We start from the raw sequence: 144,179 nt of genomic DNA, 5'->3' as shown, positions 1-144,179 counted from the left end.
CGTCATCTTTGTCAGGATCGGCATTCACTTGGTTTATTTCGCTGCCTCCAAACTTAGTTATTACCTAGGCCAATCTAGAAAAGCAGTTCCACAAATACTTCTTTTCTGGAGTCCATGAGAAGAAGATTACTAATTTAGTGATGCTGAGACAGCGCAATGATAAATCAGTTGAAAGCTTTGTGCTGAGGTTGCGGGATGTAAAGAACAAATGTTACAGTCTGGTTCTGGATGATCGACAGTTAGTTGATTTGGCTTTCCAGGGCTTGTTGCCACACATCAAAGACAAGTATGCTTCTCAAGAGTTTGAAAGTCTGAGTCATTTAGTGTAGAGGATTTCTGATCAAGATATCAAGGCTTTTGAACCTAGGAAAGCTTGGAATAAGAAAGTGTCATTTGTTGATGAGGCAATGAGTTCAGATTCTGATGAAGAACCAGTCATCGGCTTGGCAGAGTGGGTGAAAAACAAAAAGCCGATGTCTTGTCCTTTTGGCCAAAAAGAACCAGAGAAATTTGCTTTCGATATATCACCAAGGCCAATAAGATATTTGATTTCTTGCTTCAAGAAGGAGAGATTAAATTGTCACCCAATCATGTGATTTCATCAGTAGAGGAGTTAAAGAAAATCAAATATTGCAAGTAGCACAATGTAACGTCACATAGCACAAATGAGTGCAAGGTGTTTAAGCAATAGTTACAATCGGCTATAGAATCTGGGAGGATTAAGCTTGATAATTCAAAAACTTAGAAGCCGATGAAGATTGATCAACATCCTTTCCCAGCAAACATGCTGGATGTCAAAGGTAAGACTAAGGTCTTGACTGTTGATATTTGTTAACGCCATCAAGAAATGATCCGCAAGCGCACGGGTATCAGTGAGCACTTCTCTCGGGAGGTTATCTAGAGTATCGTATTTATATTTTTACCACTGGGAGAAAGCGTGCATTTGACTAACCAAATCTATTGCTACTACCCTTTAGGCTACAAACAATGTGATTTGATGTGATGATGTATAGAGATGACTACAACCGCACTCTCGTTCTAACCTTGGTAAGGATGATCTACTGTTCTATTGGGGAGGCTTACGGAATCTAGACACCACAAAGGATGTTTGACCCGCACCTATAAACCCTACCGATCCTGCTAACAGGATTGTGGGCTACAAAGGTAGCTATGGAAATGTCACGTTCCTCGCTACTACCACGGTCTGGCTAGACATGGGATATCTATGAGTACCCTAGCCCAAACACCACGTTTACTCTAGCAATGATTACTCTAAAATCTACTAGAAGAGATTAAAGTAAACTCATAAACCAAAGAACAATAAGAATAAAGAACTTACTAGAAGTTAGAAGTTGAAATACTGAAGAATCCAAGGAGCAAGCCTCGGGTTAGGAGACTTGATCCCGCAGGTACAACCTTAGAGTAGACACCGACAGGTTGGGCTTCCTCTGATCTACACCTCCACTCTATCTCTCTCAATCTAGAAGAACTAATTCTAAACTCACATTGGATGCTAAGCCCTATGAGGTTGGAACCCTAGAGGGACCTCTTTTTCTGAATCCTCTCTGGAAAATATGCTAATGAATAATGGGATTGCTCTCCTCGAGGGGCTAGGGGGCTTGCTTATATAGCCCCTCCAAATAAACGTGGGCCGCTGGATCAAACCGACCTTAATCGCATGGTTTTCCTTAATCCTTTAGGTCGGTGGAGCATAATCCGCGAGGCGGGGCCTGATTGGCCAAGTCACCTTGGCGGGCGCCCAAGGGGGAGGGCAGGCGCCCTGTCCCCAGGCCCGCTCGGCCTCCCGTTCGTTCCCGTGGCTTCTGGAGTCTTCTAGATGATAGAAAATTGCTCGATACGTTAATATCTCTATGTAAACATGACATGTGAGCCTTTCCTCCATATTTCCTGATAACCCCCTGCAGAAATAGACAAACACCAAAACTCATGGAATTCTGTTAGATAAAACCCTAAGTCTGGGTGTTGGTTGCATTTGGATCCTTTTCTTTATTTATTTGATGATTCTATTTGGTACTTAAGGACCGTCAACAACTCCCCCAAGCTTCCCTCTTGCTCGTCCCTGAGCAAGGATGGACTCAAGAGTTTCTGCAGTGGTTTCATTCCTTAAAAGTACACATGCGTTCAAGCAAGATCTCATCTCTGAGTTAGAGTAAACTGTTAAGACTTAAAATTTACTCATTTTACCTTTCACCATGGGGCTTGCAACCATCACTTGTGTCTTGAGCAGTTAAAAGATAGAACAGTCTAGACAAGCGCCATGTCTCTTGTTCTTTGATTAACTATAGCTCTGGAGTGTTTGTAGATTTTCAAATAAAACTCAGAGATTCCTTGTATGACTCTCTCAAATCTCTCTTTTGTGGTATTTTTGGATCCTTACCAAGGTAGTAATGGTATATGCCTGTTGGCGGTTCTTAAGTATCAATTTTAATTATCACATAAACAAGGGAAAGGACTAATATACAAACAATACCTAGAATTAGGGTTTGATCTGACAGAATTCCACGAGTTTTGTTGTTTATCTGTTTCTATAGGGGGTTATCAGGAAATAAGGAAGAAAGGCCCACATGTTGGGTTTACATAGAGATATTAACATGCCGCATAATTTTCTACCATCTAGAGGACTCCAGAAGCCACGGGAACGAACGGGAAGGCGATCAGGCCCGAGGGTGCCCGCCCTGGTGGTTCCACCAATCACGGTGAATCTTGCGGATCATGCTCCACCGACCTAAAGGATCAAGGATAACCATTCAATCAATGTCGGTTTAATCCGATGGCCCACGTTCACCTGAGGGGACTATATAAGCAGACCCCCTGGCCTCTAGAGGAGAACAAGTTCATCATAGAGTTGAGAGGTGCCCTCAAAGGATAACCTTTCCTCTACATAAACTTAGGGCTTAGCATCCAATGTGAGAGTAGACTAGTTGTACTATATTGAGAGAGATAGAGTGGAGGTGTCTACTCCGAGGTTATACCTGCGGGATCAAGTCTTCTAACCCGAGGCTTGCTCTTAGGATTTTTCAGTATTTCGACATCTAAATTCTAGTAAGTTCTTGTTTTATTGTTCTTTGGTTTATGAGTTTACTTTGATCTCTTCGTGTAGAGTTTAGAGTAATCATCTCTAGCGTAAACATGGTGTTTGGGCTAGGATACTCATAGATGTCCTCTGACTAGCTGGACCGTGGTAGTAGCGAGGAACGTGACATTTCCGAGTTACCTTAGCCCATATCCCATTAGTAGGGTCGATAGGGTTTATAGGTGCGGATCGAACATCCTCTGTGGTGTCTAGATTCCGTGAGCTTCCCCAATAGAATAGTAGATCATCCTTACCAAGGTTAGAACGAGGTTACGGTTGTAGTCTTCTCTATACATCACTCACATCGAGTCACATTCTTTGTAGCCTAAAGGTTAGTAGTAATAGACCAGGTTAGTCAGATGCACTCTTTCTCCTAGGGGTAAAAATATAAATACGATACTCTGGATAACATCTCGGGTGAAGTGCTCACCGATATCCGTGCGCTTGCGGATCATTTTCCAGATTGCGTTACCAAATATCAACAAGCATTTCTGGCACCATTGCCGGGGAGAAAGACGGTTTGCTGAGATAACCTTGAGTCTTATTACTAGCTTGTATCTATATTTTTATCTTTTCTTATCTTTTTATATTTTTTATATTTTTTATTCTTACCTTATGGAAAACCAAGATTCTAAATCGATCTATCAATTTGCAACACCTTTAGAAACTGACCTTTTACCATGAGAGTCATCACAGCTCATCCGAACATCCTAGTATAGGTTAACTTCTAGGTTGATTACCTTGATTCAAAACCAATCTTTTTCAGGAAAGGAAGACGAAAACCCTTACCTTCACATTAGAGATTTTGAGGAAACATGTGATTGTCTTCGCATTGAAGGCATTTCTGATAAAACTTTACGTTGGAAGCTTTTTCCTTTTTCTTTGAGGGGAGAAGCTAGACAATGGTATAATCAAAAGGTAAGTCAGCAACGAGGTGAATGGGGAGTTTTACGAGTCAACTTTTCCCTAGATTTTTATTCCCTCGACCGTATCAGCGACCTTAGACTCGAAGTCCTATCTTTTAAACAAAAAGATAATGAAACTTTGGGAAAATCCTGGAAACATTTTTCTAATCTTTTAGAATCTGGTCCAAACCTTAATCTGGAAGATCCTGTTCTTTTATTTCACTTTTTTTCGAGGTCTTCAGAAAGGTCATAAACAAATGCTACATACAATGTCTAGAGGTTCTTTCTTTTGCATCCCTACTGATGACGCTAGAGTAATCCTAGATAGAATCCTAGAAGCTGAGATGGATAATACCCTTCATGATGAAACCCACGAAGACGAAGTAGACACTCTGTCAAATTCTCTATCTACTTTAGCTATCCGAAGTTCTGAGCCACAAAAGAAAGAAATTCCACCACCTGATTTCATGCTGGATATACAATCTGATCTTTTTGCCGATTTTGGAAACATTTCAAACTACCATTCTATTGACAGACCCCAAAACGGCCATTTTAGCATTTGTTTGCCAACTGAACATCAATGGAGAGAGCTTATCGTAGTCATGAGTCGTGAATGGTTGGAGGAGTCAGAAATTTCCTCTGATGTGAACCGTTTGGACACACGTCCTATAACTATACGCTGTGCTTATGATTCTGATCACTTTGATGCTCTCTATAATCCTGTTGTCGGGATCAACATCATGTTTGAATCATTTGCACTTAAATTATTTAAAAATTTGGTCTTAACCACCGCAACAAAGGTCATAAAGGAATCTTCGGGACGATTAGTCTCCAGTCTTGGAATTATTAATGTCCTACCATTATTGGTAGAAGGCTCCATGGTTCATTTGAACTTATATATCTTTGATACATGGGACTTCGACCTATTGATAGGACAACCTTTTAGAAGCCTCCTTTATGAAGGTCATACTGGAAAGCTACATATTTCTTTTGGAAAAACTTTTAAATTTCCAATAAAAATTTCACACTCCTTAAATAATAGGCCGAGTCATATCTTTTGCCTGATCCTATGGAGGAGGTAAATGCTGCGTCTCTAGAGCTTTTAGGTGAACCAGACTTAGAAGACGAAGCTCCTTTCTTCATGGAAGAAGAAGCTGAACCATCTGAACCTGAACCTTTAGACGAGTTTGCAGAAACACCTAGACCTCCCATAGAGCTTAAAACTTTACCACCCGGTCTTATCTATGCTTTCATAAACAATAATTCAGAGTTTCCTGTGATCATTAGTGATAAACTCACTCAGGAGAAAACTCTGCGATTGATGACCATTCTTGAGAAACATCACTCAGTTTTCGGCTACTCACTCCAAGATCTTACAGGAATTAGTCCTATGATTTGTACCCATCGTATTCTGACAGATCCTTCTATTTCACCTTCTCGAGAGCCCCAACGACATAACAACATGATGAGAGAGGTAGTTAAAAAGGAAGTGATAAAGTTGCTGCATGCAGGGATTATATATCCTGTGCCACATAGTGAGTGGGTGAGCCCAGTTCAAGTTGTGCCTAAAAAGGGAGGCATGACTGTTGTTACGAATGAAAAGAATGAGCTAATTCCGCAACGCACCGTCACAGGGTGGCGGATGTGCATAGACTATAGAAAACTAAACAAAGCCACGAGAAAGGATCATTTTCCTTTACCTTTCATAGATGAGATGCTAGAGCGATTAGCGAACCATTCGTTCTTCTGTTTCTTAGATGCTACATACAATGTCTAGAGGTTCTTTCTTTTGCATCCCTACTGATGATGCTAGAGTAATCCTAGATAGAATCGTAGAAGCTGAGATGGATAATACCCTTCATGATGAAACCCACGAAGACGAAGTAGACACTCTGTCAATTTCTCTATCTACTTTAGCTATCCCAAGTTCTGAGCCACAAAAGAAAGAAACTCCACCACCTGATTTCATGCTGGATATAGAATCTGATCTTTTTGCCGATTTTGGAAACATTTCAAACTACCATTCTATTGACAGACCCCAAAACGGCCATTTTAGCATTTGTTTGCCAACTGAACATCAATTGAGAGAGCTTATCATAGTCATAAGTCGTGAATGGTTGGAGGAGTCAGAAATTTCCTCTGATGTGAACCGTTTGGACACACGTCCTATAACTATACGCTGTGCTTATGATTCTGATCACTTTGATGCTCTCTATAATCCTGTTGTCGGGATCAACATCATGTTTGAATCATTTGCACTTAAATTATTTAAAAATTTGGTCTTAACCAACGCAACAAAGGTCATAAAGGAATCTTCGGGACGATTAGTCCCCAGTCTTGGAATTATTAATGTCCTACCATTATTGGTAGAAGGCTCCATGGTTCATTTGAACTTCGACCTATTGATAGGACAACCTTTTAGAAGCCTCCTTTATGAAGGTCATACTGGAAAGCTACATATTTCTTTTGGAAAAACTTTTAAATTTCCAATAACAATTTCACACTCCTTAAATAATAGGCCGAGTCATATCTTTTGCCTAATCCTATGGAGGAGGTAAAGGCTGCGTCTCTAGAGCTTTTAGGTGAACCAGACTTAGAAGACGAAGCTCCTTTCTTCATGGAAGAAGAAGCTGAACCATCTGAACCTGAACCTTTAGACGAGTTTGCAGAAACACCTAGACCTCCCATAGAGCTTAAAACTTTACCACCCGGTCTTATCTATGCTTTCATAAACAATAATCCGAGTTTCCTGTGATCATTAGTGATAAACTCACTCAGGAGAAAACTCTGCGATTGATGACCATTCTTGAGAAACATCACTCAGTTTTTGGCTACTCACTCCAAGATCTTACAGGAATCAGTCCTATGATTTGTACCCATCGTATTCTAACAGATCCTTCTATTTCACCTTCTTGAGAGCCCCAACGACATAACAACATGATGAGAGAGGTAGTTAAAAAGGAAGTTATAAAGTTGCTGCATGCAGGGATTATATATCCTGTGCCACATAGTGAGTGGGTGAGCCCAGTTCAAGTTGTGCCTAAAAAGGGAGGCATGACTGTTGTTACGAATGAAAAGAATGAGCTAATTCCGCAACGCACCGTCACAGGGTGGCGGATGTGCATAGACTATAGAAAACTAAACAAAGCCACGAGAAAGGATCATTTTCCTTTACCTTTCATAGATGAGATGCTAGAGCGATTAGCGAACCATTCGTTCTTCTGTTTCTTAGATTGATATGCAGGGTATCACCAGATCTCGATCCATCCCGATGATCAAAGCAAAACCACTTTTACATGCCCATACGGAACTTATGCTTACCGTAGAATGTCTTTTGGGTTATGTAATGCACCAGCTTCTTTTCAATGATGCATGATGTCTATATTTTCTGATATGATTGAAGAGATTATGGAAGTTTTCATGGATGATTTCTCTGTATATGAAAAAACTTTTGATAGTTGTCTTGAAAACTTAGACTAGGTTTTGCAAAGATGTGAAGAAAATCACTTAGTCCTTAATTGGGAAAAATGTCATTTTATGGTTAGAGAAGGAATAGTGCTAGGACACCTAGTGTCCGAAAGAGGTATTGAGGTAGACAAAGCTAAAATTGAAGTAATTGAACAACTACCTCCACCTGTGAATATGAAAGGAATTCGAAGCTTTCTTGGCCATGCTGGTTTTTATCGCAGATTCAAAAAAGGTTTTTCATTTATTGCTAGACCACTTACTCTTTTGCTAGCCAAGGATGCTCCTTTCGAATTTGATGATGCATGCTTAACATCTTTCAATTTATTAAAGAATGTACTCATCTCTGCACCAATCATTCAACCCCCTGATTGGTCGTTGCCTTTTGAAATTATGTGTGATGCTAGTGATTATGCTGTGGGGCAGTTTTGGGACAAACTAAAAATAAGAAGCATCATGCAATTGCTTATGCGAGTAAAACTTTGACAGGAGCTCAACTTAACTATGCAACCACTGAAAAAGAGCTTCTGGCTGGTGTCTTTTCCATTGATAAATTTAGATCTTATTTAGTTGGAGCTAAAATAATTGTTTACGATCATCATGCTGCGCTAAAATATCTGCTCACTAAAAAAGATGCTAAACCTCGCCTAATTAGATGGATCTTATTACTTGTTTGACTTGGAAATAAAAGATAAAAAGGGAGTAGAAAATTCTGTTGCTTGTCACTTGTCTAGAACGTATTTTAAGAATCCACAGGAAACCCCATCAATGATTCACTCCGGGACGACATGCTTGTAGACGGTCCTTAAGTATCAAATTTAATTATCAAATTATCTGACAGAATTTCATAAGTTTTGGTGTTTGTCTATTTCTGCAAGAGGTTATCGGGAAATATGGAAGAAAGGCCCACACGTCGGGATTACATAGAGATATTAACGTGCCGCGCAATTATCTTACATCTAGAAGAGTCTACAAGCCACGGGAACGAACGGGAAGGCGATCGGGCCCCGGGGCAGGGCGCCCGCCCTCCCCACTAGGGCACCCGCCCTGTCCTAGAGTCCAATCAGGACTCATTTTGGGGATTACGCTCCACCGACCTAAAGGATCAAGGATAACCATTCGATCAATGTCGGTTTGATCCGACGGCCCATATTCACTTGGAGGGACTATATAACCAGACCCCCTGGCCCCTAGAGGAGGGCACCTCAACCCTAATTCATTATTCATCAGGGAGAAGAAGCCTCTGATCAAGCCCTAGAGCAACCACATCAATTAGATCTCTAGATTAGCATAGCTAAATAGGATTAGAACTAGAAGGAGTCAATCTTCGATTGGTTTCCAGATCTGTCAAGAGGATTCTTGGTAATTCTCTATTGTTCTTCAATTGTTCATCTTTGTTCTTCGATATTATGAATATGACTTTGTTCTACTTCAATATATTGATTATGACTTTGCTCTACTTGTTTATATTCGCAATTATATTGTTCTTAGTTTATCATAGTTATATACTTGGCTTAGTTAGATTAGAATTATATACATGTTTAGGATCGTATAGCATTTATCCATCGGATCCATGGGTAAATGATAGATATTTTGTAGGCGTGGTGCTTATACCGTATTTATCTACGATTGACCCTATATGCCAGATCGCGGGGTAGTTCGTGGTAGTGACAGCTCCATTGATTCTTATATAGTCCCCCTATCGTGTATTGGGCTAGCAGAGCAACATTACTACAGGGGAGTGACTGTGATGTTTCTCATATTCCTTGATAATATCAGTATGCATGGGCGTAATCTTGTCTCGCAATGATTGATAAGTATAATTGCACTAACTATGATATGCTAGACTGTATAGTTAAGAATAACTTAGGAAATATTATTGTAGTTCGTCCAAATTCCATGCTAATGACTTGCTAGAATATCTAATTGAGGTGCTTATCATATTTATATGTGGCTAAGTTATGCTGATCAGATTAATTATCTTTGTCACTATTTATTACTTTATATATCCTTTATGTGACACTTATCCCTGTATGAAAGAGTTAGATAAATGTTCTAAATTATACATGCAATGATAGATACTCAATTCTATAATCCATTCTATAATCAACATTGATGATTACTAATCCCTTCCCAGTGGTAAAAATATAAATAACGATACCTGGAATACTTCTCGGTTAAAATGCTACATCGGTATTAATCTGTGCGCTTGCAGATCCCATTTGATTATTTATTTAGAAGAGCAATTGCATATTTCAATACTGCGTCTCTTATGTCATGATGGGGATGACAACTTGGCTTAAGTGGCATAAGGGATAGGTTTGGCATTTTTGGCACCGTTATCAGAATTAGAAACTAAGTCTACTTTTGGTAGTGACGTTAAGAATGCCCAACAAGCATTTTTGGCACCGTTGCCGGGGAAGGTTGATTACTAATCAGGAATGAATATGGAATTTTCAGTCATCATTCGCATCACTAATATGATTGAGCTTATCAATTCTCTCATACAGTTTTACCCCGATATTTTTCTATTTTATCTTATGCAGGGTGATGTATGAATAGAAGACATCTTCCAGGAAATTTTGTTGACAATCCCGAAGCGTTATTCAGAAAAACAAGAGCCAAGCTCAAGAAGAGATCATCAACACTTTAGCAAGAAGCTTCATCCAATCAAGAAGATCACCGAAGTTTCACCCGGAACTTGTCTTCAGAGTTTGAAGTCATGGCAAACAAATCGATCTGTGAGTTCTCAGCTCCCACTACGGACAACATCCGTACTGGACCTGCTGCAGAGATCGATGGCAACGTCTTTGAGCTCAAGCCTGGACTTATCAACATGGTGCAATCCAACCAGATCTGTGGGAAGGCACACGAAGATGCTAGTGCTCATCTCCAACACTTCCTGGAGATTTGCAGCACATTCACCATATCAGGAGTCCCCATAGATGCTATACTACTTCGCCTCTTCCCATTCTCACTGTTGGGGAGAGCGAAGTAGTGGTTCTACGCTACAAAGGAGAAGAATACTACGTGGGCACTCTGCTCCATGAACTTTCTGGCTCAGTTCTTTCCCATGGGCAAAACCAATGCTCTCCATGGGAAGATTACAAGTTTCTAGCAACAACATGACGAATCCATTCTAGAAGCATGGGAGCGCTTCCAAGACTACATCCTAGAATGTCCCCATCATGGAATGGAGAGCTGGCTACTGATGCAGACGTTTTATCATGGGCTCGGCAACAGTGCCCGAGAAACCATGGATGCTGCAGCTGGATGAGCATTCCTATCACTCACCATACAACCAGCCACAGCTCTTGTGGAGAAGATGGCGTCCAACCAAGGCTAGAATGAAGAGAGGACCGAGACACGCAAGAGAGGTGGAGGTATGCATCAGCTCAAGGAGGTAGACATGCTGTCTGCAAAGCTAGACCTGCTCGTGAATAAGCTCGATGATAGAGCTAGAGATAAGAAAGAAGTTATGCACATCTACGACTCTCACATGACTTGTGAGGAGTGTGGAGATACTGGACACTCTGGCAATCAGTGCCCTGAGATGCTTGAGGACGTGAACTACATCATCAACAACAACAACAACAATTACTACAACCATCCTCAGCAAAATCAAGGTTGGAATCAAGAGAGGCCTAACTACTGAGGTAATTATCAAGGTCACAATTCTTACAATAATAATAATAATTTCCACCTCTAAGAGAGTTAGTGTCTAATCAAGGAAAGCTAATGGATAACCTATCTAAGAAATTGGCATCTAATGATAAAATGTTAGAAAATATAAATAATAGAATGGATAATTTCTCTACTGCCATCAAGAATTAAATTAGCTTTAATTAAATAATTGAATCTCAGTTAAATCAAATAGCTGCTCTTGTTCCTACTACTAACCCCGGTATACCATCACAACCGGAAGGATTAGAATATGCAAATCTTGTAGACATGTTTGATGCAGGTAACTACTGGAGTAACCCCGTCACTGAAGTTACTACTGACCTTCTGCCGGTCAAGAGAGGCGATCCATGTAATAGAACCGACCAAATTATAAGAGATTAAGCCTAACAGTGACCATTTGCATAGTCAAACCATCACGCTTAAGCCCATATAATCCCGGTAGTCCGTGAAATCTCGAAGGATTTCAAACCACATATCGCACAACAGCCAAGATCGTAATAAGTTTAGCGGTCGCCATTCACAAATACATCCCGATTACAACATTCATAAAATACATCAGAGTTCTTAAAGTTATTACAAACCAAGTTCTTCAAGTAGCGGAAGCTTCATAGTTCGAAAATACAACACACACGCTTAGTCTGATACAGTGCCATAGTTCGGTCATTCCCACAAAAGCAAAAGAAGAGACGGAGTGACCATCGCCCTTGGTCTAGTCATCACCCATAGCTGGGTACAGACAGAGGATGCAATAACCATAGTACATTTGACCATCTGCAAAACAACATGGGAGTAGAACCCTGAGTACGAGAAGGTACTCAGCTAGACTAACCCGTCATAAACTTAAAATAAAGACTCATCAAGGATCATGAAGGCTATATAGTGGGATAGCTGACAACCATTTTGCAAAACCGTAGGATTTCACTATCATAACCTACATAAGTCTTTCTTCTTTTAATTTGCTCAAGTTGGAAGTATCATTACCTATCATCTAGGTTTGCACCTATACTATTACAAGCAAGTATATGGCTACGATAGTACCTCATCATAGCATTTCTTAAACCATTCATCATTATAACCCAAGTGTTCCATAGTCCTTACTACGAGGACAGGGCTCATGTCAAGTGCTCACTATCCAGGAGCGATGGCGATTCGAATCAATTTCTAACCAGCTGGCGAGTTTATTCCCCACACAAACCACACTCACTGATCAAGTGAGCTACAGATCACCGTATTGCACTATCCAGGACCAATTCGTGGGTTCGACAGGCACCGCCCGTACCCGAGGACCGTTCCGGCGACCGAGGTATCCAAGGTATACCAAGGTTGCGCGCCGCGCCCTCGTCGTTCTCCTCAACCATCACCAATACAGCGCGTACATCGGGCCGATTCCCGGCCCGGATAGTGCTCAGGCTTCGCGGTCGGAACGACTTATCCTTCCAGCTAAATGTGGGGCATGCGTTCAACATGACAAGAGGGCCGTCAATGATCGGTCCTTAATCGACACAGGCAGGAGCACTATGGTCAACCCACCATAAGATCCTGCCCGGCCTCCAATTTCATTCCGCACTTGGTTATTCTTTTCCCAAAGCAATCACTGCTTAAACAAGTAGGTATTCACCTATATCTCACAGGTGACAGGAAATCACCCGACTTCTACCGGGCTAAGCAGGCTAAGCATAGACTCCGCGCCTATCTACATAGGACAAGGTAGATAAACAAGTAGGGATAACAAGGAGTACATATGCAGCAACAGTATCACACAACTCCTATCACTTAAATGCAATATAGTAGAACAAGCATAATATATCTTGTAAGTTAGCGAGAATAGGGAGACTTAGAATGCTCCGGGGCTTGCCTTTCTCAAACGTGCTGGGTCGGTGATCCGGACACTCCTGCAGTTCCTCTCCGGATTCCTGTGCTTCCGGAGGTTCCTGCTCTTGGATCTCCTCTGGTTCCTCGGGTCCCACCTCGTTCTCCTGCGAGCCTGTATGATGCATGTGTGCTCATGAGTGGAGTGCGAGATGCCCGAGTGGATGCTTGTATGAGAAGGTACCAAGGAGTCATGACATGATGCGTAGGTGATTTAATTGGTCATGCTCTTTACAAGGTAGTCAACATCATCCAAGAGTAAGCAATTGGATTAAACATCTAGTGCATTTTCCTCTACAAATATTTTTCAAATACAACCAGCAACCCACATGATGCTTCAAAGATACACCAAACCCAACTTATTCTATTCAACCTATATACACAACAATTCATAATTTTCTTTATTCAATTTTAGGCCCATTAAAAATCACATGCAATTCTGTTCATCAATAAATTCCACAAAAATTACAGGAGACTACCAGTCAAGCATAGAATCTACTGTAAATTTTTCATAATTTTTGGATACTTATTGTGAGCTACAAAAATCACAAGGTTAATTAATAAGGTAAGTATAATCACTCTACTGTGATATAAGTGCTAAACAACAGATTTCATATTTTTATAATTTGTCTAATATCATAAGAAACACCCACAAAATTTTCCAGATTTATTGCATGATCCAATTAATTATTAAAAATCATAAACCACTGCCATGCAAGCATTTAAATTACCATAAATTCATTTATACACCAAATAATGTATAGCAATGTTTTCCCAGTGAGTAAACATACATGCAGAGCCAACAAATGAAGTTTTACATTTTTCTGAACCATATTTTATTTACTATGCATTTTCCAAGTTTAGCAAAAACATGGATTAAATATATTCATACAGAAAAGTTACTCAAACATGACATGCAATCACATCAAGCTTTAGATCTGGAAATATAGAGCACACCAAAATTTATTTCATCAAATTTGGAGCTGTAGAACTCAAGATATGAATTTTACAAGTTTTCAATCAATTTCTGGAAAACATTTATTCAAGAAAACCGACGAAAAAGGCTAAGTACACCCAGATCTACACCCACCGGGGTCCCCCCTGCGACTGACAGTGGGCCACTGACCCCACCAGTCAGCGAGACCGAGAGGGAGCTCACCTCCGACGAGCGGATCTCACCGGCGGTGAGGTCTCCGGCCACGGGGTAAGCACCAACGTGCTCCCCGCAGCGAGGCGCACCCAGCGGTACCCTCGGATTGGCCGGAGGATGACCAGAACACCTCCGACGAGCATGCATGGCGGCACGGCGGCGCTGCTCGCCGTGGCCAAGCCGCTCTGGTGCGTTAGAGCGCGCGCAAAAGCTCCTCCGAGCTTCCCCATCGAGCTACGGACCTAACGCGCTAAAGAGCGAGCGAAACTAGGCAGGATATCGCAAGATCCGTCGCGGCGGAGTACTCCGGCGAGCTCGGGGTAACTCCGGCGAGCGATTCACGGCGCACGGTTGCTTCTCACCTCGGTAGAGCGCGCGCAGGGGCTTACCGCGGCGACGGCGAGTGCGCTGGTGCTCTTGGCGTTGAGGTTGGGGCTCTGTTGCGACCGGCGGCGAGCGACGGAGCTTTCTCCGGCAATGGCGCGGGCGGAGCTGCCGCTGCTGCTGCTGCGCGTGCGCGGGGAGGAAGAAGAGAGAGGGGGAGGCAGGCGACAGAATGGAGGGAGCGGTCTGGGGGCGCGGGGCGGCGTCCCGACCAGGGGGGTGGGGTGGCCGGCCGCGGCGCGTCCAACGCCGGCGTACGGCCGCCACGTGGCCGGCGCCGGGTGGAGCGGGGCGAGCGCCGCGCGCGCGGGAGAGAGGGGAGGGGGAGCGGGCCGTGCTGCCCAGCTGGGCCGAAAGGGAGGCGGGTCGGCCCAGCAGCGCCTGTCCCCTTTCTCCTTTTTTTTTGAAATTCTTTTCTCAAATTCTTTCTAAATTCATTTGGACCAATTTAAAATCATTTTCACCTCTTGCTCCCAAAAACAAAGTTGTTCCAAAACAAAAACCCTACAACTTTGTTTTAATAAGCAAGACCAAATCCTCAATAGAATTTGAATTACAAATTAAAACTAGTTCTAGGTTTTTAAATAAATTCATTTTGGTCATTTTGTATAAATTCCATTTTTCAAATTCTATAGCTCCAAAAATTGCACAAAAATATTCTTAATTCTTCTTACACATAAATCCACCTAGTTTGAATATTTCTCATTTTCAGAAGCAAGCATCATATTTTTAACATATTTAGAACACATGAAATAAAGCACATAAAATCATGTTTCGGGATGAATGACATGCTCATGATGCTATGCTTCATGAGAATGCTTATGCATTGCTTTGATAAGGCTAAGTGCAAGCTTAACACCTAGGGTGTTACAATCCAGGACGCCCCGTCATCCCGATCTCCATCGGCATGGTGGACTTCCCAGAAGCACTCTCCGACTTTGGCTCCAGCATCAACATTATGCCCAGGGTACTCTATGAAAAATTCTTTACATATGTTTTATTAGAAGCAGATTGGACATTAAGTTTCCCAAAGGGAATATTGAAGAACCTCTATGTCCGAGTTGGTACCTTGTACACCCCAGCAGACTTCGTGGTGAGAGAGACCGGTAATGACGAGAGGGAACCCATCATCTTAGGGAGGCCATTCCTGAACACCTCGGGAGCTATCATCTATGCTAGTGCTGCTAAGATTAGTTTCTACATCAAAGGGAGGAAGGAGACATTTTTCTTCAAGAACAAGACTGCACAAATCCCAGAGCAATCCCAACAAAAACCGAGGAAGAGGACCAACAGGAGGAACAGGAAAAAGCAAGTGTGGACCGAGTCAGCTAAGATGGTCAGTGCAGTTCATGAAGGACAAGATCATCGACTTAAGTCACCATTTCTGACCAAGAAGGACGACTCAGGAATGCCAAGTATCTATTGCTCCATAAATGGATACAACTTCTACAAGACGTTTTGCAACACCGGATCGGGCGTCAACATAATGGCCGCAGTCACCTGTCGGCTCTTGTACGGAACCATGCCCCTAAAACCAACATACATTCAGCTCCAGATGGCAGATCAGACATTTCGAGAGGTTAAAGGTATAGTAACTGATGTCCCTGTCAAAATAGACGATCATTTTGTCTACACTAACTTTCAGGTTATTGACATGGGAGAAGACGAATACGATCCACCCGTCATCCTTAGAAGACCGTTCCTTAGCACCGTTAAAGCAATCATCTACATTGGAACTGGAGAAGTCCATATACACTTCCCCTCAGAGAAGGTACGTCGCTATTTTACTGACCCTAATTATATAGTTGAAGACTCTAAGCAGGTCAGGACAAGAAGAAGACGACGCAACCGCAACTAGAGGAGGGAAATCATCAAGGATGGATGGGCAGACTATGAAGGAGAAGTGATAAGATCTGAGGACATACAGCTTGAACAAGATTATCCTAAGGAGACCATAGCACCGAGTCAGGTGTGGAAAGAGAAGATAACTATACACGAATAGGAGGCGCCACTGGAAGCACCGACTGCGCCACCCAACAAACCCCATGACAACTGAGAAAACAGAGAGTCCCGTTCGGATGACTTAAAAACACCGAACGCCTTGCCAAGAGGTAAACTTGGTAGTTATCCTTTTCCTTTCAATTATTTAAAATAATTTTCTTAGTTAATCAGGTTCATATCATTTTAAAAAGAAAATAAAAATGTTAAAAAATAGTAAGCCCCATGTGAGTACATGAGTGGCATAAAACCCATAAGTACATTCACTATGGTGGCATAAAAATAAAATAAATATTTTTCTACTTTATAAAACGAAAATATAAAAATAGAGAGTAACATTTATTGAGGAGGCTCAACATGATAAAGGCTAGATATTTATGCTAACACCTAATCAGTTCCACAAAGCTTTGTTGTCTATTTGAGCTCCACAGAATTTAAGAATCAAGAAGACTAGCAGACGGAGGACATTCTAATCGCTGTCAGGGTGCTACCAACTTTCAAATACACCTCTGCCACCTGCTAGCTACATCAGAAGAAATTACGTCAAACTTCAGCTTGGGGGAGAGCACCCCCATTTATCTCGCTAAGTATGTATATCTATCTTTATACTTATACTATATTAAAATATAAATATACATAACTATGAAAAACCAAATAAAGATTTTGTGCTTATATATATATATATATATATCTTTTGCTTAGTGTGTTTAATAAATAAATAAAGTGGCTATGCAAAACTGAATCTTAATAATAAAACTCTAGCATGGATATGATGAATAGTTGCTCTGCCTAATTTTCAAATTTGAGTTCTCTCTCTAGTTTAGACATAACTATTATAATTTAAAGCTTCCTCTAAACCTAAACTTGTGGGAAGAGAACTTGATCTGAAGTCTAAGTTGTTAACGGATATTATATGGCAAGGTTGAGCTGCTGTTTATCTGTTCCTAGAGATGCTAGAATTCTGGAGAATTTTATCTTTGAAAATCTTTAACACATGATGAGTTCCTTTATGATGAGAGTTTAAATTCCTACCATAGCCATATATACATGTTTGCTAGACTTTGAGCCACACATTTACTTTTTACTGCTTATGAGCATTGAGTGTGGTCAAGCTGTGTAGACCCTTAGGAGCTTATCATGTGGTTAAAATCAAGATTCACTTGCACGTTCATTCACGCATGCTGCTTCTACTTCGGAAGTACGCATCCACATATATTCACTCATTCTCATCTCCAAAACCACCCAAAAATATTCTACTCCTAATCCGGGAGAGGATAGCCAAAAACATTATCCCATTTCTGTTTTTCCCCTGTGAAATAAATGCTCAAGTTATCTTGGTTACTACCACTTGCTATATTATTTCAAGAGATGAGTGCTCTAAAAAAAGAGAAAAACTACGAGGAAATAAAAAGGGGCAAGTGCCCGGAACCTCGAAAGAAAAGAAAAAGTGAGACGAGAGGTAAAAATAGACAAGTGTCTGACAGTAGAATTAGGGGTACAAGATACCCACCTGAGAGGAAAGAAAAATAAAATATAGAGCATCTCATTCTCCTCAAAAAGTTTCAAAAGAGCAAGAAAGATATGTATCCCCTCAAAAGAGCAAAAGTAGAATTAGACTTTCACCATTGTTATCACCATCATCACCATATACAATTCATTCACCACACATACACATCTTGATTTGACTGATTGGCTTGTTTCTTTGGATCCATGGTTTGACTATGCAATAAATGTCTTGTAAGTATGTATACTTTATCTCACACCTATGAGCTCCAGATATTAAAGCCTTATTAGAGTAGGGTGAGAGAGAAGGCAATGTCACTATGCCTTATACCACAAATACTACATATTCTGAGAGAAGGCATATACCATCACTGCCTTGGTAACGATCCAGAAATACTACAAAAGAGAGATCTGAGAGAGTCATACAAGGAATCTCTGAGTTTTATTTGAAAATCTGCAAAAACTCCAGAGCTATAGCTGATCAAGAATAAGAGACATGGCGCTTGACTAGACCGTTCTATCTTTTAACTGCTCAAGACAGAAGTGATGGTTACAAGTCCAATGGTGAAAGGTAAGATGAATAAGTTTTAAGTCTTGACAGTTTACTCTAACTCACAGATGAGACCTTATTTGAAACCATGTGTACCGTCAACTTTTAAAGGTATTGCAGCAACTTCTGATCTATCACTGAGATTATCCTTGCTCAGGGACGAGCAAGAGGCAAGCTTGGGGGAGTTTGTTGACGGTCCTTAAGTATCAAATTTAATTATCAAATAAACAAAGAAAAGGATCCAAATGAAATCAACATCTAGACTTAGGGTTTTATCTGACAGAATTCCACGAGTTTTGGTGTTTGTCTATTTCTACAGGGGGTTATCGGAAAATATGGAAGAAAGGCCCACACGTCGGGATTACATAGAGATATTAACGTGCCGCGCAATTATCTTACATATAGAAGAGTCCAGAAGCCACGGGAACGAACGGGAAGGCGATCGTGCCCGGGGGCAGGGTGCCCGCCCTCCCCCCTAGGGCGCCCGCCCTGTCCTAGAGTCCAATCACGACTCGTTTCGGGGATTACGGTCCACCGACCTAAAGGATCAAGGATAACCGTTCAATCAACGTCGGTTTGATCCGACGGCCCATATTCACTTGGAGGGACTATATAAGCAGACCCCCTGGCCCCTGGAGGAGGGCACCTCTCAACCCTAATTCATTATTCATCAGGGAGAAGAAGCCTCTGATAAAGCCCTAGAGCCACCACATCAATTAGATCTCTTGATTAGCATAGCTACATAGGATTAGAACTAGAAGGAGTCAATCTTCGATTGGTTTCCGGATCTGTCAAGAGGATTCTTGGTAATTCTCTATTGTTCTTCAATTGTTCATCTTTGTTCTTTGATATTAAGAATATGACTTTGTTCTACTTCAATATATTGATTATGACTTTGCTCTACTTGTTTATATTCGCAATTATATTGTTCTTAGTTTATCATAGTTATATACTTGGCTTAGTTAGATTGGAATTATATACATGTTTAGGATCGTATAGGGTTTATCCATCGAATCCACCGGTAAATGATAGATATTGTGTAGACGTGGTGCTTATACCATATTTATCTGTGATTGTACCCTATATGCCAGATCACGGGGTTGTTCGTGGTAGTGACAGCTCTATTGATTCTTATATAGTCCCTCTCTCATGTATTGGGCTGGCAGAGCAACATTATTACAGGGGAGTGATTGCGATGTTTCTCATATTCCTTGATAATATCACTATGCATGGGCGTAATCTTGTCTCGCAATGATTGCAATGTATAATTGCACTAACTATGATATGCTAGACTGTATAGTTAAGAATAACTTAGGAAATATTCGTGTAGTTCGTACTTATTCCATGCTAATGACTTGCTAGAATATCTAATTGAGGTGCTTATCATATTTATATGTGGCTAAGTTATGCTGATCAGATTAATTATCTTTGTCACTATTTATTACTTTATATATCCTTTATGTGACACTTATCCCTGTATGAAAGAGTTAGATAAATGTTCTCAATTATACATGCAATGATAGATATTCAATTCTATATTCCATTCTATAATCAACATTGATGATTACTAATCCCTTCCCAGTGGTAAAAATATAAATAATGATACCTGGAATACTTCCCGGTTAATATGCTACATCGGTATTAATCTGTGCGCTTGCAGATCCCATTTGATTATTTATTTAGAAGAGCAATTGTATATTTCAATACCGCATCTCTTATGTCATGCTGGGGATGACAACTTGGCTTAAGTGGCATAAGGGATAGGTTTGGCATTTTTGGCGCCGTTATCAGAATTAGAAAACTAAGTCTACTTTTGGTAGTGACGTTAAGAATGCCCAACAATGCTTTACGGGATTAACAAGTCTGACCCCTGGTATGCAGATATTGTTAATTTTATGGTTTCAGGGTATGTACCACTAGGAGCAAACAAGAAGAAGCTTATTCACGAAAGTCGTTCACATATATGGGATGAGCCATACCTCTTCCGAGTATGCTCTGATGGCTTACTTAGGAGATGTGTGACCACTGAGGAAGGATGGAAGATCATCGATAGATGTCATTCATCACCATATGGAGGTCATTATGGAGCATTCCGTACACATTCAAAGATCAGGCGGTGTGGATTCTACTGGCCTACAATGTATGAAGACATGAAGCAATATATCAGAAGATGTGGGCCATGTCAAAGGCACGGAAACATAAACACAAGGGATGCCATGCCACTCACCAACAACCTACAGCTTGAGCTCTTTGATGTCTGTGGAATAGATTACATGGGTCCATTTCCCCCATCAAAGAAGTGTGAGTTCATCTTGGTGGTAGTTGACTACGTCTCCAAGTGGGTAGATGCACTACCTTGCAAGCATGCCGACAACATCAGATCAAAGAGGATGTTTGAAGAAATTATATTTCCAAGATTTAGAGTCCCCAGAGTAGTGATAAGTGATGGAGGAGCACAATTCATCGACAAACGCTTCAAACACTATCTATCAAAACATGGCATCCGTCACAATGTCGCTACCCCCTACCATCCTCAGACAAGTGGCCAAGTAGAGACTTCCAACAAGCAAATCAAGAATATTCTTCAGAAAATAGTCAATGAGATGGGAACGGCATGGAAAGACAAGTTACCCGATGCACTCTGGGCATACCGGACAGCATACAAGACCCCAATTGGAATGTCCCCATACCAACTGGTGTACGGGAAGACTTGCCACCTACCTGTTGAACTAGAATTCAAAGCACACTGGGCCATAAGGAGATGGAATATGGACCTAGATGTCGCTGGAGGTCATAGAAGAATGCAACTATCAGAATTGGAAGAATGGCAAGAGAAAGCGTATCACAATTCGAAGATCTATAAAGAAAGAGTCAAAAGGTGGCATGACAAGAGGATCAAGAAGGAGTTCGCACCCGGAGATAAGGTATTACTTTTTAATTCCAGGGTGAAGCTTTTCGGGCATGGAAAACTCCGGAGTAAATGGGAAGGACCATTCAAGGTAATCAATTCATCATCTCACGGAGCTATCACACTTCAAAATGATGAAGGTACGTTATTCAAGGTAAATGGTCAACGTCTTAAATTATTTTTAGAACCCAATAAAGAATTAGAAGAAATAGACGTAATCCATTTCTACCTTCCCATGGAGAATTAGAGCCCAACCTTTTTAATCTGACGTTTTTGGGCCACATATATATTTTCCGAATAAAGTTTGCATCTAGAAGCACGCTCGAGGAAGCGGGCCCACAGAGGGGCCAGGCACAGCACGGGCGCCCTGATGAAGAGGGCGGGCGCCCAGCCCCTGTCCCCTCTCAGTCCCGATTTCCTCCGTCGCGATAAACACATTTTTGGTAAACTAAATAATCATACAGATGGAAAGTTTTGCACGCACGGCGGCGAGAGTAGCCCGAGCAAACCCTAGAGGCACTTTTTGACCCCTATATAAACAGACCCCTGACGTCAGTTTTCAAACACCAATCTATTCAAGCCTTCTCTCCTTCTTTAATTAGAGCTTGTTTAGTCCCTCGCTGCTCTAATGGCCGAAGAGTTCCACAACGATTGGGAAGTCGTCCCCTACGACCTCAACAAGAAGCCCAAGGAAGACCCCGACGCCCACGCTCTCGTCCCGGCCAACACAGAGCGACGGCTAGAAGCCATGCCATTACGCCAGCGTAGCTCCGCCCAATCCTACCATGCTCAACGAGTTCTCACCGCACCACCGCAGCCCCTACTTCTCAAAGGACCATCAGCTAAGAAGGAGGCCACCGTCAAGGTGCCAGCCGGCACAAGGATCCTGCCACCCACACCCAATGAGAGGGTCGTTGGAGTCAAGACCAACTAGAGCGGCGAGATCAGCAGCATCCGCTACACTACGGAGGAGGAGAGGCCTTACATTGAGGGGATTAGAGCAGCCAAAGTCCGTTTCATCCCTCCAAAGGCAGCCCCGAAGCACGCTCTCAATGCTTTTGAGACACCTCCTAAGCGTCACAAGACTATAGTAGATATTGATGAGGACGTTCGTAGGCTAGACAGGGTCATCATAGAGCTCCAGTCCTTGGTTAACTCTATCACTAGGCAGCTCTCTAACCAGAACACCGCTATACTAGGTCTTAGGCATGATCTTGCTAGTGCCAATAAGAAGATCAGGGAGTTAGAGCGCCGCTAAGCTACCTAAATTAGATCTTGAGGCAATGCATCTTAGTTATTTATCTTTAAATTCGATTTAGATCTATTATTAGCTTCAGTTCATTACTAGTCATTTGTAATAAATGCCTCAAGATTAATAAAGATTATTATTATTATTATGTCTTGTGTGTCTCTACTTTATTATGCAATAAAGCAAAAAACAAGTATGGGGAGACCCCTCGACATGCCAAACACACTTCGACTACACCACTCCACGATTCAGGTACATACTCTGCACACTTTGCACATACACATATATCTTGGTTCATGCAGAATATTGTCTCCGTCATGATAAATTAAAAAGATTAAAATGTTTCTAATCATGATTAATCTCACTTTGTGATATTTCCTGAAAAAATTGCAATTATTAGAAATCATTTAAAAACCCTATGTTACTTAAGTCACTGTGGAATGTAAGATGGTAGAGTATGAGTACCTTATTCTTGATATCAATGTTGCTTGGAGAATTTATTTTAAAATCTTCAAAAATTCTAGCTACCATCCTCAGTGTTTTATATGCCTGATAAACCTGAAAATATTAATATGATAATTATAAAAGCTATCTACTCTGTATTGAGTTTGTTCAAAATGAGTTAGACCCTTGTTGAGAGATTTATCATGCTCCTAAGATCAAGACATTTACTCAGAAAGATTCACTCTTCCGAAGTATTATTGCATTAGAGGCATGGGCTATGCAAAAATATGAATATTTTGAGGAAATAAAAAGGAGCAAGTGCTCGACAACCTCACAGAAAAAATGGACAAGTGTTCGGCAGTAGAATTAGGGGTACCTCGGTATCCACCTGAAAAAAAAGAGAGAGAAAGAAGAAAATGATAGCCCATGGTCCCTCTAATAAGCAATATGCTAGTAAGAGTTGACAAGTTTTTAATTTTCAAAGTCTTTGATCTAAGAGTATGACATTCTTCTCCTCGGATCCCGTTTTGATCAGGCAATAAATACCAGGTAAGTATGATCAAGGATTTCTACAAATTAAAACAGCCTCGGTGAGATATATAAAAGATAATGAGTGACCTGAGAACCTATGAGGATAAAGGTATGCTAAATTTCTTTTCAAAAATATATACAAAAACTCCAAGCAATAGGATTGAGAAGAAAGGACCTCTACTCTTGACCATATATTTCCCTAACTACCATACACAGTGGATTTTTACAACACCCTGCAGGTATGAAGAAAATGTTTTACAATGTTTTAACCCCATATATTTTTTAACCATCCTTTTCTCGAGGACGAGTAAAAGCCTAAGTATGGGGGATGTTTGTTGACGGTTCTTAAGTATCAATTTTAATTATCAAATAAACAAGGGAAAGGACTAATATACAAACAACACCTAGAATTAGGGATTGATCTGACAGAATTCCACGAGTTTTGTTGTTTATCTGTTTCTGCAGGGGGTTATCACGAAATAAGGAAGAAAGGCCCACATGTCGGGTTTACATAGAGATATTAACGTGCCGCGTAATTTTCTACCATCTAGAAGACTCCAGAAGCCACGGGAACGAACGGGAATGCGATCGGGTCCGGGGGCAGGGCGCCCGCCCTCCCCCCTAGGGCGCCTGCCCTGGTGGTTCCACCAATCATGGTGAATCTCGCGGATCATGCTCCACCGACCTAAAGGATCAAGGATAAACGTTCAATCAATTATCACCTGAGGGGACTATATAAGCAGACCCCCTGGACCTTGGAGGAGAACATGTTCATCATAGAGTTGAGAGGTGCCCTCGAAGGATAACCTTTCCTCTACATAGACTTAGGGCTTAGCATCCAATGTGAGAGTAGACTAGTTCTACTAGATTGAGAAAGATAGAGTAGAGGTATAGATCGGAGGAAGCCCGGCCCGTCGGTGTCTACTCCGAGGTTGTACCTGCGGGGTCAAGTCTTCTAACCTGAGGCTTGCTCTTAGGATTTTTCAGTATTTCGACTTCTAAATTCTAGTAAGTTCTTGTTTTATTGTTCTTTGGTTTATGAGTTTACTTTGGTCTTTTCGTGTAGAGTTTAGAGTAATCATCTCTAGCGTAAATGTGGTGTTTGGTCTAGGATACTCATAGATATCCCCTGACTAGCTGGACCATGGTAGTAGCGAGGAACGTGACATTTCTGAGTTACCTTTGCAGCCCATATCCCGTTAGTAGGATCGATAGGGTTTATAGGTGCGGGTCGAACATCCTCTGTGGTGTCTAGATGTCGTGAGCTTCCCCAATAGAACAGTAGATCATCCTTACCAAGGTTAGAACGAGATTATGGTTGTAGTCTTCTCTATACATCACTCACATCTAGTCACATTCTTTGTAGCCTAAAGGTTAGTAGTAATAGACCGGGTTAGTCAGATGCACTATTTCTCCTAGTGGTAAAAATATAAATACGATACTCTGGATAACATCCTGGGTGAAGTGCTCACCGATATCCATGCGCTTGCGGATCATTTTCCTGATTGTGTTACCAAATATCAACAATGCCTTCTCTCAAAGTATGTGGTATTTTTGGTATGAGGCATAGTGATATTGCCTTCTCTATCACCCTACTCTATTAAGGTTTTGATATCTGGAGCTCATAGGTGGGAGACAGATAATACATACTTACAAGACATTTATTACATAGTCAAACCATGGATCCAAAAGAACAAGTCAATAAGTCAAATCAAGATGTGCATGTGTGGCGAGTGAATGGTGTATGGTGATGATGGTGACAACAATGGTGAAAGTCTAATTCTACTTTTGCTCTTTTTAGTAGATACATACCTTTCTTGCACTTTGAAGACATTTTTTTGAGGAGAATGAGATGCTCTATATTTTTTTTCTTTTCTCTCAGGTGGGTATCCTGTACCCCTAATTCACACTTGTCCATTTTTACCTCTTGTCTCACTTTTTCTTTTCTTCGAGGTTCCGGGCACTTGCCCCTTTTTATTTCCTCATAGTTTTCCCTTTTTTTCAGAGCACTAACCCTCCTAGAATAATGTAGCAAGTGGTAGTAACCAAAATATCTCGAGCATTTATTTCACAGGGAATAACAGGGATAGGAAAAAGTTGTTGGCTATTGTCTCCCGGATAGGAGTAGAATAATTTTGGGTGAATCTGGAGATGGAATTGAGTGGTTGTATGTGGATGCGTACTTCCAGAGTAGAAGTAGCATGTATGAGTGAACGTGCAAGTGAATCTTGATTTTAACCGCATGACCAGCTCATAAGGGTCTACACAGCTTGACCACACTCAATGCTCATAAGCAGTAAAAAGTAAATATATGGTTCATAATCTAATAAGCATGTATATATGGCTGTGGTAGGATTTTAAACTCTCATCATACAGGAACTCATCATGCAACATTTTGAAGATTTTCAAAGATAAAATTCTCTAGAATTCTAGCAACTCTAGGAATAGATAAACAACAGCTCAACCTTTCTATATCATTTCCGTTAACGACTTAGACTCTAGATCAAGTACTCTTCCCACAAGTTCAGATTTAGAGCAGGTTCAAATTATAACAGTTATGCCTAAACTTGAGAAAGAGCTCAAACATGAAAACTAGGTGCATGGTAGAGCAACTATTTATCATATCCATGTAAGAGTTTATCATTTAAGTTCAGTTTGCCCTAGACACTTTATTTATTTATTTAGCAAACTAAGCAAAAATATATATAAGCACAAAAATTTTTGTTTGGGTTTTCATGATTATGCATCTTTTTATTATTTGAGTAAAACGCGAGTAGAAACACTTAGCTGGATAAATGGGGGTGCTCTCCCCCAAGCTGGATTTTGACATACTTTCTTCTGATGTAGCTAGCAGGTGACGGAGGTGTATTTGAATATCGGCAGCACCCTGACAGTGATTACTATGTCCTCCACCGGCTAGTCTTCTTTGATTCTTGAATTCTATGGAGCTCAAATAGACAACAAAGCTTTGTGGAACTGGTTAAGTGTTAGCATAAAATCTCTTAGCCTTTATCATATTGAGATTCCTCCTAATAAATTTTATTTATTTAGCAGGATCTTGCACTTATTATTTTTATATTTTTATTTTAAGATGAAAATTTATTTTATGCCACCACAGTCAATATACCTATGGGTTCTAAACCACAAGTCTACTCACATGGGGCTTTAGATTTTATGATGCAGTGCAACGAACAAATATTTTTGTTCTCTTTTCTAATGCTAATGTGGAAAAGTAAATATGCTAATGCAAGTGATGAAATAAAAAGGAAAAGGAATGCAGAAAAGATAAATATGGATAAATACTGATTTTACCTTCCGGCAAGAATCCAATGTTTTAAGTCTTGTGGACAAGACTTCTCACCGTGTTCATCCTTTAGGTGCATCATTTGATTAGGTGTGGGCCTTGACATCTACATCTCTTGATACGGTGTCACCCATGTTCTTCGTTTGTCCAGCAGTTCGAGGTGTGGCATTGGCAGCATCCTGCTCAGTGTGTTTGTGCTCGTAGATTCAAGTTCTTCACTTGGTGGAATCTCGGAGTTGTAAAACTCCTTCAGGTTTCGCTCGAAGTGTACCTGCTCATAGAGACAAGGCAGAGATCAAGTGCATGGGCCCTGTTGGTGAAAAACACCAATAGAACCAAAAGTGTATTTGTTCTTCTCTAACCTTAAGCATAGTGAGCAAGACAAAGTTGATGGATAATAAGATCATGAGTGTAGCATTTAAAATATTTGTCAGATCAGATCGCTCGAGCTAATGGAAAGATAATATATCTATATTTATGTTTTTTTATATCTTCCAAAGAGTGAATGTGCAACATTTTAGCTTATATGATTAGGAGTGTGGGATCATGAAGGTAGTACTAAGAACAAAGATTAAAGGACTAAACATGTTGACTTAATTGGGTTGGTTAATTTTTGTTTGTCTCTTTATTCATGTGAACGCCAGAACCAAGGAGAAGCTTATAAAAGTGATAGTCAAGTACCTTAAGATGTTACCTTACTTCAAGAGTGATGGTACAGTATCACCTTGTGGATGCTTTCCTTTCTTAGCGGTTGTGCACCGTGTTTGTGGCACTCTTTGTCTTGTTCCATGGATCATCTCTCTATGATGAATGAGCTATGTCTTCCTTGTGCAAATCATTAACCTTCATGTGTCTCCTTTGTCTCCAATGTGAGTTTGTATCTCAGGACTTCCTAGGTTGATATTGAAAGTTTTCCTGCAGGGGTTAGTCTGGCAAAATATACCAATGTCTACTCAAGCAGTTTTTAGTTCAGTAACCAAACTAGACTCCATGTCTAATCAGATTAAGGAAGGCTACTTAACCTAAGCGCCACACTTAATTTAAATGCCAATGGAAGTATGTCGAGTACTTCCAAACCAACACTTGATTGTGAATAGACAATGGTAGCATGACAACATTTATAGAGATCTACTCAGGTGGAGATGAAAAATAAGTTTAGTGTTTAGAAAAATTGAGCATGCCTCAAAAGTAGGGACAACCAACATAGCAACATGGTAAAGGATGTTCTTATGTAAGGTATTTCCCCCAAGCTTGAATTTTGCAATATTCAAGATTGGATGAATTTAATTCAATGTTGCATGATGATTGGTTGGCCATACCTTGCGCTTGTCATTCCTCGGATCTTCTTGCTCCAATCCTAGAAAGGTTAGAGACACGAATACCCAAAGGAATATTTCTACAATTATTTTTATATGCTCAATACACAAGGCAATGTTGCAAATAATTAAAAGTTCATGTTATGATCTGATAAGTGCTTGATTTAGGACACTAAGCTTGTCCTTGGGAAACCATCAAATTATGTTGGTGAAGTGGTTTCCTCTCCAACACCAACCTAAGCGTGCCTATATCAAGATCGACTCAACGATATCTGTAATATTTATTATAGACATATGCATCGATAACCACCCCTTTAAAGTTTTTATAAATAGAAAGGAGGAGGAGGTTGGAGATCTCAAATGTGGTAAGGTTGGAGAGACCAATTGACTGGGGAGATGTTTTATATGAGCAAGGACTTGGTGAGGTATTTATGAAATAACTCCCATGCTCACTGTTGTTTCTCTCATTCTCAAACTCCAAGGATGATTCTTCATGAATGCATAAAATCCATCTAGGATTGTCTCTCAAGTTTGTTTTATCCGTCCATTCAATGGTGATAGCACATGGATCTTTAATGCCCTCTAGCCATTGATGTTGCTCTTCTCGATCCTCCTTGTGGTCTTGGTGACTCTTATGCATGGGATGTCTAGAGAGATTCATAGGATCATCGGGAGGTTCAAGAGAAAGAGCATAGTAGAAATTATTAGGCTCAAGGATGGGTTTAAAGATAGGTTCGAATGAGTCATCAAAAGTGGGCGTAGAACGGGAGAAGATGAGATTGTCTTCTAAATGGCTTCACTCTCCTTCTATTGCATCACTTAAGATGCCATCCTTGAGTCTTTCTAGATGTCCATCAAAAGGATTGGATTTGAGATGCTTTCTAAGAGATCCCTTCTTAGGAAGGTTCAGACTATATGCACTCAAAGGTCTCTTGTGAAGCAGGAAGTTTAAGCTCATCCCAAAATGAATTTCCAAAGGTAGAATTTCTTCTTCCCTTAGATGATTTTGGAGCACTCCTAGTTTGGGTTGGATAGCCGAATCATGGGATTGAAATGTTTCGAAATTGGCTATTGAAACTTCCTTTTCTTGTCTAGGAGATAATTCCTTCTCTATCTCTAGTATTTTTTTATGAAGACTAGTGCAAGAAGGATGTCCACGAATGAAGACATACCTTGCTTTACTAACAGACAAAGAAAGAAAAACTCTACCAAAGGTTATATGATTAAGACCAATGTGAAAATATCGAGGAAAAACATGGTCTTCTAGGGCTAGGTCTAAACCATAATTTATACAAAGATTAAAAATTTCCTAGGTGTAGCTAAAAGTTCATTATCTTCTTGATTAAAAGATAGGACCTCGGCTATAGAAAAGGGTTGGTTTTGACCTATTGCAATCAACTTCGGACACAGATCATAATTAGGGGCAAAGAAAGGACTTGTTGACTCCCATGGTCTATGGCTGGTCTCCGAAGGTGCAAAAAATTCAATAATAGGTGTGGAATTTGAGTTATCCATAAAGATGGAAAAAATAAAAAGATAAAATAATAAAAGTATAAAAGTATAATACAAGATAATAGCAAGACTCAAAGTTATCTCAGCAAACCGTCTTCCTCCCCAGCAACGGCGCCAGAAATGCTTGTTCATATTTGTTAACGCCATCAGGAAATGATCCGCAAGCGCACGGATATCGGTGAGCACATCAACCGGGAGGTTATCCAGAGTATCGTATTTATATTTTTACCACTGGGAGAAAAGCGTGCGTCTGACTAACCAAATCTATTGCTACTACCCTTTAGGCTACAAACAATGTGATTCGATGTGAGCGATGTATAGAGAAGACTACATCCGCACTCTCATTCTAACCTTGGTAAGGATGATCTACTGTTCTATTGGGGAGGCTTACGGAATCTAGTCACCACAAAGGATGTTCGACCCGCACCTATAAACCCTACCGAACCTGCTAACGGGATTGTGGGCTACAAAGGTAGCTACAGAAATGTCACGTTCCTTGCTACTACCCCGGTCCGGCTAGACAGGGGATATCTATGAGTACCCTAGCCTAAACACCACGTTTACGCTAGCAATGATTACTCTAAACTCTACTAGAAGAGATTAAAGGAGCAAGCCTCAGGTTAGGAGACTTGATCCCGTAGGTACAACCTCGGAGTAGACACCGATAGGCTGGGCTTCCTCCGATCTACACCTCCACTCTATCTCTCTCAATCTAGAAGAACTAATTCTAATCTCACATTGGATTCTAAGCCCTATGAGGTTGGAACCCTAGAGGGACCTCTCTCTTTGAATCCTCTCTGGAAAATATGCTAATGAATAATGGGATTGCTCTCCTCCAAGGGCCAGGGGGCCTGCTTATATAGCCCCTCGAAATGAACATGGGCCGTCGGATCAAACTGACCTTAATCGCACGGTTTTCGTTAATCCTTTAGGTCAGTGTAGCATAATCCGCATGGCGGGGCCTGATTGGCCGAGACACCTAGGCGGGCACCCAAGGGGTGAGGGTGGGCACCCTGTCCCCGGGCCCGCTCGGCCTCCCGTTCGTTCCTATGGCTTCTGGAGTCTTCCAGATGATAGAAAATTGCGCGGCATGTTAATATCTCTATGTAAACCCGACATGTGGGCCTTTTCTCCATATTTCGTGATAACCCCCTGCAAAAATAGACAAACACCAAAACTTGTGGAATTCTGTTAGATAAAACCCTAAGTCTGGGTGTTGGTTGCATTTGGATCCTTTTCTTTATTTATTTGATGATTATATTTGGTACTTAAGGACCGTCAATATTGACATGAGAAGCAGCTGAGAGAAACGCATTGGTGGATCCCCAGCATCAGGTAACTACCAATGACGCCAAGGGCAAGGGCTTGATAAGGGAGGGCAGTAGCTCTAGACACCCCCCGCTATGGCATTGTGATTATTCATAGGCGGCATCAGGAGACTTGGCAACAACATGAAGATCGATATCGCTGACAGCAGGAGGATCGACACCGCGAAGAAGAAAGGCGCCGACAAGAGTGAAATTGGCATAAAGATCACTAGAATTGCTTGTTCTTCATTCACTATTGGGAGCAAAATATCAAGCTACCGACTATCAGAGACTGCCCTGAGTGCAATGGTTATAATCAGTATGATCGGTCAGATCGACGATTCCAAAACGATGATCGACGCTTTAATGGGACGATCAGGGGGAGGATGTCAGTTCATGATCGGTTGGGGGGCAGGCTTAGTGTGCATGACAAGCTTGTCGAACATGTTGGTCATTTTCCAAGGAACCAAGAGGAGCTTGAAGGGATGGCAAATGCACGGGTTCCCGATGAATTTATATTTTGCAGAGATGCTAACACTCGTCGGGTGGAATCAAGGGAAGTTCACTATCAACCAGCATGGAGAACAAAGCTTCCCAATGGTGCCCGCAAGGGTTAACAAGGACGCAGAAAAGGAGGATGCAGCGAGACCGTCAGGAAGAGTTGAATAGGGAAGAAAGTTCTTCTAGGTCTGAGAATCGGTAGCAATCGGATCCCAAAAGAGGGGGACCATCGGCAGATGTTAACATGGTCTTTATGTTGCCAATGGAATTTCTTGCACCCCTTAGTGATGTTGAAGAGACAAGTCTCCCTAGCCAGATAGCCCAGTTGGCACTAGATCCAATGACAGCTATTTATGAGAAGCCTTCTGATGATGAAAGATAGCATCTTAAGGCTCTATTTGTCAAAGGCAGGGTTTTGACAAAGAGGAGTATGGCATCAGCAAAATAGTTGCTCTCACTCGGTTTTACAACATCGGCATAACAGAGTCTGATCGGTAGCTGACCAAAAGCCAGTTGGCGAGCTAGTGCCAATGGGTTGTAGAACTCGTAGGTGGTGTTAATGTTCTTCCCGCTGCCAAAGCTGTTTACTGGGATTGCCCTTGGGGTGATAATTGCCATCATCAGATCATTGTCTTTATTAAGAGCATTATCAAAGGGGTGGAAAGTGAGCAGAAATCTGGTCTCTGGGTCTTCATAGGGCATCCATGCTCGCTGATCTTTGGAGAGGCCATCATACAAAGTCTGGAAGAATCAGCCGATCTGGTTCTCATTGGAGCCAGTACCAGGAAGGACTATAACAGCTTCACCATAGTTGAGGGGTGAGTGTGTTGCCGATTCATCATCTGCTAGTTCATAATCCTCGGTGATGTCTTGTGGGAACTGCTGTGCGAAGAAGTCAAACCGAAGGCGTTTGTGCATGTGGACATTGAGCCACATGTTGATAAACCACCAAGGGCCTCCTAGATTGCCGATGGGTTCACCTAATAGGAGTTTCTCGGATACTTGATGGAGGAGATGATAGACAGAGCCCAGCAGTATCGGCCAAGGGGGAATCGGTTACCATCGGCTAACCTTTCTGCTGCCGATAAGTAAACAGAGGTTGGTCCTACCGATCGGCCGCAGAAGATGAATTTGTCTAACCACATATTTAGAGAAGTGGCATGTTCTCTCTGACCAACCGATCCCGTTCATTGATATTTCTGAATATACCCTGACCAGCCACCGATGTTGCGGATTTCTACTTTATGTTCGGCCTTGCGGCTGAATAACTCGCCATCATCAGCAGTTGCAACGTCCAAACCAGTGAGCATGACAACATCAACAAGCGTAGGGGAAGCTGGGCTGTGGCTAAAAATAAAAGCATTAAAAGTATCTGACCAGAAGTATGAGGCAGCTATCAGCATTGACTCATTTCTTTCCATATCGGCAATGGAAAGCCTGATTCACTAGTCTATTTTGCGTTCACCCAAATATACTTCATTAGTTTTGCTAACCCTCAAAAACTAATATTTCCATCCTTTGGTGGGGTTCGGCCAGGATCGGAAAGTGTCCTTCCATAGATCGGCTATAAAAGGAATCCTATTGGTTTCTGCATTGATCAGATCGGTGGGATCTGGATCACCCATTGGACCGAGGCATTGAAGGTGGGGTTGTTCAGTAGGAATGAAAATTTTCTCGCTCAACTCCTAAAATTTGAAGATTGGAAGAACAAAAGGAAAAGGAAAGGAAAATGCTAAGTAAGTAGACTTGCAAAAGGTAAATAATTACAGTAAAGGAATGGGAACGAATTAACCTCAGCAACGGTGAAGTTGACGGCCATTTCTTCCCGAAGAAGGAGTCGAAGACTTGGAGGTTCTAGGGGAGGTTCTTTGTTGCCTGAGCTCTTGAGTTCTTCATCAATGCCGCCGCCAGAACATGAATCTAGGAATGGAGAATGGCAAGGTGGGGAAAGAGTGCTGAGGAAGGAAGCATTTATAGCTTGAAGTGAGTAGGGGTATTTTTGACTTATCTCATTGTCATATCCGTGAAATTCGAGGTGTTCAGGAGGATATGGTAACTGTTCGCATGATAATCAAGGGATTGTACAGGTGATTTGACAGCAAGTAATCATGATTTTAGGAGATATTTCACTGTACACGATCTTTTGGTCGGCACATCGGCAGTCCAACCTAACAAATAGTTGCCGATGAGCGTATTTCCATGAGATTTGGTTCGAGTAGTTGAGAGATTCGAGGTATTTGCTGGAGATCCAAATTAAGGTTGTTTGGATTTAGTAACTAATTGCTGTCAGAATGAAATAATGGTGAAAAGGTCATCATTATTACGACAGAATTTTGGAGCATTAATGATTTTATACTCCGAAATTGGGGGGTATGTGTTGAAACCGTTTTTGGACACGAATTGGGATAGTCAATGAAGTTTGTATCGGCAGTTAGAGAAGTAATGTGTCTGGCCGATAAGGAGGTTGCCGATAGCCTATGATACTGATCACAAGGCAGCAGGAGGAAGATATGGCTAAGTCCGAAGACGGTTGCTGATCGGTGCCAATGGCTGATTTTGATGATTGAAGATGCCGATGAAGGATAGTATGCCGATGATGATGAAGGAAGACATGGGGGTCGTCGGGGGGGGGACAATGGTGGTGTGCCGATCACCAAGAATTGATAGATTATTACTTTCCATAATTGTTAAAGTTGATTTTATGTACGAGTTTTGTTTGGTTTGGAACTAAAATCCTAGTCATATCTGTTTGTAACTCTTCAGGATAGAGTATAAATATAGGCCTAGTAGTGATGTAAGAAAGCAATCAATCAATACTACACACAAGTTTTACATTTACTTTCGCATCTACTTTTTCAATGACTTCGTCAACTCGCATATTTTCTTTTACTTACGAGTTCTTAAGAATTCATTGAGTCATACTCGATGAATTCTCGAGTTCCGTGTGAATACCTCTCGGCCATGGCATCCGGGCGCATCGCTGTTGTCGGGACCAAAGTATTCGAGTTACCACCTTTGTTGATTGTAAGGTCAAATCGGCTGGCACGCCTTAACGTTGAATCGGGTATAAGCCCTTTGTGTTTGTAGATTCACTTTTGCATCAACACAAGGTAAGATTCCTGGATAACAAGGAGAATTTAAAACTACAAATCTCATAGACATCTTTAATGCAGGAAGCTATTGGAGTGACCCTCTGAAAGGAGCATGGACTGACTCGTCTCTACCAACCAAGAAGGGTGTTCTAGGGAGATCAGCTATTCTAATCTCCATTCAAAGTACAAACTTCGACGAGGCAATATGTGACTTCAGTGCAAGCATCAGCAACATGCCTAAGGTGATATATGAAAAACTTTTAAATTATCCTTTATCATACACAACCATGTATTTGCAGCTTGCAAATCAGTGACTCTGCTACCCCATGGGAATCTTAGAAGAGATATGTGTGCGAGTAGGCAACTCATATATACCATAGACTTTATAGTAGTGAACACTAGTACTAATGAGAGGTCGCCTATCTTTTTAGGACGACCATTCTTGAACACTACCGAAGCTATTATCTACACCAGTAATGCTAAGATTACTTTCAACATTAAGGGCAATAGGGGAGCCTTTTCTTTCAATAATAGGACATTATCATTCCTTGCTCAGAAGGAAATTGTCAGCGGTAGGAACAAGAGTAACACCTAGAACAAGGCTTCTTGGTATGAATACAATTTAGTTGTCCTCCACGAGCAAGTTCTTATCTTATTTATATGATTATGCAATTGAATTAGAGTATAGTTGTGTTCATATCTTGTTTATAGTATATGAACTAGTTCTTAGTTCTTTCGCTATGTTCTTGATGTGTTCATCCTTGTTCTTTATCGTTCATCGAATTAGTATGAATAGACAAAGGATTAAGATTAGGGTAACGGTTCGTTGGGCTGTGATGGCCACTCTTAGCCAAGCCTGTCAATCCGAAGGGTTGGGGTCCCGAGAGGTTAGGAGGCATTTCCAATACACAGGCGAGGTGCTCGGGTATGCGGAGATCAGCAGATGCGTGGGTATCTTTTGGGTAGAGGGGTAGGTGGTAGGGTAGTGACAGCCCTATCATCCCTGGTATTCCCCCACGATGAGGTATTCCGGTAGGAGTTCTGTAAAGTCCCTATCGGCTGGATGTCCACCTGCGGGGATCTCCCCAAAGCCTCAGACATAGTTCCAACTCTAGTTATATTGATTAGATGTTCTACTAACAATTCTTTGCATAGTTATATAAGATCAATGCCGGTTCAAGTAGTTGTTCCTTATTTCTTTTATTTCCTTATTTTCACTTTATTCCTTGAGGTTGCCCTGATGAGTGTGTCCACTATCCATATTTTAAAGAGCCTGCCGTGACCCCTGATTAGACTATGTCTACCTATGCATCTCAATAAGTGATCATGCTACAAACCAAGCTAGATGCATTTGTTACGCCCTCCTACGGGATTAAATATGATAACCCTTGAATACTCACTGGTTGAAATGCTACAATGATAGTTCTGTTCGCTTGCAGTTTCATTCTTTATATACATGAACTATTGATTGGCGCACCTAAGTACAGTTACTTAAGATTGTAAACTCTGTGCATTTATCTAGCGCCGTGCTATAGCTTTGCATATCGTAAGTAAGGATGGTTAGGATGGCCAATCCGGCATTCCTAATTATTGTTTCCAGATTGCACTACTAAGGCCAGCGCTATTAAAGGCCTTGTCTTATCTCTCTGACGTAACGATAGTTATGGTATACCAACACCCGACATTTCTCGTGCCATTGCTAATGATGGATTTATAGTCTATCTTTAGTAGTGACGCTAAGAAATGCCAACAAGCATTTCTGGCGCCGTTGTCGAGGAGGGCAAAGAACAATGCAAACATCTAGCTTTGGCATTTAGCATTGATTACAAAATAAGCATTGGTAGCCATAGTTTAATCAGGCTAGTCTTTGCTATTTTCTTCCTCTTTTTAGTGGAATGAAAACAGGATAGTGTATGAGCGGTTTCAACTTGCCGGCAAACATCAACAGCAATCTGGAGGCACTCCTAAGGAAGAAAAGGACTCGTGCCGTTTCTTCCTCTGCCACGCCACCTACAGTCAAACCAATCACCCCCGCACCATCTGTTTCAACCACCATGGCCAGGTCACTCGCGACTATTCCACCCCCGCTGTTGCCAACGTGCCTGTTGGGCCCGCAGTCAACACTGGGAATGGAAACTTCAAGCTTTGCACTGGCCTACTCACGATGGTGCAGGCAAACCAGTTCTGTGGTTTGCCAAGTGAGGACGCAAACGCGCATCTACAGAACTTCCTTGAGCTGTGCAAAACCATCATCATCAAGGATGTTGCACCTGAAAGCGTCAAGCTCCGCTTGTTTCCCTTCTCCCTCTCGGGGAAGGTGAAGCAATGGTTCTACCAGAGCAAGGAAGCTGTCAACAAGTGGGACAAATGTTCTGTGGCGTTCCTCGCGAATTTTTTCCCCATGAGCAAAACAAATGCTTTGAGGGGAAAGATATCAAACTTCCAGCAGACTTCACTCGAATCCATTCCGGAGGCTTGGGAAAGGTTCCAGGAACACATCCGGGCCTGCCCCCACCATGTGATGGAAGATTGGCTCGTGCTTCAGAATTTCTACGAGGGGCTCACGCCCATGTCTAAGGGGCACGTCGATGCCGCTGTTGGAGGCACGTTCCTCTCCCTGACTAATGAGAATGCTACGGCATTAATTAAGAAGATGGTAGCCAACCAGAGTTGGGGAGAGGGATGCAAAACACAAAAATGCATACATATCATGAAGGAGACGGATCTGCTTGCCGCAAAAATAGACCTACTAATGAAGAGATTAGATGGACAGGCCATCGGCACTGTCCAAGCCATCGACTCACGCATGACGTGTGAGGAATGTGGGAATGTTGGCCACATGGGGATTAATTGCCCTCGAACCCTGGAGGACGCATCATTCATCAACAACGAGTTCCGCCAACAACAGCAAGGTAATGGGTGGAACAACCAGAACCGCCCCCAAGGTAATTACTCCAGTTTTAATTCCTCCCAGCCTTCGCTGAAAGATCTTGTGCTAGGTCAGGCCAAAATCAATGAAAATCTTGTTAAAAAGCTTTCTAAAAATGATCAAATGTTTGTGAACATAAATACAAAGCTTGATGGCCTGGCCCTTTCTGTTAGAGATTAGCTGGCTTTTAATAAGAAAATCAAGTTAAAAGTAGCTCAGCTTGCTTCTGCCGCTAAAGCTATTGTTTATCCTGATTCTATGGAAAATGTAAATGCGCTGACCACGAGAGGGGGTAAGACCACTCGTGAACCCCCTTATCCTAACCATAAGATAGTAAGGGCGCCACGACAATAGGAGGAAACACATGCAGAAGGGCCGGCTCAACCATCAGAAGAATCCATGGAAGACGAGCCGACCCCAAACAACTATGGGGACACCACGATGCTACCCTTTCCCACAAGAGAAAGGAGGAAGAAGAAGGACGGAAATGAACAGTTCCTCCGCTTCATGGAAATGGTCAAAAAGACGCACGTCAGTGTATCGTTGATGGATGTCTTGCATATTCCATCCTACTCCTAGTTCATCAAGGACATCGTCAACTAGAAGCAACCATTGCTGTCCACTAAAGTTGTCAAGCTAACAGAAGAATGTAGCGTAGCTATACTCAATGAGCTGTCCGAGAAGAAGCAGGGTCCTGGGTGCCCCACAATCTGTTGCTCAATTAGGGCCCAGCAATTCGACCACGCCTATGTGATTTGGGGGCGAGTGTGAGCGTCATGCCGAAATCAGTCTTTGACAAGCTGAACTTCACCAACTTGGAGCCAACCACCATGACACTCCAGTTGGCAGACTCGTCAGTGTGGTACCCGGCAGGGATTGCTCAAGACATCCCTGTCAAGATCAGAGGATACTATGTTCTAGTGGATTTTGTGGTGCTCAACATGGAGCTCACTAAAGAAACACCACTAATCCTAGGAAGACCATTCTTGAGTACAGCTGGAGCACAGATTGATGTTGGGGCTGGAGAAATCCGCTTCAACATTAATGGCCAAGAAGAGAAGTTCGAGTTCAGGCCACGCCATCAACAAGAGTGCAACATGATACGCATCCTCTATGGGCCAAACCCCCAAGGCATCAGGGAAGTTGAGATCCAGCCTCAACTTATTAAAAAAATACAAAAATATCTAAGAAAAAGCCAGAGCCAAAAGAAAAGGCGGCTCCTAAGAAAAATAATAAGGAGCAGAAAAAAGAAAATAGCTCCTAAAAAGAATGAAAAGAGGGACGAAGTCCCCAAGCCTTCACAACCGAAGCAGGAGTGGAAACCAAAGCAAAAGGTTTAACAAACATCCACACCTCCAAAGGTGATACTACTAAAGTGGAGGCCCAAGCAGGTGCAACCATCTACTCCTCCCAAGACGGATGTGCCATCATCAAGCAAGAAGTAATGGGAGAAGAGTCCCGCTCAATGAACTATAAAGATGAGACATTGCTGAAGGTAAATCGGTAAGTTATCCCTAGGTAAGTTTTCACTTATAAAAAATATAAATATATATTTTCTTCTGAATTATTTATTTATTTTGAATAAATTCTTTCTATTTATGTTTTGAATAAATGGTGCATTTTTTGTATTAATGAGTAGTCCATATTGCCTCTATGATCTTTTCTTCACTTTTGAATCTTTGTGATCATGGGTATCAATCACTCATAAATGCATGATAGTGTGATAGCTTTTAGAAAGTTTTCAAAATTCAAAACTCTATTCCACACAATATCACTCTGATTCTGCTGCGCATCATGATTGATCGTAACCAGGATCACGAAATACTCAGAGAGGGAAAGAAATACCCAAAAGACTGAGGCCGACTGGTGGACCCAGTGGTGCGGCCGCACCATGGTGCGGGTGCAACCCCAGGTCCGCCAATCGGCCCCAATCTTTTTCCCTTCCTCTTCTGCACTGATTAGCATCACGTCCATGGTTACGATCAAGTTGTTTCCAGATCAGAGACTGTGTTAGCACCTATAAAATCCTCCATAGGCCTCTTCTCTTCTCACACCAACCATTTCTCATCTCCCTCTTGTGAAGATTGCTAAGCTCTCCCATTCTTCAGTAGTGACCATGTCTAGCTGTGCCCTCTCGCTGATAATTGCTCCCAAGACCATAGCCAATCTAGACATAGCACCTTACCAAGAGAGTTCTAGCAAGGAGGTCCATGTTGAAAGAGAAAGCTATTAGCGTTGTTACCAGCAAACCACAAAGCGACCACCAATAGCGCTGCCGACATACCCGTTACTGCTCGTTCGGCCACTAGCAACATAGGACTTAAGTGAAAAGCCCCTAGTGGTGATAGGCAAGGCAATCATGCTGGTAGCAAGATGGGTGGCAAGGCCAAGAAGACGGAATCATCCAGTACTCTCCCTAGGATCAGGAAGCACTTGCCACAGCCGTCAATCAAGCATCATGCAGGACAATACGAGAGCAGGGATGAAGAAGATGATCTCAATATCATAGCCGAGCTTTTAGCTAAGCAGGCTAGCCTACGTGCTGAGTTACAGGTTTTAGAAGACGACCTAGAGGAAAAGAACACTGAGATTAGGAACCTCAGTGATGATGTTAATAAGTTTTGCTTCAAGTTTAATACTAAACTTAGAAAGGTCGTTGAAGCCTTAGGTGTTGGTCGCCTTGTTGAAGATCTTTAGACCACACCTCCTGCATGAATCTTTGTTTAGGCACATTTTTCCTTTTCACAATATTTATGTTTCAAATATTTTATCCCTTCCAATGTAATGTGCCTATTCAAAGTTATCAATAAAAAAAGTTTGTTTATCTTGTGCACTTGTTTTCTATATATATTGTGACTAACCATGACAGGAAAGGAAACAAGTGTGGGGGAAGGACTATTCAATCAAAAATCTCAGTTTGTGCAAATCCTCTTCCCCCAAAAAGATTTTCAAATGAAATGTTTAAAATGATGTTACCTTCATACTCCATCGAACATGTTTCCTATGTTCAAATATGTTTTGGCATACTTTTTATTCTTAGCTAATATCCCTAGAGATTTATGAACACTTGTTATAGGGACCCCATTTTATCTAAGTAATTGACGTATGTGATATAGTGGGATGACATGATGCTTGCTGATTCTTGCAAAGTACTTAGGTTTTCTTTTATAAAAAGCAAAATTCAATAGAAAGTTTCTTGACTGATCAAGCTTTATTCCTACCATGGCCAAATATTTGTTCATGATTAAATCTTCTACATATGCTGCTTGCTCTGTGTTGAGTTTGATCAAATTTTTGGACCACTCTCAAGAGATGTTTCATGCCTCTAAGATCAGAATTCACTTGCACCCACCAAATAGAAGCCGACTCTCACACTCAGAAGTCGTGCACAACATGCTTTCTCCATCCACCCAAAATTTCGCCAACTCTTACACTGAGGGTTGCACACATATATCCACCAAATAGAAATGTCAATATCTCACCCTAAGATTTGTGCATTTATATATATTCCTTGCATTTGTTATCATAAAGCTCTCTTTCGTTTTCATCAGAATCATAGGAATGGGCTATATATAAAAAATTATTATGAGAAAAAGCCAAAGGAGGAAAAACAGGGAAAGATTCATACTCCTCCAAAAAAATTTGTATTATAGCCCATATCCTCTCAAGTTTTTTGTCTCATTTCAAAAGAGAGTCTTGATGCAAGGAATGTTGCAATAAAAGTAGTGATAGGATTCCACCAAAAATTACACACACTTGCACATTCTAATCTAAGGGTATGGCGCACTCCCTCCGGTATGGTCCTGGGTTTGACTCGACAACATATGCAGGGTAAGTAAGTTCCACCATCATACCTACCCAAAACTCTAGATAAGCCTTTTAGAAGTAGGATGATAAAAAAGAAGGAATCAACTCTTTATGCCTTGGTAAGGAACCACTCACATATTAGGAGGGACTTGAGAGCATCATTCAAGAAACATATGCTATCTTTATTTTTCAAAATCTTGCAAAACCCCAAGTTTCTACGCAGGGACTATGTAAGAGGATTTCAATCCATGGTGTTCCAAGTTTCAACTACCCAAGATAGCTTGGTAGACACTTTGAAGTTCATAAGTCCAGGTGAAGCTTGGAATAACCTGTATGCAGAATCTTTTGACAAGGAAGATGATCCCATTTGGTATTTAGTGCCTTCACTCGAGGATGAGCAAAGGACCAAGTGTGGGGGAGTTGTTTGTACCCCTTATCTTATAATTATAAACATCATTTTAATAAATAAAATAAATAGATTGTAGGGCTTTGAACTAACCTTTCCACAAGTTTTGTTGCAAATATCAATTTCAGGTATGACACGTGGAAAGGCGCAAAAGACACGAGAAAGCGCACTTCAAGAAAGTGTATTCAGAAAAGGCGCAAATCAAAGATAAATGGAAAAGCCCACCAAAACACTGAACTGGATCCATCCGTAACCATGGGAAGGATCACGGCCTAGAAACGAACCGACCACGCGAAGGCGGTGGCCAGGGGGGCTCACCATTGGTGCGGCCACACCCTGGTGTGGGCGCCCACCCCGTGGTGGCAACTCAGTCCCACCTTTTTTAGGCGGTTGCATGACGACATGCATAGGATGGTTTCACCTCCTACCAAATTTAGATCACCATGAACCATCCTTGTTGGGCTATAAATAGATGGCTTCACACCATTCAACACACACACCATCATTTGGAGCAATACACCTCACATTTCTACACTTGTTCTTTAGTTTAGATTCAGTAATAGAGCAAGGCAAAGCTAGCAAGGAGAGCTTGTCTCCTTGGAGGATCTTAGAGCTTCTTGGTATGAATACAATTTAGTTTGCATCCATGAGCAAGTTCTTATCTTATTTATATGATTATGCAATGGAATTAGAGTATAGTTGTGTTCATATCTTGTTCATAGTATATGAACTAGTTCTTAGTTCTTGTGCTATGTTCTTGATGTGTTCATCCTTGTTCTTTATCATTCATCGAATTAGTATGAATAGACAAAGGATTAAGATTGGGGTAACGGTTCATTGGGCTGTGATGGCCACTCTTAGTCGAGCCTGTCAATCCGAAGGGTTGGGGTCCCGGGAGGTTAGGAGGCGTTTCCAATTACACGGGCGAGGTGCTCGGGTATGCGGAGATCATCGGATGCACGGGTATCTTTTGGGTAGAGAGGTAGGTGGCAGGGTAGTGACAGCCCTGTCATCCGTGGTATTCCCCCATGATCAGGTATTCCGGTAGGAGTTCTGTAAAGTCCCTATCCGCTGGATGTCCAGCTGCGGGGATCTCCCCAGAGCCTCAGACTTAGTTCCAACTCTAGTTATATTGATTAGATGTTCTACTAACAATTCTTTGCATAGTTATATAAGATCAATGCCAGCTCAAGTAGTTGTTCTTTATTTCTTTTATTTCCTTATTTTCTCTTTATTCCTTGAGGTTGCCCCGATGAGTGTGCCTCTATCCATATTTTAAAAAGCCTGTGATGACCCCTGATTAGACTATGTCTACCTATGCATCTCAATAAGTGATCATGCTACAAACCAAGCTAGATGCATTTGTTATGCCCTCCTACGGGATTAAATATGATAACCCTTGAATACTCACGGGTTGAAATGCTACAATGATAGTTCTGTTCGCTTGTAGTTTTATTCTTTATATTCATGAACTATTGATTGGCGTACCTAAGTACCGTTACTTAAGATTGTAAACTCTGTACATTTATCTGGTGCCGTGCTAGAGCTTTGCATATCGTAAGTAAGGATGGTTAGGATGGCCAATCTGGCATTCCTAATTATTGTTACCAGACTGCACTGCTAAGGCCGGCGCCGTTAAAGGCCTTGGGTTATCTCTTTGACGTAACGATAGTTATGGTATACCAACACCAGAAATTTCTGGTGCCATTGCTAATGATGGATTTATAGTCTATCTTTAGTAGTGACGCTAAGAAATGCCAACAGTCACTGCAATCCACATGGAGTATGACTACCTACTCAAGTCCCAAGCTTGATCAAGAAAGATGACCTAGGTGTCCCGAGTATCATATGCTCCATCAATAGATGTTACTTTTACAACACTATCTATGACACTAGATCAGGTGTCAACATAATGTCCAAGGTAACGTATGAATTTCTATATGCTACTATGCCTATGGACCCCACCTATGTGTAGCTGCAATTGGCGGACCAGTCCTTTTGCTTTATGGAAGGGATAGCCAAAGACGTCCATGTCCAGATCGATGACCACTATGTCCCCACCGACTTTGTGGTCACCGACATTGGAAAAGATGAGTGTGATCTACCCATTATCCTAGGAAGGTCATTCCTCAACACCACCATGGCCATTATCTACATTAGAACAGGGTATATCCACTTCCATTTTCCCTCAGAAAAGGTACACCATCATTTCAATAGCAATTATATAATTGAGGAGGAGCCCAAGACAAATAGGTCAAGGAGAAGGCAACATACCCGCCACCAGAAGAAGAAGAATGTTGTAGATGGATGGGCCGACTATGAAGAAAAGAGAGGTTTCAAGATTCGAAGATCGATACCCTGACAAGGAGAACACCGTCAAAGACGAGGTACCAGCTGAAGAAAAGATAGTGATTCCAAACACTCTCTCCTCCAAGTCACCATCATCTAAACAAAAGGTATGGAAACCAAAGGTAAAGTCAAATTCAAATCATTCACAGAACACAACACCTATGGCGCCATCCGACGTGGCCGTCCATCATTGAGCAAACAAGAAGGTCCTGTTCGGAGGACATAAATTCACCGAACGCCGCGCCAAGAGGTAACTTGGTCTTTATCTGCAATTTTCCTTCAGCATATTTACTTTCCTTAAATGCATTAGTAGTTGCATCTTTACTTTATTTCTGCATTAGAAAACAAAATAAATATATTATTGCATTGCATCTAGAAAATTACTAAGCCCCATGTATTTAATATGTGATGCAACATCTCACATACTTTTCTACTATGATGGCACAAAAATAAAGTTTAGCATATTTATTTTCCTATCTGCAATACTATAAATATAAAAAACATAAAAATATATTGATCCTATTAAAAGATAAATGAGTATAAGAAAGTTCTAGACTCCCAAAGCTTAGAGGACTATTACTAATCAGTTCCATGAGCTTTGTTGTCTATTTGAGCTTCACAAGCTTTAAAGGATCAAGGAAACTAACAGGAAGAAGGATGTCCTGTCCCCTATCGGAGTACTATCCGCACCAGCCCAGTGTTGTTTCTAATAGCAAGTGCCCACGACACTCCAGGAGCATTAGTACGGTTTCACTACCTGTCAGCAATCTTAGCAGATTATGTCAACATCCAGCTTGGGGGAGAGCAACCCCCGTATACCAAGCTAAGTATCTCTTACTTACTTATTTATTCCTAGTGCGTCATGACAAGATAAAAAGATGAATAATTTTAGAAACCCAATAAATATTTTATATTTCATAATTAATCTTGCTAAGCTAAGGAGACCTCTTAATGAATCTGTTAAAATGAACCTCTAGAATAAACTCTTATATGGAGATGATTAATAGCTGCTCTGCCTAAGGAGAGCTCTTAATGAATCTGTTAAAATGGACCTCTAAAGTCAACTCTTATATGGAGATGATGAATAGTTGCTCTGCTGTAATTCCTTGCAATTACCTAGTTTTCAACCTTGTGCAGACGTGGAATGGCAGCTGCCTTGGTGAAGAATGGTTGTTGCTCTTTGTTTGGCTATTTATTATGTAGGTGTCACCTTCCCCACTCCCTAAAAAATCTAGGGGGCGTGCACCATTAACACCGAGAGTGCCATTTTAGTTCCCAATATTGTCCTCATAAATCTACAAGCGGTTTCTCCCATTCATTGGTTCTGGTGTGCCTAGTTTGTTTTGGTTCTTGTGTGGGACAACCTATTACGTCTTTGTTGGCTTACCTTTTTATGCATTACAGTACATTTGATTTTTAATGCTACTAACAGGTTGTGCAGTCTGACAAGGTTAAAGCAGACAAACTAATGCTTGAAGTTGGAATAAAGTGACGTCACTAATATGCTGACAAGATAAAGAATTATGATGCTACAAAACAAAGGAGGGACTTGTGTTCAGGGATGGCCCGACCACCGAGCACATTACTTTCCAAGCTATGTTTGAGGACTTGTCACCCATTCATTATGCTATTCTCGGGGACTGCTCTGACCACTGAGCATGCTTACGCTCGAGGACTCGTCGATCAGTCCCTACTTTGTGCTTGGGGACTATGCTGACCACCGAGCATGTTTAGATTCCCAACCACGCTCGGGGACTCACCAGTTACTCCCTATGTTATGCTTGGGGATCGCTTTGATCACTCTCCGACCACATCATGGGGACTGCTCTTCTCAGTTACATATAAATTAGACTCATATACAAATGTGGAGCAATTTTAATTTTTTCGACATTGCTACAAAGCTCATACTTTGCCTTCCAGCAAGCTCGGGGACTACATCGATACGATGCACCTAGCGCTGCATCTCATTATCAGAATTTCTATGCAGAATTTTCTTTTTAGACCCTAGCACCATGTGTCTACATCACCTACTACCACGCTCGGGGACTAAGTGGCCACACTTCACCTTACGGTGAATATGCTTTCTTTTTTAAAACCTCATGGATTTCACAAAAGTAAAGTGGGCACAATTCACCAAGAAAGAAATCTTTTTTCTTAAGAGCACCATGCATTATTTGGACAACCTGCTTCTTCGGTGTCAATGGTGGTCGACTGTCTTCTGAACTAATTACTCGAATGATTTTCCTGCTGGTTGGAGATGTCAAGTTCATTGATCGAAGAAGCTTGAGATGGCGTGTCGCATCACAATACATGGAGCTTGGGGACTAGCTGTGAAGATATAAACCCCTATACCCATATGGCTAGGTTCGAGCGAAAGGATTGGCCCATTACAAGATGATTCATGAAGGCAGACATGGAGATCAAGTAATATCTTTGTCAGTTAAATTGATATCCAACTATCTATAGCAATTATACCAGACTAGGATTAGTTTCTAAATTTGTATCCTTGCCCCCTGACTATATAAGGTTAGGTCGGGGACCCCCATCAACTCAATTCATCATCAATACAATCAGACACAGACATAGGTATTACACCCTCATGGCGGTCGAACCTAGATAAAATCCTTGTCTGTGTCTTGCGTCACCATCAAGTTCATAGCTTGTGCACCTGTCTGCCGACAATCTACTACCTTGGGCATACCCTTAGGTAGACTGCCGACCATATTTCATCGATAGGTCATGTTGTCACTGTTCGTGCCTCGCCATGGTCGAGTCATTTTGATTCAAATGCATCAAGCCAAGCCTTCCCTTGCCCCACCCTAGTTGCGCATGTGTGGCACTATTGTGATCGATCAAAGCCCCACCTTAACTCGCGCAGAGCCGCCCTTTTTAACTCGCTTGGCTTGTTTGCGTACACTCTCCATGGCTGCCAACCATGCTCTAACCACCATGGATGCCTGCCTATCCGTTCCACCTTGCTTAGAGCCTCTCTGCTCGTTTCCTCGAACCTTGGGGTTGCCTGAGGAAGTGGCTAGCTTCCCAGCCCTTTGTCGGTCGTAAACAAGTTCTAGCAAATGTCAATTTGATGATTTGCTTGTTGCCGGCCAAGAGCGTCGTTGTGCCATCGAGGTTGGGCTAGAGTCGAATGGATTCAATTCCTTGTACCTCTAAGCTAATCTTGCTTCCCGTTGTCTAGTGCTCGCATTATTTCTTCCTGGGTACTGGCCAGAGATAGGGTAATGCAACCATGCCACCTCGGAGCATCGCGGCCCCTGCGGCTCGCACATGGCCAGGCCACTATGGCTCTTGTTGGCTCCAACCATCACCATGGCATGGCTCTTAGTGAGTCCTTAATGCACATGCACAACCCCTTCACCTCCGAGAGAGAGTAGGATCGTCCGAATGGCTGTGGCACGACGGTGAACTGTCGTCCTTCACTGTAGAGCATCCTGGGGCATCTTTTGGCATGTTGTGGCTCCCTATTGCTGTCGTGCGACCCATAGATTTTGTTCGGCCTGTTCGTCGGCTTGGAGTACTACTTAGCTCTTGGGCACAGTTGCGCCAGGCTGGCCAGAGACGTGACATTGCGTGTGAGGTCCTCAAGGACTAGCTCGTTGAGAAGATGAGTTTATTGGGGGTGCTTTCTGCAAATTATATGTCTTGCATAATAGTGCTCTGAGGTGTCGCATAATAAACCTTTAGCGCAGGGGCTTTTTTGCTTATAGGTCAGCATGGGCGTAAACTTCACAGTGTGGGCCATTTGTTGGGTCAGTCCACCATGCAAGCCCGCGTTGACCTTGGGTGTAGGGCGAATTCGCTGCAGTCGGCCCTCTTTCGTTGCAAAATGCTTTTATAATTCCATTTCTGCAGCAAACTTTTAAATTTAATATAAATTTGTGTAGATGTCCAAAAATAGTGAAACCAATTTTTTTAGCTTCCTAAAATCATGATCTATCTACTGGTATGATTATTTCGCATAGTTCATAAGATTTTCATATATTCTTAAATTGGTTAAAATGGATAAAATGTGAACTTGTATTAATTTTCATGTTTAATCCAAGCTAGCAATAATTCTAGAAATTTTACAATAGGTTCCTGATAAAATGGATAAAATTTTCTGTAATTTTTGGAACCCCAAAATATTTAGTTTGTTATGATAGTTAATGAATCCATATATGGATATATATTAAAATAAATAAAATAGAGTAAACAACGTTTTAGGTTTCATCGGGAAATATTGTTTAGTTTGATAACATAGATCCACAGCCTAGTACGTTAGTCTGTGACCTAGTTTGTTAGTATGAGAGGCGAAGTTGTATTAAGTTGTGATTTCCGCTGTGTATTTACGTCTCAGCGATTATCTCCACGAATATCATAATAGGAGCATGTTTGATCGTGGGGTCCTCTAGAGTGACCAAAAGAACTGCCTTGATGATCGTGTTACCGTGATGAGATGCTAACTTTAGTTATAAGTTTTCGAGGCAAGCTCCGGTTCATAACCCCTATTATTCTGCACTTTACTTTATGCTTGTGCATTAAGTTTCAAGGAGTTGAATGAAACCCACCTGCACACACACACACAGATATATATATATATATATATATATATATATATATATATATATATATATATATATATATCCCATGAGTCTTACTAGTATGACAGGATCATGTAGCTTGCTATGCTATAGGATCTCTGGTAGAAGACGAGTGATTATTGTCACTCGCGAGAGATAGGAAATTTGTATTAATGTTGTTACCACATTATATATGGATGACAATTGGAGACCAGGCGGAACGATATTTGGATTTGGTTTGTGGACTTGAGAGAGGCTCTGGTTGCACGTGTTTCGCCTGAGTCATTTGAGGACCATCCATTGCTGTAGACGGTAGTCAGGTCACAGACTTATTATACTCAGCACATACTTGCTTATGGGAGCGGGAAGACTCATTACTATCTTATCGTGGGTTCCGGCTCTTTCCAAACCGACTGATTGGAGGTGGGGACACGTGAAGATCTAAGCACCGTAGTAAGGCCAAGTCTTATGTGCGGGGGCTTAGGGTCCATGTTTGGACGGGGACCTGGATTCCTCGACAGGAGTGGAATCGGTTGTTCTTGTTTGCACCTAGGGTGCAGGTGAGGCGTGTGTTTCGGAGTACCCAGCTGGGATACATTGATTCACGAATCGCCGTTGTCATGACGATACGGCATGGCTATGGTCTAGCACCGTAGTAAGAATTGAAACTTGGAAAATGGTTCTATTTGCTCAACTCTTTCTTGGAATAGCATAGGTGCTTATATAGAATGGTTTATTAACGAATGAATCATGACTGTGAATAAAATGAACTTTAAGGATTCACTCTTAGTAATTCTTCTGCTATGCAAGTAACCCACCAGCCAAATAGCCTTGCATAATCTTTGGAGTCTTTTATTTTCCTCGTGATGGATAAGTCTTGTGGAGTACAATTGAGTACTCAGGGTTTGTTCAACCATGTTGCAGGTAGTAGGTGTTGTGAGCTAATACTTGTGTGTGCGGTTTTCTCCTAGTGGGCTCAGGGAGGATCTCCCTTGCGATGTGAGTTTAGAATTTTACTTATCATCAACCTTCACCAAAAATATTTTACAAAGGAAAAGACTTACAATCTGTCATCAGTTCATGCATGCAAATGTTCACCATGTTAATACTTAACATGTCATTAAATGAATTATTATTTCCATCCATGTATTACTCTCATGTTGTAATACAAGTGATGTAAGAAATGACTAAGCAAGTGATGTAAGAAATGACTAAGAATGTTGTAAGCTTGTTCTCTCATTTATGATCGTGCCGTGAAATGTGGTTTATCGAGTTCTCCTTGAAAGGATCAAGATGCCCAAGAGGGGGGTGAATTGGGCTTCACTAAAATTTAAGCAACCTATAAGCTCCAATTTCACCCCTTGTGCCTAAAGTGACTAGAGAGCTACCGGATAAAAAGTTTTGCAACCTAGTTCCAATCCTATTATAGCAAGGCAATTCTAGGAATGTAAAAACTCAAAGTAATTGCACAAAGTAAATGCTAGAAAGTAAAGGAAGAGGGCAAGAAAGTGCTCGGTGATGTTTTACCGATGTATCGGAGAGTTGCCACTCTCCACTAGTCCTCGTTGGAGCACCCGCGCAAGGGTATTGCTCCCCCTTGGTCCGTGCAAGGACCAAGTGCTCTCTACGGGCTGATTCTTCAACACTCCGTCGCAGTGAATCACCCAAAACAGCTCACAAGCTTGACACGAGCTCACAAGAACTCCGGGCAGTCTTCGTGCCTCCAATCACCACCGAACCGTATAGGTGATGGCGATCACCAAGAGTAACAAGCAAAGAACTCTCACTTGACCCAATCAAGGCACTAGGGAGTTGTGGAAGCACACTTGACTCTTGGAATTCCACTAGAGAAGGATTCTCATAAGAAATCTCTCAAATCTCAATCCTCTCGAGGCTCTTGCTTCTCTCTTGCACCACAAGGTGATTCTCAACTGAACAAATGGGCAAGAGACCTCCCACGGACGACGTGGAGGAGTATAAATACACCCTATCAAGTCTAAGGGTCGGCCAACCATTTTACACTAAAAACGGGGTCACCGGACGCTGTTGATGTTGCACCGAACGCTCTGCACCGAGCGTCCGGTGACACCGGACGCTACTTCCCAGCGTCCGGTGACACCGTCCGGTGCGATTGTGAACTTTACACCCTCCCTGAGTTTAGGACCCGATGCTACCCGCTGCGTCCGGTGCTAGCATCCGGTGACCTTGGTCACCTTTTGACCTCCCTGGGTATAGGACCAGACGCTACCGGGTGCGTCCGATTCTAGCGTCCAGTGCCTAACCCTAGGGACTCGGGCACTCTCACTCAAAATGACCTCACCGGATGCACTCACAGAGCGTCCGGTGCAACGTCCGGTGCCCACTTAGGCACCCAAACTTCATCGAAACACGATCTTTCCAAAACAAAGTTTGTTCCTCTCGATCTAAGGACTATCTCTGAGCCGCCTAGTGCTAGGTTTACCAAGTGTGCACCACACCTAAACCTAAAGCCTTGCCTAAGTCAAGCTACTAGATCAAAGCCCCTCTTAATAGTACGGTCAAAGGAAAACAAAGTCCTGAACTACTCTAAGTGCCCTTCTTCACCATATGGCACTTAGACCTAGTCTAGTCTTGACGATGTCCATCCATCCTTTGAAAACAAAAATGATTTCCACTATTAAGTAGGCATGTACGTCCCTGTTCATCGAGTACCTATTACCATGACCTAACACTAATGACTTTGCCTCTGCAAAACACATGTTAGTCACAGTAATCAACATTGTCATTATTCACCGAAACTCATTAGGGGCCTAGATGCTCTTTCAATCTCCCCCTTTTTGGTGATTGATGACAATGACCTCGAGTATGAAAGAAATGAGGTTTTCAAAAGGCTTGGTTTCTATAAGCATGAGACAATAAGAACACAAGAGGGATTAGGCACGCTTATATCAACCAAGTCTATCATCTTGCATCCAAATACGTGAGATGTATACAACAGGATGTAATAGCATATGGCTCATAGTACATCAGAGTAAAAACGCGGAAGCAAAGTAATATGAGCCAAACACATGACATAAAGATATCACAGTGAAGCAAATGTCATGTCTCACAACCATAAGTGTATCTCACAAACAAGGTAACTCACACAAATGCATAAAGATAGACATGATGCATGGAGTAGCATAAAGCACACAAAATAATCAAAGCCCACTCACTCACTAGCTAGCTGCCCCTACCTCTATCATACTCTCAACTCTCTCCCCCTTTCGCATCAAGCGCCAAAAACCTAAGATGAAGGAGGCGGAGGTGGAGTAGTGGAGTCGCGAGGCACGGCCTGGAACTGAGCAGCATCATCGGAACCATCTGCCGTCTACTCGGAGGAGGTGGAGTGACCCTCGGAAACTACAGGAGCTGGAGAATCTGTTCGGGTTTGCTCTGTGGGCTCTATAGCTGTCACTGTCTGTGCTTGTGGCTCAAGTCCTACTGAAGAAGCTGGCACAGACTCTGTAGCTATAGCTGACGTCTCTGGCACTGTAGAAGACGGTGCTAGCTGCTCGAACAAGGCCATTGACAATGACAGGCGCTCAGTAGTGGTGAATGGGAGAGTAAAAGCTGCAAGAGCCTACAGTGGAGAAGGCGTAGGGTCACCAGTCAAAGCACTGTACGAGAAAGAGATATGCTGCCCTGTCGACGAATCCAACAAGCTGTGAAGCTGTAGCTGACTGCGGTGTAAAGCCTGAGCGTAGAGAGGTAAACTGGGGCACCTGCTCAAAACCAGAAGAGATCGCACCGTGCGAGACCTGGTGCTGGGGAGTCGAGAACGGCTAACTCTGAGCGGGTAGCTGAAGCGGCACCTTGGACTGATTTTGAAGCCCGCTGGGCTGTGGCACTGGAGTCGGAGGCCTGACCGAAGTGGTGCCAGGAAGCTGTATCTGCGGTAGTTGGATCCCTGATGCAGCCATAAGAGCGGCCATCATGGCAGTCTGCTGGGCCTGGAAAGCCAGCTGCTGCTCCTGAAAGGTCAGGAGAGCTGTCTCTAAAGCTCATCCTGCCTGGCCTACATGACTGCATTGATGGCAACCTGGTCTCTATTCCTCCTAGCCTGCTCCTCAGCTGCTCTACACTGATCTACCATCATCCCCTCTAGTATAGCTAGCAGAGCTGGTTCTATGGCACTAGAAGAGCCTCCTGCCTTGTGGTCGTGCTGTCTCTCAGGAAGATCTGGTACAAGGAGACGATAATCATTGTTTGAACTGTCTGAAGCAAACTCAAACTCCTCCTCGGCCTCAGCATCTGCTACTGCCCCAATAGCTATGTCCTGCTCCTCCTCTATCTCTGGGACTGCCCCTAAACTGCGTGTAGCCCTAGGTGAAGCTGGTGGCACCTAGCCACGTGGTGTAGGAGGAGGAGTTGGAGCTCGAAGATCATGGTGCGCTCTTAACATCTGTCGGGGGTTGTAGTGTGGGAACACTATGTCGGCATGTGTCAACTCCCTCTGAACGTGAGCTAGATGGGGCTCTGGCCTAGCACGAAGAATAAGCAAAGTGATCCAATGTGCGTACGGCAGCTGACGGCGACCCCTGAATCCCTATGCAACTGTGTCCTCTATCTCTGACACTATCAGTTCCCACAAGTCAAAAGGCCTCTGAGCAATCAGATGAGCTATCAACCACTGCTGGATCCTGGTGAAACTATCTCTATAGCCAATCTGGGGAAGAAGAGTCTTCCTCATCACGAAGTATAGGATCTGAGCTGGGCGTGTAAGATCACCCACTATCCTACTCGAGCCCTCACCGTAAGGCTGACGAAAACACGGCACAACAAAGTCAACATGGGGGAGTGCACCGCCGTGTGGTCGTTGAGGGGGCTCAAATTTACCATAGCACAACTCATCAATCCTGGTGGCATAAGATGTCAGCCCCAAAACCTCTCTAGCCCTCTTAGCTGGCACTCTGTAGTCTGTGCCTACCAGTGCATAGTGAATGTAGCTGTGGTCAGGAGCTATCCAAACTGAAACATAGAACTCTCTGACCCACTCCTTGACGTAGGTGCCGGCAAAGCAAGCAGACCTGGGAACCCTAATAGGTATGTGAAGAACTGTCTGATATCCGCACCTACCACATTCCCTAGCACCTCAATGTCTAGCGCCCTATGATCCCTGAAATGAGTCTCAGCATGGACAAATGTCTAGTACATGTCCTCCTGAACCATTGTGTAGAATCTGGCATGAGCCCTCTGATCTTGGGCTGCTGGAAACCAGGTGGGGAAAGGAGCAAACCACAACTCCTGGATCTTGTTGACGATCCTTAAGTATCAAATTTAACTATCAAATAAACAAAGAAAAGGATCCAAATGAAATCAACATCAAGACTTAGGGTTTTATCTGACAGAATTCCACGAGTTTTGGTGTTTGTCTATTTTTGCAGGGGGTTATCAGGAAATAAGGAAGAAAGGCCCACACGCCGGGATTACATAGAGATATCAACGTGTCGTAAAATTATCTTACATCTAGAAGACTCCAGAAGCCACGAGACCGAAGCGGAGGCGAATCGGGGCCAGAGACAGGGCGCCCGCCCTGTCCTACTGGGCGCCCGCCCACCTCCTGTGGCCAATCACGCTCAATCTCACGGATTATGCTCCACCGACCTAAAGGATCAAGAATAACCGTTCAATCAATGTCAGTTTGATCCGACGGCCCAGGTTCACTTGAGGGGACTATAAAACCAGACCCCCTGGCCCCTGGAGGAGGAACCCCTTGATCATTATTCATTATTCATAGACAGAGCAAAAGCTAGGGTTTAGAGATGAGAGCTCTCCTCTCTTCTCTAAACTAGAGTAGATCTAGATAGTAGCGAGATGGAGAGCGAAGGAGGATTAGAGGAGAGGCCGGCCTGTCGGTTCTTCCTCCGGTTGTACTTCGCCATGATCAAGCTCTAATCAAGCTTGCTCATGGGATGACTCTGGTAATCTACTTCTAATTCATTATGCAATTACTAATCATGTATGTTCTGGTTCACAACTCTTTTGAGTACTTCTAATCTATAGGACCCTATAGGTTAGAGTTGTAGTATAGGTGTAAGCGTGGTGCTTAGACCTAGATTACTTGTGGATATCCCCTGACTAGCTGGATCGTGTGGTAGGCCGCGTAGGTGACAGTTACGTTGGTCCCCTGTAGTCCACCTCTCGTTAGCAGGACGGGTAGGGTTTATCGGCCTATGGATAAGCATCCTTTGTGGTGTACTCCTATCACGTGGTTCGTCCCAGACATAGACATACCCCTTTGAAGTAGAGAAACCATAGTTATCCTCTCTATTCTGCTACCATCGCCCATATACTAGAATTGCTCTACTCTCTATTCCCATATTATCACTCACTGTTATCTTACCTTTAATATTGTTCTTATTCGATTCTACCATCTTTCCTATTCACACCTATTTACTTATCTTGGTTAAGTTAGAGCGTAGATCAGTTCTCCCGTTTCCCTGTGGATACGATAAAACCTTTAACCGGGTAAAAGCTTCAACGGTATCCGTGCGCTTGCGGATTATCTGTGTGCGTATAAATACCATAGTACACTCTAGTGCCACGCTGGGGATGACAACCTAGTATTCAAGTGGTGTTAGCAAGTGTCAACAAGCATTTTTGGCGCCGTTGCCGGGGAAACGGTTGCTGAGTTGACTACGAACTAGTTTAATCATTTTATAATAAATAAATAAATAAATAAATAAATAAATAAATAATATATTTTCCTTTTATCCTTTGCCTCATCTCTGCTATTCTTTGGTCTATTATGAATTCAAACATGTCTATCTATGAATTTCATAGACCTATGGGCACACATCTCGAACCACCAAAATCTTCAAAGCCTATCATAGCATCTAGTTTTGAGATAGACCCCGAATACATAGAATTTATTCAAAAACAACCTTTCTCAGGAAAAGGTGAGGAAAACCCATACACACACCTAAGAGAGTTTTATCGAGTCTGTGACCTCCTTCACATAGAAGGCATGTCCAATGAGACCCTTAAATGGAAGCTCTTTCCGTTCTCTTTAACGGGAAAAGCTAGACATTGGTATAAACTCAAAGTAGGGAGTGTTCATGGAGATTGGAAGGAGTTATATAGTAGTTTTCTTTCTAAATATTTTCCAATCTCCAAAGTGGTGGAACTTCGGCGTGAGATTCTTTCTTTTAGACAACTGGAAGAAGAATCTCTTGGCAAATCATGGGACCGCTTTATTAACCTTACTCTCACTGGCCCAAAACATTCTATTCCAGAAGAAGTTCTTCTAATTCAGTTTTTTGAGGGCCTTAGTAGGAAAAATAAGCAAACCCTTCATGCGGCCTCTGGAGGATCTTTCCACCACCTATCCGCTAGTGAAGCTTGGAATTTGATTGATTTAATGAGCGGAAAGTCTCCTAGCTTTTATATCCCTGAGAAAGAGAAAGAACCAGTTCCTAGACAAGAAGAAGAAGTTTCGATAGCCAGATCACAACCACTTCAATCCCAAACTTTAGCTATCGATCCTAAACCATCAATACCTGGTTCCTATCATGAAGAAGTCGAGGATGACATATCAAGTGAAGGAGAGCTAAGCCATATAGACAATTCTATCTACTCCCCTTCCATGTTCACAACTTCTAAATCCATCCTTGACCTTAGAGATCCCTCTTATCCCTCTTCTTTTCAGTCTCATGATGATCCTAGCAATTCACCAAGACGACCAAACCATAGGAGTCATGAAGACCATAAGGATGGCATGTCAAGTAATGCCATAGATGGAGAGCTAAGCCATATAGAAAATTCTAACACCTCCCCTATTTTGATCACAAGTTCTAAATGGCTAGAATGTGTAGAATGGATGGATAAGGAAGAAGCCTTAATGGGTTCTGACTTTGGCTCAATTTCAAATGGTGAGTTCTTGACTCCCTTTGAAGATGAGATTCATCCAACTACAGAAGAGGACATAGGTGAGACCAATCCAGGAGAAACTCCGAACATTCAGATTGGAGACAAAGATAACATTAATGAGCATGGAATTTATTTCATAGCCACTTCGTTTACTCCATGCTCATATGCAACATCTTCCCAATCTATTGGTCTCTCCGACATCACCACACTTGAGATCTCCAACCCCCTCTTCCTTTCTATTTATAAAAAATTTAAAAGGGTGATTGTCGATGCATATGTCTATAATAAATATTGCAGATCTCGTTGAGTTGATCTAGATATAGGTTGGTGTCGGAGGGGAAACCACTTCGCCAGCATAAACTGATGGTTTCCCAAGGACAAGCTTAGTGTCTTAAAATAAGCATTGATCAGATCGTAACATGAGCCTTTAATTTTTTTGCAACATTACCTTGTGTATTGAGCATATAAGGATAATTGTAAAAAAAAATATAGTCCTTCGGGTATTCTTGTCACTAACCTTTCTAAGATTGGAGCAAGAAGATCGGATGAATGACAAGCACAAGGTATGTCCAACCAATCATCATACAACATTGAATTAAATTCATCCAAACTTGAATTTTGCAAAATTCAAGCTTGGGGGAGTACTTTACATAAAAACATCCTTTGCCATGTTGCTATGCTGATTGTCCCTACCTTTGAGACATGCTCAATTTGTTAAATACTAATCACACTACTTCATCTCCACTTGAGTAGATCTCTATAAACGCTGTCATGCTACCTTTGTCTATTTACTAGCAAGTGTTGGTTTGGAAGTACTCGCCATACTTCCATTGGCATTTAAATTAAGCATGGTGCTTAGGTTAAATAGCCTTCCTTAATCTGATTAGACATGGAGTCTAGTTTGGTTATTGAACTAAAAAAAACTGCTTGAGTAGATATTGGAATATTTTGTCGGACTAACCCCTGCAGAAAAACTTTCAATATCAATTTGGGAAGTCCTGAGATAAACTCACATTAGAGACGAAGAGAGTGACACATGAAGTTTAACAATTTGCACAAGAAGGACATAGCTCATTCATCATAGAGAGATGATCCATGGAAGGTGCCACAAACACGACACACAACCGCTAAGAAAGGAAAGCTTCCACAAGATGATACTGTACCATCACTCTTCAAGCAAGGTAACATCTTAAGGTACTTGACTATCTCTTTTATAAGCTTCTCCTTGGTTCTGGCGTTCATATAAATAAAAGAGACAAACGTGTATGATTTACAACTCTAGATTAACCAACCCAACTGATTCAACATGTTTAGTCCTTTAATCCTTGTTCTTAGTACTACCTCCATGATCCCACACTCCTAATCATATGAGCTAAAATGTTACACATTCAATCATTGAGAGATATAAAGAGAAAGACATATACATAGATAGATTATCTTTCCATAAGGTTGAGCGATCTGATTTGACAAATGTTATAAGTGCTACACTCATGAACATATCATCCATCAACTTGTCTTGCTCACTATGCTTAAGGCTAGAGAAGAACAAATACACTTTTGGTTCTGTTGGTGTTTTCCACCAACAGGGCCCATGCACTTGATCTCTGCCTTGTCTCTATGAGCAGGTACACTACGAGCACAAACACATTGAGCAAGATACTGCTAACATCGTACTTCGAACTCCTGGGCAAACGAAGAACATGGGTGACACCGTATTAAAAGGTGCAGACGTCAAGGTCCGCACCTGAATCAAATGACGCACCTGAAGAATGAACACGATGAGAAGTCTTAACAAGAAGACTTAAAACATTGAACCCTCGCTGAAAGGTAAGATTGGTAGTTATCCATATTTATCCTTTCTGCATTCCCTTTTCCATTTAATTATTTACTTTCCTTAAATAGATTATTAGTTAATCATGCTATCTTGAAAAGAAAATAAAAATGTTAGAAATACTAAGCCCCATGTGAGTATACGAGTGGCATAAAACCCATAAGTACCTTCACTGTGGTGGCATAAAAATAAAATAAATATTTCTTTTCTACTTTATAAAATAAAAATATAAAAATAGGGAGTAATATTTATTGAGGAAGCTCAACGTGATGAAGGCTAGATATTTATGCTAACACTTAATTAGTTCCACAAGCTTTGTTGTCTATTTAAGCTCCACAGAATTTAAGAATCAAGAAGACTAGCAGACGGAGGACATTCTAATCGCTGTCAGAATACTGCTGACTTTCAAATACACCTCTGCCACCTGCTAGCTACATCAAGAGAAATTACGTCAAAATTCAGCTTGGGGGGAGCACCCCCATTTATCTCGCTAAGTATTTCTACCTATCTTTATACTTATATTATATTAGAATATTAAAATACATAAACTATGAAAAACCAAATAAAGATTTTGTGCTTATATATATATCTTTTGCTTAGTGTGTTTAATAAATAAATAAAGTGGCTATGCTAATCTGAATCTTAATAATAAAACTCTAGCATGGATATGATGAATAGTTGCTCTGCCTAATTTGCAAATTTGAAGTTCTCTCTCAAGTTTAGACATAACTGTTATAATTTAAAGCTTGCTCTAGATCCAAACTTGTGGGATGAAAACTTGATCTGAAATCTAAGTTGTTAACGGATATGATATGGGAAGGTTGAGCTGCTGTTTATCTATTCCTAGAGATGCTAGAATTCTGGGGAATTTTATCTTTGAAAAATCTTTAAAATGTTGCATGATGAGTTCCTGTATGATGAAAGTTTAAATTCCTACCACAGCCATATATACATGCTTGCTAGACTTTGAGCCACACATTTATTATTTACTGCTTGTGAGCATTGAGTGTGGTCAAGCTGTGTAGACCCTTAGGAGCTTGTCATGTGGTTAAATCAAGATTCACTTGCACGTTCACTCATATATATGCTACTTCTACCCCGGAAGTACCATCCACGTATATCCATCCATTTCCATCTCCAGAATCACCTAAAAATATTCTACTCCTAATTCGGGAGAGAATAGCCAAAAACATCTGTGTTTTTTCCCTTGTGAAATAAATGCTCAAGTTATCTTGCTACTACCACTTGCTATATTATCTCAAGAGATGAGTGCTCTGAAAAAAAAGAGAAAAAAAAAGAAAAGAAAAAAAAATAAATGAGGAAATAAAAAGGGGCAAGTGCCCGGAACCTCGAAAGAAAAGAAAAAGAGTGAGACGAGAGGTAAAAATGGACAAGTGTCCGACAGTAGAGTTAGGGGTACAGGATACCCATCTGAGAGAAAAGAAAAAGAAGAGCATCTCATTCTCCTCATAAAGTTTCAAAAAGCAAGGAAGGTATGTATCTCCTCAAAAGAGCAAAAGTAGAATTAGACTTTCACCATTGTTATCACCATCATCACCATACACTATTCATTCGCCACACATGCACATCTTGATTTGGCTTATTGATTTGTTTCTTTGGATCCATGGTTTGACTATACAATAAATGTCTTGTAAGTATGTATATTTTATCTCCCACCTATGAGCTCCAGATATTAAAGCCTTATTAGAGTAGGGTGAGAGAGAAGGCAATGTCACTATGCCTTATACCACAAATACCACATATCTTGAGATAAGGCATATAGCATCACTGCCTTGGTAAGGATCCAGAAATACCACAAAAGAGAGATATGAGAGAGTCATACAAAGGAATCTCTGAGTTTTATTTGAAAATCTGCAAAAACTCCAGAGCTATAGCTGATCAAGAATAAGCGACATGGCACTTGACTAGACTGTTCTATCTTTTAACCACTCAATACAGAAGTGACGGTTACAAGTCCCATGGTAAAAGGTAAAGTAAGTAAGTTTTAAGTCTTGACAGTTTACTCTAACTCAGAGATGAGACCTCATTTAAAAGCATGTGTACCGTCAATTTTTAAAGATATTGCAACAACCTATGATCCATAGCTGAGTCTATCCTTGCTCAGGGACGAGCAAGAGGTAAGCTTGGGGGAGTTTGTTGACGGTCCTTAAGTATCAAATTTAACTATCAAATAAACAAAGAAAAGGACCAAAATGAAATCAACATCAAGACTTAGGGTTTTATCTGACAGAATTCCACGAGTTTTGGTGTTTGTCTATTTTTGCAGGGGGGTATCAGGAAATAAGGAAGAAAGGCCCACACGTCGGGATTACATAGAGATATCAACGTGCCGCGCAATTATCTTACATCTAGAAGACTCCAGAAGCCACGAGACCGAAGCGGAGGCGAATCGGGGCCAGAGACAGGGCGCCCGCCCTGTCCTACTGGGCGCCCGCCCACCTCCTGTGGCCAATCACGCTCAATCTCGCGGATTATGCTCCACCGACCTAAAGGATCAAGAATAACCGTTCAATCAATGTCGGTTTGATCCGTCGGCCCAGGTTCACTTGAGGGGACTATAAAACCAGACCCCCTGGCCCCTGGAGGAGGAACCCCTTGATCATTATTCATTATTCATAGACAGAGCAAAAGCTAGGGTTTAGAGATGAGAGCTCTCCTCTCTTCTCTAAACTAGAGTAGATCTAGATAGTAGCGAGATGGAGAGCGAAGGAGGATTAGAGGAGAGGCCGGCCTGTCGGTTCTTCCTCCGGTTGTACTTCGCCATGATCCAGCTCTAATCAAGCTTGCTCATGGGATGACTCTGGTAATCTACTTCTAATTCATTATGCAATTACTAATCATGTATGTTCTGGTTCACAACTCTTTTGAGTACTTCTAATCTATAGGACCCTATAGGTTAGAGTTGTAGTATAGGTGTAAGCGTGGTGCTTAGACCTAGATTACTTGTGGATATCCCCTGACTAGCTGGATCGTGTGGTAGGCCGCGTAGGTGACAGTTACGTTGGTCCCCTGTAGTCCACCTCTCGTTAGCAGGACGGGTAGGGTTTATCGGCCTATGGATAAGCATCCTTTGTGGTGTACTCTTATCACGTGGTTCGTCCCAGACATAGACATACCCCTTTGAAGTAGAGAAACCATAGCTATCCTCTCTATTCTGCTACCATCGCCCATATACTAGAATTGCTCTACTCTCTATTCCCATATTATCACTCACTGTTATCTTACCTTTAATATTGTTCTTATTCGATTCTACCATCTTTCCTATTCACACCTATTTACTTATCTTGGTTAAGTTAGAGCGTAGATCAGTTCTCCCGTTTCCCTGTGGATACGATAAAACCTTTAACCGGGTAAAAGCTTCAACGGTATCCGTGCGCTTGCGGATTATCTGTGTGCGTATAAATACCATAGTACACTCTAGTGCCACGCTGGGGATGACAACCTAGTATTCAAGTTTTGTTAGCAAGTGTCAACAGATCTCACGAGTAGGAACCTGGGTATAATCCTTATGTATCCTGGTAGGAGCTAGACGTGGAGGTAGAGTACCATGTGCTGTGGTGGAGCAAGCACACGAGGTGGACTGACCTTGCGTACTAGTCCTAGAGGCAGCCTCGGTACGAGCGCGAGTCGACCTCAGAAGGGGCTACTCCTCCTGCTGAACCTCTATCGGACCCTCTACCTGGGCCTCTGTCTCTGTCTATATCTCTGGCTCCTCCTGACCTGGCTCAGTGACATTGATTCGGACACATTGACCCCCTAGCATGATGGTGCCAGGTGGAGTCCCGTGTCGCGCCTCAACCTGTAGGACTGCACGCCTCTGAGCTAGCGTGAGATCTGACCTGTTCCTCAAAGCACCTGAGCGACCACCCCTCTCTGCTGCCTCAGCTATTGCTGCCACTGCGTCTACTACCTTGTGCTCTCTATCACTGGCCTTCCTCTTATTGGTAACCAACTTCTTTCCTTTGCCTTTCTCTACAGCTGTCAAACGACGAGGTTGGTCATCTCCCCCATCGCCACCTGGAGTGCCACCACAGCCGTCTGTCAGACCACTGACGTTCTTGTAATGTGCCATTGCAAGAACCTAAACCTAAGAAACTGCTGAAAGACTAACACTCATGAGGCTTAGCCTCAATCCGTACCCGCAGGCTTGGCCCCGAGTTCACTAAAACTGCCAACTATCAAACAGAGATCAACATGCTGCAAGAGATGGAATAGATAGGTATACATAAGCACACATAATAACTATAGGTGAGAAAAACCTATAGATCGCAAGATTAGATGAGGAACGGGTGTGAACAGCTTACAATCGGGCGACGAGAAGCATTCTAGATGAAGGATCGCGATCGGAATCTGCCGGAGAACGCAACTAATTCCATAAGGTGCTACAAAGATAGAACGAATGAAATCGTTTTCGAAAACAACAATTAGATCCATTCACACATTGAATCGAACACCTTGTGGGCAAGGGTTAGAGAGCTCACCCCAAACCCTAGATTCTGCGTGAGAAGAGGCCTACGCACAGAGGAGGAAGAGGGGGGAACCTCCTTGGGAGAGATTCTGCATGGGAGAGAAGAAACTCGCCGAAGATCCAACGGGATTTCGCCTGGGAAGGATCTAGCGACTTGAAACTAGGGCACGGCTGTTGGCTTATCGTGGGCGGAAGAAACAAAACTGACCGAGACACCGCGGGGGCTCGGGTTAAATGCACTGTCCGCGGAGTCACTGGACGCTCTTAAAGGTGCACCGGATGCGTCCGGTGACCACCGCACAGGGAGCATTGCAAATTGTGCAACCACAGGACGATGGCTACCACACGCTGGACTAGCATCCGGTGCCTTAAGGCATGCCAGGCAGAACCACCGGACGCACCTCACCGGACGCACTCGTGACACTGTTCCAGCGTCCGGTGAGTGCTGACTGTTGACAGTTCTTAAGTATCAATTTTAATCATGAAATAAATATGGAAAAGGACTAATATACAAACAACACCTAGAATTAGGGTTTGATCTGACATAATTCCATGAGTTTTGCTGTTTTTCTATTTCTGCAGGGGGTTATCAAAAATATGGAAGAAAGGCCCACACGTCTGGTTTACATAAAGATATTAACTTGTGCACCAATTTTCCTCAGTCTAGAAGGTTCTAGAAGCCACACGAATGAGCGGGAGGCCAAGCGGGCCCACATGCAGGGCGCACACCCAGCCCCCCTAGGTGCCCGCCCACCTATGGTGTCCAATCAGGGTGCATCACGCGGATTATGCTCCACCGCCTTTGAGGATCAAGGAGAACTGTTCAATCAAGGTCGGTTTGATCCGACGGCCTAGATTCATTTGAGAGGGCTATATAAGCAAGTTCCCTGGCCCCTGGAGAAATCAATCCCCATTATTCATTAGCATATTTTTTAGAAAGGATTCAGAGAGAGAGGTTCCTTTAGGGTTCCAACCTCATAGGGCTTAGCATCCAATGTGAGAGTAGAATTAGTTCTACTAGATTGAGAGAGATAGAGTGGAGGTGTAGATCGGAGGAAGCCCGGCCTGTCGGTGTCTACTCCGAGGTTGTACCTACGGGATCAAGTCTCCTAACCCGAGGCTTGCTTCTAGGATTCTTCAATATTTCGACTTCTACATTATAGTAAGTTCTTTGTTTTATTGTTCTTTGGTTTATGAGTTTACTTTGATCTCTTCGCATAGAGTTTAGAGTAATCATCTCTAGCATAAATGTGGTGTTTGGGCTAAGATACTCATAGATATCCTCTGTCTAGCCAGATCGTGGTAGTAGCGAGGAACATGACATTTCTGAGTTACCTTTGTAGCCCATAATCCCGTTAGCAGGATCGATAGGGTTTATAGGTGCGGGTCGAACATCCTCTGTGGTGTCTAGATTCCGTGAGCCTCCCCAATAGAGCAGTAGATCATCCTCACCAAGGTTATAATGAGGGTGCAGTTGAAGTCTTCTCTATACATCACTCACATCGAGTCATAGTGGTTGTAGCCTAAAGGTTAGTAGTAATAGACCTAGTTAGTCAGATGCACGCTTTCTCCTAGTGGTAAAAATATAAATATGATACTCTGGATAACATCCCGGGTGAAGTGCTCACTGATATCCGTGCGCTTGCGGATTAATTCCTCATTGCGTTACCAAATATCAACAAGCATTTCTGGCGCCGTTGCCGGGGAGAAAGATGGTTTGCTGAGATAACCTTGAGTCTTACTACTAGCTTGTATTTATACTTTTATCTTTTCTTATCTTCTTATATTCTTTATTTTCCTTACTCTTACCTTATGGAAAACCAAGATTCTAAATCGATCTATCAATTTGCAACACCTTCGGAAACTGACCTTTTACCATTGGAGTCATCACAGCCTATCCAACCATCAGTATAAGTTAAGTTCTAGGTTGATTGCCATGATTCAAAACCTATCCTTTTCAGGAAAGGAAGATGAAAAACCTTACCTTCATATTAGAGATTTTGAGCAAAGATATGATTGTCTTCGCATTGAAGGCATTTCTAATAAAACATTACGTTCGAAGCTTTTTCCTTTTTCTTTAAGGGGAGAAGCTAGACAATGGTATAGACAGAAGGTAAGACAACAACGAGGTGAATGGGGAGTCTTACGAGCCAACTTTTGTCTAGATTTTTATTCTCTCGACCGTATCGGTGACCTTAGACTCGAAGTCCTATCTTTTAAACAAAAAGATAATGAAACTTTGGGAAAATCCTAGAAACGTTTTTCTAATCTTTTAGAATCTGGTCCAAAACTTAATCTTGAAAACCCTGTTCTTTTATTTCACTTTTTTCGAGGTCTTCAGAAAGATCATAAACAAATGCTACATACAATGTCTAGAGGTTCTTTCTTTCGCATCCCTACTGATGACACTAGAGCGATCCTAGATAGAATCATAGAAGCTGAGATGGATAATACCCTTCATGATGAAACCCACGAAGCCAAAGTAGATACTCTGCCAAATTCTCCATCTACTTTAGCTATCCCAAGTTCTGAGCCACAAAAGGAAGAAATTCCACAACCTGATTTCATGTTGGATATAGAATCTGATCTTTTTGCTGATTTTGGAAACATTTCAAACTACCATTCTATAGACAAACCCCGAAACGACCATTTTAGCATTTGTTTGCCGAGTGAACATCAATTGAGAGAGCTTATCTCAGTCATGAGTAGCGAATGGTTGGAGGAGTCAGAGCTTTCCTCTGATGTGATCCGTCTGGACACACCTCCTATAACTATACGTTGTGCTTATGATTCTGATCAATTTGATGCTCTCTATAATCCTGTTGTGGGGATCAACATAATGTCTGAATCTTTTGCACTTAAATTATTTAAAAAACTGGTCTTAACCCCCACAACAAAGGTCATAAAGGAATCTTCGGGACGATTAGTCCCCAGTCTTGGAATTATTAATGTCCTACCCTTTATGGTAGAAGGCTCCATGGTCCATTTGAACTTCTATATCTTTGATACATGGGAGTTCGACCTGTTGACTGGACAACCTTTTAGAAGACTCCTTTATGAAGGTCAAACTGGAAAGCTACACATTTCTTTTGGAAAAGATTTTAAATTTCCATTAATGATTTCTCACTCCTTCAATAATAAGACCGAGTCATATCTTTTGTCTGATCCTATGGAGGAGGTAAAAGCTGCATCTCTAGAGCTTTTAGATGAACCAGACTTAGAAGAAGAAGCGCCTTTCTTCACAGAAAAAGAGGCTTAACCTTCTGAATCTGAACCCTTAGACGAGTTTGCAGAAACACCTAGGCCTCCCATAGAGCTTAAAACATTACCATCCGGTTTGACCTATGCTTTCCTAAATAATAATCCAGAGTTTCCTATAATCATCAATGATAAACTCACTCAGGAGCAAACTCTGCAATTGATGACCATTCCTGAGAAACATCACTCAGTTTTTGGCTACTCACTCCAAGATCTTACAGGAATCAGTCCTATGATTTGTACCCATCGTATACCGATAGATCCTTCTGTTTCACCTTCTCGAGAGCCCCAATGTAGACTTAACAACGCGATGAGATAGGTAGTTAAAAAGGAAGTTATAAAGTTGCTGCATGTAGGGATTATATATCTTGTGCCGCACAATGAGTGGGTGAGCCCAGTTCAAGTTGTGCCTAAAAAGGGAGGCATGACTGTCATTACGAATGAAAAGAACGAGCTAATTCCGCAACGCACCGTCACAGGGTGGCAGATGTGCATATACTATACAAAACTGAACAAAGCCACGAAAAAGGATCATTTTCCTTTACCTTTCATAGATGAGATGCTAGAGCGATTAGCGAACCATTCATTCTTCTGTTTCTTAGATGGATATTCAGGGTATCACCAGATCCCGATCCATACCGATGATCAAAGCAAAACCGCTTTTACATGCCCATATGGAACTTATGCTCACCGTAGAATGTCTTTTGGGTTATGTAATGCACCAGCTTATTTTCAAAGATGCATGATGTCTATATTTTCTAATATGATTGAAGAGATTATGGAAGTTTTCATGGATGATTTCTCTGTATATGGAAAAACTTTCGATAGTTGTCTTGAATACTTAGACAAGGTTTTGCACAGATGTGAAGAAAAGCACTTAGTCCTCAATTGGGAAAAATGTCATTTTATGGTTAGGGAAGGAATAGTGCTGGGACACCTAGTGTCTGAAAGAGGTATTGAGGTAGACAAAGCTAAAATTGAAGTAATTGAACAACTACCTTCACCTGTGAATATAAAAGGAATTCGAAGCTTTCTTGGCCATGCTAGTTTTTATCGCAGATTCATAAAAGATTTTTCATTTATTGCTAGACCACTTACTCTTTTGTTAGCCAAGGATGCTCCTTTCGAATTTGATGATGCATGCCTAACATCTTTCAAATTATTAAAGAATGCACTCATCTCTGCACCAATCATTCAACCCCCTGATTGGTCGTTGCCTTTTGAAATTATGTGTGATGCGAGTGATTATGCTGTGGGGGAAGTTTTGGGACAAACTAAAAATAAGAAGCATCATGCAATTGCTTATGCCACTAAAACTTTGACAGGAGCTCAACTTAATTATGCAACCACTGAAAAAGAGCTTGTGGTCGTTGTCTTTGCCATTGATAAATTTAGATCTTATTTAGTTGGAGCTAAAATAATTGTTTACACTGATCATGCTACACTAAAATATCTGCTCCCTAAAAAGATGCTAAACCTCACCTGATTAGATGGATCTTATTACTTCAAAAATTTGACTTAAAAATAAAAGATAAAAAGGGAGTAGAAAATTTTGTTGCTGATCATTTGTCTAGAATGCATTTTAAGTATTCATAGAAACCCCCATCAATGATTCACTCTGGGATGACATGCTCTATGGGATTAACAGGTCGGACCCCTGGTATGCAGATATTGTTAATTTTATGGTTTCAGGGTATGTACCACCAGGAGCGAACAAGAAGAAGCTTATTCAAGAAAGTCGTTCACATATATGGGATGAGCCATACCTCTTCTGAGTATGCTCTGATGGCTTAATTAGGAGATGTGTGACCACCGAGGAAGGATGGAAGATCATCGACAGATGTCATTCATCACCATATGGAGGTCATTATGGACCATTCCGTACACATTCAAAGATCTGGCAGTGTGGATTCTACTAGCCTACAATGTATGAAGACACGAAGCAATATATCAGAAGATGTGGGCCATGTCAAAGGCACAGAAACATAAACACAAGAGATGCCATGCCACTCACCAACAACCTTCAGATTGAGCTCTTTGATGTCTGGGGAATAGACTACATGGGTCCATTTTCCCCATCAAAGAAATGTGAGTTCATCTTGGTGGCAGTTGACTACGTCTCCAAGTGGGTAGAGGCACTACCTTGCAAACACGCCGACAACATCAGTTCAAAGAGGATGTTTGAAGAAGTTATATTTCTAAGATTTGGAGTCCCCAGAGTAGTGATAAGTGATGGAGGAGCACACTTCATCGACAAATGCTTCAAGCACTATCTATCAAAATATGGAATCCGTCGCAACGTCGCTATCCCCTACCATCCTCGGACAAGTGGCCAAGCAGAGACTTCCAACAAGCAAATCAAGAATATCCTTCAGAAAATAGTCAATGAGATGGGAACGGCATGGAAGGATAAGTTACCCGATGCACTCTGGGCATACCGGACAGCATGCAAGACCCCAATTGGAATGTCCCCATACCAATTGGTGTACGGGAAGACTTGCCACCTACCTGTTGAACTAGAATTCAAAGCACACTGGGCCATAAGGAGATGGAATATGGACCTAGATGTCGCTGGAGATCATAGAAGAATGCAACTATCAAAATTGGAAGAATGGCGAGAGAAAGCATGTCACAATCCGAAGATCTACAAAGAAAGAGTCAAAAGGTGGCATGACAAGAGGATCAAGAAGAAGGAGTTCGCACCCGCAGATAAGGTATTACTTTTTAATTCCAGGGTGAAGCTTTTCGGGCATGGAAAACTCTAGAGTAAATGGGAAGGGCCATTCAAGGTAATCAATTCATCATCCCATGGAGCTATCACACTTCAAAATAATGAAGGTACGTTATTCAAGGTAAATGGTCAACATCTTAAATTATTTTTAGAGCCCAATAAAGAATTAGAAGAAATAGACGTGATCCATTTTTAACTTCCCATGGAGAATTAGAGCCCGACCTTTTTAATCTGACGTTTTTGGACCACATATATATTTTTCGCAATAAAATTTGCATCTAGAAGCATGCTCGAGGAGGCGGGTGTTGACGGTCCTTAAGTACCAAATATAATCATCAAATAAATAAATAAAAGGATCCAAATGCAACCAACAACCAGACATAGGGTTTTATCTGACAGAATTCCATGAGTTTTGGTGTTTGTCTATTTCTGCAGGTGGTTATCTGGAAATATGGAAGAAAGGCCCACACGTCGGGTTTACATAGAGATATTAACGAGCCGCGCAATTTTCTATCATCTAGAAGACTCCAGAAGCCACGGGAACGAACGGGAAGGTGATCGGGCTCGGGGGCAGGGCGCCCGCCCTCCCCCTTGGGCGCCCGCCCTGTCCTAGTGTCCAATTAGGACTCTCTTCGAGGATTACGCTCCACCGACCTAAAGGATCAAGGATAACCGTTCAATCAATGTCGGTTTGATCCGACGGCCCATATTCACTTGGAGGGACTATATAACCAGACCCCCTGGCCCCTGGAGGAGAACAAGTTCATCATAGTGTCGGTGTTTTTCCCCCGGGGGGTCACACCAACGAGTAAAACTAGTGCGTGCTCCCCTTTCCAAATGGTGATGCAAGAAAAGACACAAAGATTTATCCTGGTTCAGGTAAGAGAAGGCCCTACGTCTAGCGGGGGGGAGTGTTTGTATTATCTTGCACCTAAGTGCTTGTACAGGGGTGAATACAGGCGTGGTATGAACGGAGATGGAGTAAGGTTGCTCTACTACGTATGACTTGTGTTCTCCTGTGTATCCGCTCCCGGACATCCCCTTTTATAGTTCCAAGGAGAGGTCTAGGGTACATGTATAGGCGACAGAATACGGGTCGATAGAGGTATGGCGCGCTGACCTACTCGAGGCCTGCATACCGGCGTGGCCTCGAGCCGTCTTGTCTTGGTACTTTGATGATGATTATGCGTGCCCTTGAATCCTGCTCCTGTGCATTGTCCTAGACCAGTTTATCCATTGCACGCTGTAAGTCACGACTGCGGCCGCGTCAGAGTGGTTGGGGTGCTGTCCTAGGTTGCCCGACCCTTCTCTGGGAAGGAACGTGTCTGCTCGAGGGTCGAATACCACTTAAAGCATCGCTGGGCAGAGTGTTGACTTTGGACGTCTCGAGGGGGGTCTTGACGGGACGTTCTGACCACCTTGCTGCGCCCTGCCACACTCTGGCTTATTTGGTGGGTAAGGCTACAAAAAGAACGATTGGATGGGTGCTTGTTCCCTATCACGCTTCCCATGACTGACGGGTTAGGTGAGAGCGCAGCAGACGCATTAAATGCCCTGGTCCCCATGCCCATGTCAGGCGGCGGGCGGCGTCCTTGCGCTCGAGGCCTTTGGATTCGTATGAGCCTGTTTCCGTATTAGACGGTTACCGGCACTCAAGCCCTAATCGATTCGTACGACGCCCTTTCCGTGTTCGAGGCTTTGGATGTCGATGACCATTTGTACGACCGGGGGGCGTCGAGTCGGAGGCCTCGACTTGCATACGGGTGCTCTCGTCATGTGCGTCGGTTAGGGTATCCCTTATTGATACCCTCGACAGTAGCCCCCAAGTCTCTATTTGAGCGCTTGCGCTCGAGCAGAGGCTCTTATCATTGGTCGAGATTCCGTGGGGGCGCGCGTGCGACCCCGGGGGGTAGCCCTCGAGCCCTTGGAGGAGTTTGTGACTCCTTTGAGGGTTATGTTCCCAATCTGCGAAAGTGCTCTTGACGCTTGTCATGGAGGGTGTGTCAGAGGCTTCGACTGATTGGTTCTGTGTTACGGCGTACTCCTGGTGGAGCGAGCGCCATCTACCCCAAATTGGGATCCTAGCAGGTAATCCAAGTGAGAACCTGTGCCCCGTCGAGGGGGTTAGCTGTAGCCTGGAGGCATTCTCATAGAGCGGGGTCGACGTGGTCGGGGTTACTGGTCTCGTTCGATAGAGTCCAGCGGCTCGATGCCTCCCTTCGGTGGGATTCCTTTCCACCGTCTCAGCCTCACCTTGGACATCCCCAGCGAGTTCTCGAGGCGATCCTCGATTTTTGGCCACTCGGTGGGAATCCCTGACTCTGGTACTCAAGATCGGCTATAGAACGCGTACCTCTCGAGATTTTCACCGTATCGAACGCGTACCTTAGCTTACAGGGGAAGGAAATGGCCGTGCCGGTTCGCCTTTTTGCCTGTTGGGCGCGTCTTTTCAGGCGGGAGCCGTTCCAGCACTGTACCGGCATGGAATTCATAGCGTCCTGTCTGTGAGAGAGATAAGGACCGTTAGACGGCGCATTTACTAGGGGAGTTACCGTATCCACCGGATCTGTCCGTTGGTGGGTCACCGTCTATAAATATCCTCGGGTCTCTCTGCCGTCGCTTCTTCCGCCTTCCGCCCTTGCTCTTGTTTCTGCCTCCTTGCCATCTCATGCGCGCGCACCCTCGAGCAGTAGCAGAGCCACTCTCCTTCCTCCTGAAGATGCTGGTGAGACTTATCGCCGCAGATGACTGGCGCCCGTCGTCGATGATGGAGCGCCGGTTGCTGGAGCTCGAGAAGGAAGGACTCCTGCGCCCCCGCACTTCGTCGTCGAGGCCAGAGTGGATCGCGCCGGCGGCGGACCACCAGGAACCAAGGCCGCCCAAGGGCTATGAGGTTTCCTTCGCCAAGTTCCACCGCCACAGCCTAGGTTCCCCCCCGAGCCGCTTTATGCGGGCGCTCTGCCAACACTACGGTGTGGAGCTTCAACATTTTTCGCCAAACGCCATCACGCCACGGCTGTTTTCGCCGCGGTATGTGAAGGCTACCTAGGGATGATGCCGCATTGGGACTTGTGGCTCCACTTGTACCAGGGCGAGCTCTTTAATGCCCCCAGCGGAACCACAGGGGTGAGGAAGCCGGTACGGGCCGGGTGCCTCAACCTGGTGCCCAAGACTGGCAAGTCGGAGAAGCCGCGTGAGTACATCCCGGTGGTGTTGACGTCGAACCATGCCGGGTGGGACTCCCAATGGTTCTACCTGTAGAACGACGACGACCTCCTCCCTGCCTACACCGGGCGCTTGATCTCGGAGCGCCCGGACAACTGGAGGTACCGTGTTGTCTAGGCCCACCAACCGCGGCTCGACCCCATCCTCGACGCCTTGAAGAAGCTATGTGAGGAGGGCCTGACGGCCGTGCTCGTTCTTTCTGCTGTTCATCACCGACGGGTGCTCCCGTTGATGTCTCGGCCATTGAGGATGGACGAAATGGGCCCTGGCATCCCGTCTCGCATCCTCGAGGCTTGCAGGATGTCTAATGAAGCGCCTGTGGACGATGAGGTTGCCGCCAGAGTCAGGGCGGCCGTTGCAGGCGACTTTCAGCCTGCGCATGTCGATGGCTTCCCTATGAGGCTTGATCAGGGGTCGATGGCTTCCCTATCAGGCTTCCCTATGGCTGCCCAAGTCCTTTTCCTATTTATGGTTCCGATTCTTGATTTTCTTCGACCTCCTTTAAGACTTATCTTTGCTCGTGTAGGGATCGATCGACGCTCGACCCTTGAAGCCTTCGGTGAAGGAGGATGACGTGGATCGTGACAAGAGGCGCGAGTCCGCGGAGAAGCTAAAGTCCGCAAAGGACTTGGAAAAGAAGAAGAAAAAGAAGAAAAATCTCGCACGACAAGCGTTGGAGACGTGTCGAGCGAAGTCCAGGCAGTGGGGGAGCCTGAGGAAGAATCCCCCGATGAGGACGATGGCGGCGAGGGTGATGACGATAGCGACGACTCCGAGAGGATGGCGTCCCGTCTCGACAGGATCCTCGAGGGTCCGCCTCAGACCGACGTCGACATCCCGTGGACGGGAGTCCCTAAGGGGGTGCTAAGCGGGCCTCGTGAGAGTCAATAGATGGAGTCATCTCCGCGCCGCTCTCGCGCCGATACCCCCCAGCGCCTGCGCAAGGTCGGACCGTCCCCCGCCCCCAACCTCCTCCCGCGTCTAAGGCGGGCCATCGGGTTAAGTCTCTGGCGACGGGGCCGTTGACCCGTGGCCGCGCCGCGGCCTCGAGCAAGGGGGAAACGGGTCGTGGGAGTACTAGGCCAGGCGGGAGACGCCGAGCCGAGACTTGCGCCCATTCGTGAGGGGCCCAGAGCCTCGACGTGGGGTGGCTCAAGGCCTGCTGGTCGAAGCGCTGGTAGGTGGGTCACTCTTCCTGTGGGGTAAGATCTTTGACATCATGATTCTTACCTTCCGATGTCTTTGCACTTTCACGGGTAACGGCTTCTCTTACACTTATTCCTCTTTCCTCAAGTAGGAGCGGCCGCTCGAACAGGCCCAGCCCTCGATGGCCAAGAGGCTTAAGGTGGGAGCGGCCTCCAAAGACTCAGGTTAGCGGTTCATTCCCAATATCGTGTTACCTTTATGTCGATCATCATGGCGACTGACTTTTGCTTTCCAGTGCTTATAGGCTCCTCCGATCCTCGGCCATCGACGGGTGTCGAGAGCGCCCTGCCTCGTCCATTGATGGGGGAGTCCACCCCACCATTGTCGAAGCGGGTCGAGGCGCCTCGCCCCCAAGAGCAGGAGGGAGCCCCCGAGCCTCCCCGATCTGGGGTCGAGGGGGATCCTATCACTATAAGTGACGGGTCCGGCGGTGACGGTCTTTCGAAGGATGCCCGGTCCATAGATGAGGAGGTTGAGGCTTCCCCTGTCGCGAAGCAGACGCCTTGGCCCATCGGGCTCCACTCCGTCGAGGAGAAGAGGAAGAAGGAAGTGGAAGAGCACGAGCGGGAGACACAGCAACAACTGCAGCAGGGGTAGCAACAGCCACAGCAGGAAGGAGAAGAAGGAGAGGAGGGGTGGCGGCAAGAAGGGGACCAGCTCGAGGAGCTGCTGGAGTAGGACCGGTAGCAGGAGCTGCAGGAGCTCCAGAGGCAGCAACAACAAAAGAGTCAGCTGTTAGAAGAGCTGCTCGAGCCACCGCCACGTAGTCCGCCTCAGCCAGTACCGCCGACGCCACAAGAGCCTGAGACCGGGGAGGGGGGTCTACCGGTCTATCGTCCGCCGACCCCTGCGTGGCTCCGTCCAGGAGCGCCCGCTTCAATCCCGGCTGAGCCAGGGCGGGCGGATGGCGTGGTGGCGCTCGCTTGCATGATGCGCACCCCGGTGGACCCTCAGTCCGAGATCAAGGGCATGATCTACGGCATCGAGGGGATCGCTCCCGGATTTCTCCGAGAACGACGGCCGTGGGAGGATCACAAACCCACCGAGGAGGATGAAGCCAGGACGTCTGGTGGTGGCGCTACCGACGAGACCGGGACCTGGAAGACAGCGGATGATGACTAGCGATTCCCCTCCCTTATCGACCTATTTTTACGTCATGGGGGGTCGCTCGAGACTATCCAAGAGCTCATCCGAGGTGTCAAGGCGCGCACAGAGGAGGAGATGGAAAACTGGTGCCACGATCGTATCCACATTCGGGCCTCCACCGACCCATCCGAGCCTAACATCTTTATGGATGATCGGAAGGAGGCCACAAAGTGGGAACATCTTGAGGAGCTTCGCCTCTGGATGAAGCACGTGGTGGGGCTCCTGTCTGACATCGTCAACAGCGGGCTTGGTCCGGCTTATTTTGTAAGTGTCTTTGGGCCTTAACTATCATAGGGTGTTTGGTTCTGTATTCTTACTGCTCAACTGCTGGCTTCGCAGGATCTGAAAGAGACCTCCCGCATAAAGTCGAGTTTTATCCTTGCAACGAGGGGAGGCTGGGAGCAACTCCCTCTTCTCAAGGACCAACTCCTGGAGTCACAGGAGAAGCTCCTCAAGGCCTACAAAGAGCTTTTGGCGCTCGAGGAGGAGAAAAAGGAGAGGGAGGCTGCTCTGGCCGAAGCTCGGGAGACCTCGAGGAAGGCGGTGGAAGAGGCCACGCTGCTGAGGGAGCGGACCATGATGGTCGAGGAGATTGCGTCCAGGGCCCGGGAAGAGGCCGTGTTTTACAAGGACGCGGCTGCCGATCTGGACAAGGAGAAGGGCCTCCTCAAGGCTGATCTTATCTCTGCCCGAGAGGCCTACCGAGAGGTGAAGGAAGAGTGCGTGAAGAGCGAGATCGCTCGGAGCGCCGTAGAAGAGGCCGAGAAGAAAGCCCAAGAAGACCTCGAGGCGGAGCGAACTCGCTCACGCGGGCTCTCTGACGAGGTCGATCATCTAAAGGGGGCGCTGCTGCAGAAAGAGGGAGCTATGGCGCAGGCGGGCAAGGTGATCGAGGACCTGTGTATCACTAACACCGACCTGGCACGCTCCTATAGGGAGATCGAGAGGGCCAACACCGACCTAGTTGGCGAGAATACAGCTCTATAGGAGAAGATTCATGGTATCATTGCATCATCGTGTTTCTTTTCCAAGGCGTGCTTTGTGTTATCTAACTTCTCTGTGTTGGCCTTTGTAGGGCTTAAAGACGAGCTGCTAGCTGCTCAAGTCGAGGCCCGCTCCACCAAGGCTCGGCTCGAGGGGGAGGTCGCTTTGAACGGTCGGCTGCGGACTGCGATAAGAGATCTCTCGGCCTCTTGGGAGCTCGAGCCTGTGGACGAGTCGAGGGAGGCGGCTCGAGGCGACGCACGGGTCGATCAGCTATGTTACCTAGGTGCCACACTGAGGGACCGGGTGCAGGACGCCCTTCATACCGGGGTGAAGCGGGCGATGGCGGTTGTCTGCTCGGGCTTTTCCTACGATATGCAGGTGGTGTCCCACGGCTTCGTCACTGACATTTCCAAGACCGACGCAGAGAATGAGGAGAGGCTCCATGCCTTGATTGACAACGCGAAGGCCCCTGGGGAAAGGCTGGCGAAGCTGTTCGAGCCGGAAGTACTTCCTCCCGAGACTAGCTCGGGCGTGGACGAGGGTGGTGAGGGCCGAGACACCGACTAAGGCCTGCGAGCCTGTCCTGAGTGCTAAGGCCCCTTGTACAGTACTTATTATTTTGTCTTAAGGAAATACTATGTTTTTAAGTGGTTTATAAGATCTCTAAATATTTGCTTATTCCTTTGTTCGCACCCCCTTTTGTTTCCTTTCTGCTTACGTCTGTATTCCCCAGTTGGTCTTTTGTTAAGGCGACCTCGATTGCCCCAAGGGTGAGGGAGCGAGTAGAGTTACCATAGCCCGGGGGCATAGGAGTTCTCAGGCTCGTCGTCTCTCGGCCCTTAAGGGGCTCGAGGCGCCTCTACTACTCGACCGTGCGAGGTTTATTGATAGGAAAGAAAAAATCACATGGTTTTTTAGACACTTGGGGGGTCCCCCCTGCTAGCCCCCGAGGGGGTATCGACTATGATGGGTCATAGTTGGTACTCCCTTCTAACGTCGAGATTTCGACCAATGAAAAAGTAAATTACTCGGGGGAAAGATCTTATCCAATCATGCACTCATTCATAAGGTCTTGGTACAGAATTTACATGGGAACATAAAGCTTTGAAATTCTAGGGGTAGAATCGACGTAGCTGTTCGATGTTCCACGCGTTGGTGAAAACTGCCCCTTTTTCATCTGCGAGCTTGTATGTCCCTGGCTTCAGGACCTCGGCCACCACGTATGGGCCCTCCCAGGGCGGAGTCAGTTTGTGGCGCCCTTGGTTGCTTTGCCGCCACCATAGAACAAGATCGCCCACATTCAGATCCCTTTTGCGTACGTGCTTGTCGTGGTAGCGTCGAAGTTTCTGCTGGTATCTGGCAGAGTTGAGGAGGGCTATGTCTCGAGCTTCCTCGAGCTGGTCGACCGCGTTCTCTCGAGTTTCCTTGTTTGACTTCTCGTTGTAGGCTTTGAGTCGAGGAGACCCATACTCAAGGTCTGTTGAAAGCACGGCCTCGGAGCCATAGACCATGAAGAATGGGGTATATTTTGTGGCCCTGCAAGGCGTCATCCTTAAGCTCCATAGGACCGAAGAGAGCTCTTCGACCCATTTCTTGCCAAATTTCTTCAACCGGCTGTAGATTCTTGGTTTCAGCCCCTGCAAAATCATGCCGTTGGCACGCTCGACCTGGCCGTTAGTTCGAGGGTGGGCCACTGCGGACCAGTTCACACGGATGTGATGCCGGTCATTGTAACATCCCAGATTTTTTTTACGTAAACTAAAAATACGAGCTTTTTAAAATTTTTCCTGTAATCGTGTGAAGCATATAGTTTTTAGGTCTAACTCGATTCTAACCCGCTAACAAGTCGTCGCATTCATATAGAATTGTTTGTAGACGAGTGCTCTTATTCGTGAGTGGTCTTAAGTTGGATCTTGTTTAGGGTTTTGAGTTTCTTTTGGAGTGCACAAATCCGTAGCAAAGCCTTCCCGAATCTTCGTTGAGCCTATCTCTAAGGTGAAGCGAATCCGTTCTCAACTTTTTCGTTGGAGTACATCTCAAACTCCATTGGATTTTATCCGATCTCCTTTTGAATCTTCTCCAACTCCTTTTGTTTTCATTCCATTGTGCTTAATCAAAAATAGAAAACCCTTTTCTCCTCCTCTCTTATTTTTCTCTCCTTTCTCCCCCTCGTGCATGCCCATCCAGGTCTCCTAGCGCCCCCCTCCCTGGCCCATAGCGTGGACAGCAGCGCCGGCCCACACCCTCCCCTCTCCACGGCCCAGCTACCTCTCCCTTGGACCAAGCCACCCAGCGGCCCAGCTCCAAGCCACGCGGCCCAGGCAGAGGCCCAACCGGCGCCATCCCCCTTCCAACCGCGCGGCCCAGCCAGCTCCCCATCTCCACTCCACGGCCCGCGCAGCAGCCAAGGCCCACCTAGCCCAAGACCAGCACCCCTGGAACCCTAGGTGCGCCCCCTGCCTCCCAGACGCCGTCGCCGCGCCCCTGCAGCGCCGCACTCGTGCCCTGGACGCCCGTGCTGCTGCCAGATGAGCGCCACGCGGCCCGCCCAATGGCACGGACGCCGAGGATCACCGCCCGCAGCGCCTAGCACCCCTGGAACCCTAGGCCACGACGCGTATAAGAGCCCGAGCCGCCGCTCTCCTCTTCTTCCCCACGACGCCGCCGCTCTGCTCCACCACCCAGCGACGCCAAGCACCACCTCGCCCCGGAGCCAGAGCCGCCGCGCCGCGCCGAGCTTCGGCCTCGCCCTCGCCCCGGCCGCCGCGACGACGCCATCAGACCGCGTGCTCGCCACGGTCGCCACGTCCAGGAGCGACGCCGCGGCGAGTGCTCCCTTTTCGTCGAGCTCCACCACGACAGCGCCACGACCGCCGTGCATCCTCGACCCGAGCCGCGACGCCGGACTTCGACAGCACCTCGTCAAGCTTCGCCCTCGCGCATCCGTCGCCGCCGAGCCGAGCGTCGACGCCGAGCGTTCCGCACTGAGCAGGAGCCCAGCACGCCCACGACGGCCGACCACTGCGGGTGTGTCGCGGCATAACCGCGGGCACGCCGAGCCCCGTCCCCGAGCCACCACGACGACGCCGTGCTCGAGCCCCATCGCCCCCGCGTCGTCCTCGCCAAGTCGAGCAGCCGCGCCACCGCCGAGCTCGCCGCGGTCACCACGTCAGCGCCGGCCATGGTGATCGCGAACCCGACCACGACGTCGTGCTCAGCGTGCCATGGTGACCGCGAACTTCTCCTTTTGCTGGCCACCGTTCATCTCTGCACGTGCAGCACAGCCTCAGCAGCAGCAGCACCCCATCTTCGGCAACTTCCACTGCCGCTGGTGAGACAGTAGGCAAGCTTTGTTCTTCTCCTCATTGTGGTTGACCTTGTCGCTGTCCTTGTTGAGACCGGCCTTTGTGCCGTGTTTTACTGCTGTCACAGGGAGGCCTCGGACCTGCTGCACCTTCCCACGGAAGCCGCAACGCTAGAGCTACCTTGAGTGGAACCTCGCAGCACCGCAGACCGCCTTTGCAACATCTTGCCGAGCACCGGCCAATGACGAAGCCGCGCGACCAAGCATGACCACCACTTTGCTGCATCCGAAGAACAGCAGCTGCTACCACAGCCCATCGGCTCCAAGGTCGAGCCCCGAACCCTAGTTGGCGTCATTCTCGATGCCAACAAAAACCCTATTCTGCTTTCATTCACTTGCTATATGATTCATCTTTATCCATCTATCTATACTTGTCGATACATGAATTATTTATTCTATGCCTGTGCCGTGCCTTCGTGCCGGTCTGTTTATCTATCCGTTTATCTATCTCTGTTGGTCGCTATGGAAATGTGCTACTCTACTTTGTCTTTGTGTTGGTTGCGGCATTGTGGTTCTTTGTGCGTTGGTTCTTGTGTCATGTGGTTGGTTGGTTGTGAACCGTGCCTTCGAGCCGGTTGAGAGAGTGATGTGTTTGAATGTTGCGATCGCGAGTTGTCTCACCATGGTCGTAGTGCCAAGCATATCCCTTCTCGGGTTGTCGTCGTTCTTTCTTTTGTTATTTGCCTGAGGACTGAGCCTTCGAGCCGGTCGGGGAAGTGGTAGTGCGTTTGATCATTTCGATCGTGGGTTCGTCCCGCCGTGATCGCGATGCCGAGCGTAACTCGTCTCCCCGTGTTTAGTTGACTTCGTCACGCTACGCTTGTTAGCTCCTATCCTCGTCCCTGGGGTTTGATCTTTGTGGACTCGATATTCATAACGACGCGGTTCTTACCCGCACCTTCGAGTTCTCTGTGATCTAGTCTAGTGGGATACAGATTAGGAGCAACCCTTGTATAACAGTCAGAAGCCAACTCGTTGGGTGAAGCTAATGGTCGCAAGTCCACCTTGCCATGACCATCCGGCTTTACCCTATTTCTCGCGTATTTATCCTAACCACCTCGTATGCTTGCACCACTTCGACTATAGCATTCCCTCGGACCTAGCGGTGACAACCGCATCGCTACGGGCCTTAGGAATAGCCGTGTGCTGATTAGATGCACAGTCGTGGTACCCTACGAGTAGGCTTGGATCGTGGGGTCGTATCTCTTTCATCCAACCGTCGTTCATTCCATGATGAGTTGGTCGAAACAGTATGGACTCCATTCCTCTTCTCTCGTTCTCAATCCCTGTAGATCCAGTAATATGTGGATTGAGCCCTTTTGTTTGTTTGGTGTTTTGATTCCATTTCTACGATTCCCGCTGTTGCTATGGCGAGTGGATCAAAGGAAGATGAATCCCGTGTCCTTTCCCGCCTTTTTGGTTCTTCGTGTTTAAACTCTTGTACGCTTGTACCTATTCGACCGTAGCATTTCTTGGTTCTCGTGGTGACAACCGCACCGCTAAGAACCCTAGTGATGCCTTAGTGCATTTAGTGCACCTAGGTTGTGGTACCCTACAAGTAGTTTGAGCACTCGTGTTCTTGTGTGTCACTCTTTCGGATTCCCCGTCTCTTACCATGGCGAGTGGATTGGAAGGAGTAGACCACTTTCCCTTCTTCTCTCTCTATTCCACCCTCTCTTGGCTCTCGCCAACTACAATGGCGTATGGAGTGAGAGAGACCGGAACTTCTCGTACTCATAGTCTTTTCGATTCCTGCCGATCCCTATGACACTTGGATCAAAAGACCGTAAGCTGTGGTGTTTGCTTAGAATGAGTTAGAGTCTAAGCTATTTATTAAAGCCGTACAGGTTGACTCAGTTGACCCGGGAAGTATCGGCTAGGCTAAGACTCTGACTTGTACTTGGTGAACAGACATTCCTATTTCTTTTAGCCCAGGGATCGGATATCCGCCGAGAGGGCTAAACTGTTTTCCCTTCGGTGCTCTTTTGGTGTAGTTATTCTTCAGTGTTCTGTCGCCTTCTTCACAGTCCTTCTAGGTCTAGTGGTCTGATTGTTTCGCCTTGCTTGACGTTTACAAGGTAGTTGCTTCGTTTAACGTTGATCGGTTCGGGACCCAGTGGAGGAAGGACATGCAGATGGAAGGACTTTGGATAAGAACAACTACAAGTGCACTGAGGATCTTGGGAATGACATTCAACAGGTGCCACGTCCCACCCAACCTCGTAGAATCCTATTAGACATGCAATATTATAGATGCTAGTGCTTTACTTTTATGCAAATGAACTATGATAGGTTGCATGGTAGAAATGCTTGTGAGCCATTGCCTTGTTGCAACCTATAACCCTCGCACACCCACTGTTAGGTTAGATGCTTGCATACTACTTGCTACTGCTTCTACTACGCATTATATCTGTGATGTGATGCATTGTGGAGGATTGGATGTGAGTGGATAAGGCACGTGTGCCGATAACTGGTTAAGAAATGGATAATGGATATGGGGAGATCTTGGCGTGTGTCTTGGGTGTGTGGTGAGGGTCGAGTCGACCGAGCAGGATTTACGACGAGTCTTGGGACAAGTCTTGCCGGGGAACGCTACCTGGGCGTTCTCCATGAGAGATACCTGTGGCGGGTACATGTGACAGGGAGAGGTCCCGGAGTGGAGTGTCTTCGTGGGACGAAGCACCGGGATGGGAGGTGCTGTATAGCACGGGGTAGCCGGGTGTCCCGTCGAGAGGGGCATCGGCTGGCCCCTCGTGAAGATGTCCTGTTCGGTTACCCTAAGGACTGAGATGTTCTGAGAACCGGTTCGTAGGAAGCCTTACACGCCACTCGCCTTATTATGGTGCGGGACGGATGTACGACCAGCTAGTGCGGTGCCACTACTACTAGGTTGATAGCGGATAGTGTAGGGAGGTACGGGCATGAGGACCCACACCCTCCTAAGACAGCGTAGTGACCCTTGGGGGCCTGGTACTACGCCTCACAGTCTCAGCATGCCGGTGGTACTCCGGTATGGCCCCAGTCCTGAGTGGTAGGGTGGCATCGTATTTTGTTGGAAGGCAGCCCGGTATCAGCCTAGACGAGCCGGTTCGTCGATGATGGTGATCTTGTGGTTAGTGTAAACCTCTGCAGAGTTTGGTTGATCGATCGATACATATGCCGTCTTCTCGGCTATGGACCTTTCCTATGTTCCACTTCGCTTGACTAGTGAGAGGAGTCCTTTCTACCTTCCCCTGGGTTTGTGTTGGATCCGGCGTTGGCCGTTGAGGCAAGGCACGAGCGGGAGTCATACTTGCCGCCTAGAGAGTGAGAGTGTGGTAAGTTGTGTGTGATGGGATGGATGGATGGATGGACGTGTGGTTGAGATGGATTAAAACTTGATAAATTATTATTATTAAAATATTGATGAACTTGCATAGGAAAAACTACAGCTATACATAGGCCTCTTGATATACCCTTTGCATTTCCACCTACCACAAAGCTACGCAAAAGCATAGGGTGGGAGCCAGTGGCCAGTACAAATCGTACTGAAAATTGTTTAGCAGGTTTGAACGTGATCTATGACGATAACTACGGAGAATAGAAGGATTAGGTGGTCTCGTTCCTGCGCTCAAGTTTGGTTCAGAGATGAAGGCTGCGCCCGCTGATAAACTACGCCGACTCTGATGATTGTCCGTGAAGGAGGAGCCTTCACCGCTGTCGCGCTACATCGACTCTGATAAAGACTCGCGTGTGTTTCCGCTAGAAAAACAATGTAATAAGCTTGTTAATCAAGAGTTGTAAAGCAAATGTGTTGTAATCTTGTTTCTCACGATGTATGACTACGATAACAGCTGATATATGATAATGCGATGGTTCAATTTTTGAATTATCACATTATAATTCGAATCTTTGGATTTTTCCCTTTGTGGAAAAATCGGGGTCGTTTCAGTTGGTATCAGAGCCATACTTGACCCTAGGACAAGACCTTTAGGACCAAACACTAGTTTAGAAGCCAAACATTCTATCTTTTGTAGAGTTATAAATGCTAACACTTGTTTTCCCCTTTCGCCTTGAATTCTTCTTCTAACTGACCTCCCTGTTTCATAAAGTTGACCGTTGGAATTTTTTTTCCCATACCCGCCCATGCTAGATCGATAGTCGTGTGAGACTTTGAAGGTCCCTGAGTCGCCTCAAGTCAACACTATGCATTAGGAGTTGTAATGTTATTTGAGTGCTTAGATCTTATGTTCTCGCGTTTCTTCTGCTTCTTGTTGTCTGAGTGTAAGTCATAGAACCTGTTTTACGCGTGAAAGACTCTGGATCCTGTCCAATCTAGCTGGCTAAACCCAAGACCGTCCCGAAACTAGATAGGTGACCCTGGCTAACAGAGCTGGAAAAGGATGTAAAGCTAATGCATCATGTCTTGCCCATCTATTTCAAAACTGTTTTTGGCTTCCAACTAAACTTGTCTTCAAATTGCCCCCTTTGGTTGAAAAATTTTCTCTCCTTTTGGTTAAAATATCCCCTCTTTAACAAAAGCATCTATATTTCAAATGGAAAAGTGTTTCAAAACTCTCTCAATGTCTTCCCTTTTCACAAATAAAAGCAGTTTTAACTCCTTTCTCAACTCAATTTTATTCAAACTCTATTTATGAAATGATTTAAAAACAAGTTATCCTTCAAAACGTGTTACCAACCCTCTTCTGAAAAACAAAAGCCTTGCTTTGTCATCAATAAAGTAGCTCTCAAACCAAAGAACTTTGGCTTAGTTTTGTTTTAAAGCCTTTGATTTTATCTCAAGAGCCAAATTCCTTTTCAAATTCTACCTTGCCTCAAAAGAAAAAGAAATTGCCAGTGATTTATTAAACAAAAACCAGGGCGAAAAGATTTTATTTGCATCCTTTCAAGGGAAAAGTTTTAGCAAAAACAAAATGAACTTACAAGTTTTGAAAGAAAATGCTTTGTTGTTAAAGCTTTATCTTTCAAAATGAGAAATGATTTCTAGTCATTTTCAAAACTAGTTTGTTTGACTCTAATAAAAAGAGAGCAATACCTTGTGTTAAAAATAATAATAATAATAAAGTAAAAGAATTTTAAAAATCTCTTGATTTGAAATCTATTATAACAAAACCTTCAAAAGATTTGGTTTTCAAAACTTGCATTGATTTTAACACTCTTCAAAAGCTCTCTTCAATTTGAAGGCTAAAAAAAAACTTGATTTTGTAAAAGCGCTTTCACTCTATTTTTGAAACCTGTTTCCCAAAACTCCCTTCTTTCAAAAGCCTTTTTCAAAGGATGATGCCTGAAAAACAGCTATCGAAAGCCAACAACCCTAGCTATGTTTAAGCCTGCCATGCACCCCTTGAGAGCCAGATGTTCATAAACACGATGCGATTCTTGGATACCCATCGCCTCGGTGTAAGAATTTGGATACCCAACACTCGTGACTGAGCCTTGGATACACTGGGATCATGACTCACTCCGTTTTTGGAAAAGGTTATTGGAGCGATCATGCTGGAAGTAAAACAACTCAGAAGTAAGAACTTGTGGAATAGTGCCCTCGCCTCTTCACCGACCGAGCAACACCTAAATCTCAGGGACGAGATTCCTGTAAGGAGGGTGGACTGTAACATCCCAGATTTTTTTTACGTAAACTAAAAATACGAGCTTTTTAAAATTTTTCCTGTAATCGTGTGAAGCATATAGTTTTTGGGTCTAACTCGATTCTAACCCGCTAACAAGTCGTCGCATTCATATAGAATTGTTTGTAGACGAGTGCTCTTATTCGTGAGTTGTCTTAAGTTGGATCTTGTTTAGGGTTTTGAGTTTCTTTTGGAGTGCACAAATTCGTAGCAAAGCCTTCCCGAATCTTCGTTGAGCCTATCTCTATGGCGAAGCGAATCCGTTCTCAACTTTTTCGTTGGAGTACGTCTCAAACTCCATTGGATTTTATCCGATCTCCTTTTGAATCTTCTCCAACTCCTTTTGTTTTCATTCCATTCTGCTTAATCAAAAATAGAAAACCCTTTTCTCCTCCTCTCTTAATTTTCTCTCCTTTCTCCCCCTCGTGCATGCCCATACAGGCCTCCTAGCGCCCCCCTCCCTGGCCCATAGCGTGGACAGCAGCGCCGGCCCACCCCCTCCCCTCTCCGCGGCCCAGCTACCTCTCCCTTGGCCCAAGCCACCCAGCGGCCCAGCTCCAAGCCACGCGGCCCAGGCAGAGGCCCAACCGGCGCCATCCCCCTTCCAACCGCGCGGCCCAGCCAGCTCCCCATCTCCACTCCACGGCCCGCGCAGCAGCCAAGGCCCACCTAGCCCAAGACCAGCACCCCTGGAACCCTAGGTGCGCCCCCTGGTTCCCAGACGCCGTCGCCGCGCCCCTGCAGCACCGCACTCGTGCCCTGGACGCCCGTGCTGCTGCCAGATGAGCGCCACGCGGCCCGCCCAACGGCACGGACGCCGAGGATCACCGCCCGCAGCGCCTAGCACCCCTGGAACCCTAGGCCACGACGCGTATAAGAGCCCGAGCCGCCGCTCTCCTCTTCTTCCCCACGACGCCGCCGCTCTGCTCCACCACCCAGCGACGCCAAGCACCACCTCGCCCCGGAGCCAGAGCCGCCGCGCCGCACCGAGCTTCGGCCTCGCCCTCGCCCCGGCCGCCGCGACGACGCCATCAGACTGCGTGCTCGCCACGGTCGCCACGTCCAGGAGCGACGCCGCGGCGAGTGCTCCCTTTTCGTCGAGCTCCACCACGACAGCGCCACGACCGCCGTGCGTCCTCGACCCGAGCCGCGACGCCGGACTTCAACAGCACCTCGTCAAGCTTCGCCCTCGCGCATCCGTCGCCGCCGAGCCGAGCGTCGACGCCGAGCGTTCCGCACCGAGCAGGAGCCCAGCACGCCCACGACGGCCGACCACTGCGGGTGTGTCGCGGCATAACCGCGGGCACGCCGAGCCCCGTCCCCGAGCCACCACGACGACGCCGTGCTCGAGCCCCATCGCCCCCGCGTCGTCCTCGCCAAGTCGAGCAGCCGCGCCACCGCCGAGCTCGCCGCGGTCACCACGTCAGCGCTGGCCATGGTGATCGCGAACCCGACCACGACGTCGTGCTCAGCGTGCCATGGTGACCGCGAACTTCTCCTTTTGCTGGCCACCGTTCATCTCTGCACGTGCAGCACAGCCTCAGCAGCAGCAGCACCCCATCTTCGGCAACTTCCACTGCCGCTGGTGAGACAGTAGGCAAGCTTTGTTCTTCTCCTCATTGTGGTTGACCTTGTCGCTGTCCTTGCTGAGACCGGCCTTCGTGCCGTGTTTTACTGCTGTCACAGGGAGGCCTCGGACCTGCTGCACCTTCCCACGGAAGCCGCAACGCTAGAGCTACCTTGAGTGGAACCTCGCAGCACCGCTGACCGCCTTTGCAACATCTTGCCGAGCACCGGCCAATGACGAAGCCGCGCGACCAAGCATGACCACCACTTCGCTGCATCCGAAGAACAGCAGCTGCTACCACAGCCCATCGGCTCCGAGGTCGAGCCCCGAACCCTAGTTGGCGTCATTCTCGATGCCAACAAAAACCCTATTCTGCTTTCATTCACTTGCTATATGATTCATCTTTATCCATCTATCTATACTTGTCGATACATGAATTATTTATTCTATGCCTGTGCCGTGCCTTCGTGCCGGTCTGTTTATCTATCCGTTTATCTATCTCTGTTGGTCGCTATGGAAATGTGCTACTCTACTTTGTCTTTGTGTTGGTCGCGGCATTGTGGTTCTTTGTGCGTTGGTTCTTGCGTCATGTGGTTGGTTGGTTGTGAACCGTGCCTTCGAGCCGGTTGAGAGAGTGATGTGTTTGAATGTTGCGATCGCGAGTTGTCTCGCCATGGTCGTAGTGCCAAGCATATCCCTTCTCGGGTTGTCGTCGTTCTTTCTTTTGTTATTTGCCTGAGGACTGAGCCTTCGAGCCGGTCGGGGAAGTGGTAGTGCGTTTGATCATTTCGATCGTGGGTTCGTCCCGCCGTGATCGCGATGCCGAGCGTAACTCGTCTCCCCGTGTTTAGTTGACTTCGTCACGCTACGCTTGTTAGCTCCTATCCTCGTCCCTAGGGTTTGATCTTTGCGGACTCGATATTCATAACGACGCGGTTCTTACCCGCACCTTCGAGTTCTCTGTGATCTAGTCTAGTGGGATACAGATTAGGAGCAACCCTTGTAGCACACTCAGAAGCCAACTCGTTGGGTGAAGCTAATGGTCGCAAGTCCACCTTGCCATGACCATCCGGCTTTACCCCATTTCTCGCGTGTTTATCCTAACCACCTCGTATGCTTGCACCACTTCGACTATAGCATTCCCTCGGACCTAGCGGTGACAACCGCATCGCTACGGGCCTTAGGAATAGTCGTGTGCTGATTAGATGCACAGTCGTGGTACCCTACGAGTAGGGTTGGATCGTGGGGTCGTATCTCTTTCATCCAACCGTCGTTCATTCCATGATGAGTTGGTCGAAACAGTATGGACTCCATTCCTCTTCTCTCTTGTTCTCAATCCCTGTAGATCCAGTAATATGTGGATTGAGCCCTTTTGTTTGTTTGGTGTTTTGATTCCATTTCTACGATTCCCGCTGTTGCTATGGCGAGTGGATCAAAGGAAGATGAATCCCGTGTCCTTTCCCGCCTTTTTGGTTCTTCGTGTTTAAACTCTTGTACGCTTGTACCTATTCGACCGTAGCATTTCTTGGTTCTCGTGGTGACAACCGCACCGCTAAGAACCCTAGTGATGCCTTAGTGCATTTAGTACACCTAGGTTGTGGTACCCTACAAGTAGTTTGAGCACTCGTGTTCTTGTGTGTCACTCTTTCGGATTCCCCGTCTCTTACCATGGCGAGTGGATTGGAAGGAGTAGACCACTTTCCCTTCTTCTCTCTCTATTCCACCCTCTCTTGGCTCTCGCCAACTACAATGGCGTATGGAGTGAGAGAGACCGGAACTTCTCGTACTCATAGTCTTTTCGATTCCTGCCGATCCCTATGACACTTGGATCGAAAGACCGTAAGCTGTGGTGTTTGCTTAGAATGAGTTAGAGTCTAAGCTATTTATTAAAGCCGTACAGGTTGACTCAGTTGACCCGGGAAGTATCGGCTAGGCTAAGACTCTGACTTGTACTTGGTGAACAGCCATTCCTATTTCTTTTAGCCCAGGGATCGGATATCCGCCGAGAGGGCTAAACTGTTTTCCCTTCGGTGCTCTTTTGGTGTAGTTATTCTTCAGTGTTTTGTCGCCTTCTTCACAGTCCTTCTAGGTCTAGTGGTCTGATTGTTTCGCCTTGCTTGACGTTTACAAGGTAGTTGCTTCGTTTAACGTTGATCGGTTCGGGACCCAGTGGAGGAAGGACATGCAGATGGAAGGACTTTGGATAAGAACAACTACAAGTGCACTGAGGATCTTGGGAATGACATTCAACAGGTGCCACGTCCCACCCAACCTCGTAGAATCCTATTAGACATGCAATATTATAGATGCTAGTGCTTTACTTTTATGCAAATGAACTATGATAGGTTGCATGGTAGAAATGCTTGTGAGCCATTGCCTTGTTGCAAGCTATAACCCTCGCACACCCGCTGTTAGGTTAGATGCTTGCATACTACTTGCTACTGCTTCTACTACGCATTATATCTGTGATGTGATGCATTGTGGAGGATTGGATGTGAGTGGATAAGGCACGTGTGCCGATAACTGGTTAAGAAATGGATAATGGATATGGGGAGATCTTGGCGTGTGTCTTGGGTGTGTGGTGAGGGTCGAGTCGACCGAGCAGGATTTACGACGAGTCTTGGGACAAGTCTTGCCGGGGAACGCTACCTGGGCGTTCTCCATGAGAGATACCTGTGGCGGGTACATGTGACAGGGAGAGGTCCCGGAGTGGAGTGTCTTCGTTGGACGAAGCACCGGGATGGGAGGTGCTGTATAGCACGGGGTAGCCGGGTGTCCCGTCGAGAGGGGCATCGGCTGGCCCCTCGTGAAGATGTCCTGTTCGGTTACCCTAAGGACTGAGATGTTCTGAGAACCGGTTCGTAGGAAGCCTTACACGCCACTCGCCTTATTATGGTGCGGGACGGATGTACGACCAGCTAGTGCGGTGCCACTACTACTAGGTTGATAGCGGATAGTGTAGGGAGGTACGGGCATGAGGACCCACACCCTCCTAAGACAGCGTAGTGACCCTTGGGGGCCCGGTACTACGCCTCACAGTCTCAGCATGCCGGTGGTACTCCGGTATGGCCCCAGTCCTGAGTGGTAGGGTGGCATCGTATTTAGTTGGAAGGCAGCCCGGTATCAGCCTAGACGAGTCGGTTCGTCGATGATGGTGATCTTGTGGTTAGTGTAAACCTCTGCAAAGTGTGGTAAGTTGTGTGTGATGGGATGGATGGATGGATGGACGTGTGGTTGAGATGGATTAAAACTTGATAAATTATTATTATTAAAATATTGATGAACTTGCATAGGAAAAACTACAGCTATACATAGGCCTCTTGATATACCCTTTGCATTTCCACCTACCACAAAGCTACGCAAAAGCATAGGGTGGGAGCCAGTGGCCAGTACAAATCGTACTGAAAATTGTTTAGCAGGTTTTGAACGTGATCTATGACGATAACTACAGAGAATAGAAGGATTAGGTGGTCTCGTTCCTGCGCTCAAGTTTGGTTCAGAGATGAAGGCTGCGCCCGCTGATAAACTACGCCGACTCTGATGATTGTCCGTGAAGGAGGAGCCTTCACCGCTGTCGCGCTACATCGACTCTGATAAAGACTCGCGTGTGTTTCCGCTAGAAAAACAATGTAATAAGCTTGTTAATCAAGAGTTGTAAAGCAAATGTGTTGTAATCTTGTTTCTCACGATGTATGACTACGATAACAGCTGATATATGATAATGCGATGGTTCAATTTTTGAATTATCACATTATAATTCGAATCTATGGATTTTTCCCTTTGTGGAAAAATCGGGGTCGTTTCAGTCATAGAAGTCCAAGAACTTTTTGCCGGTGAACTGAGTGCCGTTGTCAGTGATGATGACGTTGGGAATCCCAAACCGGTGGATGATGTCGGTGAAGAAAAGGACGGCTTGCTCAGAGCAGATGTTCGTGATGGGTCGAGCCTCGATCCATTTGGAGAATTTATCGATGGCCACCAGCAAATGGGTGTATCCCCCTGCTACCTTCTGTAGAGGCCCTACTAGGTCGAGTCCCCACACCGCAAACAGCCACGTGATGGGGTTCATCTGGAGAGCGTGGGTGGGAAGATGCGTCTGCTTGGCATAAAATTGACACAAATGGCACGAGCATACGAGCTCAATGGCGTCAGCTACGGCTGTTGGCCAGTAGAAGCCTTGTCGAAAAGCATTCCCTACGAGGTTCCGTGGAGCAGCGTGGTGGCCACAAGCCCCCGAGTGTAGATCCTCGAGGAGCTTTCGGCCTTCCTCTATGGTGATGCAACGCTACAAGATTCCTGTCGGGCTTCGTCGATATAGTTCATTATCTTCGCCGTAGATTACATATGACTTGGCCCGTCGAGCGATACGGCGGGCCTCGGATCGATCCTCTGGTAGCTCGCATCGAATCAGGCAGTCGAGGAACGGTGTGCGCCAGTCGAACGGTCGACCGGGTTGCTGCTCTGCCTCCATTACTTCTGCTGCCGCTAGCAGTGCTTTGATGACGTCGGTTTGTTGGAGGGCATTGATTTCGACGTCCGCCACCCAAGCCCAAGTCGACGGATGGCTCGTACAGATCTCTCGAGAATGCATCGGGCGGGACCGTGCCTCGAGTCGAAGCGATCTTAGCGAGTTCGTCGACTGCCTCGTTGTAGCGTTGGGCGATGTGGACGAGCTCGAGGCCGTGGAATTTGTCCTCGAGCCGACGTACCTCCTTGCAGTATGCCTCCATTTTGGGTCGTGGCAGTTGGAGGCTTTCATCACTTGGTCGATGACGAGATGGGAGTCACCTCGAACGTCCAGGCGCCGAACTCCTAGCTCGATGGTGATCTTCAGCCCATTGACAAGGGCCTCGTACTGCGCGACGTTGTTGGATGCAGCAAAATGTATTCTGATGACATACCTCATATGAACGCCTAGGGGCAAGATTAATAGCAGGCCCGCCCCAGCTCTCGTCTTCATGAGAGACCCGTCGAAATACATCGTCCATAGTTCTGCTTGAACTTGAGCCGGGGGAGCTGGGAGTCTGTCCATTCCGTGACGAAATCCACTAGAGCTTGAGACTTGATAGCTTTTCGAGGAGCGTAAGTGAGGGTCTCACTCATGAGCTCGACCGACCATTTGGCAATTCTTCTCGTGGCCTCCCGACTTTGGATGATCTCACCCAAGGGGAAGGACGAGACCACCGTGATATGGTGGCCGAGGAAGTAGTGTTGCCGCTTGCGTCGGGTGAGGATCACCGCGTAGACTAGTTTCTGGATCTACAGATATCGTGCCTTAGTCTCCGAGAGTACCTCGCTGACGAAGTAGACCGGCCTCTGGACCGACAGCGCATGTCCTTTTTCCTGCCTTTCGACCACCACTGCCGCACTGACCACCTGGGTCATCGAGGCGACGTACAGAAGCAGAGGTTCTATGGGCTAAGGTGGGACCAGGATCGGGGCAGAGGTCAGCGTTTTCTTTAGGTTATCGAGGGCTTCCTCGGCTTCGGGGGTCCAAGAGAAACGCTCGGGTTTTTTCAAGAGCCGATACAGTGGCAATGCTTTTTCTCCCAACCTTGAGATAAAACGGCTTAGCGCCGCCAAACACCTTGTGACTTTTTGCGCTCCCTTGACGTCTCGGATCGGCCCCATTCTCGTAATGGTCGAGACTTTCTCGGGATTGGCCTCGATGCCGCGTTGGGAAACTATGTAACCCAGGAGCATGCCTCGAGGTACGCCAAAGACACACTTCTCAGGGTTGAGCTTGATCTTGTTGGCGCGTAAGCAACTGAAAGCGATCTCAAGGTCCTAAATCAGGTCCCCTCGTTTCTTTGACTTGACGATGATGTTGTCTACGTATGCCTCGACCGTCGACCCTATATGTTTGCCAAACACGTGGAGCATGCATCGCTGGTATGTTGCTCCCGCGTTTCGAAGTCCAAACGGCATGGTTACATAACAGTACATCCCAAAAGGCATGATGATAGATGTCGCGAGCTGGTCGGACTCTTTCATTTTTATTTGGTGGTAACCAGAATATGCATCAAGGAAAGAAAGGGTTTCGCATCCCGCAGCAGAATCAACAATCTGAAAGAAAGGGTTTCGCTGTCGTATCGCCCGCCGCGGTGGGCGCTGTAACCGCGCTCTTCAGCGTCCCCACATCGACGGTGACGATTCTCGTCGATGTCGCGTCATGCGTCGTGTCGTCGCTGATTGTTGATGGGGTGGTTGAGGACGAGTGCTGTGTTCTTTCCTCGAGGGGGCGGCTACTGATGGACCGACACCTCCTTTTCGTTCTGGGCCGGCTCATCACGCTTCTCCGTGGCTGCTCCTCAACGTCGAGAGGCCGAGCTCTCGGCCCGCTGAACTGCCGCCACTTGGAGCAGAGTCTGCACCTCGTCTCGAATGCGTCGCGCTTGGGAGTTCGACGGTTCGGGCATATTGCGTAGCAGCATTGTTGCCGCCACGACGTTCTGACCCGCTCGAGGGAAACGACTAACGGGCTGCTCAGGCTCCCCGTCTCCGACGATCTGTCGATGTACTTCTCAAGCCCGTCTGCGGACACTTCCGCTAGGCGGGTATGGCTAGTCCTGCTCGAGGATCTGTTCAAGCAGGACAAGGCGCTCGCGATCTTCGTCGAGCTTCGCTTTGAGCTCTCGTAGCTGCGCAAGTTGCGCGGCTCTGTCTTCTTGTGGCGGGAATTGCCAGATGATCCACCCAATGTTCCGTGCAGATCATGCCCCAAACAGACACGTGGAGGCTCGCCACCAGGTGCCGGACCCGCAGCCGCCTCATCGGCAGGATGCCGATGCATATTGGGCCGATAAGATCGCTGAAGTAATGAGGGATCAATTTGGGATAAAACCCAAAGTCAACACTTACTCTTATCGGACACTGTATCCTCCCGCATATGATTTGATCCCGCTTCCGCATCGGTACAAGGTACCAGACTTTACTAAGTTTTCTGGACAGGATGACACGTCAACCATCGAGCATGTCAATAGGTTCATTATTCAATGCGGGGAAGCTGGTAACAGGGACGAATTAAGGGTTCGTTTATTTTCATCATCATTGTCTGGATCGGCCTTTACCTGGTTCATATCACTACCACCCAACTCAGTGATTACTTGGGCCGATCTGGAGAAACAATTCCACAAATACTTCTTTTCCGGGGTTCATGAGAAGAAGATCACCGACTTGGTCAAGTTGAGGCAACGTAATGATGAGTCGGTTGAGGGTTTTTTGCAGAGGATACGGGAGGTCAAGAATAAATGCTATAGCCTGGTTCTGGATGATCGGCAGCTAGCCGATTTGGCTTTCCAGGGTTTGTTGCCACATATCAGGGATAAGTATGCCTATCAGGAGTTTGAAAGCTTAAGTCATTTGGTGCAGAGGATTTTTGATCAAGACATCAAGCCTTTCGAGCCCAAAAGAGCATGGAATAAGAAGGTGTCATTTGTTGATGAAGCGACGAGCTCAGATTCTGATGAGGAACCAGTCATCGGCTTGGTAGAGTGGGTAAAGTATAAGAAGCCGATGTCTTGTCCTTTTGGACAGAAGGAACCAGAGAAGTTCGCTTTTGACACCGCTAAGGCCGATAAGATATTTGATTTTCTACTTCAGGAAGGTCAGATAAAGCTGTCTCCTAATCACGTGATCCCATCGGCTGAGGAGTTGAAGAGGATGAAATATTGCAAGTGGCATAATACAACTTCTCATGACACCAATGAGTGCAAAGTGTTCAGACAGCAGCTGCAATCGGCCATAGAGTCTGGGAGAATCAAGTTTGACAGTTCCAAGACCCAGAAGCCGATGAAGATAGACCAACATCCTTTCCCGACAAACATGTTGGATGCCAAGGGGAAGGCCAAGGTCTTAACGTCGGAAGCAGCCGAGAAAAGTGCATCGGTAGATCCTCAGCATCAAGTTACTACTACCGATGCAAGAAGTAAGGGCTTGGTCCAGGAAGGAACTAGCTCAGGTAGGCCTCCTCGGTCTGGCGTCGTTATAACTCATAGAAGGCCTCGAGATAACTGGCAACAACGGGAAGATCGGTATCGGCGCCAACAAGAAGATTATCGTCGGGAAGAAGACAGACGCCGACAGGAGTGGAATCGGCATAGAGATCACTGGAACTGTCTGTTCTTCATCCATTGTTGGGAGGAGAATATTAAGCTTCCCACCGTCAGAGACTGCCCTGAGTGCAATGGTTATGATCGGTATGACAAGACCGATCGACGTTATCATGATGACAATCGGCGATTTAATGGGCCGATCAGAGGAAGAGCATCAGTTCATGATCGTCTGGGGGGCAGGCTCAGCGTGCACGATAGGCTTGGTGATCGTGTCCAATATTTTCCCAGGAACCAGGAAGAGCTCGAGGAGATGGCTAATGCACGAGTTCCCGATGAGTTCATATTTTGCAGAGATGCTAATACGCATCGGATGGAGTCAAGGGAGAATCGACGCCCAGCAGCAAGGCAGAAGCCACTTCCTCCATGGTGTCCGGAAGGGTTGACCAAGACGCAGAAAAGGAGATTGCAACGTGAAAGGCAAGAGGAGCTAAGCATGGGTGAGAACTCTGGTCAGTCTGGAGGTCAGCAGCCATCAGACACTAACAGGGAAGGTCCATCGGCAGGAGTTAACATGGTCTTTATGTTGCCGATGGAGTTTCTTGCACCATCCAGTGATGATGAGTTGGAATTTTCCGATTAGATAGCTCAGCTGGTTCTGGATCCGATGACAGCTATCTTTGAGAAACCTGCCGATGACGAAAGACAGCATCTCAAAGCTCTGTTCGTCAAAGGAAGGGTTGATGGGCAGCCAATGACCAAGATCCTAGTTGATGGTGGAGCTGCTATTAATATTATGCCGTATGCAGTATATCGGAAGCTTGGGAAAGGAGATCAGGATTTGACCAAGACCGATATGATGCTTAAAGATTTTGAAGGGAACGTGTCTCCAGTCAAAGGGGCAATATGTGTAGAGCTGACCATCGGCAGCAAAACCTTGCCGACAACTTTCTTCGTGATTAGTGGAAAGGGGGCTTACAACTTATTGTTGGGAAGAGATTGGATTCATGCCAATTGTTGCATCCCATCTACAATGCACCAATGCTTGGTTCAGTGGGTAGGTGACAAAATTGAGATTGTCCCGGGGGATTCTTCTTATGTTATTGCATCGGCAGAGGCGGATACCTATGAGAGGACCAGGTGCATTTCAGGAGAAGTTTGGGAGAAAGATTTTCTCAAGGTTGCCGATTACGAGATTCCACCGATCCAAGCAGTCGGTTCTGACGAAGATTTTTAATGGATAGGTTCACCGATGATGGAAAGTTAGGCCAGGGATTCACATCGGCCGATGAGTTGGTAGAAGTAGATATAGGTAGTGGTGATAAGCCTAGACCTACATTTATTAGTTCTAAGTTAAATTCTGAGTGTAAGCAGCAATTAACCGATTTGTTAAAGGAATATAAAGATTGCTTTGCTTGGGATTATACCGAGATGCCTGGTTTAGACCGATCAATTGTTGAACATCGGTTACCTATTAAGTCTGGATTTCAGCCACATCAGCAGCCAGCTCGCCGATGTAATCCTAATATCCTTCCTGACATCAAGGCCGAAATAACCAAACTTATTGAAGCTAAGTTTGTTCGGCAGTGTCGGTATGCCGAATGGATTTCCAATGTTGTTCCGGTCTACAAGAAGAATGGGAAACTTCGGGTCTGCATTGATTTCAGGAATCTTAATAAAGCTACGCCGATGGATGGATACCCAATGCCAGTTGCCGATCTGTTGGTTAACGCTGCGGCTGGACATCGAATCATTAGCTTTATGGATGGCAATGCAGGATACAATCAAATATTCATGGCTGAAGAAGATATTCCGAAGACTGCGTTCAGGTGCCCTGGTCATGTTGGATTGTTTGAGTGGATAGTCATGACTTTTGGCCTTAAGAATGTTGGTGCTACTTATCAAAGGGCCATGAATTTTATATTTCATGAATTCATCGGCAAACTGGTAGAGATTTATATTGATGATGTGGTGGTCAAGTCTGGAGACTTCGCAAAGCATCTTGCCGATCTACGAAAGGTATTGGAGTGCACAAGGAAGCATGGATTGAAGATGAATCCCAATAAGTGTGCATTTGGAGTATCGGCAGGGCAGTTTCTTGGTTTTATGGTGCATCAAAGGGGGATTGAAATTAGTCAAAGATCTATTGATGCCATCAATAAAATAGTAGCCCCTACCAACAAGACTGAGCTCCAGTCCTTGATCGGCAAGATAAATTTTATCAGGAGATTTATATCTAATTTGTCTTGCAAAATTCGTGCTTTCAGTCCTCTTCTTAAGCTAAAAGCCGATCAAGAATTTATTTGGGGGAAAGAACAGCAGTTGGCTCTGGATGAAATTAAGAAGTATCTAGTGAGTCCTCCAGTTCTAGTTCCACCTCAGCAAGGAAAGCCCTTCAGATTGTATTTGTCTACCGATGGGGTGGTTATCGGTTCAGCTTTGATTCAAGAATTTGAAGGGAAAGAGCGCGTAATTTATTACTTAAGCAGAAGGTTGATTGATGCTGAGACCAGGTATTCGGCCATTGAGAAACTTTGCCTATGCTTATATTTTTCGTGTATCAAGTTAAGGCACTACTTGTTGTCGGCCGAATGCACTGTTGTTTGCAAAGATGATGTGGTCCGGTACATGCTATCTATGCCGATTATGAGTGGCAGGATCGGTAAATGGATTTTGGTACTGTCGGAGTTCGATCTGCGTTATGAATCGGCTAAGGCAGTTAAAGGGCAAGTTATGGCCGATTTTGTGACTCAACATTGCGGTGTAGTGGAAACGTTGGGAATTGTGCCCTGGACGCTTTTCTTTGATGGATCTACATATGACCGGGGGGCAGGAATCGGCATAGTGTTAGTTTCCCCTAAGGGGAGGAAGTATGAATTTTCCTTGCCGATTGTTGCTACATCAACCAATAATCAGGCTGAGTATCAGGCTTTGATAAAAGGATTAGAGTTGTTAAGGGAAGTTCGTGCTGATGCTGTCGAAGTCTTCGGAGAGTCTATGTTGGTTATAAATCAATTGGCCGGGAGCTATGAATGCCGAAGTGGAGTTCTCATAACTTATTACGAGAGGAGTATGCAACTATTAAAGGAATTCAAAGATTTCCGTTTAGAGCATGTTCCCGATTGCATAATGAAGAGGCCAATCGGTTAGCTCAGCATGCCTCAGGATATCAGCCTATAGTTAATACAGTATCGACAATCGATGCCGATGATTGGAGGAAAGAAATTATTGATTATTTGAAAGATCCATCTAAGAAAGTTGAAAGACGAGTTCGATTTCAAGTGACCAAGTATGTGCTCCTCGACAATGAATTATACTATCGAACTATTGATGGAATTCTTCTCCGATGCTTAGGTGATGATGAAGCTAGGAGTTTGGTGGGAGAAATTCATGAAGGGTATGTGGAGCGCATCAGTCAGCTTTTAAGATGAAGTGGATGATTAGGAGGAATGGGTATTACTGGCCGACTATACTTGAGGATTGCTTTAAGTATATCAAAGGGTGTCAAGGGTGTCAGAAGTTTGGTAACATTCAAAGGGCACCTGCATCGGCTATGAATCCTATCATAAAGCCTTGGCCGTTCCGAGGATGGGCTATTGATCTGATCGGCCAGATTTATCCACCATCTAGCAAAGGGCATAAATTTATTCTGGTTGCCACTGATTATTTCACTAAGTGGGTCGAGGCTATTCCTTTAAAGAAAGTCACATCGGCCAATATGATTGATTTTGTGAAGGAGCATATCATTTACCGATTTGGAATTCCTCAAACAATTACTACCGATCAGGGCACTATGTTTACATAGGTGAGTTTGATGAATTTGCAATCGGTATGGGGATCAAAGTGTTAAATTCTTCTCCTTATTATGCTCAAGCCAATGGGCAGGCCGAAGCGTCTAACAAAGGAATTATCAAACTTATCAAACGAAAGATTGAAGAAAATCCTAGGCGGTGGCATACATTATTAAATGAAGCGTTGTGGTCCTATCGGATGGCTTGTCATGGATCAACCAAGGTGTCACCCTATCAATTGGTATATGGACATGATGCAGTGTTACCTTGGGAAATTAAGGCTGGATCTAGATGATTATCTTTTCAAGATCAATTAGCTGTCGATGATTATGCCACTTTGATGACCGATGAGTTAGATGATCTAGCGGGACATCGGTTAAAGGCTTTAATGAGTTTAGAAGAAAATAAGAAGAGAGTTGCTAGATGGTATGACAAGAAAGTAAAGGCTAAGGAGTTTGCCGATGGGGACTTGGTATGGAGATTAATTTTACCAATCGGGACTAAAAGTTCGAAGTTTGGAAAGTGGTCTCCTAATTGGGAAGGTCCTTATCGGATAAGTCGATCGGCTCCTGGAAATGCCTATATTCTAGAAACTCTCGAAGGAGTTGAATTTCCCAGAGTATTAAATGGCAAATATTTAAAGAAGTACTACCCCAGCATATGGGTCGATGCATAAAAGTTTAAGTGCCGATAACACTCCTATCGGCTGGATTTAAATGTTTGGGGGCAGGACTTAATGTTTCAAAAGATGCCGATAACAGTCCTATCGGCTAGACTAAAAGCTAAAAGAGCAGGAAAACACAGATGTGTTGACGATGAGAGCTTCATGTGTTCAGCAGCGCCTGGATAGCCGATATGGCGCGTAGCCGGATTTGGTTGGCTGCTTCTATCTCCTTGATATCGTCATCGGCAGAGCCTTCTATCGGCTTCAGCTTCTTCTTCAATTGTAGCGCCTTGCGACCGTGGACGTTCCGCTCATGCTCAAGAAGCTTGATGGTCTCTGGCAGTTGACTCTCTTCCTGTTGGGCTTGGGACAAGGCGTCCTCCACTTGTTTGAGTTCTGCCAACAGGGATTCCCTTTTTGCCGATAAGTCAGATATCTTCTGCTTCAGCGTGTCTCCTGAAGATCTCAAGATGCCGATGTTCTTGTGCTTCTCATCGGTCAGGAGCTTCTCTTTCCTCATCTCTTCAGAGAGCTGAGTCTGAGCAGCTCTATCGGCAAGACGCCGAGAAGCCCTCTGGTACTGCAGCTGACGACTCTCCAAATGTGCGGCTTGGAAAAGGATTTCTTCAACATCGGTTGGGATCTGGCCTCTGAGAGTCCTGAACAGAACCTTGGCTGGGTCGGAGTCATCGACCAGTTGTGCCATGTCCTGATGAAGGAGGGCCGACAGTTCTTCCAGCTTGGCCCTGATCTCTGCCGATGTGATGCCAACTGTCTGGGAAGAGCTTGCTTCTTCACCTTCTTCTTCAGAGATGTCGATGGCGAAGGAGAAAAGGCTATCGGGAGAATCTTGTTCCTGGGAAAGAAAAACAAAGTTAGTTCATGCTCAGAGAATCGGCAAATAATGCTGATGAAGGCTGAACGACTTACTTGCTTCAAGGCTATTTCTTGCCTTTGACTGGAAGATGCCGTTGGGGCCACAGGTTGATCGGCCAGGGATGCCGATGGGACAACATCGACTGAAAGGAAGACAAAAAGAGTTATGAGGCTGAATGAGAATAAGTTCGTCGGTGGCAATATAATAAAATATGTTATCCTGGGGAAGAACGATGCTTGTCTGAATTGGGGGAACTGCCGATGATGTAATTGGACCTGCCGGGCCAGTTGTTTGTCCACCCACGTCAGCTGATGTACCTTCTGCTTGAGGTTCTTCCTGCTGGGGTTCGTCTGCTTCTGGTGCTTCCTGTGGATGAGGGGGAGATGGTGCTTGCTGGATCTCTACATCTGGAGGGGAGGGAGAAGATTCCACCAGAATAGGAGATGCCGGAGGAGGAGGAGGAGTCGCCATTTTCTGGCGCTTTGTTCCAGCCCTGGTACCCTTGGCGCCTTTCCTCTTTGGCTGGCTAGACTGGGGGGCATCGGCACCTTGACGTTTGGCTTTTGCCGATGCACCGGTTTGCTACAGCAATTAAAAGGAGTTTATAAATACAAATGTAGCCGATGTAAAGGTAATCGGTATAAATGAAAAGGGGTTAACGAATTGCCTTGAAAGCTTGTGCCAGAGTGAAAGCGGCTACCGATGGTGGTGTCTGAGTTCTCTTGGTGGTGACTTTCTTGAGGCGCACACCTCGATGCACAATGGTAGCCAGAGTGGGAGCATTGTGGCCGATTGAAGAAATTGGGCCTGGTGGAAATAGGTCGATCGGCTTACCACTTCTGCTAACCGATGGAGGAATGTTGTCAACCTGCAAAAGGGATACAAAGGTGAATTACCGATGAAAATAAGATTGAAAAATCGGAACACCAGTTTGAAATACTTACAGCATCATCGGGTACTTTGTACTCGGGGTCGATCATACCGCGATATGAAAGGGCTGACTTGCAGAATAGATGCTCCTTCCATTCTGCCCACCATAGCTTGTATGCCTGAGTAATGAAAGCGGCTGGAACCCACTCTGACAAATCTGCATCTGTATCGGCATTCGGTGGTAGTTGAGCTATTTGAATCCACTCAAGAAAGTTGGTGATGGGTTCCCTGGGTTTTATCACATCAGCATAACAGAGTGCAATCGGCAGCTGGCCGGAAGCTAATTGACGAGCTAATGCCGATGGGTTGTAGAATTCATAAGTCTGGGGAGAGGTTTTTGTGCTACCAAAGAAGTTCACTGGTATGGCTCTAGGAGTCACAATTGCCATCATCACCTCATTATCCCTGTCAAGAGCTTCATCAAATGGATTGAAAACCAGAGGGAGCATACTGTCTGGGTCATCATAGGCCAACCATGGTCGTTCATCTCTGGCCAAGCCCTCATACAAAGTCTGGAAGAATCGGCCGATCTGATCAGGGTTACCCCCTGAACCAGGCAAGACTATGACGGCTTCGCCAAAGTTTAGGGGAGCGCGTGTTGCCGATTCTTCTTCACCCAACACATGATTTTCAGTTATATCTCTTGGGAAACGCTGTGTAAATAAGTTAAAGTTGAGGCGCTTGTGCAGATGCAGATTAAGCCACATATTGATGAACCACCAGGGGCCGCCTAAGTTGCCAGTGGACTGGCCGAGCAGGAGTTTCTTGGCCACCTGATGGAGGAGATGGTAAGCAGCGCCAAGCAAGTATCGGCTGAGAAGGAATCGGCCACCGATAGCCAGTCTCTCTGCTGCCGATAGATAGACGGAAGTCGGTCCTGCCGATCGACCACAGAACACAAACTTGTCCAGCCACATGTTCAGAAAGGTGGTTTGTTCCTTTATGCTGACAGACCCCGTCCCACGATACTTCTGAATGTACCCTGACCAGCCGCCGATGGCGCAAGTTTCCACTTTGGCACTCGGAGCGGTGTCAAAAAAGTGGGTGCTATCGGCAGAAGATATATCTAGACCGGTGAGCATGGCTACATCGGCAAGAGTAGGAGAAGCAGGGTCGTGGCCAAAGACAAAAGCGTTGAGGGTGTCTGACCAAAAGTAAGATGCAGCTATCAACAGTGACTCATTCCTGTGCATATCGGCAATGGACAATCTAATGCATTGATCTAGCTTTCTCTCACCCCATTGGACTTCATTGGAGTTGCTGACCCTCAAGAACCAGTCTTTCCACCCTACAGTAGGGCTGGGCCAAGAACGGAAGGTGTCTTTCCACAGATCTAAAGAAAAATTTTCGGTTCTGAAAGGGATCCTATTGGTTTCTGCGTTAATAAGATTGGTTGGATCTAGATCCCCTAGAGGGCCGAGGCATTGGAGGTGTGGTTGATCGGTAGGGATGACAATTTTGTTGGACAATTCCTGGTGGTTTTGGAAATAAAGAAAAAGAACACAAAGAAAAGAAAAGAAAAAATATTCAGTAAAATGGATTGCGGATGAACGGGGATGTGAGGAAAAGCACAGGAGATGGAATGAAGAACTGACCTTAGGGACGATGAAGCTGATAGCCATCTTGCAACGAGGAGGATCTCAGAGGGCTCTGGGGTTGGTGAGGAAGAGTCTTTGTCGGAGGTCTTGGAGATTTTGAATGGCGCCGCCACTAGGAAAGTAAAGTTGGGATGGTGGAATGATGTGATGGAGAAGGAGTACCCGAGAAGGAACTATTTATAAGACAAAATGGGCAAGGGCAAATCTGACTTATCTCCTTGCCGCATCCGAGAAATCCGAGGGTGCTCAGGTAGATATGGTAACTGTTCGCACGATAATCGAGGGATTGTGCAGGTGATTTGACGGGAAGCGGTCATTATCTGGAGATATTTTACTGTGCGGGATCTCCTGGTCGGTCCATCGGCAGCGTCCTGTAACGGTCATATTGCCGATGGGCGAGTAAAGTGAAGATAGCCGTTTGTACGAACGTCCTGATCAGTTCATCGGCAGATCTTTGTAACGGTAATATTGCCGATGTACGGTTGAGAAGGAAATGCCCGTTTAGGAAGTTGAGGATTTCGAGGAATATGCAGAAGAATAGGATCAGAGTTGTTCAGATTGAGGTTGTCGGTTACCAGATTAGGAGCATTAATTGCGGGAAAAGGCATCATTACTGCAGAGAATTTTAGAGCATTGATGATTTCATACTCCAAAATTGGGGGGCATGTGTTGACACCGCTTTTGGGCACGTGTCCAGGCTGCCAGGATAAGACGGCAGTGTTTTGTTTACAGGATGAGTCGCCGATGAGGGTGGTTGCCGATGAAGGAGAAGTTGAACGTGACTAAGTCTACAGGCGGTGATGTGTCTGTGCCGATTGCTATGATGAGAAAGTCTACCGATGACTATGGCAAGGGAGTCTGCCGATGATACGAAGGAAGAGTTCGGCAGCCGCCGATGGTTTGTGACAGAGTTTCAGTTTGTCACGGGGGATAGTTTTGTTATTTCCTTAATTATTTAAATCGTTTTGTATACGGATTCCGTGTAATTTAGAATTCGAATTCTAATCGTGTCTGGCTGTAGTTCTTTGAGCAGGGTATAAATATAGACCCTAGGACCTTGTAATGAGACATCTATCAATCAATCAAACATACGTTTTTACCAGCATCTACTTTTTCGACGACTTCGTCATACTTTTTTCCCTTTCATTACGAGTTCTTAGGAATTCGTCGACTCAAGCTCGGCGTTTTCTCAAGTTCTGCATGAGTACCTCTTAGCCGTGACATCCGGGCGCATCGCTGTTGTCAGGACTAAAGTATTCGAGTTATCACCTTTGCCGATAGTAAGGTCAAATCGGCTGGCACGCCTTAACGTTTGAATCGGGTATTAGCCCTTTGTGTTTGCAGACCAGCTTTTGCACCAACAGGAGGTGTAGATCGGAGGAAGCCCGGCCTGTCGGTGTCTACTTCGAGGTTGTACCTGCGGGAACAACTCTCCTAACCCGAGGCTTGCTCCTAGGATTCTTCAGTAATTCGATTTCTAAATCCTATTAAGTTCTTGTTTTATTGTTCTTTGGTTTATGAGTTTACTTTAATCTCTTCCGGTTGAGTTTAGAGTAATCATTGCTAGCGTAAACGTGGTGTTTGGGCTGGGGTACTCATAGATATCCCCTGATTAGGTGGACCGTGGTAGTAGCGAGGAACGTGACATTTCCGAGTTATCTTTGAAGCCTATATCTCGTTAGTAGGAAGGATAGGGTTTATAGGTGCGGGTCGAACATCCTTTGTGGTATCTAGATTCTGTAAGCTTCCCCAATAGAACAGTAGATCATCCTTACCAAGGCATAGAATGAGACTACGGTTGCAGTCTTCTCTATACATCGCTCACATCGAGAAACATTCTTTGTAGCCTAAAGGGTAGTAGCAATAGATTTGGTTAGTCAGATGCACGCTTTCTCCCAGTGGTAAAAATATAAATACGATACTCTGGATAACCTCTCTAGTGAAGTGCTCACCGATATCCGTGCGCTTGCGGATCATTTTCTGATGGCGTTACCAAATATCAACAGCAGGCCCACAGAGGAGGCAGGCACAGGGCAGGCGCCCTGAGGATGAGGGCGGGTGCCCAGCCCCTATCTCCCCTCGGCCCCGGTCTCCTCCGTCGTGATAAACTCATTTATGGTAACGTAAATAATCATGCGGATGGTTTGTTGCGCACGCATGGTGGCGGGAGTAGCCCGAGCAAACCGTAGAGGCACTTTTTGACCCCTATATAAACAGACTCCTGACGTCAGCTTTCAACACCAATTCATTCAAGCCTTCTCTCCTTCCTCAATTAGAGCTTGCTTAGTCCCTCGCTGCTCCAATGGCTGATGAGTTCCATGACGATTGGGAAGTCATCCCCTATGACCTCAACAAGAAGCCTAAGGAAGACCCCGACGCCTACGCTCTCGTCCCGGCCAACACAGAGCGACAGCTAGCAGCCATGCCATCACGCCAGCGTAGCTCCACCCAATCCTACTATGCCCAACCAATTCTCACCACGCCACCGCAGCCCCTACTTCTCAAGGGGCCGTCAGCCAAGAAGGAGGCCACCGTCAAGGTGCCAGCCCGCACGAGGATCCTGCCACCCAGGCCCAATGAGCGGGTCGTCAGAGTCAAGAGCAACCGGAGTGGCGAGATCAGCAGCATCCGCTACACCATGGAGGAGGAGAGGCCTTACTTCAAGGGGGTTAGAGCCGCCAAAGTCCGCTTCATCCCTCCAAAGGAAGCACCGAAGCACGCCCTCAACGCTCTCGAGACACTTCCTAAGCGCCGCAAAAGTATAGCAGATGTAGATGAGGACGTTCGTAGGCTAGACAAGGTCATCATAGAGCTCCAATCCTTCGTTAACTCCATCAATAGGCAGCTCTCTAACCAGAACACCGTTATACTAGGTCTTAAGTGTGATCTTGCTAGTGCTAATAAGAAGATTAGGGAGTTTGTGCGCCGCTAAGTTATCTAGACTAGATCTTGAGGCAGTATATCTTAGTTATTAGCTTCAGTTCATTATTAGTTAGTTGTAAAAAATGCCTCAAGATTAATAATGATTATTATTATGTCCTGTGTGTCTCTACTTTATTTTTTATGTAAGTAAGCAGAAAACAAGTATGGGGGAGATCCCCCAACATGCCGACTACACAACTCCACGATTCAGGTATATACTCTGCACACTTTACACATACACATATATCTTGGTTCGTACAAAATATTGTCTCCAACATGATAAATAAAAAAGATTAAAATGTTTCTAATCATAATCAATCTCACTCTGTGATATTTCCTAAAAACTTGCAATTATTAAAAATTATTTAAAAAACCTATGTTACTTAAGTCACTGTGGAATGTGAGATGGTAGGGTATGAGTACCTTATTCTTGATATCGTTGTTGCTTGGAGAATTTATTTCAAAATCTTCAAAAAAATTCTAGCTACCATCCTCAGTGTTTTATATGCCTGCTAAATCTGAAAATATTAATGATGATAATTATAAAAGTTATCTGCTCTATATTGAGTTTGTTCAAAACGAGTTAGACCCTTGTTGAGAGATTTATCATGCTCCTAAGATCAAGACATTTATTCAGAAAAATTCACTCTTCTGAAGTATTATTGCATTAGAGGCATGGGCAATGCAAAAATATGAATATTTAGAGGAAATAAAAAGGAGCAAGTGCTCGACAACCTCGCAGAAAAAAAATGGACAAGTGTCCGGTAGTAGAATTAGGGGTACCCCGATATCCACTAGAAAAAAAAGAAGAAGAGAAAGAAAATGATAGCCCATGGTCCCTCTAATAAGCAATATGCCAGTAAGAGTTGATAAGTTTTTAATTTCCAAAGTCTTTGATCTAAGAGTATGGCATTCATCTCCTCGGATCCCGTTTTGATTAGGCAATAAATGAAAGGTAAGTATGCTTGAGAATTTCTGCAAATTAAAACAGCCTCAGTAAGATACACAAAAGATAAATGAGTGATCTGAGAGAACCTATGAGGATAAAGGTATGCTAAATTTCTTTTTTCAAAAATATACAAAAACTCCAAGTGACAGGATTGAGAAGAAAGGACCTCTACTCGTGACCATATATTTCCCTGACTATGGTACACAGTGGATTTTTCCAACACCCTACAGGCATGAAGAGAATGCTTTATAATATTTTAACCCCAGATATTTTTCTAAACCATCCTTTTCTCGGGGACGAGTAAAAGCCTAAGTATGGGGGTGTTGGTTGACAGTTCTTAAGTATCAATTTTAATCATGAAATAAATAAGGGAAAGGACTAATATACAAACAACACCTAGAATTAGGGTTTCATCTGACGGAATTCCACGAGTTTTGCTATTTATCTATTTCTATAGGGGGTTATCAGGAAATATGGAAGAAAGGCCCACACGTCGGGTTTACATAAAGATATTAACTTGTGCGCCAATTTTCCTCGGTCTAGAAGGTTCCAGAAGCCACACGAATGAGCGGGAGGCCAAGCAGGCCCACATGCAGGGCGCCCGCCCACCTATGGTGTCCAATCAGGGAGCATCACGCGGATTATGCTCCACTGCCTTTGAGGATCAAGGAGAACCGTTCAATCAAGGTCGGTTTGATCCGACGGCCCAAATTCATTTGAGAGGGCTATATAAGCAAGGCACCTGGCCCCTAGAGAAATCAATCCCCATTATTCATTAGCATATTTTTCAGAGAGGATTCAGAGAGAGAGGTTCCTTTAGGGTTCCAACCTCATAGGGCTCAGCATCCAATGTGAGAGTAGAATTAGTTCTACTAGATTGAAAGAGATAGAGTGGAGGTGTAGATCGGAGGAAGCCCGGCCTGTCAGTGTCTACTGCGAGGTTGTACCTGCGGGATCAACTCTCCTAACCCGAGGCTTGCTCCTAGGATTCTTCAGTATTTCGACTTCTAAATTCTAGTAAGTTCTTTGGTTTATGAGTTTACTTTGATCTCTTCGCGTAGAGTTTAGAGTAATCATCTCTAGCGTAAACGTGGTGTTTGGGCTAAGATACTCATAGATATCCCCTGTCTTGCCAGACCGTGGTAGTAGCGAGGAACGTGACATTTCCGAGTTACCTTTGTAGCTGTTGACACCATTTTTGGACACGTGCACGGGAGACCAGCAGAGTACAGATCGGCAGGTGGAGCAATGGTAACTAGACTACAGAAGAGTTGCCAATGAGGAAGGTTGCCGATGAAGGGACAATTGAGTATGACTAAGTCCAGGAGTGGTGGTGCGTCCCTAACCGATGACCAGTATCAATGTTTGTCGATGGCGATGGCAGGAAGATTGCCGATGGCTCCGCGGGAGTTGCTGATTGACCCGTGGCGGTGTCCTGGTTGGTTACAAGGGGATAGTTTTACGTTTTCCTTAGTTATTTAAATTTGTTTTGTATACAGATTCTGTTTAATTTAGGAATTCGAGTCCTAGTCATGTCTGATTGTAGCTCTTTTGAGCAGGGTATAAATGTAGACCCTAGGGCCTTGTAATAATCAATCTATCAATCAATCAAACATAAGTTTTTACTCATATTCCAGCATCTACTTTTTCGACGACTTCGTCATATTTTTCCTTTTTACTTCGAGTTCTTAGGAGTTCGTTGACTTGAGCTCGGCGTATTCTCAAGTTCCGCGTGAACACCTCTTGGCCGTGACATTCGGGCGCATCGCTGTTGTCGGGACCAAAGTGTTCGAGTTACCACCTTTGCCGATAGCAAGGTCAAATCGGCTGGCACACCTTAACGTTTGAATCGGGTATTAGCCCTTTGTGTTTGTAGATCCGCTTTTGCATCAACACAGCTTTTGGCACGCCCAGTGGGACCAAGATTCAAGATCAAGATCGACATGTCGACTACTGAGTTCGATCTGGAGAACGTCATCCCGGTAACGGAAGCCAATCTCAAAGATGAGCAAAAGCAAGCTATTGCAAAAGCCATGGAGGACTAAAAGTAGCAATGTTTGAAATCCTTCAGCATAAACAGGAGCGGTGAGGTGATCCAGAAGGAGGCACTGCCGGCACCTCGGCAGGTTACTTTTGATGCCAATCCTGGTAAACTTCAAGACATGGTTGATGGTGCTGTTAACCGTGCCTTGATCAATCTAGCTGGTGTGCTGTCCAATACGGTTTTCCATGCCGTGGTTAGAACTTTCAAAGAAGGACAATTGCCACTAAATTATGTGGGCCCTTCTCATCATCAGCTAGGATCACCGGTGGTCACAGCTCCATCGGCTGTAGCGGCCGCCGCGGGCACAGAAACTACTGTTCCTCCAAATACGTTAGGAGTCACTAACGCGCAATCTACGCCGATGACGACCAATCCATCAGCTTCAGATGGGTAGATCAAGCTTGCTACAGATTTATTGGCATCGGGGATGTCGGGATCGGTCCCTCCTCCTAACTGGTGGGGTTACGGTATGCCTCCAGAGTTGACGTTGAAGACACCTAGCATATCTCAGACGGCTGATGTGAGAGGCAAGGCTCCTATGGCATCGGCACCTCCAAATATGCCGATGAATCAGAGTCCCCAGTATACTACAACTACTACTGCAAGGCCTTACACTGGGAATTCTCAAGCTGCAACGTTCCAGATGCCTAACGCATCGGCAAATTCAATACCAACGCAACAGAGGTTTATGACTCAGTCAGGGTATGTCAATTCGATGACAATACCCAATTACCAGTCATCGGCAGGGTCTATGCCGATGAATGTTAATAGCGGATGGCCTAGGAAATTTGTGTTTCCACAGCAGAATCATCAGGCTACAGGGTTTCAGCAGGGCTAAGTCCAACCTGGGTTCCAAAATCAAGGGTTGGTCAACCAGCCGATGAATCTCGGCTAGCAGATTGGTGGTCAGCAGTTTGGTGGTCAACAGATTGGTGGTCAGCAGTTTGGTGGTCAATAGATTGGTGGCCAGATGATTAACCCGATGTTCCATGCAGATCGCGCACCGCACAGACACGTGGAAGCTTATCAACAGGTGCCAGATCCACAACCACCCCATCGGCAGGATGCCGATGCTTATTGGGCCGATAAGATTGCTGAAGTAATGAGGGACCAATTTGGGATAAAGCCCAATGTCAACACTTACTCTTATCGGACACCGTATCCTCCTGCATATGATTTAATTCCACTTCCAAATCGGTACAAAGTACCAGATTTCAATAAGTTTTCTGGACAGGATGATACATCAACCTTGGAACATGTCAACAGGTTCATCATCCAATGTGGAGAAGCTACTAATAGGGACAAGTTAAGGGTTCGCTTGTTCTCATCATCATTGTCTGGATCGGCATTTACTTGGTTTATATCGTTACCTCCCAACTTAGTGATTACTTGGGCCGATCTAGAGAAGCAATTCCACAAATACTTCTTTTCTGGAGTACATGAGAAGAAGATCATCGATTTGGTCAAATTGAAGCAACACAATGATGAATCGGTTGAAAGTTTTGTGCAGAGGATACGGGAGGTCAAGAACAAATGTTACAGTCTGGTTTTGGACGATCGGCAGCTAGCCGATTTGGCTTTCCAGGGTTTGTTGCCGCACATCAGAGACAAATATGCTTCTCAAGAGTTCGAAAGTTTAAGTCACCTAGTACAGAGAATTTCTGATCAAGATATCAGACCTTTTGAGCCCAAAAGAGCATGGAACAAAAAGGTGTCCTTTGTCGATGAAGCTGGCAGAATGGGTGAAAAACAAAAAGCCGATGTCTTGCCCTTTTGGACATAAAGAGCCAGAGAAGTTCGCGTTTGACATTACTAACGCTGATAGGATATTTGACTTTCTATTGCAGGAAGGTCAGATCAAGTTGTCACCCAATCATGTGATCCTATCGGCTGAAGAGTTGAAGAAGATGAAATATTGCAAGTGGCACAATGCAACTTCTCACAGCACCAATGAGTGCAAAGTTTTTAGGCAACAGCTGCAGTCGGCTATCGAATCTGGGAGAATCAAATTTGATAGTTCCAAAGTCCAGAAGCCGATGAAGATCGATCAACATCCTTTCCCAACAAATATGCTGGATGTTAAGGGAAAGACTAAGGTTTTGACTTCAGAAGCAGCTGAAAAAGGTGCATCGGTAGATCCCCAGCACCAAATTACTACTGCCGATGCCAAAGGAAAAGGTCTGATCCAAGAAGGATCTAACTCAGGAAGACCTCCCCGATCTGGTACTGTGATAAGTCATATAAGGCCTCGGGAGACCTGGCAGCAACGTGAGGATTGGTATCGGCGCCAGCAAGAGGACTATCGTCGGGAAGAAGAGAGACGCCGACGGGAGTGGAACCGGCACCAGGATCACTAGAACTGCCCCTTCTTTATCCATTGCTGGGAGCAGAACATTAAGTTACCCACTGTTAGATATTGCCCTAAGTGCAATGGTTATGATCGGTATGACAAAAACGATCAGCGCTATCAGGAAGATGATCGGTGATTTAATGAGCCGACAAGACGGCGAGCGTCAGTTCATGATCGGCTGGGGGGCAGGCTCAGTGTGCACGATAGGCTTAGTGATCGTGTTGAATATTTTCCCAAGAATCGGGAAGAGCTTGAAGAGATGGCTAATGCACGAGTTCCCGATGAGTTCATATTTTGCAGGGACGCTAATACTCATCGGATGGAGTCAAGAGAACATCGTCATCCATCGGCCAGGCAGTCAATATTGATGGTCCTTAAGTATCAAATTTAATTATCAAATAAACAAAGAAAAGGATCCAAATGAAATCAACATCTAGACTTAGGGTTTTATCTGACAGAATTCCACGAGTTTTGGTGTTTGTCTATTTCTGCAGGGGGTTATCAGGAAATAAGGAAGAAAGGCCCACACGTCGGGATTACATAGAGATATTAACGTGCCGCGCAATTATCTTACATCTAGAAGACTCCAGAAGCCACGGGAAGGAAGCGGAGGCCGAACGGGGCCAGAGGCAGGGTGCCCGCCCTCCTGCCCTGGGCGCCCGCCCTGACTTGGAGCCCAATCAGGACTCTTTCTATCGGGAGATCTCCACCGACCTAAAGGATCAAGAATAACCATTCAATCAATGTCGGTTTGATCCGACGACCCAGGTTCACTTGAGGGGACTATATAACCAGACCCCCTGGCCCCTGGAGGAGGCACCCCTTGATCATTATTCATTATTCATAGACAGAGCAAAAGCTAGGGTTTAGAGATGAGAGCTCTCCTCTCTTCTCTAAACTAGAGTAGATCTAGATAGTAGCAAGATGGAGAGCGAAGGAGGATTAGAGGAGAGGCCGACCTGTCGGTTCTTCCTCCGGTTGTACTTCGTCATGATCAAGCTCTAATCAAGCTTGCTCATGGGATGACTCTGGTAATCTACTTCTAATTCATTATGCAATTACTAATTATGTATGTTCTGGTTCACAACTCTTTTGAGTATTCTAATCTATAGGACGCTATAGGTGAGAGTTGTAGTATAGGTGTAAGTGAGGTGCTTAGATCTAGATTACTTGTGGATATCCCCTGTCTAGCTGGATCATGTGGTGGGCCGCGTAGGTGACAGTTACATTGGTCCTCTATAGTCCACCTCTCGTTAGTAGGACAGGTAGGGTTTATCGGCCTAAGGATAAGCATCCTTTGTGGTGTACTCTTATCACGTGGTTCATCCCAGACATAGACATACCCCATTGAAGTAGAGAAACCATAGTTATTCTCTCTATTCTACTACCATCGCCCATATACTAGAATTGCTCTATTCTCTATTCCCATATTATCACTCACTGTTATCTTTAATATTGTTCTTATTCGATTCTACCATCTTTCCTATTTACACCTATTTACTTATCTTGGTTAAGTTAGAGCGTAGATCAGTTCTCCTGTTTCCCTATGGATACGATAAAACCTTTAACCGGGCAAAAGCTTCACCGGTATCCGTGCGCTTGTGGATTATCTGTGTGCGTATAAATACCATAGTACACTCTAGTGCCATGCTGGGGATGACAACCTAGTATTCAAGTGGTGTTAGCAAGTGTCAACAAGCATTTTTGGCGCCGTTGCCGGGGAAACGGTTGCTGAGTTGACTACGAACTAGCTTAATCATTTTCTAAAAAAAATAAAAAATATTTTCCTTTTATCCTTTGCCTCATCTCTGCTAATCTTTCTTCTTATCTAATCCTTGATCTCTGGTCTATCATGAATTCAAACATGTCTATCTATGAATTTCATAGACCTACGGGCACACATCTCGAACCACCAAAATCTTCAAAGCCTATCATAGCATCTAGTTTTGAGATAGACCCCAAATACATAGAATTTGTTCAAAAACAACCTTTCTGAGGAGAAGGTGAGGAAAACCCATACACACACCTAAGAGAGTTTTATCAAGTATGTGACCTCCTTCGCATAGAAGGAATGTCTGATGAGACCCTCAAATGGAAGCTCTTTCCGTTCTCTTTAACAGGAAAAGCTAGACATTGGTACAAACTCAAAATAAGGAGTGTTCATGGAGATTGGAAGGAGTTACATAGTAGTTTTCTTTCTAAATATTTTCCAATCTCCAAAGTGGCAGAACTTCGGCGTGAGATTATTTCTTTTAGACAACTGGAAGAAGAATCTCTTAGGAAATCATGGGACCGCTTTATTAACCTTACTCTCACTGGCCCAAAGCTTTCTATTCCAGAAGAAGTTCTTCTAATTCACTTTTTTGAGGGCCTTAGTGGGAAAAATAAGCAAACCTTGAATACAGCCTCTAGAGGATCCTTCTATCACCTACCTGCTAGTGAAGCTTGGAATTTGATTGATTTATTAAGTGGAAAGTCTCCTAGCTTTTATATCCCTGAGAAAGAGACAGAACCAGTTCCTAGACAAGAAGAAGAAGTTTCGATAGCCAGATCACAACCACTTCAATTCCAAACTTTAGCTATCGATCCTAAACCATCAATACCCCAAAATTCTCCAAGGGAGGAAGGAATTCTGACCTTAAATCTTTCAGATGCTGATGGTTTAGACTTCTGGTTCCATAAGAGACCTTCAAGCAGGGATAATTCAAATCCTCGCAATAATGGTTCTCTTAGAGAATGTCCTGGTTCCTATTATGAAGAAGTCGAGGATGACATATCAAGCGAAGGAGAGCTAAGCCATATTGAAAATTCTAACACCTCCCCTTTTCTGATCACAAGTTCTAAATGGCTAGAATGTGTAGAATGGATGGATAAGGAAGAAGCCTTAATGAATTCTGACTTTGGTTCAATTTCAAATGGTGAGTTCTTGACTCCCTTTGAAGATGAGATTCATCCAACTACAGAAGAGGACATAGGTGAGACCAATCAAGGCGAAACTCCGAACATTCAGATTGGAGACGAAGATAACATTAATGAGCATGGAATTTATTTCATAGCCACTTTGTTTACTCCATGCTCATATGCAACATCTTCCCAATCTATTGGTCTCTCCAACATCACCACATTTGAGATCTCCAACCCCCTCTTCCTTTCTATTTATAAAAACTTTAAAAGGGCGGTTGTCGATGCATATGTCAATAATAAATATTGCAGATCTCGTTGAGTTGATCTTGATTTAGGTCAGCGTTGGAAGGGAAACCACTTCGCCGACATAAATTGATGGTTTCCCAAGGACAAGCTTAGTGTCCTAAAATAAGCACTGATCAGATCGTAACATGAGTTTTTAATTATTTGCAACATTACCTTGTGTATTGAGCATATAAGGATAATTGTAAAAATATTCCTTCGGGTATTCTTGTCACTAACCTTTCCAAGATTGGAAGAAGATCAGATGAATGACAAACAAGTACAAGGTATGTCCAACCAATCATCATGCAACACTGAATTAAATTCATCCAAACCTGAATTCTGCAAAATTCAAGCTTGGGGGAGTACTTTACATAAAAACATCCTTTGCCATGTTGCTATGTTGGTTGTCCCTACCTTTAAGACATGCTCAATTTGTTAAATACTAATCACACTACTTCATCTCCACTTGAGTAGATCTCTATAAATGCTGTCATGTTACCTTTGTCTATTTACTAGTAAGTGTTAGTTTGGAAGTACTGCACATTCTTCTATTGGCTTTTAAATTAAGCATGGTGCTTAGGTTAAACAGCCTTCCTTAATCTGATTAGACATGGAGTCTAGTTCGGTTATTGAACTAAAAACTGCTTTTGTAGACTTTGGTATATTTTTGTCGGACTAACCCCTACAGAAAAATTTTCAATATCGATTTGGGAAGTCCTGAGATAAACTCACATCAGAGACGAAGAGAGTGACACATGAAGTTTAACAATTTGCACAAGAAGGACATAACTCATTCATCATAGAGAGATGATCCATGGAGGGTGCCACAAACACGATGCACAACCGCTAAGAAAGGAAAGCTTCCATAAGGTGATACTGTACCATCACTCTTCAAGCAAGGTAACATCTTAAGGTACTTGACTATCACTTTTATAAGCTTCTCCTTGTTTCTGGGGTTCATATAAATAAAAGAGACAAACAGTATGATTTACAACTCTGGATTAGCCAACCCAACTGATTCAACATGTTTAGTCCTTTAATCCTTGTTCTTAGTACTACCTCCATGATCCCACACTCCTAATCATATGAGCTAAAATGTTACACATTCAATCATTGAGAGATAGAAAGAAAAAGACATATACATAGATAGATTATCTTTCCATAAGGTTGAGCGATCTCATCTGACAAATGTTATAAGTGCTACACTCATGAACTTTTCATCCATCAACTTTGTCTTTCTCACTATGCTTAAGGTTAGAGAAGAACAAATACACTTTTGGTTCTGTTGGTGTTTTCCACCAACAGGACCCATGCACTTGATCTCTGCCTTGTCTCTATGAACAGGTACACTTGGAACAGAACATGGTGGAGTTTTACAACTCTCAGACTCTACCAAGTGAAGGACCTGGATCTACGAGCACAAACACACTGAGCAGGTTACTGCCAACACCGCACTTCGAACTGCTGGGAAAATGAAGAACATGGGTGACACCATATCAAGAGGTGTAGACGTCAAGGTCCGCACCTGAATCAAATGACGCACCTGAAGAATGAACACGGTGAGAAGTCTTGTTAAGAAGACTTCAAACATTGAACCCTCGCCAAAAGGTAAGATCAGTAGTTATCCATATTTATCCTTTCCGTATTCCCTTTTCTCTTTAATTATTTACTTTCATTAAATAGATTATTAGTTAATCATGCTATCTTGAAAAGAAAATAAAAATGTTAAAAATACTAAGCCCCATGTGAGTATACGAGTGGCATAAAACCCATAAGTACCTTCACTGTGGTTGCATAAAAATAAAATAAATATTTATTTTCTACTTTATAAAATAAAAATATAAAAACAGGGAGTAATATTTATTGAGGAAGCTCAACATGATGAAGGCTAGATATTTATGCTAACACTTAATTAGTTCCACAAGCTTTGTTGTCTATTTGAGCTCCACAGAATTTAAGAATCAAGAAGACTAGCAGATGGAGGACTTTCTAATCACTGTCATAATGCTGCTGACTTTCAAATACACCTCTGCCACCTGCTAGCTACATCAAGAGAAATTACGTCAAAATTCAGCTTGGGGGAGAGCGCCTCCATTTATCTCGCTAAGTATTTCTACTTATCTTTATACTTATATTATATTAGAATATTAAAATACATAAACTATGAAAAACCAAATAAAGATTTTGTGCTTATATATATATATATATCTTTTGCTTGGTGTGTTTAAAAAATAAATAAAGTGGCCATGTAATCTGGATCTTAATAATAAAACTCTAGCATGGATATGATGAATAGTTGCTCTGCCTAATTTGCAAATTTGAAGTTCTCTCTGAAGTTTAGACATAACTGTTATAATTTAAAGCTTGCTCTAGATCTAAACTTTTGGGATGAAAACTTGATCCGAAATCTAAGTTGTTAACGGATATGATATGGGAAGGTTGAGCTGCTGTTTATCTGTTCCTAGAGATGCTAGAATTTTGGAGAATTTTATCTTTGAAAATTTTTTAAAATATTGCATGATGAGTTCCTATATGATGAGAGTTTAAATTCCTACCACAGCCAAATATACATGCTTGCTAGACTTTGAGCCATACATTTATTATTTACTGCTTACGAGCATTGAGTGTGGTCAAGCTGTGTAGACCCTTAAGAGCTTGTCATGTGGTTAAATCAAGATTCACTTGCACGTTCACTCATATATGCTACTTCTACTCTGGAAGTACCATCCACATATATTCATCCCTGTCCATCTCCAGAACCACCCAAAAATATTCTACTCCTAATCCGGGAGAGAATAGCCAAAATATTTCTGTTTTCCCTTGTGAAATAAATGCTCAAGTTATCTTGCTACTACCACTTGCTATATTATCTCAACAGATGAGTGCTCTGAAAACAAAGAAAAAAAAGAAAGAAAAGAGAAGAAAAGAAGAAAAAAAAATAAACGAGGAAATAAAAAGGGGCAAGTGCCCGGAACCTCGAAAGAAAGAAAATGTGAGACGAGAGGTAAAAATGGACAAGTATCCGACAGTAGAATTAGGGGTACAAGATACCCACCTGAGAGGAAAGAAAAAGAAGAGCATCTCATTCTCCTCATAAAGTTTCAAAAAGCAAGGAAGGTATGTATCCCCTCAAAAGAGCAAAAGTAGAATTAGACTTCCACCATTGTTATCACCATCATCACCATACACCATTCATTCGCCACACATGCACATCTTGATTTGACTTATTGACTTGTTTCTCTGGATCCATGGTTTGACAATGCAATAAATGTCTTGTAAGTATGTATTAGCTGTCTCCCACCTATGAGCTCCAGATATTAAAGCCTTATTAGAGTAGGGTGAGAGAGAAGGCAATGTCACTATGCCTTATACCACAAATACCACATATCTTGAGAGAAGGCATATACCATCACTGCCTTGGTAAGGATCCAGAAATACCACAAAAGAGATATTTAGAGAGTCATACAAGGAATCTCTGAGTTTTATTTGAAAATCTGTAAAAACTCCAGAGCTATAGATGATCAAGAATAAGAGACATGGCACTTGGCTAGACTGTTCTATCTTTTAACTACTCAAGACAGAAGTGACGGTTACAAGTCCCATGGTGAAAGGTAAAGTAAGTAAGTTTTAGTTCTTGACAGTTTACTCTAACTCAGAGATGAGATCTTATTTAAAAGCATGTGTACCGTTAAATTTTTAAGATATTGCAACAACTTCTAATCCATTGCTGAGTCTATCCTTGGTCAGGGACGTGCAAGAGGTAAGCTTGGGGGAGTTTGTTGACGGTCGTTAAGTGTCAAATTTAATTATCAAATAAACAAAGAAAAGGATCCAAATGAAATCAACATCTAGACTTAGGGTTTTATCTGACAGAATTCCACGAGTTTTGGTGTTTGTCTATTTTTGCAGGGGGTTATCAGGAAATACGGAAGAAAGGCCCACACGTTGGGATTACATAGAGATATTAACGTGCCGCGCAATTATCTTACATCTAGAAGACTCTAGAAGCAACGGGAAGGAAGCGGAGGCCGAACGGGGCCAGAGGCAGGGCGCCCGCCCTCCTGCCCTGGGCGCCCGCCCTGACTTGGAGCCCAATCAGGACTCTTTCTCTCGGGAGATCTCCACCGACCTAAAGGATCAAGAATAATCGTTCAATCAATGTCGGTTTGATCCGACGGCCCAGGTTCACTTGAGGGGACTATATAACCAGACCCCCTGGCCCCTGGAGGAGGCACCCCTTGATCATTATTCATTATTCATAGACAGAGCAAAAGCTAGGGTTTATAGATGAGAGCTCTCCTCTCTTCTCTAAACTAGAGTAGATATAGATAGTAGCAAGATGGAGAGCGAAGGAGGATTAGAGGAGAGGCCGGCCTGTCGGTTCTTCCTCCGGTTGTACTTCGTCATGATCAAGCTCTAATCAAGCTTGCTCATGGGATGACTCTGGTAATCTACTTCTAATTCATTATGCAATTACTAATTATGTATGTTCTGGTTCACAACTCTTTTGAGTATTCTAATCTATAGGACGCTATAGGTGAGAGTTGTAGTATAGGTGTAAGCAAGGTGCTTAGATCTAGATTACTTGTGGATATCCCCTGTATAGCTGGATCGTGTGGTAGGCCGCATAGGTGACAGTTACATTGGTCCTCTGTAGTCCACCTCTCGTTAGCAGGACGGGTAGGGTTTATCGGCCTAAGGATAAGCATCCTTTGTGGTGTACTCTTATCACGTGGTTCGTCCCAGACATAGACATACCCCTTTGAAGTAGAGAAACCATAGTTATTCTCTCTATTCTATTACCATCGCCCATATACTAGAATTGCTCTATTCTCTATTCCCATATTATCACTCACTGTTGTCTTTAATATTGTTCTTATTCGATTCTACCATCTTTCCATTTACACCTATTGACTTATCTTGGTTAAGTTAGAGCGTAGATCAGTTCTCTTGTTTCCCTGTGGATACGATAAAACCTTTAACCGGGTAAAAGCTTCAACGGTATCCGTGCGCTTGCGGATTATCTGCGTGCGTATAAATACCATAGTACTGTTGATGCAACTGATCTGCAAACACAAAGGGCTAATACCCGATTCAAACGTTAAGGCGTGCCAGCCGATTTGACCTTGCTATCGGCAAAGGTGATAACTCGAATACTTTAGTCCTGACAACAGCGATGCGCCCGGATGTCACGGCTAAGAGGTACTCATGCGGAACTTGAGAACACGCCGAGCTTAAGTCGACGAATTCCTAAGAACTCGTAACAAAAGGAAAAAGTATGACGAAGTCGTCGAAAAGTAAATGCTGGAATATGAGTAAAAATGTGTGTTTGATTCATTGATTGATTTTTATTACAAGGCCCTAGGGTCTATATTTATACCCTGCTCAAAGAGCTACAACCAGACACGATTAGAATTCGAATTCCAAATTACACGGAATCCGTATACAAAACGATGCAAATAATTAAGGAAATAACAAAACTATCCCTCGTGACAAACCGAAACTCCTCCACATAACGACCGGCAGCTTCCGAACTCCCTCTTTGCATCATCGGCAGACCCTTTGCCATAGTCATTGGCAGACTTTCTTATCTAGCCATCGGCACCATATTACTGCCTGTGGACTTAGTCACGTTCAACTTCTCCCTCATCGGCAACCATCCTCATCGGCAACCCACTTTGTAAACATCGTACTGCCACCTTATCCTGCCATCCTAGACACGTGCCCAAAAACGGTGTCAACACATGCCCCCCAGATTCGGAGTATAAAACTATTAATGCTCCGAAATTCTCTGCAGTAATGATGCCTTTTCCCACAATTAATGCTCCTAATCTGGTATCCGACAACCTCAATCTGAACAACTCTGATCCTATTCCTCCGCAGATTCCTCGAAATCCCCAACTTCCTAAACGGGCATTTTTCTCAGTCGTACATCGGCAACAATACCGTTACAAAGATCTGCCGATGTTCTGACCAGGATATTCGCACAAACGGTTACTTCCCCTCTATCCGCCCATCGGCAATATGACCGTTATAGAATATTGCCGATGGACCGACCAGGAGATCTCGCACAGTAAAATATCTTCAGATAATGACCGCTTCCCGTCAAATCACCTGCACAATCCCTGGATTACCGTGCGAACAGTTACCATATCCACCTGAGTACCCTCGGATTTCTCGGATGCGGCAAAGAGATAAGTCGGATTTGCCCTTGCCCATTTTGTCCTATAAATAGTTCCTTCTTGGGTACTCCTTCCCCATCACACCATTCTACTACCCAACTTTACTTTTCCAGCGGCGGCGCCACCAAAAGCTCCTAAGGTCTCCGACAAGTACCCCTCTTCACCAACTCCGGCGCCTTCACACGCTTCCTTCGCAGCAAGATGGCCGTCGGGTTCGTCGTCCCTGAGGTCAAATCTCCACCCTGTCTTCTGTATTTTTCTTCATATCCCTGTTCACTCGCAATTCATTTTACTGAACATCTTCCTTTTCTTTCCTCTTTGTATTTCTTTTTACGCCCAAAATCACTAGGAATTGTCTAACAAAATTGTCATCCCCACCGATCAACCACACCTTCAATGCCTCGGCCCTCTAGGGGACCCAGATCCAACTGACCTTATCAACGCAGAAACCAACAGGATCCCCTTCAGAGCCGAAAATTTTTCCTTAGATCTGTGGAAGGACACCTTCCGCTCTTGGCCCAGCCCAACTGTAGGGTGGAAAGACTGGTTCTTAAGGGTCAGCAACTCTAATGAAGTTCAGTGGGGTGAAAGGAATCTAGCCCAATGCATTAGATTGTCCATTGCCGATATGCATAGGAACGAGTCACTGCTGATAGCTGCATCCTACTTTTGGTCAGACACCTTCAATGCTTTTGCCTTTGGCCACGGCCCTGCTTCTCCTACTCTTGCCGATGTAGCCATGCTTACTGGTCTAGATATATCTTCTGCCGATAGCACCCACTTTTTTGATACTGCCCCTAGTGCCAAAGTGGAGACTCGCGCTATCGGCGGTTGGTCGGGGTACATTCAGAAGTACCGTGGGAAAGGATCTGTCACCATAAAGGAACAAACCACCTTTCTGAACATGTGGCTGGACAAGTTTGTATTATGTGGTCGATCGGCAGGACCGACTTCTGTCTACCTATCGGCAGCAGAAAGACTGGCTAACGGTGGCCGATTCCCTCTCGGCCGATACTTGCTTGGCGCTGCTTACCACCTTCTCCATCAAGTAGCCCAGAAACTTCTGCTCGGCCAATCCACTGGCAACTTGGGAGGCCCCTGGTGGTTTGTCAACATGTGGCTCAATCTGCATCTGCACAAGCGTCTCAACTTCAACCTGTTCACACAGCGTTTCCCAAGAGATATAGCTGAAAACCATGTATTGGGTGAAGAGGAATCGGCAACACGCGCCCCCTTGAACTTTGGCGAAGCTGTCATAGTTCTGCCTGGTTCAGGGGGTAATCCAGATCAGATCGGCCGATTCTTCCAGACTCTATATGAGGGTTTGATCAGAGACGAACGACCATGGTTGGCTTATGATGACCCAGATAGCATGCTCCCTCTGACCTTCAATCCATTTGATGAAGCTCTCGACAGGGACAATGAGGTGATGATGGCAATTGTGACTCCCAGAATCATTCCAGTGAATTTCTTTGGTAGCACAAAAACCTCCCCTCAAACTTACGAATTTTACAATCCATCGGCATTAGCTCGCCAGTTAGCTTTCGGCCAGTTGCCGATTGCACTTCCTTATGCCGATGTGATAAAACCCAGAGAAACTACCAACAACCTTCTTGAGTGGACTCGAGCAGCCCAACTACCACCAAACGCCGATATAGATGTAGATCTGTCAGAATGGGTTCCGGCTGCTTTTATCACTCAGGCATACAAGTTATGGTGGGCAGAATGGAAAGAGCATCTATTCTGTAGATCGGCACTTTCATACCGCGGCATGATTGACTCCGAATACGAAGTTCCCGATGACACTGTAAGTAACTCAAACCAACGTTTCATTTTCTCAATATTACCTCCATCGGCAGCTTACCCTTGTATTCCTTTTGCAGGTTGACAATATTCCTCCATTGGTTAGCAGGAGTGGCAGGCCGATCGACTTGTTTCCATCAGGCCCGATTTCCTCAATCGGCCACAATGCTCCCACTCTAGCTTCCATCGTGCATCGGGGTGTACGCCTCAGGAAAGTCACCACCAGAAGAACCCAGACATCACCAACGGTTGCTGCTCCCACTCTTGCACGGGCTTTCAAGGCAATTTGTCAAATCTTTTCCTTTATGCTGACTATCTTTATATCGGCTATATTTATGCTTATAAACTCTTGTTCATTATTGCAGCAAACCGGCGCATCGGCGAAAGCCAGGTGTGAGAGTACCGATGCCCCCCAGTCTAGCCAACCCAAGAGAAAGGGCACCACGGGTGCTAAGACTGGAACAAAGCGCCAGAAGGTAGCAACTCCCCCTCCTCCTCCGGTATCTCCAATTCCGGTGGAGTCTTCTCCTTCTTCTCCAGAAGCCCAGCCACAGCAAGCACCATCTCCCCCACCTATGCAGGAAGCACCACAGATAGAAGAACCCCAACAGGAAGGATCTCAAACAGAAGATACATCAGCTGACATGGGTGAACAAACAACTGGCCCGGTGGGTCCAGTTATACCATCGGCAGTTCTCCCGATTCAGACAACCGTTGTCCCTCCTCCAGGTAACATACTTTAACAATATCGCTACCGATGAATTTATTCTTATTTAGTCTCATAACTCCTTTTGTCTTCTTTCAGTTGATATCGTTCCATCGGCAATCTCAGCCGATCAACCTGTAGCTCCATCGGCATCTTTGGCCGATCAGCCTGCAGCTCCGTCAGCACTTCTCAGTCAAAGACAAGAGATCGCCTTGAAGCAAGTAAGTCACCGTTTACCGTTAGCACTATTTGCCGATTCTCTGAGTATGAGCTAATTTTGCTTTCCCTTCCAGGAACAAGATTCTCCCGATAGCCTGTTCTCCTTCGCCATCGATCTCTCTGAAGAAGAAGGTGAAGAAGCAAGCTCTTCTCAGACGGTCGGCATCACATCGGCAGAGATCAGGGTCAGGCTGGAAGAATTGTCAGCTCTCCTTCACCAGGACACAGCGCAATTGGTTGATGATTCTGACCCTACCAAGACCCTGTTCAGAACTCTCAGAGGCCAAATCCCAGCCGATGTTGAAGAAATCCTGTTCCAAGCCGCTCATCTGGAGAGTCGCCAGCTGCAGTACCAAAGAGCTTCTCGGCGGCTTGCCGATAGATCCACTCAGACTCAACTCTCCGATGAAATGAGGAAAGAGAATCTTTTGACCGATGAGAAGCACAAGAACATCGGTATCCTGAGATCTTCTGGAGACGCGCTGAAGCAGAAGATATCCGATCTATCGGCAAGAAAAGAATCCCTGTTGGCGGAGCTCAAGGAAGTAGAGAACGCTCTGTCCCAAGCCCAACAGGAAGAGAGCCAATTGCTAGAGACCATCAGGCTTCTTGAGCACGAGCGAAATGCTCATGGTCGCAAGGCACTTCAACTAAAGAAGAAGCTGAAGCCGATAGAAGGTTCTGCCGATGATGACATCAAGGAGATAGAAGCAGCCAACCAAATTCGGCTACGCGCTATATCGGCAATCCAGACGCTGCTTAACACATAGAGTTTCCATCGGCATTGTATCTGCGCTTTCCTGCTTCCTCAGCTTTTAGTCTAGCCGATAGGACTGTTTTCGGCACCTAAACTTTTGAAACACCAAGTCTTGTCCCCAAGCATTTGGATCCAGCCGATATGAGTGTTATCGGCACCTAAACTTCTATGCATCGACCCATATACTGGGGTAGTACTTCTTTAAATATTTGCCGTTTAATGCTCTGGGAAATTCAATTCCTTCGAGGGTTTCTAGAATGTAGGCATTACCAGGAGCCGATCGACTTATCCGATAAGGACCCTCCCAATTAGGAGACCACTTTCCAAACTTCGAACTTTTGGTCCCAATTGGTAAAATTAATTTCCATACCAAATCCCCATCGGCAAACTCTTTAGCCTTCACTTTCTTATCATACCATCTAGCAACTCTCTTCTTATTTTCTTCTATACTCATTAAAGCTTTTAACCGATGCCCTGCTAGATCGTCCAATTCATCGGTCATCAAAGTGGCATAACCATCGGAAGTTAATTGATCTTGAAAAGATAATCGCCTAGATCCAGCCTTAATTTCCCAAGGCAACACTGCATCATGTCCATACACCAATTGATAGGGTGATACTTTGGTCGATCCATGACAAGCCATCCGATAAGACCACAATGCTTCATTTAACAATGTATGCCACCGCTTAGGATTTTCTTCAATCTTTCGTTTAATAAGCTTGATAATTCCTTTGTTAGACGCTTCGGCCTGCCCATTGGCTTGAGCATAATAAGGAGAAGAATTCAACACTTTAATTCCCATACCGATTGCGAATTCATCGAACTCCCCCGATGTGAACATGGTGCCCTGATCGGTAGTAATCGTTTGGGGAATCCCAAATCGGTAAATAATATGCTCCTTCACAAAATCAATCATATTGGCCGATGTGACATTCTTCAAAGGAATAGCTTCAACCCACTTAGTGAAATAGTCAGTGGCAACTAGAATGAACTTATGCCCTTTGCTAGATGGTGGATAAATCTGGCCGATCAGATCGATGGCCCATCCCCGGAACGGCCAAGGCTTTATTATAGGATTCATAGCCGATGCGGGTGCTCTCTGGATATTACCAAACTTTTGACAACCTTGACATCCCTTGAAATATTTAAAACAATCTTCAAGTATGGTTGGCCAAAAATATCCATTCCTTCGAATCATCCACTTCATCTTAAAAACTGACTGATGCGCTCCACACAATCCTTCATGGATTTCCCCCATCAAACTTCTAGCTTCATCATCACCCAAGCATCGGAGAAGAATTCCGTCGATAGTTCGATAATACAATTCATTTTCAAGGAGCACATACTTGGTTGCTTGAAATCGAACCCGTCTTTCAACTTTTTTGGATGGATCTTTTAGATAATCAATAATTTCTTTCCTCCAATCACCGGCACCGACTGCCGATGTCGCATTAATCATTGGCTGATATCCCGAGGCATGCTGAGCTAACCGATTAGCGTCTTCATTATGCAATCGGGGAACATGCTCCAATCGGAAATCCTTGAATTCCTTTAACAATTACATACTTCTCTCGAAATAAGTTATGAGAACTTCACTTCGGCATTCATAGCTTCCGGCCAATTGATTTATAACCAACATAGAATCCCCGAATATTTCAACAGCATCAGCACGAACTTCTCTTAACAACTCCAATCCCTTGATCAGAGCCTGATACTCAGCCTGATTATTTGTTGATGTGGCAACAATCGGCAAGGAAAACTAATACTTCCTCCCCTTAGGGGAAACCAATACAATGCCGATTCCTGCCCCCCGGTCACAGGTAGATCCATCAAAGAAGAGCGTCCAGGGTACAATTTCCAAGGTTTCCACTAGACCGCAATGCTGAGTCACAAAATCGGCCATAATCTGCCCTTTGACTGCCTTAGCCGATTCGTAACGCAAATCGAACTCCGACAGCGCTAAAATCCATTTACCGATCCTACCACTCATAATCGGCATAGATAGCATGTATCGGACCACGTCATCTTTGCAAACAACAGTGCATTCGGCCGATAACAGGTAATGTCTCAGCTTGATACATGAAAAATATAAGCATAAGCATAGTTTCTCAATGGCCGAATACCTGGTTTCAGCATCAATCAACCTCCTACTCAAATAATAAATTACCCTTTCTTTCCCTTCAAATTCTTGAACTAAAGCTGAACCGATAACCGATCCATCGGTAGATAAATACAATCTGAAGGGCTTCCCTTGTTGAGGTGGAACTAGAACTGGAGGATTTACTAGATACTTCTTGATCTCATCCAGAGCCAACTGCTGTTCTTCTCCCCAAATAAACTCTTGATCGGCTTTCAATTTAAGAAGAGGACTGAAAGCACGAATCCTACCAGACAAATTCGATATAAATCTCCTGATAAAATTTACCTTGCCGATCAAGGATTGGAGCTCGGTTTTGTTGGTAGGGGCCACTATTTTATTGATGGCATCAATAGATCTTCGACTAATTTCAATACCTCTCTGATGTACCATGAAACCAAGAAACTGCCCTGCCGATACACCAAATGCACACTTGTTGGGATTCATCTTCAATCCATGCTTCCTTGTGCACTCTAACACTTTTTGTAAATCGGCAAGATGCTTTGAGAAATCTCCAGACTTAACCACCACATCATCAATATAAATCTCCACGAGCTTGCCGATGAACTCATGAAATATAAAATTCATAGCCCTTTGATAGGTAGCACCAGCATTCTTCAACCCAAAAGTCATGACTATCCATTCAAATAGCCCAACATGACCAGGACACCTGAATGCGGTTTTTGGAATATCCTCCTCCGCCATGAATATTTGATTGTAACCTGCATTACCATCCATGAAGCTGATGACCTGATGACCAGCCGCAGCATCAACCAGTAGATCGGCGACAGGCATTGGGTATCCATCCATCGGCGTAGCTTTATTGAGATTCCTGAAATCAATGCACACCCGAAGCTTCCCGTTCTTCTTGTAAACCAGAACAACATTGGAAATCCACTCGGCATACCGACACTGCCGAATAAACTTTGCTTCAATAAGTTTGGTGATTTCGGCCTTAATATCAGGTAGAATGTTAGGATTACATCGGCGGGCTGGTTGCTGATGTGGCCGAAATCCAGACTTGATGGGTAACCGATGTTCAACAATTGATCGGTCTAAACCAGGCATCTCGGTATAATCCCAAGCAAAGCAATCTTTATATTCCTTTAACAAACTAGTCAATTGTTGCTTACTCTCAGGATCTAATTTAGCACTAATAAAAGTAGGCCTAGGCTTATCACCACTACCTATATCTACTTCTACCAAATCATCGGCTGATGTGAATCCCTGGCCTAATTTTCCATCATCGGCGAATCTATCCATTAAAAACCGTCGTCAGAACCGACTGCTTGGATCGGTGGAATCTCATAATCGGCAACTTTGAGAAAATCTTTCTCCCAAACTTCTCCTGAAATGCACCTGGTCCTTTCGTAAGTATCCGCTTCTGCCGATGCGATAACATAAGAAGAATCTCCTGGGACAATCTCAATCTTGTCACCTACCCACTGAACCAAGCATTGATGCATTGTAGATGGGATACAACAATTGGCATGAATCCAATCTCTTCCCAATAATAAGTTGTAAGCACCTTTTCCGCTGATCACGAAAAAAGTTGTCGGCAAGGTTTTGCTGCCGATGGTCAACTCTGCACATATCGCCCCCTTGACTGGAGACACGTTTCCTTCAAAGTCTTTGAGCATCATATCGGTCTTGGTCAAATCTTGATCCCCTTTCCCAAGCTTCCGATATACTGCATACGGCATAATATTAATAGCAGCTCCACCATCAACTAGGATCTTGGTCATTGGCTGCCCATCAACCCTTCCTTTGAGGAACAGAGCTTTAAGATGCTGCCTCTCGTCATCGGCAGGTTTCTCAAAGATAGCCGTCATCGGATCCAGAGCCAACTGAGCTATCTGATCAGAAAATTCCAACTCATCATCACTGGCTGGTGCAAGAAACTCCATCAGCAACATGAAGACCATGTTGACGCCTGCCGATGGACCTTCCCTCTTAGTGTCTGACGGCTGCCGACTTCTAGAGTTCTCTCCCTTGTTTAGCTCTTCTTGCCTTTCACGTTGCAATCTCCTTTTCTGTGTCTTGGTTAATCCTCCAGGGCACCATGGAGGAAGTGGCCTTTGCCTTGCCGTCGGGCGTCGGTTCTCCCTTGACTCCATACGATGCGTGTTAGCATCCCTGCAAAATATGAATTCATCGGGAACCCGCGCATCAGCCATTTCCTCGAGCTCTTCTTGGTTCCTGGGAAAATACTGGACACGGTCACTAAGTCTGTCGTGCCCACTAAATCTGCCCCCCAGCCGGTCATGAACTAACACCCTTCCTCTGATCGGCCCATTAAATCGCCGTTCATCATCATGATAATGCCGATCGATCCCATCGTACCGATCATAAGCGTTGCACTCAGGGCAGTCTCTGACAGTAGGAAGCTTGATATTTTCCTCCCAACAATGGATGAAGAATGGACAATTCCAATGATCCCTGTGCCGATTCCACTCCTGTCGGCGTCTTTCTTCTTCCCGTCGATAATCTTCCTGCTGGCGCCGATACCGATCTTCCCGTTGTTGCCATTTTTCTCGAGGCCTTCTATGAGTTATGACGATACCAGACCGAGGAGGCCTTCCTGAGCTAGTTCCTTCCTGGACCAAGCCCTTACTTCTTGCATCGGCAGTAGTAACTTGATGCTGAGGATCTACCGATGCACTCTTCCCAGCTGTCTCCGATGTTAAGACCTTAGCCTTCCCCTTAGCATCCAACATGTTTGTCGGGAAAGGATGTTGGTCTATCTTCATCGGCTTCTGGGCTTTGGAACTGTCAAACTTGATTCTCCCTGACTCTATAGCCGATTGCAGCTGCTGTCTGAATACTTTGCACTCGTTGGTGTCATGGGAAGTTGCATTATGCCACTTGCAATATCTCATCCTCTTCAACTCTTCTGCCGATGGGATCACATGGTTAGGTGACAGTTTGATCTGACCTTCTTGAAGTAGAAAGTCAAATATCCTATCAGCCTTAGCGGTGTCAAAAGCAAACTTCTCTGGTTCCTTCTGCCCAAAAGGACAAGACATCGGCTTCTTGTTTTTTACCCACTCTGCCAAGCCGATTACTGGTTCTTCATCAGAATCTGAGCTTGTTGCTTCATCGACAAATGACACTTTCCTATTCCATGCTCTTTTAGGCTCGAAAGGCTTGATGTCTTGATCAGAAATCCTCTGCACCAAATGACTTAAACTTTTGAACTCCTGAGAGGCATACTTATCCCTGATATGTGGCAACAAACCTTGGAAAGCCAAATCGGCTAGCTGCCGATCATCCAGAACCAAGCTATAGCATTTATTCTTGACCTCTCGTATCCTCTGCACAAAACCCTCAACCGACTCATCATTACGTTGCCTCAACTTGACCAAGTCGGTGATCTTCTTCTCATGAACCCCCGAGAAGAAGTATTTGTGGAATTGCTTCTCTAGATCGGCCCAAGTAATTACTGAGTTGGGAGGTAATGATATGAACCAAGTAAAGGCCGATCCAGACAATGATGATGAAAATAGACGAACCCTCAATTCGTCCCTGTTACCAGCCTCTCCACATTGAATGATGAACCTGTTGACATGCTCCATGGTTGACGTGTCGTCCTGCCCGGAAAACTTTGTAAAATCCGGTACCTTGTACCGATGTGGAAGCGGGATCAAATCATACGCGGGAGGATACGGTGTCCGATAAGAATAAGCGTTGACTTTGGGTTTTATCCCAAATTGTTCCCTCATTACTTCAGCAATCTTATCGGCCCAATATGCATCGGCATCTTGCCGATGAGGCGGCTGCGGATCTGGCACTTGGTGGCGAACCTCCACGTGTCTGTTCGGGACGTGATCTGCACGGAACATTGTATTGATCACCTGTCCTCCAATCTGCGGACCACCAAACTGCTGACCACCGATTGGCTGTCCTCCGAGTTGCTGTCCAAAATTCATTGGCTGGTTGGGAATCCCCTGACCTTGGAACCCGGGATAGACCTGCCCTTGCTGGAACCCTGTAGTCTGGTAACTCTGCTAGGGCGATTGTGGAAAGGCTTGCTGTCCAAGCCATCCATTATTAGCGTTCATCGGCATAGGTGCTGCCGATGATTGGTAATTGGGTACCGTCGTTGAATTGACATACCCCGACTGGGCCATAGACCTCTGTTGCATCAGCATTGACTCTGCCGATGCATTGGGCATCTGGAACATTGAATCTTGAGGATTTCCAGTGTGAGGCCTTGCAGTAGTAGTTGTGGTATACCGAGGACTCTGGTTCACCGGCGCATTGGGAGGTGCCAATGTCATAGGAGTTTTGCCCCTCATGTCAGTTATTTGTGATGTTCCCGGTGTCAACTCTGGAGGCATACCGTAACCCCACCAGTTGGGAGGAAGAGTCAACCCTGACATTGCCGATGCCAACATATCTGTTGTCAGTTTATGCTGCCCAACTGAAATTTGTGGGTTGGATGTCATCGGCATAGATAGTGCACCAGTAGTCCCCGATGTACTTGGAGGGACGGCAGATTGTGCACTTGCAGTCGTCAAGGCAGCCGATGGAGCCGTGACCTCTGGTGTCGTTGGCTGATGATGGGAGGGGCCCACAAAATCTGGTGGGATTTGTCCTTCCTTGAAAGTTCTTGCCACGGCATTGAAAACCGTATTAGACAGTACACCAGCTTGGTTAATCAACGCTCGATTGATGGCATTGTCAACCATATCTTGAAGCTTGCCAGGATTAGCGTCAAAGGTAACCTGCCGTGGTGCCGGCAGTGCATCTTTCTGGACCACTTCGCCGCTCCTGTTTATGCTGAAAGACCTCAGGCATTGCTGCTTGAACTCTTCCATGGCTTGGGCAATAGCTTGCTTCTGCTCATCCTTGAGGTTGGCCTCCGTCGCGGGGATGACGTTCTCTTGATCGAGGTCAGAGATCGACATGTTGATCTTGATCTTGAATCCTGTCCCACCGGGCGTGCCAAAAGATGTGTTGATGCAAAACTGATCTGCAAACACAAAGGGCTAATACCCGATTCAAACGTTAAGGCGTGCCAGCCGATTTGACCTTGCTATCGGCAAAGGTGATAACTCGAATACTTTAGTCCTGACAACAGCGATGCGCCCGGATGTCACGGCTAAGAGGTACTCACGCGGAACTTGAGAACACGCCGAGCTTAAGTCGACGAATTCCTAAGAACTCGTAACAAAAGGAAAAAGTATGACGAAGTCGTCGAAAAGTAAATGCTGGAATATGAGTAAAAATGTGTGTTTGATTCATTGATTGATTTTTATTACAAGGCCCTAGGGTCTATATTTATACCCTGCTCAAAGAGCTACAACCAGACAAGATTAGAATTCGAATTCCAAATTACACGGAATCCGTATACAAAACGATGCAAATAATTATGGAAATAACAAAACTATCCCTCGTGACAAACCGAAACTCCTCCACATAACGACCGGCAGCTTCCGGACTCCCTCTTTGCATCATCGGCAGACCCTTTGCCATAGTCATCGGCAGACTTTCTTATCTAGCCATTGGCACCATATTACTGCCTGTGGACTTAGTCACGTTCAACTTCTCCCTCATCGGCAACCATCCTCATCGGCAACCCACTTTGTAAACATCGTACTGCCACCTTATCCTGCCATCCTAGACACGTGCCCAAAAACGGTGTCAACAAGTACACTCTAGTGCCATGCTGGGGATGACAACCTAGTATTCAAGTGGTGTTAGCAAGTGTCAACAGTCACCACTTCCCCCATGTTGTCCAGAGGGGTTGACTAAAACACAAAAAAGGAGGCTGCAGCGCGAAAGGCGAAAGGAGCTAAGCAAGGGTGAGAATTCTGACCAGTCTGGGGATCAGCAACAGTCAGATCCTAAAGGGAAAGGGCCATCGGCAGATGTTAACATGGTATTTATGTTGCCGATGGAATTCTTGGCACCATCTAGTGATGATGAGGAGTTGGAGTTTTCCGATCAGATAGCTCAGTTGGCTCTGGATCCGATGACAGCCATTTTTGAAAAGCCTGCCGACAACGAAAGGCAGCATCTTAAAGCTCTGTTTGTCAAAGGGAGAATTGATGGCCAGCCGATGACCAAGATATTAATTGATGAAGGAGCTGCTATCAACATCATGCCATATGCAGTATATCGGAAGCTTGGAAAAGGAGATCAAGATTGAACCAAGACCGATATGATGCTCAAAGACTTTGAAGGGAATGTGTCTCCGGTCAAGGGGCAGTATGCGTCGAGTTGACCATCGGCAGCAAAACCCTGCCGACAACTTTCTTCGTGATCAGCGGAAAAGTTGCTTATAATTTGCTGCTAGGGATAGATTGGATTCACGCCAATTGTTGCATCCCATCTACAATGCACCAGTGCTTGGTCCAGTGGGTAGGTGACAAGATTGAGATTGTCCAGGGAGACTCCTCCTATGTTATTGCATCGGCAGAAGCTGACACTTATGAAAGGACTAGGTGCATCTCAAGAGAAATTTGGGAGAAGGATTTCCTCAAAGTTGCCGATTATGAAATTTCACCGATCCAAGCAGTCGGTTTTGATGAGGAGTTTTAATGGATAGGTTCGCCAATGATGGAAAATTAGGCCAGGGATTCACATCGGTCGATGATTTAATAGAGGTAGATATAGGTAGTGGAGATAAACCTAGACCTACTTTTATTAGTGCTAAGTTAAATTCTGTGTGTAAGCAGCAGTTAACCGATCTGTTAAAGGAATATAAAGATTGCTTTGCTTGGGATTATACTGAGATGCCTGGTTTAGAACGATCGATTGTTGAGCATCAGTTGCCTATTAAGTCTGGATTTCGGCTACATCAACAGCTAGCTCGCCGATGTAATCCTAATATCCTTCCTGATATTAAGGCCCAAATAACCAAACTTATTGAAGCTAAATTTATTCGGCAATGTCGGTATGCCGAGTGGATTTCCAATGTTGTTCCAGTTTACAAGAAAAATGTGAAGCTTCGGGTTTGCATTGATTTTAGGAATCTTAATAAAGCTACACCGATGGATGGCTACCCAGTGCCGGTTGCCGATCTGCTAGTTGATGCTGCGGCTGGGCATCGGATCATCAGCTTTATGGATGGCAATGCAGGATACAATCAAATATTCATGGCTGAAGAAGATATTCCGAAGACAGCATTTAGGTGTCCTGGTCATGTTCGGTTGTTTGAATGGATAGTCATGACCTTTGGTTTGAAAAATGCTGGGGCTACTTATCAGAGGGCCATGAATTTTATATTTCATGAGTTCATCGGCAAGCTGGTGGAAATTTATATTGATGATGTGGTGGGTAAGTCTGGAGATTTCACAAAACATCTTGCCGATTTGCGAAAAGTGTTAGAATGCACGAGGAAGCATGGTTTAAAGATGAATCAGCAGGACAGTTTGGTGTATCGGCAGGACAGTTTCTTGGTTTCATGGTACATCAGAGAGGGATTGAGATTAGCAGAAGATCCATTGATGCTATCAACAAAATAGTTGCTCCTACCAACAAAACTGAGCTTCAGTCCTTGATCGGCAAGGTAAATTTTATCAGAAGGTTTATATCCAATTTGTCTGGTAGAATTCGTGCTTTCAGTCCCTTACTCAAATTAAAAGCCGATCAAGAATTCATATGGGGAAAAAGAGCAACAGTTGGCCTTAGATGAAATCAAGAATTATTTGGTGAATCCTCCGGTTCTGATTCCACCTCAGCAAGGGAAGCCCTTCAGATTGTATTTGTCTACCGATGGGATGGTCAACGGTCCAGCTTTGATTCAAGAATTTGAAGAGAAGGAGCGTGTAATTTGTTGACACTTGCTAACACCACTTGAATACTAGGTTGTCATCCCCAGCGTGGCACTAGAGTGTACTATGGTATTTATACGCACACAGATAATCCGCAAGCGCACGGATACCGTTGAAGCTTTTACCCGGTTAAAGGTTTTATCGTATCCACAGGGAAACGGGAGAACCAACTACGCTCTAACTTAACCAAGATAGATAGATACGTATAAATAGGAAAGATAGTAGAATTGAATAAGAACAATATTAAAGGTAACATAACAGTGAGTGATAATATGGGAATAGAGAGTAGAGCAATTCTAGTATATGGGCGATGGTAGCAGAATAGAGAGGATAACTATGGTTTCTCTACTTCAAAGGGGTATGTCTATGTCTGGGACGAACCACGTGATAAGAGTACACCACAAAGGATGCTTATCCTTAGGCCGATAAACCCTACCTGTCCTGCTAACGAGAGGTGGACTACAGGGGACCAACGTAACTGTCACCTACGCGGCCTACCACACGATCCAACTAGTCAGGGGATATCCACAAGTAATCTAGGTCTAAGCACCACACATACACCTATACTACAACTCTAACCTATAGGGTCCTATAGATTAGAAGTACTCAAAAGAGTTGTGAACCAGAACATACATGATTAGTAATCGCATAATGAATTAGAAGTAGATTACCAGAGTCATCCCATGAGCAAGCTTGATTAGAGCTTGATCATGGCGAAGTACAACCAGAGGAAGTACCGACAGGGCGGCCTCTCCTCTAATCCTCCTTCGCTCTCCATCTCGCTACTATCTAGATCTACTCTAGTTTAGAGAAGAGAGGAGAGCTCTCATCTCTAAACCCTAGCTTTTGCTCTGTCTATGAATAATGAATAATGATCAAGGGGTGTCTCCTCCAGGGGCCAAGGGTTCTAGTTTTATAGTCCCCTCAAGTGAACCTGGGCCGTCGGATCAAACCGACATTGATTGAACGGTTATTCTTGATCCTTTAGGTCGGTGGAGCATAATCCGCGAGATTGAGTGTGATTGGCCACAGGAGGTGGGCGGGCGCCCTGTCTCTGGCCCTGATTCGCCTCTGCTTCGGTCTCGTGGCTTCTGGAGTCTTCTAGATGTAAGATAATTGCGCGGCACGTTAATATCTCTATGTAATCCCGACGTGTGGGCCTTTCTTCCGTATTTCCTGATAACCCCCTGCAGAAATAGACAAACACCAAAACTCGTGGAATTCTGTCAGATAAATCCCTAAGTCTGGATGTTGATTTCATTTGGATCCTTTTCTTTGTTTATTTGATAGGTAAATTTGATACTTAAGGACCGTCAACAAACTCCCCCAAGCTTACCTCTTGCTCGTCCCTGAGCAAGGGTAGACTCAGCTATGGATCATAAGTTGTTGCAATATCTTTAAAAATTGACGGTACACATGCTTTTAAAGGAGGTCTCATCTCTGAGTTAGAGTAAACTATCAAGACTTAAAACTTACTTACTTTAGCTTTCACCATGGGACTTGTAACCGTCACTTCTGTCTTGAGTGGTTAAAAGATAGAACAGTCCAGTCAAGTGCCATGTCTCTTATTCTTGATCAGCTATAGCTCTGGAGTTTTTTGCAGATTTTCAAATAAAACTCAGAGATTCCTTTGTATGACTCTCTCATATCTCTTTTTTGTGGTATTTTTGGATCCTTACCAAGGCAGTGATGGTATATGCCTTCTCTCAAAATATGTGGTATTTGTGGTATAAGGCATAGTGACATTGCCTTCTCTCTCACCCTACTCTAATAAGGCTTTAATATCTGGAGCTCATAGGTGGGAGATAAAATATACATACTTACAAGACATTTATTGTATAGTCAAACGATGGATCCAAAGAAACAAATCAATAAGCCAAATCAAGATGTGCATGTGTGGCGAATGAATAGTGTATGGTGATGATGGTGATAACAATGGTGAAAGTCTAATTCTACTTTTGCACTTTTGAGGGGATACATACCTTCCTTGCTTTTTGAAACTTTATGAGGAGAATGAGATGCTCTTCTTTTTTTCTTTTCTCTCAGATGGGTATCCTGTACCCCTAATTCTACTGTCGGACACTTGTCCATTTTTACCTCTCGTCTCACTCTTTTTCTTTTCTTTCGAGGTTTCGGGCACTTGCCCCTTTTTATTTCCTCGTTTATTTTTTTTCTTTTCTTTTTTTTCTTCTTTTTTTTCAGAGCACTCATCTCTTAAGATAATATAGCAAGTGGTAGTAGCAAGATAACTTGAGCATTTATTTCAAGGGAAAAACACAGATGTTTTTTGGCTATTCTCTCCCGAATTAGGAGTAGAATTCTTTTCTTTTTTTTTCTTCTTTTTTTTCAGAGCACTCATCTCTTAAGATAATATAGCAAGTGGTAGTAGCAAGATAACTTGAGCATTTATTTCACAAGGGAAAAACACAGATGTTTTTTGGCTATTCTCTCCCGAATTAAGAGTAGAATATTTTTAGGTGATTCTGGAGATGGAAATGGATGGATATATGTTTGGTACTTCCGGAGTAGAAGTAGCATATATATGAGTGAACGTGCAAGTGAATCTTGATTTAACCACATGACAAGCTCCTAAGGGTCTACACAGCTTGACCACACTCAATGCTCATAAGCAGTAAATAATAAATGTGTGGCTCAAAGTCTAGCAAGCATGTATATATGGTTGTGGTAGGAATTTAAACTCTCATCATACAGGAACTCATCATGCAACATTTTAAAGATTTTTCAAAGATAAAATTCTCCAAAATTCTAGCATCTCTAGGAACAGATAAACAGCAGCTCAACCTTCCCATATCATATCCGTTAACAACTTAGACTTCAGATCAAGTTTTCATCCCACAAGTTTAGATCTAGAGCAAGCTTTAAATTATAACAGTTATGTCTAAACTTGAGAGAGAACTTCAAATTTGTAAATTAGGCAGAGCAACTATTCATCATATCCATGCTTAAATTTTATTTAGATACAGATAGCCACTTTATTTATTTATTAAACACACTAAGTAAAAGATATATAAGCACGAAATCTTTATTTGGTTTTTCATAGTTTATGTATTTTAATATTCTAAAATAATATAAGTATAAAGATAGATAGATAGAAATACTTATCGGGATAAATGGGGGTGCTCTCCTCCAAGCTGAATTTTGACGTAATTTCTCTTGATGTAGCTAGCAGGTGGCAGAGGTGTATTTGAAAGTCAGCAGCATTCTGACAGCGATTAGAATGTCCTCCATCTGCTAGTCTTCTTGATTCTTAAATTCTGTTTTGCTCAAATAGACAACAAAGCTTGTGGAACTAATTAAGTGTTAGCATAAATATCTAGCCTTCATCACGTTGAGCTTCCTCAATAAATATTACTCCCTGTTTTTATATTTTTATTTTATAAAGTAAAAAAGAAATATTTATTTTATTTTTATGCCACCACAGTGAAGGTACTTATGGGTTTTATGCCACTCGTATACTCACATGGGGCTTAGTATTTTTTAACATTTTTATTTTCTTTTCAAGATAGCATGATTAACTATTAATCTATTTAAGGAAAGTAAATAAATAAATGGAAAAGGGAATGCAGAAAGGATAAATATGGATAACTACCAATCTTACCTTTCGGCGAGGGTTCAATGTTTTAAGTCTTCTTGTCAAGACTTCTCATCGTGTTCATTCTTCAGGTGCGTTATTTGATTCAGGTGCGGACCTTGACGTCTGCACCTTTTAATACGGTGTCACCCATGTTCTTCGTTTGCCCAGCAGTTCGAAGTGAGGTGTTAGCAGTATCTTGCTCAGTGTGTTTGTGCTCGTAGATCCATGTCCTTTACTTGGTAGAGTCTGAGAGTTATAAAACTCCTCCGTGTTTTGCTCGAAGTGTACCTGCTCATAGAGACAAGGCAGAGATCCTGTTGGTGGAAAACACCAACAGAACCTAAAGTGTATTTGTTCTTCTCTAACCCTAAGCATAGTGAGCAAGACAAAGTTGATGGATAATAAGATCATGAGTGTAACATTTAAAACATTTGTCAGATCAGATCGCTCAACCTTATGGAAAGATAATCTATCTATGTATATGTCTTTTTCTTTATATCTCTCAATGATTGAATGTGTAACATTTTAGCTCATATGATTAGGAGTGTGGGATCATGGAGGTAGTACTAAGAACAAGGATTAAAGGACTAAACATGTTGAATCAGTTGGGTTGGTTAATCTAGAGTTGTAAATCATACATGTTTGTCTCTTTTATTTATATGAATGCCAGAACCAAGGAGAAGCTTATAAAAGTGATAGTCAAGTACCTTAAGATATTACCTTGCTCGAAGAGTGATGGTACAGTATCACCTTGTGGAAGCTCTCCTTTCTTAGCGGTTGTGCGTCGTATTTATGGCACCCTCCATGGATCATCTCTCTATGATGAATGAGCAATGTCCTTCTTGTGCAAATTGTTAAACTTCATGTGTCACTCTCTTCGTCTCTGATGTGAGTTTATCTCAGGACTTCCCAAATCGATATTGAAAGTTTTTCTGCAGAGGTTAGTCCGACAAAATATACCAATATCTACTCAAGCAGTTTTTTTAGTTCAATAACCAAACTAGACTCCATGTCTAATCAGATTAAGGAAGGCTATTTAACCTAAGCACCATGCTTAATTTAAATGCCAATGGAAGTATGGCGAGTACTTCCAAACCAACACTTGCTAGTAAATAGACAAAGGTAGTATGACAGCGTTTATAGAGATCTACTCAAGTGGAGATGAAGTAGTGTGATTAGTATTTAACAAATTGAGCATGTCTCAAAGGTAGGGACAACCAGCATAGCAACATGGCAAAGGATGTTTTTATGTAAAGTACTCCCCCAAGCTTGAATTTTGCAAAATTCAAGTTTGGATGAATTTAATTCAATGTTGTATGATGATTGGTTGGACATACCTTGTGCTTGTCATTCATCCGATCTTCTTGCTCCAATCTTAGAAAGGTTAGTGACAAGAATACCCGAAGGAATATTTTTTTACAATTACCCTTATATGCTCAATACACAAGGTAATGTTGCAAATAATTAAAAGCTCATGTTACGATCTGATCAATGCTTATTTTAAGACACTAAGCTTGTCCTTGGGAAACCATCAGTTTATGTTGGCGAAGTGGTTTCCCCTCCGACGCCAACCTATATCTAGATCAACTCAACGAGATCTGCAATATTTATTATAGACATATGCATCGACAACCACCCTTTTAAAGTTTTTATAAATAGAAAGGAAGAGGGGGTTGGAGATCTCAAGTGTGGTGATGTCGGAGAGACCAATAGATTGGGAAGATGTTGCATATGAGCATGGAGTAAACGAAGTGGCTATGAAATAAATTTCATGCACATTAATGTTATCTTCGTCTCCAATCGGAATGTTCGGAGTTTCTCCTGGATTGGTCTCACCTATGTCCTCTTCTGTAGTTGGATGAATCTCATCTTCAAAGGGAGTCAAGAACTCACCATTTGAAATTGAGCCAAAGTCAGAACCCATTAAGGCTTCTTCCTTATCCATCCATTCTACACATTCTAGCCATTTAGAACTTGTGATCAAAATAGGGGAGGTGTTAGAATTTTCTATATGGCTTAGCTCTCCTTCTATGGCATTACTTGACATGCCATCCTTATGGTCTTCATGACTCCTATGGTTTGGTCGTCTTGGTGAATTGCTAGGATCATCATGAGACTGAAAAGAAGAGGGATAAGAGGGATCTCTAAGGTCAAGGATGGATTTAGAACTTGTGAACATGGAAGGAGAGTAGATAGAATTGTCTATATGGCTTAACTCTCCTTCACTTGATATGTCATCCTCGACTTCTTCATGATAGGAACTAGGACATTCTCTAAGAGAAACATTATTGCAATGATTTGAATTATCCCTGCTTGAAGGTCTCTTATAGAACCAGAAGTCTAAACCATCAGCATCTAAAAGATTTAAGGTCGGAATTCCTTCCTCCCTTGGAGAATTTTGGGGTATTGATGGTTTAGGAACGATAGCTAAAGTTTGGGATTGAAGTGGTGGTGATCTGGCTATCGAAGCTTCTTCTTCTTGTCTAGGAACTGGTTCTTTCTCTTTCTCAGGGATATAAAAGCTAGGAGACTTTCCGCTCATTAAATCAATCAAATTCCAAGCTTCACTAGCGGATAGGTGGTGGAAAGATCCTCCAGAGGCCGCATGAAGGGTTTGCTTATTTTTCCTACTAAGGCCCTCAAAAAAGTGAATTAGAAGAACTTCTTCTGGAATAGAAAGTTTTGGGCCAGTGAGAGTAAGGTTAATAAAGCGGTCCCATGATTTGCCAAGAGATTCTTCTTCCAGTTGTCTAAAAGAAAGAATCTCACGCCGAAGTTCCACCACTTTGGAGATTGGAAAATATTTAGAAAGAAAACTACTATATAACTCCTTCCAATCTCCATGAACACTCCCTACTTTGAGTTTATACTAATGTCTAGCTTTTTCCCGTTAAAGAGAACGGAAAGAGCTTCCATTTAAGGGTCTCATCGGACATGCCTTCTATGCGAAGGAGGTCACAGACTCGTTAAAACTCTCTTAGGTGTGTGTATGGGTTTTCCTCACCTTTTCCTGAGAAAGGTTGTTTTTGAATAAATTCTATGTATTCGTGGTCTATCTCAAAACTAGATGCTATGATAGGCTTTGAAGATTTTGGTGGTTCGAGATGTGTGCCCATAGGTCTATGAAATTCATAGATAGACATGTTTGAATTCATAATAGACCAGAGATCAAGGATTAGATAAGAAGAAAGAATAGCAGAGATGAGGCAAAGGATAAAAGGAAAATATTTTTTTTATTTATTTTTTTATAAAATGATTAAACTAGTTCGTAGTCAACTCAGCAACCGTTTCCCCGGCAACGGCGCCAAAAATGCTTGTTGACACTTGCTAAGACCACTTGAATACTAGGTTGTCATCCCCAGGGTGGCACTAGAGTGTACTTTGGTATTTATACGCACACAGATAATCCACAAGCGCACGGATACCGTTGAAGCTTTTACCCGGTTAAAGGTTTTATCGTATCCACAGGGAAACGGGAGAACCAACTACGCTCTCATCCCATGAGCAAGCTTGATTAGAGCTTGATCATGGCGAAGTACAACCGGAGGAAGAACCGACAGGCCGGCCTCTCCTCTAATCCTCCTTCGCTCTCCATCTCGCTACTATCTAGATCTACTCTAGTTTAGAGAAGAGAGGAGAGCTCTCATCTCTAAACCCTAGCTTTTGCTCTGTCTATGAATAATGAATAATGATCAAGGGGTGTCTCCTCCAGGGGCCAGGGGGTCTGGTTTTATAGTCCCCTCAAGTGAACCTGGGCCGTCGGATCAAACCGACATTGATTGAACGGTTATTCTTGATCCTTTAGGTCGGTGGAGCATAATCCGCGAGATTGAGCATGATTGGCCACAGGAGGTGGGCGGGCGCCCAGTAGGACAGGGCGGGCGCCCTGTCTCTGGCCCTGATTCGCCTCTGCTTCGGTCTCGTGGCTTCTGGAGTCTTCTAGATGTAAGATAATTGCGCGGCACGTTAATATCTCTATGTAATCCCGACGTGTGGGCCTTTCTTCCGTATTTCCTGATAACCCCCTGCAGAAATAGACAAACACCAAAACTCGTGGAATTCTATCAGATAAATCCATAAGTCTGGATGTTGATTTCATTTGGACCCTTTTTTTTTGATAGTTAAATTTGATACTTAAGGACCGTCAACAAAATTTATTATTTAAGCAGAAGATTAATTGATGCTGAAACCAGGTGTTCTGCTATTGAAAAGTTATATTTGTGTCTATATTTCTCATGTATTAAGTTGAGGCACTATTTATTGTCGGCCGAGTGCACTGTTATACGCAAAGATGACGTAGTCTAATATATGCTGTCTATGCCGATTATGAGTGGCAGGATCGGTATGTGGATTTTGGCTCTGTCGGAATTTGATCTACGTTACGAATCGGCTAAAGCAGTTAAAGGACAGGTTATGGCCGATTTCGTGACTCAACATTATGGTGCAGTCGAAACTTTGGAAATCATGTCTTGGACACTCGTCTTTGATGGATCCACGTGTAACCGGGGGGCAGGAATCGGCATAGTATTAATTTCCTCTCAGGGAAGGAAGTATGAGTTCTCTTTGCCGATTGTTACCACGTCTACAAATAATCAGGCTGAATATCAAGCCTTAATTAAGGGGTTGGAGTTGTTAAAAGAGGTTCGTGCTGGCCGTCGAAATCTTCGGAGATTCTATGTTGGTTATAAATCAATTAGCTGGAAGTTATGAATGCTGAAGTGAGATTTTGATAACGTATTACGAGAGAAGTGTGCAACTGTTAAAGGAATTCAAAGATTACCGATTAGAGCGTGTTCCTCGGTTGCATAATGAAGAGGCCAATCGGTTAGTTCAGCATGCCTAGAGATATCAGCCCATGTTAAACGCAATATCGGCAATCAGTACCGATGATTGGAGAAAAGAAATCATTGATTATTTAAAGAATCCGTCCAAGAAAGTTGAGAGACGTGTTCGGTTTCAAGCTACCAAGTATGTGCTCCTTGAAGATGAATTATATTATCGGACTATTGATGGGGTTCTTCTCAGGTGCTTAGGTGATGATGAGGCTAAAAGTTTGATGGGAGAAATCCATGAAGGGATACGTGGAGCACAACAGTCGGCTTTTAAGATGAAGTGGATGATTAGGAGGAATGGGTATTATTGGCCGACCATACTTGAAGATTGCTTTAAATATTTCAAGGGGAGCCAAGGATGTCAGAAGTTTGGCAATGTTCAAAGGGCACCCGTGTAACACCCCAATGGTTATGGTTGCATAAGTCACATGCATAACATGAGCATCATTGTTGACGGTCCCTAAGTATTAAATTTAATTATCAAATAAATAAAGAAAAGGATCCAAATGAAATAAAGATCTAGACTTAGGGTTTTATCTGACAGAATTCCACGAGTTTTGGTGTTTGTCTATTTCTGCAGGGGGTTATCAGGAAATATGGAAGAAAGGCCCACATGTCAGGATTACGTAAAGATATTAACGTGCTGCGCAATTATCTTACATCTAGAAGACTCCAGAAGCCACGAGACCGAAGCGGAGGCGAATCGGGGCCAGAGACAGGGCGCCCGCCCTGTCCAACTGGGCGCCCGCCCTGCCCCTAAGTCCAATCAGGACTCTGCTTTGCGGGAAGTCTCACCGACCTAAAGGATGAATCTAAGCCATACAATCTATGTCGGTTTGATCCAAGGGCCCATATTCACTTGAAGAGACTATAAAACCAGACCCCCTGGCCCCTGGAGGAGAGAGCCTCTCAACCCTAATTCATTGTTCCATCAAAGGAGAAGAAGCCTCTGATCAAGATTAGAGCCACCACATCAATTAGATATCTAGATTAGCATAGCTACATAGGATTAGAACTAGAAGGAGTCAATCTTCGATTGGTTTCTGGATCTGTCAGGAGGATTCTTGGTAATTCTCTAATTGTGCTTCTAATTGCTTTCTAATTATCTTTGTTCTTCAATATTATGAATATGACTTTGTTCTACTTCAATATATTGCTTATGACTTTGCTCTATTTGCTTATATTCAAGATTATATTGTTCTTAGTTTATCATCGTTATGTACTTGGCTTAGTTAGATACGATCTATATACATGCTTAGGATCGTATAGCGTTTATCCATCGGATCCATGGGTAAATGATAGATATTGTGTAGGCGTGGTGCTTATACCGTATTTATCTGCGATTGTACCCAATATGCCAGATCGTGGGGTAGTTCGTGATAGTGACAGCTTCATTGATTCTTATATAGTCCCCCTCTCGTGTATTGGGCTGGCAGAGCAACATTATTACAGGGGAGTGATTGCTATGTTTCTCATATTCCTTGCTAATATCACTATGCATGGGCGTAGTCTTGTCTCGCAATGATTGCTAAGTATGCTTGCACTAACTATGATATGCTAGACTATATAGTTAACAATAACTTAGGGAATATTCTTGTAGTTCGTTCTAATACCATGCTAATGACTTTCTAGAGTATCTTATTGAGGTGCTTATCATATTTATTATGTGGCTAGATCAGATTAGTTATCCTTGTCACTATTATCATTTCATATATCTATTATGTGACACTTATCCCTGTATGAAGAGTTAGATATAATGTTCTCAATTATACATGCAATGATAGATGCTCAATCTCATATTATATTCTGTAATCAATAGTGATGATTAATTAATCCCTTCCTAGTGGTAAAAATATAAATAACGATACCTGGAATACTTCCCGGTTAAAATGCTACATCGGTATTAATCTGTGCGCTTGCAGATCCCATTCATTATTTATTTAGAAGAGCAATTGCATATTTCAATACCGCGTCTCCCATGTCATGCTGGGGATGACAACTTGGCTTAAGTGGTGTGAGGGATAGGTTTGGCATTTTTGGCACCGTTGCTAGATTTAGAACTTAGTCTACTTTTGGTAATGATGTTAAGAATACCCAACAAGCATTTTTGGCGCCGTTGCCGGGGAAGGTTGATTACCAATCAGGAATGGAATAAAAGATTTTGAGTTATCATTCGCATCACTAATATGATTGAGCTTATCTATTCTCTCATACAGTTTTACCCCGATATTTTTCTATTTTATCTTATGCAGGGGAATGTATGAATAGAAGACATCTTCCAGGAAATTTTGTTGACAATCCTGAAGCATTATTCAAGAAGACGAGGACCAAGCTAAAGAAATCATCAACACTTCAGCAAGAAGCTTCATCCAATCAAGAAGATCACCGGAACTTGTCTTCAGAGTTCGAAGCCATGGCGAACAAATCGATCCGCGAGTTCTCAGCTCCCACTACGGACAACATCCGCACTGGACCTGCTGCAGAGATCGATGGCAACTTTGAGCTCAAGCCTGGACTTATCAACATGGTGCAATCCAACCAGTTCTGTGGGAAGGCACACGAAGATGCTAGTGCTCATTTACAACACTTCCTGGAGATTTGCAACACATTCACCATAGCAGGAGTTTCCAAAGACGCTATACTACTTCGC

The sequence above is a fragment of the Sorghum bicolor genome, chromosome 3 (genome assembly GCF_000003195.3).
Source record: "Sorghum bicolor cultivar BTx623 chromosome 3, Sorghum_bicolor_NCBIv3, whole genome shotgun sequence".
Taxonomy (NCBI): domain Eukaryota; kingdom Viridiplantae; phylum Streptophyta; class Magnoliopsida; order Poales; family Poaceae; genus Sorghum; species Sorghum bicolor.
Note: the sequence above shows the minus strand (reverse complement) of the source record.